The 121896-nt window shown below is 43.6% G+C and overlaps 1 protein-coding gene across 1 annotated transcript; it reads left to right on the plus strand.

The window, feature by feature from the left end:
* Positions 1-2888: 2888 nt before the first annotated feature.
* DIPK1C (divergent protein kinase domain 1C) lies at positions 2889-119987 on the plus strand. The gene is made up of 4 exons (XM_068234666.1): positions 2889-3565; positions 66276-66953; positions 106334-106498; positions 119415-119987. The coding sequence occupies exons 1-4, from the start codon at positions 3389-3391 to the stop codon at positions 119607-119609; spliced, it is 1215 nt and encodes a 404-aa protein (XP_068090767.1). The 5' UTR covers positions 2889-3388; the 3' UTR covers positions 119610-119987.
* Positions 119988-121896: the final 1909 nt, after the last annotated feature.

Below are 121896 nucleotides of genomic sequence, written 5' to 3' on the forward strand. Positions count from 1 at the left end.
CAGGGGCTTCAGTCCTTCTGAAGTAAGTATTTCCAAGGGCCACTTTTTTCCCCTTCAGGTTTACTTTCAGTGTTCCCACCAGAATTTTTTTCCAGCTGGGTGGCATGAGAAAGTAGCCGGGTGGAGCGAGATGAGAGAATGCAGGGCCAGTGCTTCTGTGCGCAAATCTGCTTACAGCATAGGAGGAGGTGAGCCGATGACAGCCGGGTGCTCACCAAAACTAGCCAGGTGGAGCACACAGCTAAAAGAGCCTGGGGAGAACACTGACATCTGTTCTGCATGCTTCTTCAGGGTCTATGACAAAATATTAGAGGCAGAGAGTCATCAGAACAGCCAGGCAATTTTCATTGTCACCATATCCCTTTTTACTTCAGACGGAGTAGCGGCTTTCTGATAGGCGCCGGTGGAAAAAGAGGAGCCCGACTGAGTCACAGAGGATTCACGCCTACACAGTAGAGCAGACCCAATATTTCTTTAGAGTCCATCAGAAAGCCGCTACTGCGCCTGCACAGGAGGTAAATAGTGCCGTGCACTGCAGGTGCTATTCGCTGCGCGAACCACAGACAAGCTTGTCGACTGATTTTTGGGGGGCTGCCAGCGCTGGATCCCTGAGGTTGAAGAGGACAGGGAAGCCTCATTAGGATGCAGAGGGTTTGGGTACCGAGCAATACAGCATACCACTTAATAAATTACAAAATTCTAACAAGATTGTATCTAACTCCTACAAGATTAGCTAAATTTAAGGGCGGTAACAAAATATGTTGGAGATGCTCTTGAGAGAATGGACCTTTTATGCATATGTGGTGGTCTTGCCTCGTCGTTCAGAAACTCTGGAGGAGGATTGAAACATTTCTCAAACTTGTCACACCCTTTGATCCGTCCCTTGCTTTGTTAGGTATTAGTGACTCAGTTAACGCAAATCCAACAGGAAATTTGACAGTTCCTGCAGCTATAGTCACTAGGATGCTGATTGCAAAAGCATGGAAGGAACCCATGGCTCCAAATTTGGGTGGTTAAGAGAAATGTATGTTTTTTTTGGACTTAGGGGACGAAGAGGAGAAGATGAAGATACTATTCAAATGAAGATTTGGCAAAGCGAATGGTCAAAGTTTATTAATGTACCCAAGTAAAATATTTAGAGGTTACTGTCTGTAAGTGAACGACTACTGATGTATGGTTGGTAAGATTTTTAAGATTGGAAGACTGTAGATTAAATACATAGTATGCCGTGGGTTTCGACAGGATGTACAAAGGTGGAATGAATGAATGAATGAATAGAATTGGTGGGTATGAATGGGGTGTTTGAGCTGACTCAGCCTGGATTATATTTAGTTACTAATAGACATTTTGACTAGGTTACACTATAAGTTAGAGAGGTCCTCAATATGTAACCGCCAGTTGAAGTATTCAACAAAATGGCGTTACTGACTCCATGTAAACTTGTTATGTTTCATTAACCTATTTTGGTTCCTGGACATAGAAACTACGTCCAGGAACCATGCGCGCTCCCGCTTCCAATCGCGCGTGTGCACGTGCGCTCCCGGCCCGCGGTTTGTTAGCCAGGCAATCAGTGAATCGGACTATGGTGCCCGATCACTGATTCCTCTCCCCCGCTGAAAAAGCGACAGCTTCTCTCGGAAGCTGCGCCTTTTCTGGCTGTTACCTCCCCCATGCGTCGCTCTAAGCGTGTGTTACGCTTAGAGTGACGTCATGTAAACAAACTCATGGCCGCCATCTTGTGGCCAAAAAGTAATACTACAACCAAAAGTAAAAAAAAATTAAAATCAACACACATTTACATTTTAAACCTATTGTTTACATCCCACCCTCCCAAAACTACCCAAATAAAATGTTTAATATAAAAAAAAAACCATTACAATAAAAAAAAACATGTAAATATTTACCTAAGGGTCTAAACTTTTTAAATATCAATGTAAAGATAATATATTTCTATATTTTTTATTTATTTTAAACTTGTAAATAGTGATAGATGCAAAACGGAAAAAATGCACCTTTATTTCCGAATAAAATATTGTCGCCATACATTGTGATAGGGACATAATTTTAACGGTGTAATAACCGGGACATATGGGCAAATACAAATTCATCTCGGATCCACTTTAAGGTGCATCGTACTTAGCAGCAGTAGCACTGGGATTTATTGGCTTCGAGCTTGTAGGTTGGGGATAGTATTAGATGTTAGTGCAAGAGAGGTTAGTTGTAGGCAGGGTAGGCTTAATGTGACCATTAGGTCGAGACCACCGTTGCATGTCAGGATCCTTTGGAAGTGCGCAGCCATGCTCCCGTCTTTGAATGAGCACAGGCACTGGACAGCTCGCGCCTGCGCAGTAACTCAGAGCTGCTTGTGCTTGGTGGAAAAAGCAGAGCCTGAGTGGCTACATGCTACTGTGCAGCAGTGAGCTGTCCTGTACTTGTGCAGTGCTGCAGTGCTCCTGTCGACAAGCCCCACTCGAGGTGCTTTGATGGGTCCTTGAATTTTAAGGAAGAGGAGGACAGCGGGACCTCTAAATTATTCAGAGGTTTTCCTCTACTAAGGTATCTACCTTTTCCCATTTTTTAAAGTCACAGGTATCCTTAAAGTTGTCTGGAGAGAGGTAACTGGTGATCCAGCATTAACCTTACAATATTTTTACAAGCTTTAAAGAAAAAAACAAGTTTCAAAGTGAACCCAGTAAGAAGAATCTGGAATCGCTTTTTAAATCCACCTAAGCCACAGGGCTTGCTTGACTCCAGTAGCATGAAAACTGACTGGTTGTTATAAGTTATTGCATTTCACACTGCTTACTGAATAAGCCTGGAATTGCGGTGTTCACCCTAGTATAATAGCAGCATTGTGTGGAGACTGATATCTGTGGGCACTGAGTCAGAAGAATGCACTGGCAGAGCCATCAGTCTCGCAGACATCTCTATACATGTCTCCTCCTGAGGCCACCTCCATAGAAAAGACTGACAAGCTGAGCTATAGCCGGGCTTATAGATCCTGTGAGAACATTGCAAGCAGGCTGCCTGTGTAGTGAGATTTCTTCGCACAGTAGACACAGCTTACTGAAGAAGGCGGAACTGCGTGGCTTCAATTCAATAGCAGATCTCAGTTCTCTCTAGCAAATCCCATGCACTTTACAGCGAGGCAGCAGCGAGGTAAAGCCATGTAGAAAGCGGTGCTGCTGTATCCAGGACAAGGTGAGATGCTACAAGGGGAAGGCGTGCTGCCCACCAGCAGAGGGCTTCATGGGACCCCTCTAGCAGCTCCTAGGTGCCTCTTCCAGACCCCCTGCTTCAGTCTTACAAGAAAGTCTGAGCTGCTAGCTGCATCACATCCCAGTCCAGGAACATCCTCAGAAGATGGCACGATCTCACTGATGTTACCATGAGATTTCTCCCTGTCAAATGGCTCAGGGTGAAGATCTGGAAGAAGAACACTTTCATTTTCCTGCTCTTTTGGGTGTCCTGCTGGCTTTTTGTGAGCACTTTTCTGTTTGTTCATCGCAGTGTGTTTTCTGACCGCTGCACCGATGAGGAAAGTAAGAAGATCTTGGCAGGGCTGGTAAGTAAGAAACTGATGTCTTCTTCTTGCTTGTGCTTAGAGCTGATAGTTGGGCTGCATTTGTAATGCTGATCGCTGCACTGGCTTGTCCGTCTTCCCTATAGATCATGTTTATTATAGCAGTGTCAGCTCCTCCTGACATCTCAGGGATGACATTTTTCTCTTTATCCCTAGGGCACAAAACTATTCCCGTGACTTATTGCACGGTGCTTGTGCCTGGGTTCACACCAGGGTCTTGTAGCTCCTGACTGTTCTTCCATGCGATTTGCTAGTCCTTGCCTTTATTTTATATATGTCCATGCGCTTAGTGAGCATTTCAGTTATAATGAGTTAGTTTAAAGTGTTTACTGTATTAAATATTATAAAGGAGTTACAATTAATTTTAGGTATTTAATGCTGTCTGTGTCATACTGGGATAGTTTTCCTTCACTTTATAAGAACTTGTTAGGGGTTCTATCTAATTCTTGGTCATTTAAAAAAAAATGATACAGTTCCTAGAGATTTGCTGATTTCCATCTAGGAAGTTAAGACGTTTCTCCCAGATAGGGATGCAGACAGCAATAAAACCCGACAAGTTCTCATCCATTTCCTCACTAATTAAAACTAAAGTAAAATGTTTTCCTAAAGTTGGATGCTTAGATCACCCAGAAGTAATATGTCTATGTAAGATGCTATGTTTGCTGGATGCTGTAAGGTTAAACTGCCAGAAATATTGATCTGCTATTAAAATTTTAGTTCCATGCACTTGTGCTGGCCATGAAGATGCCCACTAATGATACAATCTTGATTGTACAATCTTATCAAACTGTAAAATGAATGAATATACTTTGAATGTATACTTTAGTTAGTCCCTCATATTACATACGTGCACAATCAAGATTGTATCATTTAGTGAGCAACTTAAGGTGAGGGCATTACATTACTATATTTATCTATATCATTAAGAATAAAACAATAAAACAGGAAAAGTGGAAACAGCTCAAATCAGGATAACAACACCCTGCAAGGAGGGAGGGTAGGCACCTGGTATCTTTGGCAGGGAAACCTTACCACTATAATGTCTAGGGATACAGAAAGCCAGCAAGTGACTATCTCCAGCAGTGTCCAGATGTATGTGCAGTATCAGTTTTGGTTGCACTGATCCTTTAACATCAGCTTGTATTTTCAGCACAATGTTGTTCCTGCTCTGCACAAAATTCGAACCAATAACATAAATCCAACACTAACTTTAACCCTGGATACGCCTATCACTATACCCCCGACTAACCCTAACCTTAGCTTTTATATTAACTGTCAATACCAATAACCCAATTCTCATTAACCTTCTAATATGCCAGTACATTTGATCTAAATGCTATTTTGTGCATCAAACTATATTTTTAACATATAGTGTCACCCTACATTTTGCATGATCTTCTTTTTGGGACTGTTTTGTGAGTTTTGTAAGCCAGAATACTGTGATCTGCATACATATGAAGGATAACAGGCTAGTCATACATGTTTAGAATTATGGCCAATGTGGCCAACAGATTGATAGCTCTGTTTTCTGAATCCCCCCCCCCCCCTCCTCTTCAGGTTAATATCTTATTTTGAACCCGAGCTTAGGTTTGGGATCACTTTAAAGAGAACAGAGCATCATGGAGGTTTGTAATGGAGTTTGGGTGAGCCTCACTTCTTACCTACGGGGTGCTGCTTCTCTGGCCCCCGACCATATAGGATGCACCATCTTCTCCACGGATCGACCACATCTGAGCATATGAGCCTACGTGATAACTTTTTGCACTGTTCACTGTCTCATGCAGATAATCACGTGAGTGTTTAAAAGAGACCTAAAGTGAGAGTGTGGAAGCTGCCATACTTGTTTTACAAAATGCAAATTGCCTGCCTGTCCTGCTGATCTTCAGCCTTTAATACTTCAGCCATAGACCCTGAACAAGCATGCAGATCAGATTGTTCTGACTGGAGTTCAACTGAATTTGCCATATGCTTGTTTCCTGTGCATGATGGACAATACCAAAATATGAAAGATCAGCAGGACGCCAGGCGACTGGTACTGTTTAAAAGGGAATACATATGGCAGCCTCCATATCTCTCTCACTTCAGGTGTCCTTGCTTACCAACACAGCTAACAACACAGGGCAAAAGCTTTCCAAGGTGCTGAACATGTTTTTCCCTGAACAGAGTCAAAAAGAAAAATCCCAGCCCCCACACTCACACAGAGGCTTGTAATGAGCAGGGGCAGACCAGGAGGCACATGATTCCCACCAAGTCTAGTGCCTATCAGCAGCAAATGCCACGCGTTTTACAAAGGACTGTGTCCAAAGCTTTGCCCCCCCCCCCCCCCCTTACCATTCCCACTTAATTTACCCCAGTTATTTGGTAACAAATGTCCAATTTCTCCAATACCACTTCCCTATCTAATCAGAATGTTTTTATTTGGCCACATAAGTTTGCACTTACAAGGAATTTGACTTGGCAGTTGCTTAACGGACACAAGCCATATGATACAAGGACAGTAAAGATATTACACAATAAGGACAATATATAAGTTGAAAAAGTGGTAAACAGGATGAGAAAGCATTACCTTTTCAGTTCCAGTTCCATACATGTTCTACGAGTATCAGAATTGTTGTTTGCGCTTGATAAATTGCATTGTTTTGCTTTAAAGAAAATCAGTAAAAAAAAACCATCCCTCTGGGGGATACTTACCTCGGGAGGGGGAAGCCTCTGGATCCTAATGAGGTTCCCCCCATCCTTCTCCGTCCCAGAGATCCAGTGCTGGAAGCCCAGAATGTCAGAAAGGTAAATATTTACGTACCGCAATCCAGCGCAGGTGCAGTAGCAGCTCTCAGCTCAGGCCCCAGTGGAAATAGCTGAGCCCGATTGGGTCTGCTTTATTCTGCAGGCTACAGTGCCTGTGTTGGAGCCAGGGAAGGTAAATATTGAAGGCGCTACTGTGCCATAGCCAAAACTCACTGTGGTTTCGGGGGCTACCAGTGCTGGATCACCGGGATGTAGGAGGATGGGGAATCCTCATTAGGATCCAGAGTCTTACCCCTCCCGAGGTAAGTACCCTCCAGAGGGGCTTTTCTTACAGTTTAACCACTTCAGGACCACAGGCTTACACCCCTCTAGTGACCACGTCATTTTTCACAATAGAGGGCTGTGCAGCTTTGTCAGCGTGCTGCACAGCCCTACAACTCGGCACACAAATGGATTTTTTCCTCCTTTTATTGTCCTTAATTGGAGGACTCTGATAGCTGCTGCGATCCTGTGCGTTTTTTTTTTAATTAAAAAAAAGGAGGCTTTCCCTTCCTCCCTCCTTCCTCCCTCTCTCCCCCCGTGCCATCCTAAATCGCCATAGGATGGCGATCGACACTCATCCCCGCCTCTCATAGGCATCAGTCTATGAGAGGACACAAAATCAGAGCCGCTCTGATGGACAGCTGAGTGTCCCTCGTACAGCGATGCAGGAGATCGCAGTGCTGTACAAATGTAAACAAAGGGGAATACTTTCCCCTTTCGGCTCTAAACAGTCTGCAGCTGATCATGGAGCGGAGCTCCGTGAACCGGCAGGGAACAATCGTGCATGCGCGCACCCTTTCCCTGGTAAACTGCAGCTTCAGGACTTGACGCCAATCGCCTCTAGGCGGTCCTGGGGCTGCCGTTGTGGTCACGCCCATCGACGTGATGGACCCCAGAGTTCTAATCGGGAGATACTGGTCAGTTGCAACAAAAACTTCTAGGCACAGGAACTGCTTCTTCCCTCAGGCGGTAGTCCTTCTTAAAGTTAACTACCGAACGACCGGTTCGGTAGTTAACTTTAAAGCCAATGGGTACTAGTTTAAAAATAAAAAAGTCAGATACTCACCTAAGGAGAGGGAAGGCTCGGTCCTAATGAGCCTTCCCTCTCCTCTCCCGGTGCCCTCGGTGCTGCGCTGGCTCCCCCGTCCGCGTCCGCCGCCGCACGGAGTTCGGAGGTGTTAAATTACTTAAAAACACAACAGTATATGTTTTATTATGTCTTTATGTTGATTGAAGTCTCTGGAGTTCATCTCTGGGATCCCTATCTTTGCATGTTACTTATTTTCTTAATTGCATAACATCTGTCATCTCCCTCGACCCCTCGCTACCCTCCAACTACCGTCCTATCTCCCTCCTCCCCTTTGCCTCAAAACTCCTTGAGCATCTGGTTCACAAACGCCTGACCCAGTACCTCAATGCCAACTCACTGCTAGACCCACTGCAATCTGGATTTCGGCCTGCCCACTCAACCAAAACTGCTCTCACCAAAGTGGTCAACGACCTTGCCTTAGCTAAAACTGAAGGTAAATACTCCATTCTCCTCCTCCTCCTTGACCTTTCAGCAGCTTTTGACACAGTAGATCATCCCCTACTCCTCCAGTCCCTCCAGTCCTTGGGCATTCACGATCTCGCCCTGACCTGGCTTTCATCCTACCTTTCCAACCACTCCTTCACGACCGCCTTCAATGAGTCATCGTCCACCCCCAACCACCTCTTGGTGGGAGTCCCCCAAGGTTCGGTCCGTGGCCCCCTACTGTTCACCCTATACACATCCTCCATTGGCAAGGTTATCTCCTCCATGGATTTTAACTATCATCTGTATGCAGATGACACCCAGATCTACCTCCACACCCCTGACATATCCACCACTACCATGGACAAGGTCTTCTCCTGCCTATCAGCCATCTCCTCCTGGATGCCCGCTAGTTTCCTGAAACTAAATCTAGACAAAACTAAATTTATGATCTTCCCACCCCGGCCATCCACGAACCTCCCAGATGTGCATGTCACTGTTAACCACACTACCATTCGCCCTACCTCTCAAGCCCGTTGTCTGGGTGTCACCCTGGACTCTGCACTCTCCTTTACTTCCCACATCCAAAACCTCACAAAGTCCTGCAACTTCCACCTTCGTAACATCTGTAAGATTCGTCCTTTCCTGACCTCTGCCACCACCAAACTCCTCATCCATGCCCTCATAATTTCCTGCCTTGACTACTGCAATTCCCTGCTGTCTGGTCTCCCTATGACCCGAACAGCCCCACTGCAGTCCATCATGAATGCGGCAGCCAGAATTATCCACTGCTCCCATCGCTCCACCATGGCAGATCCCCTCCTAGAATCCCTCCACTGGCTTCCTATCCAGTCCAGAATCAGATTCAAGATACTGTGTCTGACCTACAAATCTGTCCACAAAACCTGTCCAACCTACATTTCCGATCTTACTCAGAGGTACACACCTAGCCGCTCACTCCGCTCCTCCAATGAACTTTGCCTAACTGCCCCCCGCATCACCCATTCCCATGCACGCCTCCAGGACTTCTCAAGAGCTGCTCCAACACTATGGAACTCCCTACCTCCACCCATTAGCGCAGCCCCCTCCTTCAACATCTTCAAGAAAGCCCTCAAAACTCACCTTTTCACTCTGGCCTACTACCCCTCACAAGTGCTCTAAACCTACAACTGAACTCTGGTCCCCTACCGTTCGTGTCCTTACCTCTCCCTCTAGATTGTAAGCCTTTGGGCAGGGTCCTCCTCCTTTTGTGTCCTACCTGATCATGCACCTCCATTACTGTGAACCCATGCTATGCATCTGAGTGAACCTAACTTGCCTAATCTCCATGCTCCATTCAGTGACTGACTAAGCATTACCTGGTACTCATACTGTGCTGCGTGATCTGGTTTTCTTGTATTCCTGTATTGTCATATTGCTGTATGTCACCCCTAAATATTGTCTGTAACCTAAATTAATGTTCAGCGCTGCGTAATATGTTGGCACTTTATAAATACAATAAATAAATAAAGTCTCTAGAAGTATTTTTAGCTTGCTTAAAGAATTTTGTTAGCTTGATTGAATCTGTTTTTTGTCCATGATGACTGCAGCTACTGTACCTTATTGATTGAAAAGATGCAGCATCCGGCATTTTGACTCTCAAAGCCTAAGTGCTCAACTGAGGTGTTTCCACTGGCTGTATATTTATACACATGTTGGATTACATCAGTGACGACTTCGCTTATCAGTTTTTTTGTGTGTGGGAGCAATTTGCTGCCTTCTTTTCCATTGAAAAGCAGCCCCCAAATTGTTGACAGGCATAGAGGGCTGGTATGTAGACTTGGGGGAGACCTGCACTCTTGCTGTGTCTCTCCCTGCTCAGTACAAGCTCTTGTGACTGCAGGGCCGGGCTGAGGCAGAGGCGAGAGAGGCTCCAGCCAAAGGGCGCAGTGTAGGAGGGGGCGCACAACTCACTCAGCTATCATTTCTTTATTGTGTTTGAAGTAGAGAGATATAAGAAAAGGGGATGCACGGCAGTGACTGCAAGCCAGATAACTAGAGATTAAGGAGTTGGGGGCCCTGGGGCACCTCTTAGTCTAATAGCAATCAGTGTGTGATGGCTGGGGTGGGAGAGATGAAGTGGCGCATTTAGGTGTCTCAGCCTTGGGTGCTGGAGGACTTTGTCCTGGCTCTGCTGCAGGGTGGGAGCTGGTGTAGTGGATACATTACCAATGCCAATGAACAGAACTGTACAGTACTCTAGAATGAGCTGATCTTTCAGCAAATACCAGCTACACAGATCCATGTGCTGTCAGATGGTTTCTTACTCCAACCACATCACCTCTTCTCATATGTGGATAAAGCATGGAATATATGAATAAGAATCTATTTAATAAAATATGTCAAGCATTGTGAGTCTCCAGTGTCTCGTACTTCCAGTACTATCCACAGAGAAATAGATTGTATATGACAATTGTTGGAGATCCTCTGTGATGGTAGAAGAGAGAGATCATATGATTGCAAATTTCATGTATTCTTTTTTTTTTTTTTTTTTTTTTTAACCACATAATGCTGAGTACACAGTATGAGATTTTATGGTCGACTTACTGACGATTATTTCCAAAATTTCCGATTTGCTTTCCGATCAATGTCCAAGCATTTTCCGATCGATTTCCTATTAAAGTTAACGGAAATCGATCGGAAAATGCTCGGAAATCGATCGGAAAGCAAATCGGACATGTTGGAAATAATCGATCTGACAGTAAATCGACCATACAATCTCATAGTGTGTACCCAGCATTACACTGTCCCCCCAGAGAGCAAAATATGACTTTATAATTTACATTTGCACATTCCATAAATTAATTCAATATCACATTAATGAGAAATGAAATAGCTGGGTGCATACATGGTCTTTAGCTTGTGTGACTTGGCTTAAAAATCCTTCCTGACATGAGCAGTGCAAATATGCATGAAGGTTCTGAGCACAATCTTTATCTCTTTGATCACTGTGATAACTTAATCATAGTAATTGCAGAGGTCATGTGATCATACGGTTTGGTACCCAATCTCTTCCTGGGTAGTAGGCTGCTGGAGAGATGTGCACACGTAGGAGGAGAGAAGCAGATCGTGTAGGGTCTGTAAAAGAACGTTCTCCCAGCACAAGTATAAGAACTTTATTTCAATGTGCATCAGTACAAGGGGTTAATGCGTTCTGTGTTCTGTGAACCATAGAACAACTGCTTAAACGTATTGAAATATTGACTCAATGGCCTTGATTTACTGTGGTTCTTCAGGCCTGGAAATGATTAGCGAACATAAGTGATCCATCAGACTTTGCCTTAATTTATTAAAACAATGTCTCCAATTAGGTGTCAAGAATGTGTATGTTCCCCCCATGTTTGTGTGGGTTATATTTGGGCACTCTGGTTTCTTCCCACATCCCAAAAACATACAGATAAGTTAATTGGCTTTCCCCTAAATTGGCCCTAGACTATGAAAGACATACGACGGTAGGGATAAGATTGCGACCCCCTCTGATGCTGGGAATACACGGGTCGTTTTTGAGCCAAGTAGATGGCTCGATAGATAATTTCCGACATGTCGATCTCCCGCTCAATCGCTTCGCCGCTTGATTTGTGATAGCAGTGAATGGAAAAAGGTAAGAAAAAATTAGCGGAAGATAAAAGAATTGACTGCAGAATCGAGCGGCGAAACGATCGAACGGGAGAATCGAGCTGCAAAAACGAGCCATGTTTGCCCAGCATAAGGGACAAGACTATCTACTCTGTACAGTGCTGCCCTTCCCCCCAGCACCACCTCAAGTACACAAGTTTTCTCCTAGTTCATATTTTCATACCTTATCAATAAAATGCCTTTTAAAGAGACTCTGAAGTCTCCCTAAAATGAGGTTTTTATTTTAAAAACCTCATTGCCATTATTGTCCCTCTTAAAACACCGCAGAACCGCGGCTGAAAACCCCCTCAATCACCCCAAATTTACGGGGTACAATCACGGGCTCCTTCCGAATAGAGGAAGCGCAGCTCTGCCTCTATGCACGTCAATCAGGCCGGATCGCCGCCTCTCACTGAGAGGGGCGGGGGAGAGGCGGAGATATGCGCTGATTGACGCACATAGAGGAGGCAAGAAAGTCGTGGATTTTGCCTGCCGTGTACTCCGTGAGTTTGGGGTGATCGAGGGGGTTTTCAGCCGCAGTTCTGCGGCGTTTTAAGAGAGACAATAATATTAATGAGGTTTTTTAAAATAAAAACCTAATTTTAGGGAGCCTTCAGGGTCTCTTTAAGCAACCAGCCAGCAAGAAAATACTCAAAATAATTCAGTACGTTGTCACCTGCTTTTTTGTACCTTATTAGTTGTGGAGTGCTGAAAATTATTTAAACAGAAAGTGAAAATGATCTCCAAGGAGAAAATGTTAGAGAAAAAGTTGATTGAATAAGGGCACAATCTTATGCAATATATTACCTGATGTTTTTGTCATTGTTAAATATAAATTCAATTGTGTCAGTACATGACCTTCATTGTACTTTGTAAATTGGTTTTGCTTGATTCTGCAGACTTTATAATAGGAATGTAATGCCTATATTCATCATTATTATTACACCCATGATAAGATATAATTATGCTTGTCAAAGGAAAAACAATAACAAAAGGAGATTACACGTAAAAGCATGCCTGGAGATGCCCGAATTACAGAGACTGCATTTGTCAAAGTGTGGCAGCAGCCTTTCTAGGGGGAGGAGAGGAAGACATAAGTTCATGAGAGAAAACTGTATAGATGAGATAATACAAAAACAATTCAAAATATCCACGGGGCTTTAACATAACATTACTATTACTGTATTGATCTTTTGTAAACATCTCAGTTAACATACCTGTATTTTCCCCAAAATTGAGCTGAGGATGATAAACATAGCAGAGGTGTTCCAGCCTGTCAGCACTAGATGGAGCTGAAGAGTTCTTCTACTGTAAGGAGCTTTCTGTAGGACAATTACTGTACTACTGTAATGTTTTTATAATGTATCTTTGTATTTCAACTTGTGGTTATTTGGGAGTTTCAAAATGTACATAATTGCAACCATGACAACGTTGCACATAATGTCCCCAAATCCCGGTAATCCTGCATGAGTAATTAGCTGCACAGAATAAGAAGCCTTGCTTTTTGGTTTTGCAAAACTTGTAATAAAATGATACCTGGTTATGATAAGCTACACATAGAAGATTTTATACCTAGGTGGTATAAAACAATGACATCCTTACCTAAAAAGAGGGAAGCCTCAGGAACCCACCCATACAGCTGCCGCGTGTGGACCACCGGAACATATCCACTATGAGCTTGTTAGATATGTTCATGTGGCCATGCTCCCCACCCTGCACAAGTGCCATACTGCAGCCCCACTTTGCTTGTGCGAGTTCAGCAGTGTCTGTACATAAAGCCAGAGCCACTTGTACACAAGCAACGTTGCCTTAGAGCGCAGGCACAGCTGTACTCGAGCAGGTGCAGTATGGCCACACTCATGCATGAAGAGGAACGTTGGTGTGAACTTCAAGGGTGTACTGGGAAGCACTGGTGGTCTGGAGGAGGATGTGGGAAGCCTCTAAAGGATCCAGAAGCTTCATCCAGTTCCATCATCATATCCAGTGGAAGGCTTTAACCATCACTGTTCACCTTGCAGCCAACATTACTGTCAAAGTCAGGAAACTATGAAAAAGAATGAGGTAACAGCGGCGCTAGGGGCAGCAGGAACTGGGACTCATTGGCATGTAGAGGAAAAAAAATCAATATGTGTGCTGACCAGGCAATGAACTGTAAACAATTTCCTGTTAACAGAGCAGAGAGTGACAATGAGCCTCTACGAGGCCCTTTGGAGCAACAGGCCTGGTCACAATATTCCACTGGCCACTGTTTCAAATGCAATCTGTACTTCCTGGTACAAGGAGTGCAACAGCATTTGTACTTGTAGCTACATCCCCTATCTGCCACATTATCCTAAATCAACTTAGAGTACACTGATTTTTTTTGTTAAGAACTGTAGAATCCTTACACTTACTAAGAACCGTGTCAAATTTTACACAGGTTTCCTTTAATGCAAAACTGACATTAGGCTGTGGGGAGAGGGAAACTTGCTTGTGGCTGTAAGTTCTAAAAAAAAGCATCACCTGGAAAAATTAATGCAGGAAAGGACAGGACCTTTAGCTCAGAAAAGGAAGCTAGTTGGTTAGTCTTTTCCAGAAACAATATGATAGATAACTTATAGCTAGATATCAGGGTAGTGACTGCTGCTATTAATTATTGCTTGTAGTGCAGACTGTGGCTTTCTCTCCATACACTCCATACTTGTGCGCGTGAACCCAAGGCCGGGCCAAGGCATAAGCTGGAGAGGCTCCAGCCTCAGGGCGCAGTGTAGGAGGGGGCGCACAATTCATTCAGCTGTCATTCCTAATTGTGTATGAAGCAGAAAGAAATAAGAAAAGGGGATACATGGTAGTGACTGCAAGTCAGATAACTAGAGATTAAGGTGTTGGGGAGGTTGTGGGCCCTGTGGCCCTCTTAGTCTAATAGCAATCAGTGTGTGACGGCTGGGGTGGGAGGGATGGAGGGGCGCACTTTGGTGTCTCAGCCTTGGGTGCTGGAGGACCTTGTCCCTGCTCTGCAACCCAAATGTAAACTGAGATTTCATTTAAGAGGGACACTTTTTTGGCCCAAATGTATGGGTTTATTTTCAAATGCACATGCCAATTAGGCTAAGCCTGACTACTTTAATACTGGTGTACATGCTTCTCCTCCATACCTGTGTCTGTTAGTAGGTTGGAGCCCTCTTGTGCTCCACACTAGCAGCTGTTGGAAGCAACAGAAGTATATGTGCAATATGCCGAATGACTACCTGAACTAGGTGAAAGAAATGTCCTGCTGAGTAAGGGCTAGTGCACACCAAAATCTCTATTGCAATCACTAGCACAATTTGCAATTGCGATTTCAGAGCGATTTTTGAATGAATGAGCATTTTTGTGAACAAGCCCTCACACACTGGGCGCTTTCGCTCCAAAAATCAGTGCTGGGCCGAAATTACGCATTAGCGTAATTACGCATTGTAGTTCACTACAAATGCACCGTAAGCGTTACGTGTAAGGTTACGGTATTACACGTAATTAATTACGCGTAGACCGTAGGTTACGTTATTACGCGTAACAAATTACGCGTAAGACAGTAAACTCCTATTGAAATTACACAGTCTGCCGTAATCGCGTAATATTACGCTCCCGTATAATATAAAAAAGCTGCCGACTTTAAGGGTTAATAGCAAAGCCCCCTTAAGTGCTAAGAGCCTCAAATTTGGAGAATATATTAAGGAGATCAGAAGGAATAAGAGGAAATTTTTTTTTCTCAAAAACACCTTATAGTTTTTGAGAAAATCGATGTTAAAGTTTCAAAGGAAAAATATATACATTTAAAAACCCGCCGACTTTTAACGGTTAATAGCAAAGCCTGCTTAAAATTTAGAAACACCAAATTCCCAGGGTATATTAAGGGGATCAGTGGGAATAAGAGGAAATTTTTTTTTTCAAAAAGACCTTATAGTTTTTGAGAAAATCGATTTTTAAGTTTCAAGGGCAAAAATGTCTTTTAAATGCGGAAAATGTCAGTTTTTTTTGCACAGGTAACAATAGTGTTTTATTTTCATAGATTCCCCCAAGTGGGAAGAGTTTTACTTACTTCGTTCTGAGTTTGGGAAATATAAAAAAAAACGACGTGGGGTCCCCCCTCCCAGACCTCTTTAACCCCTTGTCCCCCATGCAGGCTGGGATAGCCAGAATGCGGAGCACCGGCCGCGTGGGGCTCCGCACCCTGACTATACCAGCCCGCATGGTCCATGGATTGGGAGGTCTCGGAAGGGGAGGGGCAGCCAAGCTTTCCCCTCCCCCTCCGAGCCCTTGTCCAATCCAAGGACAAGGGGCTCTTCTCCACCTCCGATGGGCGGTGGAGGTGGAGGCCGCGATTTCCTGGGGGGGGGGGGGGGGGGGGTTCATGGTGGCATCTGGGAGTCCCCTTTAAAAAGGGGTCCCCCAGATGCCCACCCCCCCCTCCCAGGAGAAATGAGTATAGGGGTACTTGTACCCCTTACCCATTTCCTTTAAGAGTTAAAAGTAAATAAACACACAAACACTTAGAAAAAGTATTTTAATTGAACAAAAAACATAACCACGAAAAAAGTCCTTTAATATTCTTAATTAACCATTAATACTTACCTGTCCCTTTAAAAGCCAGTTCCTATGCAATATCCTCGGAAATTGGCTAATCAGTTACAATGTAACAAAGTTGTTACAATGTGACAACTTTGTTACTTTGTAACTCCACCGCACCCGACGTCACTCGCCGCTCACCCGCCGGCCGCCGCATACACTTACGCTAAGTCCCCGCCGGCTCCCGCCGTCCACTCCGCCCACACCTGTCACCCATATACATGCTGGCACCCATGGGTGCCAGCATGTATATAGGTGACATGTGGGAGAGGCGGGGAGGGCAGCGAGAGCCGGCGGGACTTAGCGTCCTGCACGGACCGGCGGGTGAGCGGCGAGAGATGTCGGGTGCGGTGGAGTTACAAAGTAACAAAGTTGTTACATTGTAACAACTTTGTTACATTGTAACTGATTAGCCAATTTCCGAGGATATTGCGTGGGAACTGGCTTTTAAAGGGACAGGTAAGTATTAATGGTTAATTAAGAATATTAAAGGACTTTTTTCGTGGTTATGTTTTTTGTTCAATTAAAATACTTTTTCTAAGTGTTTGTGTGTTTATTTACTTTTAACTCTTAAAGGAAATGGGTAAGGGGTACAAGTACCCCTATACTCATTTCTCCTGGGAGGGGGGGTGGGCATCTGGGGGACCCATTTTTAAAGGGGACTCCCAGATGCCACCATGAAACACCCCCCCCCCCCCCCAGGAAATTGCGGCCTCCACCTCCACCGCCCATCGGAGGTGGAGAAGAGCCCCTTGTCCTTGGATTGGACAAGGGCTCGGAGGGGGAGGAGAAAGCTTGGCTGCCCCTCCCCTTCCGAGACCCCCCAATCCATGGACCATGCGGGCTGGTATAGTCAGGGTGCGGAGCCCCACGCGGCCGGTGCTCCGCATTCTCGCTATCCCAGCCTGCATGGGGGACAAGGGGTTAAAGAGGTCTGGGAGGGGGGACCCCACGTCGTTTTTTTTTAATATTTCCCACACTCAGAACGAAGTAAGTAAAACTCTTCCCACTTGGGGGAATCTTTGAAAATAATACACTATTGTTACCTGTGCAAAAAAACCTGACATTTTCCGCATTTAAAAGACATTTTTGCCCTTGAAACTTAAAAATCGATTTTCTCAAAAACTATAAGGTCTTTTTGAAAAAAAATGTTTTCCTCTTATTCCCACTGATCCCCTTAATATACCCTGGGAATTTGGTGTTCCTAAATTTTAAGCAGGCTTTGCTATTAACCGTTAAAGGCGGCGGGTTTTTAAATGTATATATTTTTCCTTTGAAACTTTAACATCGATTTTCTCAAAAACTATAAGGTCTTTTTGAAAACATTTTTTTCCTCTTATTTCTTCTGATCTCCTTAATATATTCTCCAAATTTGAGGCTCTAAGCAATTAAGGGGGCTTTGCTATTAACCCTTAAAGTCGGCGGCTACCTAACATTGATCCATGCGTCAACTTTTCCGCTTGGGAGCATGGCCTTACGCATTAATTGCTAGTAGGAAATTACGTGTAAGGCAATAACGTAACAACCTGCATTACGGTATTCTTACGCGTAATTGCGTAAGGGCTATGCGTAATTACAGACATGCACCGTAAATAAATGTCTACGCCGTAAGCGTAATTCCGTAATGCGTAATAGCGTAAAATGACGCGTAATGATCCGTAAGCGTAGTTTTTTCCATTACGCCCAGCACTGCCAAAAATGCTGCATGCACCATCAGCAAATGGCTAATCACTGGCGACAGTGTGAACACTACCATTGCATTGCATTAGCAGCAGCATTTTGCTGATTGCCAGTGATCAGCAAATCGCTGAAAAATCGCCCAGTGTGAACTAGCCCTCAAGCTGAATAGCTCCAAAAAATGCTACATGCAGCGCATTTTAGAATAATTTTAGAATAATCACAATGCTGCTGTGGTAACACCCTAATAGGCTTTCAGTAGCCAAGCGATTTTCAAAGAGCTGGCAATCTGAAAAGCATTCAACAGCGCTCTTGGTGTGCACCAGCCTTAAAGGGAACCTTAACTGGGAGTAATATGGATGTTTCCTGTTAAACAATACCAGTTGCCTGGCAGTCCAGCTGATCTCTGTGACTGCAATAGTGGCTGAATCACACCATGAAACAAGCATGCAGCTAATTCAGTCTGACTTCAGTCAGAGCACCTGATCTGCATGCTTGTTCAGGGGCTGTGGCTAAAAGTATTAGAGACACAGGATCAGCAGGCGATTCAGGCAACTGGTATTATTTTAAAAGGAAAAATCCATATCCTTCTCATTTTAGGTTCCCTTTAAGGAGCATTTGGCCAGTGAAACATCTCTGGATTGGATTGTAGTACAGAATCATCAGCCAGACATAAGCAATATGTATGACAAAGTGGCTTTTGTATACAGGCACACCAATGATTTTTGGATGCCTTTGAGGATAGCACAGGTGGGGTCGTGTGAACTGTGCAGCTAGGGTATTAGCCACTATACCCCCATTAGCTAAAGCATGTACAGTGTTTGCTTACATTGTCAATGTTTTATGGTGGAAGCATATGGGGGATTTTGTGATAAACTGATTGTGTGTTTATAGAGAACAGCCTGTCTAATTCTCCCTTCTCAGCAAGTAATGAGCTTGTGTAATTTTAGCTGTCAGCTGTTTGCCAAATTCTGAGTTAATATGTAAACAGGAGGTTAACCCTTTCTGTGCTCCTATGAAACCAGGAAGTAATCACTCTGCAGAATCTCAGTAGGCATTCCACAAGCTGTAACATGGAAATGTTTTTTCTTTAAAGGTTTTAATGCTGCTGCTTATTTTTTAGAGCAGACAGAAAGTTCTGAGTTCAGGTCCGCTTTAAAGCAAAAAAAAAAAGTTTTATCAATTTCAAGCATATATTAACAGCTTTACTGCAAGCCCAGAACTCTGGCAGGCTCCTGTCCTATAGTAACTTAGCCTGTGCACCCAGATGGTCAAATAAAATAGTGTCTGGCAAAGCTGTTTTACTGTGGGTGCTCCCATGAGAGAACTCTCATAGTATGTTCATGAATAATTAATGAGCATGGTACTACACTCTTTCGGAAATATTAATGAATCAACTTGAAAAAAATGTTAAAAAGGTCTAAATTACAAATGTTATTCCTATTCAGTGCCCAGCTCTGTGTATTTAATGACGTTTTTCTTGGAACAGCCATACCATTCTTGTTAGACTGACTGCTGCATCACTTTTATGTGTCCTGTATGTGCAGTATATAGAGATAAATCAGGTACTGATATGATGTTCCCTGTACAGAGAGGTAGCCAAGTCTTATTGTGGAGGAAAGTGATCAGACATAAAGAAAAGCCATATGTGATTTCTTTGTTTTCCCTCTAAGCTGGCAGCACCAAGCTTTATACAGTCAGCTCTGTACTGAGGTAGCAGGAGCACTTAGTAAAATGCACTTCCTTCTTCTAGCTAGGCTTCTGGAGTGTCCTGAGGGGGGTTGGATCAAGGCTACTTGTCTTACATCATTGCATTTGTACAGCATGCCTTGGATTCGGGCAAATAATCCTGTTGTACATTCTGTTTGACACCGTATTATACTGTGCCGTATTATATGTATCAGTTGAAGAGAACCAAACACTACTTTTTACTGCCTGGTTTCTAATAGCTATAAGAGCTGCCACATTCCCCCTCTTCTTCTAGCTGCCCATTATTTATCGAGAAGAAGGTGTGAAGATAGCATCTGTGTCTTCTCTAAAGTCTTTGAAGCATGGTGTATTATGTCCCCACCCCCTGCTGATGAAAGCTTCTGCTAATGTGTGCAATAAAATAATTACATCAGTTCTTATCTCCCTGAAATGTCTGCAGTTGAGCAGGCCATGGAAACAGGGTAAAAAGCCTCTGCTAAACTATTAAATGTAAAACAAAAACAGCTAAACTTTTTTTTTTAATAATGATCCACATTGTTGTCATGCATTTTAAATGTGCTATTGAGATGCCCTGGGTGCTAAAATGGTGCTTGGTTCACTTTAAGGCAGGCAGTTTTGGATTAGTAAAGCCTATCAATCCCTTAATCTCTGAACCTTAAAAAGATAGCTAATCATTGCTATCTTAATTAAAAATGTTCTGCCTAATCATGAATTTAAACATTGTGTACATTCATTATTATAATTTTGTTTTATCCTAAGTGCAGTTATTTATACTTTACTCAACAACGTGGAAAGCATGAGCTTAAAATCTTGCTCATTTCTGGCAGAGGACCATCTCCACTATGCGTTTTATTTTCAGCACAAAACAACTGCAATCATCCTGGTCTGCTGACTTATTGTGACATTGCTGATGTTTATTTTGTGTAGACAGCTGAGATTAGCAGCACTTTGCATAAAATTGATTTAGTTCTCTTTCCAGCTTTCAAATATTGGCTTCATCGTAACACTCTTGAATTGGGCATAGTTTGCTTCGTTGTTTAAGGGTTTCCAAATTAAATGTGTTTATTCTATACAGCAGAAATGCAAATCAAGATTGCTGGTGCAGAGTACAATTCTCCCAACCACAAACACCTAAATTAAGCAGTCAGCTACTTTCTTTATACACCTTCTATATATGCACATGCCCACATCATACCTTACCACTACCTCCAACCCTTCCCTAACCCCTCCCCCCCCAATCTCCGGCTAGTCACCTGTCAACAGCTTCTCCCACGTGGCTTTTTTATTGCTTCCAGACTCTTGTTAGTATGATCTTCCCCTGGGTTTTCTAGGAGTTGAATACGGGGTTGTCCCGTCCTCCTGGACCACTCTTGAAGGTGTTTCTTTACTCTTACAGTTCTCTGCTACTAAACTTCTAGCAACTAGCACCCCCAATTCTTTTACTAATGAAATGGTTTATAATCTCCATAAGTGGGTATACTGAACAGTGCTGATAAATTGAAGTGCTCCCTGCATGTACTTTGCCAAAGATTATACATTTTTTTCTGAATCTTTGGATAACATGGCAACCCCATCACAAAGCAAATGTAGTGCCTAACTCACTTCTGCTCCTCCAGCACTGGACAATTTGGATGCAAGAGAATTTTTGTAGTAGGATTGTTCATTGATCATTCTGATGTCACTTTTTCATATCTCTTTTCATTCCCATTTGCACAAACAGAACATATTATCATAATGTGGGCACCAATTAGAGACTTAAAGGGTACCTGAGACGAAAAAAGAAAATAATTGTTACTTACCTGGGGCTTCCTCGAGCCCAATGTACTCCATGGGCTACCTTGTCATCCTCATAGGCAGCTCTGTTTGTCTGCAGTCTCGCCCAGTAAAGGGCTCCAGTCTGCTCAGTCGTGTTGTACTGCACATGAGCAGGGCAGCCAGATTGGAACCTATTAACTGGGGAGATCGCAGATGAACGGATAGACCCAGGAGAACGGCGAGGGAACCCACAGAGTACATGGGGCTGGAGAAAGCCCCAGGAAAGTATAAATTTTTTTCTCCTTTCATCTCAGGTTATCTCTAAGCCTAGTACACAAGCTAGATGGTGTTCAGCCTCTGTTGTATTTAGGCGTGTGTACAGTGACCTCAATGTGTCAGCAAAAAGATCCACAGTGCTGGATCTTCTCAATTCTCAACCAAGCACAGGCCGAACCCCTTGTTTCCCTCCTAACTCCACCTACTCAAAGCCTCTCTGTTGTGTGCCGCACCATAGTCCCTCCTCCCCCTTCCATAGAAACCGAATGCATCACTAGCCTGCAGGGTAGCAATGTGTCTGTACAGCCACAAACTATTGACAGTGGCAGTAATTGTGCATGTGTACATGGGCACCAATTTTGTTTTAGCGGATTGGCAGGGGATAAAGGTTAGGCGTGCGGGGGGAGGGAGGTAAAGATTAGGTGTTGGGGGGTAGTTTAGCTTAGCCATGGGGAAGGTGGTTAAGGTCAGGTGTTTGGGGGAGGGGTGGTTAAGGTCAGGTGCCCGGAGGAGGTGGGGGGTGGATAAGGTTAGGCATCGGTAGAGGGAGAATAGGGTTGGGTTTAGCTGTAGTAAAATATTGGTGTAGTAAAATATCAGTACTTATGACTGATATTTTACTATCATTAGCACTGCAAGAGTAGAATATCGGAAAATGTACCGATATTCTATCGGCTATTTCTGGGCAACCTAATTTTCAGTTGCCCTTTTTTCATATGTGTACTAAATCAACTATTGAAGAAACATAAGTCACTTAATAGCTTGGATTTAACCAGAGGCTGGCATAGAGATCATATGAGTACATATTATTTAGGCGCCGCTCAGTGTGGCGTGGAGAGAGCCAAATTATGGGTCTTCGTGCTGCCGCTAAACTCTAAAGCGGCGTTAAATACTATTCCCCCTCCGAGTTGTCACAACTCGGAGGGAGATGTAATTCGGGGTCCAGCAGCTGCCAGAGCCCCTAATTACCGATGCGCGGGGTGCGCATCATAGCATTGCTGCTATGAAGGCGCCCAGCTTCGGCGCTCGACTCTCAGAGCTGCGCGCCGAGATGAGCTGATTCGGATCATATGGTTATCCCAATTTCCATTTGCAAACTATTAATATACTTAACATATTCATTTTAAAAATGAGCATATTTGATATAAGCTGGAATTGAGGGCACTTTTGGTTTCTGCTTTATCTCACAAGATTTTATCTCACAAGCAAAGTCACATATGCCAGCTGATGAGTATGCAGAAGTGAATATATCCTCATTTTATATATCAGCTTTTTAGTTGAGTTCTCTTATTTTTACTGTAGCGCAGTCTTTTTAGTGATGTTTTATTAAATCAGTTATTCACTCTGCGGACCCAGCATCATGAATTTGCATTCCTAGGCGACTGATCACATTGAGCTGAACCTGAGTTGTATATTTTTATACCTAGGTGGCTAATCATGTAGCAGACCTGTCTGCCTTCTCATAGGCTGTATGGAATGACATTTGGCGTCATCATTTTATAAATGTCATGGAAGAAAATCTGAAGCCAGAATACAAATTACCAGTAAGCTTTCAAGCTTGCATAATATTGCTTCCAGAAAATGCACTTGCTACTTTTTTTTTCTGATTTAGCAATAACTGCACAGAACATCATACTTTGCAAATCAATTACTGCAGCTGAGGGAAAAGCTACATACGGGATTCATTTTTTATTGTTGCTTGATAATGTTTCTGGCAGCAGTTTAATAGTGGCTCTGTTATATGGAGAGAGGAGGGGAGAGGAGAAGTGGGTGGTGACTGTTGCAGAAGCTCCAGAGGATGTCCCCACAGTACTGTAGATGTCAGACAAGATATATCCATCCTACTGGATTGCCAGACGCAGGGGTGAAAATACTGGGCCTCCCTGTTAAACTGTGGATGTCACCTTCCCCCTTTATGAGCCTCCTTTGCGTCTCCTTTCCTACCCCCTCTAAAAATCTATCCCTGTTATGCCTTTATATAGACTCCTCCTCCCTTAAAGCACACCTGATCTGATCCCCACACTGATCATCTAAATATGTTGTGTTTATTTATGGGTACTGATACTTACAGGACCCTCTGATGACCAGGCTGCCCTTCGTCTGCTTCCTGTTTGTAGTTCTAACTGCAGCCAGTCAACTGGCCTCCATGCTCCCCGGATGTCTGTGCTTCTGCCCAGCTGTGTATAGCAGCCATGGCTGGAAGCTTTCTGGGCACGCCCACTTCTGAATTGTGTATGTACACTCCTGGCCACAGCTGCTCTACACAGCCAGCCAGGAGCACAGGCAGCCATGAAGCATAAAGTCTGTTCCCCTGGCTTCAGTCAGGGATGGGAAGTAAAGTGGCACAACAGAGGGAACCCAGCCAACAGGGGGTCTTCCAAGTATCAGGATACAATAATGCAAACACTGACATATTTGTGCAGTTTAGGGGATAAACAGTAAACATACACTCCACTCATATCTCCTTCGCATTCCAGTGGTTGGACACCAGCAACTGACCTTACATATTATTTACCACTAAACACAATGATAAACACAGTACTCCCTCCTTTCACATCCTCTACTGATCTACCTTCAACACTGACACGGTAGAGTTTTACAGAGATGGGGATGGTGCCAGTCAGGACTCCTGACTGTAATACCTTTGAAAACTAAGATTTAATGGTCCCCAAGACAACCTTTGCTATTTATATAATTTAGATTTTTTTTGTTGTTGAAAATAACAGTTTATAAATATTGTAAATATTAGAAATGTTGCAATATCGCTAACATTTCACCTTCTGAGAGCCTCTTAGCACAGATGGAGACTGTCAAAAGAAGCTACTTTTGACCAATACACTCTCTGGATGAACTTTTCTGTTTAAAGTGTACCAGAGATGGTGCACTGGCCATTATCTATACCAGTGGCGTAGCTAAGGAGCTGTGGGCCCCGATGCAAGTTTTACAATGGGGCCCCCCAAACACTCTATACATAACAATTAACCACTTTACCCCGCCTGTACGAATTTCTCCGTCCCTTTTTCCATCCTTTCACCCCCAGGGACGGAGAAATCCGTACTTTCCGCGCTCCCGCCGCTTCCCACGCTCCCGCTCGCTCTAGCGCGCACTCCCGCTCGTAAACACGCCGCCCGCCACTCGCCCGGAGATCAATGAACGGGAAATCCATTCCCGTTCGTTGATCTAAGCCCCGCAATGATCCGCTGCTTTGCCGATAAGCAGCGCAATCATTGTGAAAAAAAAAACTTACTCAGCCTCCAAGTACTTCCAGACGCTTGGAGGTCGCATTAAACAAAAAGTTACTGTTGCCATCTTGTGGCCAAATAGTAAAACTACACCCTAAAGCATTTTTCACATACAAATTATTTACTTATACACAAAAAATTAACTCATTACCTCCCACACTTCCCTTTTTTTTTTTTGTAATTCAAATAAAATTAAAAAATGTACAATTAAAAAAAATACATAAATAGTTACCTTAGGGACTGAACTTTTTACATTTTTATGTCAGGAGGGTACAACACTGTTACTTTATAAACTATGGGCTTGTAATTAGGGATGGACGCAAAACTGAAAAAAATGCACCTTTATTTCCAAATAAAATATTGGCGCCAGACATTTTGATAGGGACATAATTTAAACGGTTTTATAACCGGGACAAATGGGCAAATACATTTCATGGGTTTTAATTACAGTAGCATGCATTATTTAAAAACTATAATGGCCGAAAACTGAAAAATAATGAATTTTCCCACATTTTTTCCTATTTTCCCATTAAAACATATTTAGAATAAAATAATTCTTGGCTTAATGTCCCACCTAAAGAAAGCCTAATTGGTGGCGGAAAAAAACGAGATATAGTTCATTTAATTGTGATAAGTAATGATAAAGTTATAGACGAATTAATGGAAGGAGCGCTGAAAGGTGAAAATTGCTCTGGTGCCCAAGGGGTAAAACCCCTCAGTGGTGAAGTGGTTAATATGATGCACCAAAACCTGCCAATGGCAACCACAGTGTCAGAGGGGCAAGAAGGGGATGGGGAGCAGTTTGTTAATGATTACTACTAATCAAAGTATCTATAGAAGTGATTATTATGAGCACTGGACCAATAGAGAGCTAATACTGTAGTTGAGGGAGGGCCCTTCGGGGCCCCTCTGGCCCAAGGGCCCAGATGCGGTCGCTACCTCTGCACCCCCTATTGCTACGCCCCTGATCTATACTTACATGGGGCTTCCTCCAGCCCCATGAGCACTGGGGCTTTCCTCGCCGTCCTCTTCAAACCCTCTGTTCTGGTGCTACAACTCCCGGTAATCCAGTCAGTGGCTTCCAGTTGTTGCTTCTGCGCATGCCATGCTCCCATCCTCCGGAGCGTTCTGCATCTGTGCAATACTACTGCGCAGGCACAGAATGATCCAGGGGACGGGAGTGTGTCGAGGGGTTGCGACAGCCCAGATTACAGGGAATTATAGCGGCAGAATGGGGAACACGAGGAGTACGGCAAGAAAGGCCCTGGTGTTCATGGGGCTGGAGGAAGCCCCAAGTAAGTATAAATCTTTGGTTTCCTTTAACATCTTTGTACTACTGTTTCCTACTTCACTTATCTACTGCTTATCTACTGCTTTGCAGTTATACTATACTATATTACAATCTGTTGTCCTTTTCTCTTACACTTTTATTACCTACTAGTCTGCCTAAGCCCGTATGAAAACGGGCTCTAGGTAGTGAATTAACGCGCCACCACCGCCAGTCAGCCCTGCTCCCTGGCCTCACCTCCCGTCCCAACGGCTGTCTCTACTGCGCACATGCGCAGTACAAAACAGCTTCGGACGGACAGACAGGGAAAGATGATGACGCAGGGACAGTTAGGTTTTATTATATAGGATTCAGCCACAGCTTTCACTTGTAAAATTTGCTATGTTCAACATTCATTTTCAATAAAGATTTGACTATACAATTTGTGCCTTCCGAATTTATCAGCTTCAGTTTTGGGTTTAGCTAGGCTTTAAATTAGACTGTTGGAAACTGAACACCAGAACATTGGATTTTTTTCTTCTCCTAAACAAAACAGCAATAAGCTAAGTACTCTCATAGAAGAATCAAACTAAACTGCTTTTTGAGCATCACTTTGTTTTGCATGTTAGGCAGTACAGAGTTGAAGAAGTCAAACAATGTTAGCTTCAGGTCTTCTACTTCACAGCAAGCCATCACACCTGCTTCCCTTTTAAGAGCCTCCTAAAGGGGTTGTGATGTTTTGTGTAGGCTTTGTTTTTGCTGGTTGGTAGTTTATGGTGTGTGACTGAAGCCTGAGATTTTTAATGTGGTACATAAGTTAGTAAGAGTTAAGCTATAAATACTGATTCAATTACCCTAGAATTTGTGTTAAACTTATAGCAGTAAAAGTAATTGTAGACGCTGGAAGAAGGAAGATATGTATGGGTACTGAATGAAAATGTGATCATGTATATGTATGCTATAACTGCAGGGACTGTGCCCCAGACACCTATATTCCACTATATCTGAGATGTCTTGGGGAAAACAATACATAGCAGGCAGAGTTTTATTGCTTCTGGCAAAAACTTTGTTTAACCACTTCACAGCTCCAGTACAGTATATCTACTCCCCTGCAGACTTCATCTAACCGCCCAGGGGAGTAAATATACGTACTCCCGCTGCTACCACTGCTGAAAGCGCTCCCGCTTATTTGTGCGCTCGTTCATGTTGCCATCTGCCCGCCAGGAGATCAATGAATGAGAAAGCAATTCCTAATCATTGATCTAAGTCCCCGTAGCAATTATCGGCGCCTTTTATGAGAAGCTGCACGATCATTCTAATAAATAAAAGTTTCCCATCTTCAGTACACTTCCTGTAAGCATACATATTTCGCTTACAGTACATATAACAAAAAAAAGACTGAGGCCATCTTGTAGCCAAATAGTAAAACTACATTTAAAAGTACTTTTTTTAAATACAAAGACCTGTTTTTACATTTTAAATTAACCCCTTACCTCCCACACTCCCCAATAGTTACCAACATTTATTTTTTTTGTAAAAAAATACAATGAAATAAATTTACAATTATAAAAAATGCATTAATAGTTTTCTTAGGGACTGAACTTTTTTAATATGTATGTCAAGACGGTATAATACTGTTACTTTATAAATTATGGGCTTTTTATTAATGATGGATGCAAAACTGAAAAAAAATGCATCTTTATTTCCTAATAAAATATTGGCACCAGACATTGTGATAGGGACATCATTTAAATGGTGTAATAACCGGTACAAATGGGCACATTAATTACGTGGATTTTAATTACGGTAGCATGCATTATTTAAAAATTATAATGGCCGAAAACTGAAAAATAAGGATTTTTTTCCAATTTTTTTCTTATTTTTCCATTAAAAAACATTTAAAATAAAAAAATTCTTGGCATAATGTACCACCCAAAGTAAGCCTAATTAGTGATTAAACAAACACATTTAACACATTTCATTCTGATAAGTAGAGACAAAGTTATTGGCAAATGAATGGAAGGAGCTGAAAGGTGAAAATTGCTTGGATGCTGAAGGGGTAAAACCCCTCAGTTGTGAAGTGGTTAAAACTTGTTTCTGACATAAAATTCAATGAGCATATATTTTCTCAATAACGGTATTTATCAGTACCTACTTGCCATATTGTCTGTACTATTTTCCCTTAAATTCATGGTTTACATGCAGGGCTATGGAGTTGGAGTCAAGGAGTCGGAGCAAATTTGGGTGCCTGGAGTTAGAGTCAGTGGTTTCATAAAACTGAGGAGTCGGGTTGGATGATTTTTGTTCTAACTCCACAAACCTGGTAAGTGTAAGGCTAAGGAGTCGGAGTCGAGGAGTCAGAGTTGGAGCAATTGTGGGTGCCTGGAGTCAGAGTGGTTGCATAAACGGATGATTTTTATTTTGATTCCACAGCCCTGTTTACATGATATGCAAATCATTACTTTCTATTTTTACCTACTTTTTACACTGCATACAAACGTTTTGTAAAAAAAAAATTATATTATCAGTTATTTCTGAAGAAAAATAAGGTGCCGTGAACTGGACACTCTTTTTTTAATGTATTACAGAAAATGTTTCAACCGTCTGACAGAATATATTTCTTTGTTTCTACGAAGGACATTCATTCATGAGAAAAAAAAAAAAGTACACCCTCTTGTGGTTCTAAGGTTTTGCATATTAGTACATTAGCAGGTCTTTTGGGTAAATACAACCTCAGATGAACAACACCATATGAATTATTTCATTGTGTCATTATTTATTGAACAAGGACGAAGACAAAAGTCTGAAGCAGTGTGTGAAAAATTAAGTACACCCTTGGTACTTCCATTGGAATTAACAGGGTATATAGTAGACAAGTATTGCTGGTTAAATACACCTGATTTATTGATGATCAGCAATTGTAAACACCCCTATAAAAGCAGAAGCAGCTGGCTGCTGCAAACATAATGGAGAGGAGGGGAAACATATGCTTAGAGAAGCAATCGTTGCTGACCATCAATCTTCAAGGGGTTATAAGATTTCCAAACAATTTAAAGTCCATCATTCTACACTAAAAATATAATTTATAACTGGAAAATATCCAGGTGCCAACTTTCCCATTAGTAGACATCTCAGCAAATTCACCCCAAGATCAGCCCGCGCAATGCTCAGAGAAATTGCAGAAAACCCCAAGATGTACACCTCAGACTCTACAGACAACAGTTAGTATGCTTGATGCTAAAGTTCATGTCAGTTCCATTAGAAGAAAGCTGGGAAAGTATAGTTTGCTTGCAACGGGCAGCACGGTGGCGTAGTGGTTAGCTCTCTCGCCTTGCAGCGCTGGGTCCCTGGTTCAAATCCCAGCCAGGGCACTATCTGCAAAGAGTTTGTATGTTCTCTCTGTGTTTGCGTGGGTTTCCTCCGGGTACTCCGGTTTCCTCCTACATTCCAAAAACATACAGATAAGTTAATTGGCTCCCCCTAAAAAAATTGGCCCTAGACTACAGTACTTACACTACATAATATAGACATATGGCAATGGTAGGGATTAGATTGTGAGCTCCTTTGAGGGACAGTTAGTGACAAGACAATATATATATATACACTGTACAGCGCTGCGTAATATGTCGGCGCTATATAAATACTAAATAAAAAATAAAAAAAACGGTTGCCAGGAGAAAGGCTCTTTTTTTCTGTGAGCTGCCCATACTCCTCCCACAGTCTGATCATCACACACATGCAGTATTCAGGGAAAAGCTGGGAAGGGGCAACAGCTGATCTTTTACTCTGAGCAAAGAGCTGACCCTGCCCACATCTTTCCTCTCTAATGCTGAAAGCATGGACGGCACTGCAAGTTCCACAGAGTTTCATTATCAGTTCCTGGCTAGTTTCTCCTTGCTCCGTGTGAAATATAGCATTTAGCTTTCCCACACCCTTTCCAGTGAGATTACAAAGAAAAACCTAAATAAAAGAGCAGTGAGGAATTTTTTTTTATTGCAAAGTATGTTAGTAAGAGTTACACATGGCCTTTACAAACACACTGGGGGGTTTGTGGAAAGGGTGTTAATAAAATAATATCTGTACACTGTCAGTTTTCCAATACGGTAAAGTGTACAAAAAAAAATGTCTGTTTTACGCTGTACTGGGAACACAGCCTAAGTGCTGGTAGCCTCAGTCATTAGTTGTAGCATTGCTGGTAGCCTGATCACATTGCCATGAGTGCCGGTAGCCTGATCACATTGCCATGAGTGCCGGTAGCCTGATCACATTGTCATGAGTGCTGGTAACCTGATCACATTGTCATGAGTGCTGGTAGCCTGATCACATTGTCATGAGTGCCGGTAGTCTGATCACATTGTCTTGAGTGCTGGTAGCCTGATCACATTGTCATGAGTGACGGTAGCCTGATCACATTGTCATGAGTGCTGGTAATCTGATCACATTGTCATGAGTGCCGGTAGCCTGATCACATTGTCATGAGTGCCGGTAGCCTGATCACATTGTCATGAGTGCTGGTAATCTGATCATATTGTCATGAGTGCTGGTAGCCTGATCACATTGTCATGAGTGCTGGTAGCCTGATCACATTGTCATGAGTGCCGGTAGCCTGATCACATTGTCATGAGTGCCGGTAGCCTGATCACATTGTCATGAGTGCCGGTAGCCTGATCACATTGTCATGAGTGCTGGTAGCCTGATCACATTGTCATGAGTGCTGGTAATCTGATCACATTGTCATGAGTGCCGGTAGTCTGATCACATTGTCTTGAGTGCTGGTAGCCTGATCACATTGTCTTGAGTGCTGGTAGCCTGATCACATTGTCATGAGTGACGGTAGCCTGATCACATTGTCATGAGTGCTGGTAGCCTGATCACATTGTCATGAGTGCTGGTAGCCTGATCACATTGCTATAAGTTCTAAGAGCCTGATCAAATTGTCTTGAGTGCTGGTAGCCTGATCACATTGTCATGGGTGCCGGTAGCCTAATCACATTGTCATGAGTGCTGATAGCCTGATCACATTGTCATAAATTCTAAGAGCATGATCACATTGTCATGTGTGCCGGTAGCCTGATCACATTCTTGGAAATTATAATCACCCGATCTTATTGTTGTGACAATAACCTGATCACAATGTTGTGACAAATAGAGATGGCCTGAACTGTTCACCGGCGAATGGTTCGCCGGTGAACTTTCGGGGTTTTCGATCGCGGAGAACCGCAAACTTTTCCCAAAGTTCGGTTTGCCCCCATAGCGCATCATGAGGGTCAACTTTGACCCTCTACATCACAGTCAGCAGGCACATTGTAGCCAATTAGGCTACACTCCCTCCTGGAGCCACCCCCCCCCCCTTATAAAAGGCAGGCAGCATCAGGCTTTTCACTCACTCGTGTGCCTGCATTAATTAGAGAAGGGAGAGCTGCTGTGCAGAGACCTATAGAGAAAGCTTAAATAGGCTTAGCCCTTCCGGATCCACCCTCCACCAATGCCTGGACGGGCAGGTAGCCGACTACCTGGCCTTAAGTGTGGATGTAGACACTGTGAGCAGCGATGAACCCTTGGACTACTGGGTGCGCAGGCTTGACCTGTGGCCAGAGCTGTCCCAATTTGCCATCCAACTTCTGTCCTGCCCTGCCTCAAGCGTCCTGTCAGAAAGGACCTTCAGCGCAGCTGGAGGCATTGTCACTGAGGAGAGAAGTCGCCTAAGTCACAAAAGTGTTCAGTACCTCACCTTTATCAAAATGAATGAGGCATGGATCCCTGAGGGCTACTGCCCGCCCCAAGATTAAGTCAGTCCCCACACACAGCATTTCTGCTTGCACACCGTGGGACTGCCTGCCCCAAGACTAAGTCGCTCCCCACACATTTAGGCCTGCAATTTAGCATTCAATGTGATTTCTGCCATTAAAACAAATCCAGATTTTTCCCCGGGGATTATTGGCATCTATCCCACTCCGCCATGCCCCCCTCCAGGTGTTAGACCCCTTGAAACATCTTTTCCATCACTTTTCTGGCCAGCATAAGTTTTTCTAGACTTCAAAGTTCGCCTCCCCATTGAAGTCTATTGCGGTTCGCGAAAGTTCGCGCGAACCGAATTTTTGCAGAAGTTCGCGAACCGAAAATCGGAGGTTCGGGCCATCTCTAGTGACAAACTACTATCACCACAATTTGATCAGGTTATTAGCATTTGAGTATGATAAAGGTATACACACCTACAACACTGACATGAGGCTATTAGCATTTCAATTTCCATATTCCTTTGTGATCCAGGTGCTAATCAGTTTGTTTTATAGGAAATGTTTGTTTAATTTGTATGACAATTTAGTATCACATTCAGCACAACTTTGACAGCTATTTCTCATTAAAAATGAGATACAATAAATATGTGCAATGACTGTGACATATTTATTATAGATGAAATCTGTCGGATCTCAGAAGTGTTGCATTAGGAAACAGGCTGTCATGCCCAGAATATCAACTAATCAATATAATTAACACAATTCAGAAGAAACAAATCTGTAAAATGTTTAGTAAAATGTAAATGTGTAATTTCTAGTTGTAGCTGAGTAAGGCCCGATTCACATTAGCGTTCCAGGTCCGGCTTCCCCGGACCCGGAACGCTCCGTACACAGCGGATGGTGAATGGATACATTGTTAATCAATGTATCCATTCACACTCGTGCGACAGTCCGGATCCGGATACGATCCGGGAACGCAGCTCTGGGACAATCCGGCTTTTTTCCAACATGCTCCATTTTTGCCGTACGACCCCGTGCGGCTACGGACCCGGGCCGGGTCCTGACCCGAACATGCGGCCATGCTGTGCAATGAGAAACGGATGTTTCTCATCAGACTGGCAACAGGACCGGATGCTTCCAGCACCGGTCCTATGCCACTTGGGGGGCCCGGACTACACACCGGTATCCCCCATGCTTGCGGTGCCTTTCTGGCACTGCAATGTATCTAGTTCCGGCTACTTTATTTTAGCCGGAACTGATACATTCCGGATCCGCAACTTGTGGCAACTTGAGGCCACCGCAGAGACCCGTACGGTCTCTTTGCGGGACCCGGACCCCCGGACACTTGCGGACTCGAACCGCAAGTGTGAACGGGGCATTACAGAGTACCCAGCAAGCGCATGGGGAACCATGATAAAGTTCTCTGTAAGCTTTTGGTATTTTGGGTTATTTTTTATGCTGAATAATACAAAAGAACATTGGATGGAAATACCTGGCTGAACATTAACAGCAAAAACAACACCTGATTAGACTAAAGCATATACACAATATGACCTAATCCTCCTAAGGAGGATATGGTAAAACATAACTTGTAATACTTTTTCAATAAAATTGTTCCAGTGAGCTTGGGGATATATAACTTGTTGGGCTATATCCTATTCTAGGTGATAAGTAGCTTGCCATCGCACGAGGATTACCGCCAAATCCTATTGCCCATTTCCTTTGCATGATGGCCAATAGGGAGCATTACTCAAGCCTGAGAGATGCTCCCTTCTACCGGGCGATGGGGAGCGAGGTTTACGCTGTGATGCTGTCCTTCAGCACCACAGCCTCACTCCCCACACATGTACATACCTGCCGAACATCCTCCGACATCTTCTGCAGCTGCATCTGGGCTCCCCGTCAGGTCGCCGCACATCTTAAGCCCCCCACCCCCCTCCACCCGCTGTCTGAGTCATTTTATTGTCTCAGAGAGCCGACCAATGGAATGTCCCAGCTTCAGATTCAAGGATGCTTTGCCCGGGCTTCTATGCGCACAGTAATTACAGTGACATATACACTGTAATTATGCAACAGAATTTTTGGCGAGAGCCATCGGGTGATTAGCGGCAGTATGTATATTTAAAGGGGTGCCTGGCAGAGCTACGTGGGGGGATTCTAAGATGTGCATCGACCTGACGGGGAGCTCCGGAGTCTCTTTATTAAAGGAGACCCCCAGATGCTGCGGCGATGACGTGCATTAGCTGGTTTAGATCTGCTCTTTACAGGTCTAAGCTAACGCTCATGTCGGAGACATGAAAAGGGTAATTGGATACTGTGTAAAGAACTTGCTTGGTGATTATATCGCCCAAGCGACTTCTTTTCTGCTGAAGGTCTAAAGTTTAATAGGATTAGGCGATGCCCCCATCGCCTAAATAAGAACTATAGGATATTGCCCATAGAGTGAATTCCTCATCAGCTTGGTTAAAGTTAGAGTGACCAGACGTCCCGGATTGCCCGGGACGCGTCCCGGATTCGGGGTCCGCTGTCCCAGGCTTAATGAGGTCCCGGGAAACGTCCCGCTTTCAGCAGCGGGACGTCCCGGCCTCGGGACTCTGGCCACTCTCTCCTCAATGAACTGGCAGCGGCGTCTATAGACGCCGTGCCAGTTCATTGCCTGCAGCCCCGCTCCAGCCTCCTCTTCCGGTGTCTGTTTCCGACACCGGCAGGCGAGCAGGGCTACGGCAAGATGGCTGCCGAAGCCCTGTACTGGAGACCTATTTGTACAGTACAGGGCTTCGGGCGCCATCTTGCCGTAGCCCTGTCAGCGCGGGAGAGAAGAGCAGGAGGTACAAGACGGTCCCGGGACGGAGCAGCGCGCCAGAGGCCGGACACTTCTGCCAGGTGAGAGATGCTTTCTTTTCCAGGTGAAATGTTTGCCCGCATTAGGTTTCTTTTCCAGGTGAAATGTTTGCCCGCATTAGGTTTCTTTTCCAGGTGAAATGTTTGCCCGCATTAGGTTTCTTTTCTAGCGAAATGTTTGCCCGCATTGCGTTTCTTTTCTAGCGAAATGTTTGCCCGCATTGTTTCTTTTCTAGCGAAATGTTTGCCCGCATTGTTTCTTTTCTAGCGAAATGTTTGCCCGCATTGTTTCTTTTCTAGCGAAATGTTTGCCCGCGTTGTTTCTTTTCTAGCGAAATGTTTGCCCGCATTGCGTTTCTTTTCTAGCGAAATGTTTGCCCGCATTGTTTCTTTTCTAGCGAAATGTTTGCCCGCATTGTTTTTCTAGCGAAATGTTTGCCCGCATTGTTTTTCTAGCGAAATGTTTGCCCGCATTGTTTCTTTTCTAGCGAAATGTTTGCCCGCATTGCGTTTCTTTTCTAGCGAAATGTTTGCCCGCATTGTTTCTTTTCTAGCGAAATGTTTGCCCGCATTGTTTCTTTTCTAGCGAAATGTTTGCCCGCATTGTTTCTTTTCTAGCGAAATGTTTGCCCGCATTGTTTCTTTTCTAGCGAAATGTTTGCCCGCATTGCGTTTCTTTTCTAGCGAAATGTTTGCCCGCATTGTTTCTTTTCTAGCGAAATGTTTGCCCGCATTGTTTCTTTTCTAGCAAAATGTTTGCCCGCATTGTTTCTTTTCTAGCGAAATGTTTGCCCGCATTGTTTCTTTTCTAGCGAAATGTTTGCCCGCATTGCGTTTCTTTTCTGGTGAAATGTTTGCCTGCATTGTTTCTTTTCTAGCGAAATGTTTGCCCGCATTGCGTTTCTTTTCTGGTGAAATGTTTGCCTGCATTGTTTCTTTTCTAGCGAAATGTTTGCCCGCATTGTTTCTTTTCTGGTGAAATGTTTGCCCGCATTGTTTCTTTTCTAGCGAAATGTTTGCCCGCATTGTTTCTTTTCTAGCGAAATGTTTGCCCGCATTGTTTCTTTTCTAGCGAAATGTTTGCCCGCATTGCGTTTCTTTTCTAGCGAAATGTTTGCCCGCATTGTTTCTTTTCTAGCGAAATGTTTGCCCGCATTGTTTCTTTTCTAGCGAAATGTTTGCCCGCATTGCGTTTCTTTTCTAGCGAAATGTTTGCCCGCATTGTTTCTTTTCTAGCGAAATGTTTGCCCGCATTGTTTTTCTAGCGAAATGTTTGCCCGCATTGTTTCTTTTCTAGCGAAATGTTTGCCCGCATTGCGTTTCTTTTCTAGCGAAATGTTTGCCCGCATTGTTTCTTTTCTAGCGAAATGTTTGCCCGCATTGTTTCTTTTCTAGCGAAATGTTTGCCCGCATTGCGTTTCTTTTCTAGCGAAATGCTTGCCCGCATTGTTTCTTTTCTAGCGAAATGTTTGCCCGCATTGTTTCTTTTCTAGCGAAATGTTTGCCCGCATTGTTTCTTTTCTAGCGAAATGTTTGCCCGCATTGCTTTCTTTTCTAGCGAAATGTTTGCCCGCATTGTTTCTTTTCTAGCGAAATGTTTGCCCGCATTGTTTCTTTTCTAGCGAAATGTTTGCCCGCATTGTTTCTTTTCTAGCGAAATGTTTGCCCGCATTGTTTCTTTTCCAGCGAAATGTTTGCCCGCATTGCGTTTCTTTTCTAGCGAAATGTTTGCCCGCATTGTTTCTTTTCTAGCGAAATGTTTGCCCGCATTGTTTCTTTTCTAGCGAAATGTTTGCCCGCATTGCGTTTCTTTTCTAGCGAAATGTTTGCCCGCATTGTTTCTTTTCTAGCGAAATGTTTGCCCGCATTGTTTTTCTAGCGAAATGTTTGCCCGCATTGTTTCTTTTCTAGCGAAATGTTTGCCCGCATTGCGTTTCTTTTCTAGCGAAATGTTTGCCCGCATTGTTTCTTTTCTAGCGAAATGTTTGCCCGCATTGTTTCTTTTCTAGCGAAATGTTTGCCCGCATTGCGTTTCTTTTCTAGCGAAATGTTTGCCCGCATTGTTTCTTTTCTAGCGAAATGTTTGCCCGCATTTGTTTCTTTTCTAGCGAAATGTTTGCCCGCATTGCGTTTCTTTTCTGGTGAAATGTTTGCCTGCATTGTTTCTTTTCTAGCGAAATGTTTGCCCGCATTGCGTTTCTTTTCTGGTGAAATGTTTGCCTGCATTGTTTCTTTTCTAGCGAAATGTTTGCCCGCATTGTTTCTTTTCTGGTGAAATGTTTGCCCGCATTGCGTTTCTTTTCTAGCGAAATGTTTGCCCGCATTGTTTCTTTTCTAGCGAAATGTTTGCCTGCATTGTTTCTTTTCTAGCGAAATGTTTGCCCGCAGTGCGTTTCTTTTCTGGTGAAATGTTTGCCCGCATTGCGTTTATTTTGTACCGACATGTTGCCCGCATTGCGTTTATTTTGTGCTGACATGTTGCCTATTGCGTTTATTTTCTGGTGTCCGGGGTAACTGTTACTACATTTATTATTTGATTGGTCATAGATGGCTATGTTTGCTGCTTTGTGGTTACGGTATACTATTTGCATCATGGGTGTGCAGAAACTGTGTGATGCTAAGTCTCGTTTGTCCACATCATGGCGTAAACACTGCTTTCTTATGCCTCGCTGTTACATCATTACATTAGCTCCGCCCATACAATGTCATGGCCACGCCCATTTTTTCGGCGCGGCGCCACCCCCCCCCCAGTCTTCGCCGCTGCGCGCTCAGTCCTCCCCACTTTTCGCCGCACCGCCCCCCCCCCCCCACGTCCCAGGTTGGACCCACAAAAATATGGTCACTCTATTAAAGTGGACCTGGGCTGTGAACTTCCTATTTGCTCTAAAAGATAAGCAACAACATAATAACCTTTAACGAAAACAATTTGTTTATTACAGCTGATGCAAATTCTGCAATAAATCTGCAGTGTGTCTACAGAGGCGTATCTAGAGGGGTGCAGGCATGGCACGTGCCATGGGCGCCACAGAACCATGGACGCCTGCCCCTGTGCTGTGCCGCCATGCCTGCCCATCACTCAGACCTCAGATCAGATTAATTCTGTTATATAGGGGACATGGCTACTTCATTTATGTATGTAGGGCACACTTGGCTTAGTGTAAGAAAAGAGGACAGAGAGTAGATAAGATCAGAAATTTCCAAAATAGGAACTTCAGCAGCATCCCAAGCCAAGATACTGCTGAAGTTTATAGGCAACTATAATTGGAAAAGGATGCTATTTTTAGAGGGGAAGGGGGCTCTGAGTGGGGGGGGGGGGGGGGGGGGGGGCGCAATTTAATTGTGTGCCATAGGCTCTATATTACCTAGATACGCCCCTGTGTGTCTACTTCCTGTTTGCATGGTAGCAGACAGATGAGGGGGAATTAGGCTAAACTCTCTAAATACATAGAAGGTGGATTTCTCTCTGTTTTCCTTCTGTCCTGTACAAGAGTTCAGGTCCACTTTAAGGTCCATATGAGGTAAAGGTTTGGGTATTACCCTTCCTATCCTCACTACGCGTTTCGTCATGTTGTGACTCATTCACAAGAGGTTAGAGCTGTTGCAATAACAGGCCAGATTGCAGATATGTGTACAGAATGTTGTGTATGTTCTCAATAGTGACATTTAAAAAAAAACGATGCTGTAACATTGTTACTGCTACAATTGTACTGTATGCTGGGCTGCTTTCTTTATATGACAGCGTGTCTGCTCCAAGACATCCAACAGGTTATAAAGGAGGCCAGCTTAATAACAGGCAAATTTGTGGGTGACTTATAGCATTTATTTTACGCTGGTAAATGCACTTATGCTCAGGGTCTTTGCAGCCACAACATTGCTGATCATACATTATACAAAGCATTCAGTGGAAAATGCCAAACTATTGCCTCTTTGTTATTTTAAAGCAATTCAGTAAATCGTTCCCCTTTGGAAACGGCTGTGTTCATCGCCTCAATATGCATAAACAAATAATAATAATTCTAAGTGGGTCTAGAATCTCTATTTTTATTAATTAAAAAGTAATGATGTGGCTAGCGAAAGGTTATAGATGATCTGTGAGTACAACTAATGATCCCCAGGGAACTTAGCAGGCATTAGGAAATATACATGTATTCTCTTCAGTCTTTGAGGTATTGTACAGACAGGAAAAGGTATAGCCTGGAGTAATTCCACTAATGCACAAGTAATGGATACTGGATCACCAAGGTCAACATGTCACTGACTTCAGGTGCCAGACATGGCTTTGTACTCTGTGTGAAATTGCAGGTCTGGGTAACAGAAGTAGCACCTTGTCATGTTTCCAGCACAAAAGCAATTTCAATTCAACTTAACTTAGATGTGTCCTAGTGCTGCACCTAAGAGCGTAGATAATGGAAAAGAAATGTTAATAACAGGCTGTAGTTAATGCAAAGCTATGGTGATGAATTAGGGGTATGACTAAAGATTCATGTATACCATAGAGCATAGACCACTGCTTAAGAATAATGTCATATTTTTTTATTTAAAAAAAGCCTGCTACAAGTATACCATGTTCTGTAAAAAGTGAGCCTTGCATGATGCACTGCATCTCTGTGGAAGCGGCATTCCAGCAGATAGGAGGGTTGGTGTGCAAATGTCATTATATTCTCCTCAGATGGCCGTACTGCAGTTTACCCTGAGCCCCAATTAATAATATATATATCCTGAGGCCCAATATATTATATATGCTACTGAGGCACTCCAGTGGTTCAGTAAACTTTTGTTTATGTGCAGATCAGAAAATACATGACATTTCAGGGTTACACCCATCATTTCACCCACATATACAGTGCAAGCCAGACCGCTCCAGAAGATTGGCAAGGTAGTAGGTACATGTGCCCAGTTTAGTTGGTGCATACTTGATAGAAGCATGGACTCATCCAAGGCGCTGGCTGAGGCTGCTAGTTAGAATATCAGTAAGGTGCTGTTATTGAAATTCATCGGAACATTGTTTTGGCACTTCCCCATAAAGGATTGACTGTCCTTTAATGATCCCTTTCTTTATATCAATGCCTAACCCTAACGTTTCACCCAGCATAAACCCAATGCAAAGCCCTAACCTTAAAGGAGTACTGTAGGGAGGTAGGGGGAAAAAGAGTTTAACTTACCTGGGGCTTCTAATGGTCCCCCACAGACGTCCTGTGGCTGCGCAGCCACTCACTGATGCTCCGGTCCCTGCCTCCGGTTTACTTCTGGAATTTCTGACATTAAAGTCAGAAAACCACTGCACCTCCACGCCCGTTTACGTTGACTCCTGTTGATGTCAGGGAGAGCGAGGACGCGGCCGCACAGACGAGTTGTTTTCAGACTTTAAAGTCGGAAATTCCAGAAGTGAACAGGAGGCGGGCACAGGACATCTGCAGAAGACCGTTAGAAGACCCAGGTGAGTTCAACTCTTTTTTCCCCCTACTCCCCTACAGTAGTAAACATTAAGCCCTACTTGATTCAGGACACCTCTCCCTTAGCTCCTGGCCCTAATTATTAAATCTATTCTGTCATTTTCCTATTTGCTAACCCCCCATATAGATCCTAACCATAACTGATATTCACCTTCCATTGTTTCCATTAGCAGTTGTGACATACTTGGTTGTATTCTGTAGCTGAATCCAATCTTTGGCTGTACCATAACTAAACACTGACATCCAACCATTGCATCTTGAGCCGAGGACCAGCATACTGCTAATAATAAGCATTTTTGGCACACAACTTTCGTATACCCAGCTGTTGTGCAGTTTTCTTGCCATCCTCACAATTGGAGTGAAGGGGAGCAGCAGGGTAGCAGAAACCAATAGTAGCAGGGAAGTGATTTACGCTCAGAAATGACCCCAGTTGAAAGAGTTGATGAAATGAGAGCGGCAGCCCATATGCAGCCTTTGGGTTTAAGTGGATAATGGCAATAATGTGCTTCTTCTATAATGATATAAGGAAATAATAGAGGAATTCTATAACTATATATAAGCATGCAGGCAATAAATACCATTATTCAGATCATGGGGCTTGTAAATTATTAGTAATATCAATTCTACTCCTCACCATTGCATACAAACTGTAAAGCAATGGGTCTAATTTGCACTGGTGCTCACATACAGATGTTGATCACCTTTACTGGAAGATATTTATGTTTTTGAGGAACATATTCAAGAAATGTCATATAACACAACAGATAACTTTATAATGCTTTTGCAAAGCATACTGAAGTATCAACCCTCCTTCAGGCTAACCCATCTGATCACTGCTTACTTGTGTCAGTCAATAGTGAAGGTCGCCATTGCCTGATCCCCAGGAGAAGTATTCAGTTCAGGGCAGACATACAATGATCTTGAAGAGAACTCAGACCAATCCTGCACAAATATTATTACAGCTGCCACTCTCTGAACCTGAGAAAACAGGAAATTGCCAAAATAAAATTAAGGAAACGATTAAAAAGAACAAAATCGAAATGTGGATTTCTGTTTGCTTACATTTGCTTTAATGCTACGCTGTATGTTTATATTTCAAAAATGTTCTGGTCACGTCCCTCTAGCCAAAATCTAGAAATAAATAAACCAACTCTGCTGATTAGCAGGGTCAAAGTTTTGTAATTAGATCTTTACTCATGGAATCTACAAGCTCCTTCCAAACTCTGCTTATTCACAGGAGGCATAGTTTTATGTACATGCAAGTAGAAGTGGGGCATTATAATTTTGGTGATCTGCTCCAGTAAGGACTCAGGGCGATTATGACGGTAAAATCACTGTACACTCTAGTTAGTACTGTACACTCTAGCTAGTATAGCTGGCTCACCTTTTTGTATGAGTGACCATGTGACCAAGCGTCTTTGAGATGAAACAAGGCCGTCATTATTGGCCCGACCTGTGCCCCTGCACCCACATCCTTTGTCTTCTCCATGCTACACTGAATGACGGAATTGTTGGCGGTAATGGAGAGGGTTGACCTGCATGTGTCTATGAACTAGTGTTGCTGATTAGCCACCTCACCACGGATGGTGATGGGTTCGAATATCGTCTCTTCCTGTTCAGAAAGTCAGCACCTATTCAGTAAGAAGACCTTGGGCAAGTCTCCCTAACATTGCTACTGCCTAATGAGTGCACCCTAGTGACTGCAGCTCTGGCACTTTGAGTCTGCCAGGAGAAAAGCGTGATATAAATGTTCTGTGTCTTGTCTTCTGTGTGTCAATTGTTATTATTATTAAACTTTATAAAGCACTAACATACTGTATTACACAGCGCTGTACAATAGAAAGGGGAGACATTACAGCATTCGGCAATGTTACACAGCGACATTATTGCATTCAGTAATGATACACAAAATAGTGATGTTACAATGTCTGGAGAAGTATAGAAGACAAGTCATTAGGTCCATAAGATTGGGGAGAGGAACAAACAGGGGGGAGGGCAACAATCTAACATATACCACTTCCATCCTGTTCCTGATGGAGCAAATCTAGAGGTCATCCTGCAGCCCAGACCAGAGTTGGTGAGATCTTTTGGTGAATTGGTGACCACCACTTATTGCTTCCTCTCTACTTTATCAGATCATTTGCATTACAGGTGGAAGGACAATGGTATTATCATTACATGCAACAGGAGCCACTCTCTGCCTGCATACTATGATTAGCACAGCAAGGGATGTAGATTAACAGTCTGGAAGTTCGTCTAAAAACTTGCTCCAGCATTACATAGTGTCTAGCAAACCTGGATCGAAAAAAAAAAACACCTTATGATATGAATTGTATGTGTTGTACGGATAATCAATAGAACAATAGTAGCAAAGAAAAGAGTCTTATATTTTTATTTTCAGTTATATAGCCTTGTTTTTATAACATTGCATCTTACTGCCACAGTTGCAGTTTTAAAACCCTTTGAACTTTTCTGCAGAAAAAACTTGTCTCAAGCTGTCCCTCAGTGTTTCTTGGCTTTTTAAGTGTTTCAAACAACTGGACTGTGTCCGACCCCAGTTGGGTCGAATAGCTCAGAGAAGCTCTTTTGCATAGAAAACAAATGACGTTTTTTAACTCTTCCTGTACTAGGAGATTCTTTACTACTAATGTTCCATTTCTTAGCTGTACTACGAATACAATTCATTATCTCATACATTTTTCATTTTTAGGTTTAGTTTAAAGCATAATTCTGTACAAGCAAAGGAACAATAGGTCTCAAAGACTGATGGCAACGACTGAGGATACAACTGGGGTACTTTATTTAGCAAGTCACACTTCTCCTTTAAAATGAACTGTGACACTTGAGTTGCTACAGTATTGCTGTTACAACATTGTATAAACATCTATGTAAAAGCATTGCAAGTCAAATTGCTTACTGTATCTATCGATGATATTTTCACAGCTAAAACCTGATTTGTTTCTCTGAACAACAGTGCTGTTTTTGCCCCAGTTTCCTCTCCATCTGTCTTGATAATGCAGGCCAACTACCACATCTTTATCAGGCTGTTCCTAAATAAACTGGCTGTACAAAATGTAACGTTTTCTTTCACATACTCTGCATGGCTGTGATGTCAGTGCATCTTTTAGTGCAATTCACTTTAACCTCAGCAATGTCATATTCCGTACAATAGTATTACACGTATAGAAATAAGGCTAGCAAGCTAGACTCTACTCACTGCATTAAAGGACAACTGTAGGGAGAGGTATATGGAGGCTGCCATATTTATTTCTTTTTAAACAGTACCAGTTGCCTGGCAGCCCTGCTGATCTATTTGGCTGCAGTAATGTCTGAATCACACCAGAAACAAGCATGCAGCTAATCTTGTCAGATCTGACAATTATGTCAGAAACACCTGATCTGCTGCATGCTTGTTCATGGTCTATGGCTGAAAGTATTAGAGACAGAGGATCTGCAGGATAACCAGGCAACTGGCATTGCTTAAAATGAAATAAATGGCAGCCTCCATAATTCCTATTGCTTCAGTTGTCCTTTAATCTTCAGCATAAAAGTAAAATAAATAAATTATACATATGGATGAAGGGAAGATGTCACTAAATGAAGAATTGCAAGGCTGTTATGGTGATTAGGCAGTTGCTCTATGCCTTATGGATAGGAAGCAGTTAATAACTAATGCATTCTAGTCTGTGCTGGAGGGCCTCTCAGGGAGTTGGAGGAATCAGTCTGGCGTGATTACTTCAGATTATAATTTAAAGCATCCCAATCACTTGTTTAAAGGGGAACTGAAGAGAGAGGTATATGGAGGCTGTCCTGTTTATTTCCTTTTAGACAATACCAGTTGCCTGGCAGCCCTGCTGATCCTCTGCCTCTAATACTATTAGCCATAGCCCCTGAACAAGCATGCAGCAGATCAGGTGTTTCAGTGGTTCAGACTTATAAGTCTGATCTGACAAGACTAGCTGCATGCTTGTTTCTGGTTTTACTCAGATACTACTGCAGAGAAATAGACCAGCAGGGCTGCCAGGCAACTGGTATTGATTAAAAGGAAATACACATGACAGCCTCCATATACCTCTCTCTTCAGTTTCCCTTTAAGGTTAAAGAGGTGGAAGAGAGGCGACCCCTTCCTAAGCTATTGGCTGCAATCAGCTTCTGCAGGATACATTGTAGCCAAGCTGAGACAGCTGTGCATTGTCTGCGCTGCACTGAAGTCTGTGAAACAAGTTACTCGGAGCAGTCAGCGTACGTCGTGCTTACAGTGCGTCCTGCAGCAGCTGATGTGCATATGGATTAAGTTGGTTTGGGTTAATCATAGGCACTTCTTTCTTAACCACTTGAGGACCCATCCTTTACCCCCCCTTAAGGACCAGCGCTGGTTTGAGTGATCTGTGCTGGGTGGGCTCTGCAGCCCCCAGCACAGATCAGGGTGCAGGCAGGGAGATCAGATTGCCCCCCTTTTTTCCCCCCTATGGGGATGATGTGCTGGGGGGGTCTGATCTCTCCTGCCTGCTGTGGGTGCCGGGGGGGCACCTTAAAGCCCCCCTCCGCGGCGAAATCCTCCCCCTCCCTCTCCTACCTGGCCCCCTCCTGGAGATCCGGCTGCACAGGACGCTATCCGTCCTGTGCAGCCAGTGACAGGCTGTCTCCTGTCACATGGCGGCGATCCCCGGCCGCTGATTGGCCGGGGATCGCCGATCTGCCTTACGGCGCTGCTGCGCAGCAGCGCCGTACAAATGTAAACAAAGCGGATTATTTCCGCTTGTGTTTACATCTAGCCTGCGAGCCGCCATCGGCGGCCCGCAGGCTATTCACGGAGCCCCCCGCCGTGATTTGACAGGAAGCAGCCGCTCGTACGAGCGGCTGCTTCCTGATTAATTAGGCTGCAGCTGGCGACGCAGTACTGCGTCGCTGGTCCTGCAGCTGCCACTTTGCCGACGCACGTTATGAGTGTGCGGTCGGCAAGTGGTTAAAGAAACTCCGTAACAAAAATTGCATCCTGTTTTTTATCATCCTACAAGTTCCAAAACCTATTCTAATGTGTTCTGGCTTACTGCAGCACTTTCTGCTATCACAGTCTCTGTAATAAATCAATGTATCTTTCCCTTGTCAGACTTGTCAGCCTGTATCTGGAAGGCTGCCAAGTTCTTCAGTGTTGTGGTTCTGCTATGAATTCCCCCTTCCAGGCCCCTCTATGCACACTGCCTGTGTATTATTTAGATTAGAGCAGCTTCTCTCTTCTCTTTTACAAGCTGGATAAATCGTCCTCTGAGCTGGCTGGGCTTTCACATACTGAAGAATTACAGACAAGGGCAAAGCTGTTTGCAGGAGAAAAAAGAGCAGCCTGAAACTTCAGTGCATGAGAACAGGGGGAAAGAAACACACAAATGATCTCTTGAGATTCAAAAGGAAGGCTGAATACAGCCTGCTTGTGTATGGATGTATTTTCTATGTGTGGACATACAGTATATCAACCTACTTCCTGTTTTGGTGGCCATTTTGTTTGTTTATAAATAAACTTTTTAAAACTGTTTTTAACCACTTTTAATGCGGCGAGGAGCGGCAAAATTGTGACAGAGGGGAATAGGAGATGTCCCCTAACGCACTGGTATGTTTACTTTTGTGCGATTTTAACAATACAGATTCTCTTTAAGGTGTATACACATTCACAGTTACGCTTTGTACATATGTTTTATGAAACTCAGCAGAGGCTAAGAATTGACTGTGTACAGGATCCTATTGTACACCGCATGTTCTCCCACCTCCATAGCAACAGATGACTTGGCCTCAATCTGTTGCCTGAGTGATCAAGTCCCCATCCTCTCCGATACTGGTGTATATTGGTTCCATGGAGGGACGATGCATCAGCACATGGCAGAATTGTTGCGGGAGGGGGGGGGGGGGTGGAGAGAATAAACACAATAAAGATTGGCTTGCTCATCTGTGTTGTATAGACATGCTGGATCACTAAGCGACCTGAGGGTACACTTGTACTCATGCTAGATTGTTATGCAAGGTGCCCCCTGAATGGTCTCCAATGTGTACAAAGCTTTATAAAGCCTCAACCAAAGTTCAAACACATGAAACAAGAGGCAGAGTTATTTTTTACTGTAAATTGGAATTTAATGTAGTCACACTAGATTCCTTCACATGTTTGAGAAAAGGCATTGTAGAGCCCTGTCACTAGCTTCACCAGCAAAGCTAGCAACAGGTTTGGTTAAAGATGTGTCTTGGCAAGTTATGAAGAAATGTACTATGATATGTTTATGCAACGTTGGTATTAATGTTGGAAAATAAGGATAAGTGCAGTCCAGTGCAATGTTTATTACATGGTAGAAAAATAAGGACAAATTGAGAGCCCAAATTGTCTAATATGTCAAAATAATAGATACAAATTAGTATAAGTAAAAATGTACTCACAAACGTGGGTTACCACTAAGTGCCTCTACACACTGCTGTGCTTGTGCTGCACTTTTCAAATCGCATGCATTTTTTAATCGTAAGGTCTTTTGAAAAATCATGAAAATCGTGAAGACCTGTTCACAATGGTGCGATGCACTTTTTCTATTCTCATGATGACTTGTGATTTAAAAATCACATGCGATTTGAAAAATGCAGCGCAAGCGCAGCAGTGTGTAATGGCCCTAAGGCAACCACTGTAATTGCAGATGGGGAGATTGGACCCGACCCCACTCGTGTTTATTAATGTCGCTCTCCATAGATATAGAAAAAGGGTGTGACACTAAAGATATTGTACTTTTATGTTATTGTATGCTGTGTATCGTACTAGTTTTTAGTTTATGTATTTGCTCCCTTCTTTTATTACCTGATGAAGCAGGCTGTAGCCTGTGAAACGTGTTGCAAATAGGTTGTGGAGTTATTTGATTAGAGAAAAAGAAAATTAAGTGGACGCTTGACTGTTGAGTATACTTTGGGGAGGTGAACACCACTAACTCCCTTCTTAAACTGTTTTTATTTTTTTTATGCTCATCTGGTGCCTCAGTTCTAACATTGTTTATTACATCAAACTGTCAGTGGAAACTTTCTATTTCTACTTATGATTGATAACTTGCTTAGTATCTTTTATCGTAAAAGTGCTCAGCTTCAAAAGAGTCTTTGAGCGAGGACAAAGTGGAAGGGAAAAACCGTCAGCCAGGTAGTGGTAGCTGATGATCTAATCTCTGAAATGAACAGCACATGGATTTTTGTGTTTTTTATGGAAGGAGCTTGCTAAAACGGAATCTCATGTAAAAGCCTCAGTGAAGGATTAATGGTGTGAGTGAGTAATACGTCTTTTGTAAGGAAGGAGCAGAAATCTAATCTCTATCATTCTTTATTGATGTTATAAATTAAAACAGTGTTTTCAGGTGGTTCATATCAGCACGATGACACAATATGAAATAGATATAAAACGCTAACATTTCTAACCGTTCCCTGTCATTTTTTACATACCATTGGCCCGTAGAGTTTCTTTCTATCTAAATAAATCAGAGCATAAAGCTATGCTGCCTCTTGCTTGTCTTTGTTAAATACATATCTGTAAGGTAGAATGTACCCCATGTCAAACACTTCAGTAAACCCCTATGAAAAAAAAACGATAGTTCCTTTTCTTTTTTTTTTTGCATACATAAACCCAAACATTATAAGAAGTGTGAAATTCCTTTGCACAAGACTGCACAGTATGTGAGACAGCCATCCTTCCATGCAGTGTCCATGTCCATTAGTTCCACAAGCTGACACCTGCATCCATTGTAAGGCAACACCTGTGAAACTTGCTTTGTAAACATTTGGAACACTTGATGGTGAAGCAGGATGAAGATACAGTTTACTAAGCTCCAGTTCAGATCCATTCTATGTCCCTGAATTGGTGATCAGCAGCAAGCTGGGATATCTCCATAAAAATTAGCTCCCCAGACTGTTAAAGGATTCCTTAGCGGTAATTATTTTTCAAAAAGGATGCCTAATTTGTACGGGGAGTTGTGTGGATCGCAGCAGTTATCACGCGCTCTGCCGCTCTCAGTGCTTATCACGCAAACAGCATTAGTTCACGTGATAGGTTATTGCAGGATCACATGCGCGTTTCACATGAACGAATGCTGTTCTTGTGATAAACACGCAGAGCGCGTGATAACTGCTGTGATAGCAGCTATCATGCGTTTGTGAATCGACCCCCTCCTGTGCCCCGGCGTCTCCCTCCATTCTACGGTACTGATCCACATAATCTTTTTCCTGGTCCACTGACCGTGCCAACCAGGAAGTAGATTATGTGTTATTTTTTAATTACAGATTGTGTCTAAAGCCTCATACACATGGTAGACTATAGCTTTATAGACAAGCTCCACCACTGTTGGTAAAAAAAATGAGTGATCCCTAGTAATAATGCAATGAACGAATGACATCTGATGGCAACATAGCATCAGGGATGCTCAAATGTACCCAAATTCGATTTGAGTACATTCGAATTCGGGTCCGGGTCAAATTCAGATTCGGCCGGTTCGAATGGACTTGAATTTGATTCGGGTGGATTCGAATCCGGGTCAGGGGAAAATTCGGCCGTGATCACGAATTCGTGATTCAAAACCCGCCGGGTTTAAGGGTTAATTGCAAAGCCCCCTTAAATACCAGAATCACCAAATTTGCAGGTTATGTTAAGAAGAAAAGTGGGAGCAAGGGGAATTTTTTTTTCCAAAAAGACCTTATACTTTTAACCTCCTTGCCGGTCTAAAAAATCCGGCAAGGAGGCAGCGCCGCACATTTTTTAAATTTTTTTTTAAATCATGTAGCGAGCCAAGGGCTCGCTACATGATAGCCGCTAAGCGGCGGCATCCCCCCACCCACTCCGATCGCCTTCGGCGATCAGAGTATGCAGGGAATCCCGTTGAGAACGGGATTTCCTGCAGGGCTTCCCCGGTCGCCATGGCGACGGGGCGGGATGACGTCACCGATGTCATGGACGTCGGGACGTCATAGGGAATCCCGATCCGCCCCTCAACGCTGCCTGGCACTGATTGGCCAGGCAGCGCAGGGCTCTGGGGCGGGGGGGAGCGACTCGGCGCAGCGGATTGCGGCGGATCGGCGGCGAGCGGCGGCGATCGGAAGTTACAAGCAGCTAGCAAAGTGCTAGCTGCTTGTAACAAAAAAAAATTATGCAAATCGGCCCAGCGGGGCCTGAGATATCCTCCTGCGCAGGTTACCCCGAGCTGAGCTCGGGATAACCGGCAAGGAGGTTAAGAAAATCGATTTTAAAAGTTCAAAGAAAAAAAACGATACATTTAAATGCCGCGGGTCAAAGAGTGTGGGAAATATTTCCCAGCAGTTAATAGAAAAGGCCCTTACATCCTAGCAACACCAAATTTGCAGGATATGTTAAAAAGATAGTGGGAAACAATATTTAAAAAAAAATTAAGCATTTTTAATTTTGGGGAATGTTCTGTTTGAGTGTTGGAAACCTGGAAAAAAAAATGACGTAGGGCCCCCCTCCTGAGCCTCTGTAACCCCTTGTCCCCCATGCAGGCTGGGATAGCCAGAATGCGGAGCCCCGGTCGACTGGGGCTTCGCACCCTGAGCTATACCAGCCCACATGGCCAATGGTATGGGGGGGGAGAAGGGTGACCAAGCCTTCCCCTCTCCACCCGAGCCCTTGTCCAATCCATGGACAAGGGGCTCTTCCCCACCTCCAGTGCCCCAAGAGGAGGTGGGGGGCGACCACTCCCTGGGGGGGTTCATGGTGGCATCTGGGAGTCCCCTTTAAGAAGGGGACCCCAGATTCCCACCCCTCTCCCGGGAGAAATGAGTATAGTGGTACAAAGTACCCCTTACCCATTTCCACAAAGGGTTAAATGAAATAAAAACACAACCACGAAAAAAGTATTTTAATATTCTTAATTAACCAGAAATACTTACCTGTACCTTTAAAAAAAATGTTCCCACGCCTATATCCTTGGTAAATGATCCAATGAATACAGTATTCTCCAATCTTGCGATCTTCAATTACCTTGATTGAAGATTTTCTCACGGCAATTAGCTATACTATACCTTAGAATGCGTCCTGCTGACGCATAGCGCCGGCTCCCGCTGTCCTCCCCGCCTCCTCACCTGTCACCCTCACCTAGGCTGGCACCTGGTGCTCCCTCACCTAGGCTGGCACCCGCTGCACCCATGGGTGCACCGGGTGCCAGCCTAGGTGAATGTGACAGGTGCAGCCAGGAGGGGAGAGACAGCGGGAGCCACACTGCTATACGTCCGCACAGGACGCATACTAAGCTATAGTAACCGGCTCATGAATGAGCTGGTTCTTTTTGTATTTAATCGAATAAATCGTTTCAGAGCCGATTCATTCGATTCAATACAAAAAGAACCGGCTCATTCATGAGCCGGACTAATAACTTAGAATGCGTCCTGTGCGGATGTATAGCAGTGCGGCTCCCGCTGTCTCTCCCCACCTGGCTGCACCTGTCACCCTCACCTAGGCTGGCACCTGGTGCACCCATGGGTGCACCAGGTGCCAGCCTAGGTGAGGGTGACAGGTGAGGAGATGGGGAGGCCAGCGGGAGCCGGTGCTATGCGTTGGCAGGACGCTAAGGTATAGTATAGCTAATTGCCGTGGGAGATCTTCAATCAAGGTAATTGAAGATCGCAAGATTGGAGGATACTGTATTAGTTGGATCATTTACCGAGGATATTGGCGTGGGAACATTTTTTTAAAGGTACAGGTAAGTATTTCTGGTTAGTTAAGAATATTAAAATACTTTGCTCGTGGTTGTGTTTTTATTTCATTTAAACCTTTGTGACAATGGGTAAGGGGTACTTTGTACCCCTATACTCATTTCTACTGGGAGGGGGTGGGCATCTGGGGTCCCCTTCTTAAAGGGGACTCCCAGATGCCACCATGAACCCCCCCAGGGAGTCGTTGCCCCCACCTCCTCCTGGGGCACTGGAGGTGGGGAAGAGCCCCTTGTCCATGGATTGGACAAGGGCTCTGGGGGAGAGGGGAAGGCTTGGCCGCCCATCTCCCCCGGAGCCCCCCCATACCATGGACCATGCGGGCTGGTAGAGCTTAGGGTGCAAAGCCCCAGTCGGCCAGGGCTCCGCATTCTGGCTATCCCAGCGTGCATGGGGGACAAGGGGTTAGAGAAGCTCGGGAAGGGGGACCCCATGCCATTTTTTTTCAGATTTCCCACACGCAGAACATTCCCCAAAAATAAAAATGTTTAATTTAATTTAACTATCTTTTTAACATATCCTGCAAATTTGGAGTTGCTAGGATGTAAGGGGCCTTTGCTACTAACTGCTAAAGTCGGTGGGTGATTAATCAACCAGAGTTATGGGGGTGCAAACGTGCTGAATTTTGCCATTGGCTTTCATTGGGCTTCCTATTTCACTTTAAAAAATCTCACATTTTTCCAAAGGACGATGACTCAGCAGTGGCAAATTTTCTAGCATTGTAGAGACTCTTAGGGGGCTCAGGACTGGTGAGTTTCGGGCCCATAACCCAAAGAGATATTAGCCTAGGGTCACAAAAACCTGTTTATTTTTGCAAATGGTACTGGTGGCGATTCTGACGAACATAAATCGCAGCTATGGCCGTTAGCAAAGTCTGAATCTCACGACATGTCGCTTGCAGGTAGACGCCATATTGTTGTACTAGCACTCCAAAAGTGCTAAAATCCTCCATAGGCTTTCATTGGGGCCTAGGTTTTGAGGGTACAAAAGCACAGGTTTCTGACGAACGGTAAGGTGAGGGCCCGAAACTCACCAGCCCTGAGCCCCCTTAAAGAGAACCCGAGGTGGCATTGTATTACGTAAGTGGGGCACAGAGGCTGGTTGGTCACACTAACACCAGCCTCTGTTGCCCCATCGTGTGTCTCAAAGACCCCCCTGCTCGCCGCTATACTCCCCGCAGTGCTGGCGACACGCAGCGTGTCGCCAGCACAATCAATGTTTACTCAATGTTTACTCTAGCGCTGTCTGTCCAATCCCGCTGATTGGAGGGAAGGGACGAGGGCGGGTAGCGGCGATGCGGAGGAGGCGTGGGAGCGGCGCTGACAGACAGCGCTAGAGTAAACATTGTGCTGTCGACGCGCTGCGTGTCGCCAGCACTGCGGGGAGTATAGCGGCGAGCAGGGGGGTCTTTGAGACACACGATGGGGCAACAGAGGCTGGTGTTAGTGTGCCCAACCAGCCTCTGTGCCCCACTAACGTAATACAATGCCACCTCGGGTTCTCTTTAAACTTCCTACAAAGCCTGAAAATTTGGGGCTGCTCAGCCGTACCGTTTGGCAGAAACCTGCGCTTTTGTACCCTCAAAACCTAGGCCCCAATGAAAGCCTATGGGGGATTTTAGCACTTTTGCACCCCTGTAACTTTGGTTTGCAGAGATGTAGGGAACCCAAAATTGGAGTGCAAGTACAACAATATGCCTTCTACCTGCTTGTGACCCTAGGCTATGACCTCTTTGGCCTAGGGGCCCGAAACTCACCAGTTATGAGCCCCTAAGAGTCCCTACAATGCTAGAAAATTTGCCACTGCTGAAACATCGTCCTTTGAAAAAATGTGAGATTTTGGAAAGTGAAATAGGAAGCCCAATGAAAGCCTATGGGGGATTTTAGCACTTTTGCACCCCCGTCACTTTGGTTTGCAGAGATGTTGGGAACCCAAAATTGAAGTGCAAGTAAAACAATATGCCTTCTACCTGCATGCCAAATGTCGTGAGCTTTAGACTTTGCTAACGGCCATGGCTACTATTTGTGTTCATCAGAATCGCCACCAGTACCATTGCAAAAATAATCGTCTCTGAACCGATTCATTCGTTTCAATACAAATGAACCGTCTCATTCATGAGCCGGTTACTATAGCTTAGAATGCGTCCTGTACGGACGTATAGCAGTGCAGCTCCTGCTGTATCTCCCCACCTGGCTGCACCTGTCACCCTCACCTAGGCTGGCACCAGGTGCCAGCCTAGGTGAGGGTGAGAGGTGAGGAGGCGGGGAGGACAGCCGCATTCTAAGGTATAGTATAGCTAATTGCCATGGGAGATCTTCAATCAAGGTAATTGAAGATCGCAAGATTGGAGGATACTGTATTCATTGGATCATTTACCGAAGAAATGGGCATGGGAACATTTTTTTAAAGGTACAGGTAAGTATTTCTGGTTAATTAAGAATATTAAAATACTTTTTTCGTGGTTGTGTTTTTATTTCATTTAACCCTTTGTGGAAATGGGTAAGGGGTACAGGTACTTTGTACACCTATACTCATTTCTCCTGGGAGGGGGGTGGGATCTGGGGTCCCCTCCTTAAAGGGGACTCCCAGATTCCACCATGAACCCCCCAGGGAGTCGTCGCCCCCACCTCCACCTGGGGCACCGGAGGTGGGGAAGAGCCCCTTGTCCTTGGATTGGACAAGGGCTCGGGGGGAGAGGGGAAGGCTTGGCCGCCCCTCTCCCCCGGAGCCCCCCCATACCATGGACCATGCGGGCTGGTATAGTTTAGGGTGCGAAGCCCCAGTCGGCCGGGGCTCCGCATTCTGGCTATCCCAGCCTGTATGGGGGACAAGGGGTTACAGATTCTCGGGAGGGGGGACCCCACACCATTTTTTTACAGATTTCCCACACTCAGAACATTCCCCAAAAATAAAAATGTTTAATTTTTTTTTAAATATTGTTTCCCACTATTTTTTTTTTTAAATATCCTGCAAATTTGGTGTTGCTAGGATGTAAGGGTCTGTGCTATTAACTCGAAATATTTCCCACAATCTGTCATTGCCCGGCATTTAAATGTATCGTTTTTTTCTTTGAACTTTTAAAATCGATTTTCTCAAAAAGTATAAGGTCTTTTTGCAAAAAAAAATGTTCCCTTGCTCCCACTTTTCTTCTTAACATAACCTGCAAATTTGGTGATTCTGGCATTTAAGGGGGCTTTGCTATTAACCCTTAAAGGGGAACTTCAGCCTAAACAAACATACTGTCATCAAGTTACATTAGTTATGTTAATTAGAATAGATAGGTAATATAATCTCTTACCCACCCTGTTTTAAAAGAACAGGCAAATGTTTGTGATTCATGGGGGCTGCCATCTTTGTCCTGGGGGCAGCCATCTTTTTGGTTGAAAGGAGGTGACAAGGAGCAGGAGACAGTTCCAACTGTCCTGTGTCCTGATCAGCCCTTCCAGCTGCACATGCTAGGCTTCAAATGTCAAATTCAAAATGTAAAAAAAAAAAAAAGTGCACCAAAACAGCAGAACGAGAACAACAAAATCAGAAATCCCATCATGCTTTGCACAGCATCAGGGAAAAATGCCCGGGCAGTTTTCTTCTGTGCAGCTAAAAATGAGGCTTGTATAAGAGAAACAAAGTTCTGATGCTGTGAAACTGTTAAAGAAACACCAAGCCTTTTCAGAGCTGCTGAGTCGATTTTTAGTCCGGAGGTTCACTTTAAAGTCGGCGGGTTTTGGGCGACGGTAGCTGAATCCGAATTCGTGATCATGGGTTTAACCACTTCACCACTGAGGGGTTTTACCCCTTGAACACCAGAGCAATTTTCACCTTTCAGCGCTCCTTCCATTCATTCGTCTATAACTTTATTATTACTTATCGCAATGAAATTAAGTATATCTTGTTTTTTTCGCCACCAATTAGGCTTTCTTTAGGTGGGACATTATGCCAAGAATTATTTTATTCTAAATGTGTTTTATTGGGAAAATAGGAAAAAATGTGGGAAAAAATATTATTTTTCAGTTTTCGGCCATTATAGTTTTTAAATAATGCATGCTACTGTAATTAAAACCCATGAAATGTATTTGCCCATTTGTCCCAGTTATAAAACCGTTTAAATTATGTCCCTATCACAATGTTTGGCGCCAATATTTTATTTGGAAATAAAGGTGCATTTTTTTCAGTTTTGCATCCATCCCTAATTACAAGCCCGTAGTTTATAAAGTAACAGTGTTATACCTTCTTGACATAAATATTTAAAAAGTTCAGTCCCTGAGGTAACTATTTGTTTGTTTTTTTATTGTATTTTTTTTTTTTAATTACAAAAAAAAATAAAAAATTGGGGAGTGTGGGAGGTAATGAGTTAATTTATTGTGTAAAACCAATGTGTTTGTATATGTAAAATGCTTTAGGGTGTAGTTTTACTATTTGGCCACAAGATGGCCACAGTGTGTTTGTTTACATGCGAACTGTAAGCATCCGGAAGGACGCTTACAGGAAGCAGTACGAGGCTGGGTAAATCACAATGATCGCGCTGTTTCTCAAAGAAGCATCAGATCATTGCGGGGGCTTAGATCAACGAACAGGAATGGATTTTCCCGTTCATTGATCTCCGGGCGGGCAGCGGCGTGCACGAGCGGCGGGTGCGCGCGCACGAGCGGCGGGAGCATGGACAGCGGCGGTAGCGCGGAAGGTACGGAGAAATTCGTACCGCGGGGGGTAAAGTGGTTAACACTCGTGATCACGGCCGAATTTGAGAGTAAAATTCCGATACAATCGAATTCTAATTCGTGATCGGCATCGATCTTCGAATTCTAATTCGACTTCTGGATTCATAAAAAACTACTTGTAGTCATGGGTAAATTTGAATTCAAGATCACTGGTGAGCAACCCTGCATAGCATATTTGAAGTCAACAACAGCACAACAATGGTCTACTAAATGTATCGTTCATGGAAGCTCAAAACTGAGTAACTAAGGAACTAGCTACACACAAGGATTTTAAATGAGGCGATTGTTTCTCATGCGATGCAGAGGACTTTCAGACGACTAACAGATCTGCCAGGATTGATCAGTCCGAGTGCTGTAAAAACAGCGTAATAGGAATTATGGCTATAGCGGTGCTCAGTGACTAATTTGGGCACCGTCCAAAAGACGGAGCACAAATTACTATGAAAACACTGTAATTTGGTCACCAGCAATAGCTGGAAGCTGAATTACATCTTTCCTCACTATTCATGGTGGCCTGGAGGGGGAATAGTAATAAGCGCTGCCAGGACTTCTTCAGGAGCAGGGTGAGCCATTTATCGGCTTTACCCTGTGCCCAAATCTCCCGGCAACTGATTCATATGTATGGGGATCGGTCTACATGGATGATAATTGTCTTCTTTGTAATTGTTCCACTTTCTTTCTAATGACACTTTGATGACCTGTTGTTCCTTGTTTGTTATGGGTGACAGTGATAGAGCATGTATACGAGGCTTAAGCATGGCAGAGGTGGAAGTTCTGGGCCATCTCAAGCGAGAATCTACCATGTATACAGCTTCCCTGATGAGTAATGGAAAGATTTTCAGATTATCGGGGGTGAGTGAATTGTTCCCTTTCTTACCCCACCTTCTGTAAGCCCCCCCCCCCCCTTCATAGCAACACAACTTGTTACTGGGCTTCATCCTAGAGACAAATCTGTACAGCGCTTGGCCCTAAACAAATTATAGATACTCTGTCCATGAAGCTACAGGAAATTGATCGGTAGTACAGGCTATGATTATAGGCGCTCTGTGACACATTAAAAAGGCCGGCTGCAGGATGTATAGAATATATGCTTCCATGAGTATGAGAGAGATAGGTGTGTGAGAAGTTTAGCACTGGCTTCATTTGCTTTGGTTGAATAAACAAATCAAGGGCAGTCTAAGCACATTAAACATTTTGTAGAACGTTACAGCTAAAGCTAATTCATCCCTTATTGATCCTAGCCAGCCCATTAGTGTTCAGTATTGTATGCAATGTGCAGATGTAATATGCAAAATGTTTCTACTGAAACTAATTGTCAAACAATATCTGGATCCCAGTGCATCTGTCATGATTAAATGTTAAGACAGTAACCTTGACTGACAGCTATACTGTAGATATTGGATGCCAAAGTTAAAATGACCTTTCATCTTGAAGGATAACTGTAATGAGAGGGATGTAAAGGTTGCCTTAATTTTTATAATCCAGTATATCGCACCACCTAGGGGTGGAGGCGGTGGGAATTTTCTTGAGTGAGTTGGGGATTCAGTATACAGTCCACAATATGTTTTTTGTTAACCCTTTTGAATTTTATTTTGACCAACAATATATTCCTTTTTGAAGGTACCCACTACCTCTAGATGCTGGGGGCTGCGATGGGCATGATGTGTGCCCCGTCATATGCCAACCTGTACCTGGGGGCGTGGGAAAGAGAGTTGTTTGCGTACGAGGTACCTGTGCCACATTTTGGCCTGGCACAGGTACATCAATGATATTCTCATTTTTTGGACGGGCGATCTTGACCTCCTGTCCAGTTTTGTAGGAATTCTGAACAACAACACGCGTAATCTGAAATTCACGATGCAGACAAGCTCTTCAGACATTCCGTTTCTAGATCTCTCAATCTCGATCTCAGGCGACGGCCTCATCTCTACTCGTCTGTATAGAAAGGAAACGGCCACCAATTCTTCATTAAGGGCAGAAAGCTTCCACCAACACATTATTGAAGGCATCCCAAATGGGACGCAATTGCTCAGATGATGAAGTTTTTCGTGAGGAGGCGGGTCGTCTGAGGTTGAGATTTCGGGAGAGAGGTTACAAAGATAAAAGCCTGATTAAAGCATACAAAAGAGCAGATACGAGCTCAAGGAATATGCTTTTAGCTGGTAAACGATATCCAATTAGACGTGATGAACAGACTTTAAGATTTAGCACTAAATTTTCGGCGCAGCATCGCAAAGTCTCTCGCATTATAGAAAAGCATTGGCACATTTTGACGAATGATGCTAAGTTGGGCACCATTGTTCCTGAAATCCCTCTTTTTTCGTTTCGGAGAGCGCCCTCACTGCAGGTACATAGCCATTTTGTTGACCCAAAAGCCAAAACTAGACATTGTAAAACTTTGGGCCCCTACACTTGTGGTGGTTGCTCTATGTGTCGCTACATTCAAGTTGGTAGGTCTGTGTTATTGCCTGATGGAAGAGATTGGTCTCTTTGACACTTTGTCAACTGTGGTACAACTCTTGTGGTTTATCTGTTATTAAGCCCCTGCGGGGCATTTTATGTGGGGAAGACGAAAAATTAATTTCGATCTAGAATTTCTCAACACATTACAAGTATAAACAGTTTGACTGCGACCAATCTCACTCATGTGGCTAAACATTTTAAAACATCTCATGGAGGTAAACATCAGTCTGTACGGTTTGTAGGTTTAGACAGGATCCATGGCTCAGCAAGAGGGGGTAAAATGGATCGTTTACTTTTACAGAAAGAGGCAAGATGGATATTTGATTTGGATGCAACTAGGTACCCTGGTCTTAATGAAAACACTAGCTATGCCCCCATTTTGCCCCTTTGACTTGTTACCCTCACTTTCTGCAAATTTTGGGTTACACTGCGTCTCAGTTTCTAGCTGGGGGAGTAGGGAGGTATTGTTCCTCCCCTTTTCCCTTTGGAGCATCTCACAGCCCAATATGTAGTCATTATTTGTAAGAGATGAGGCAGCTGCGGCGAACAGCACCGCCGCCGCAGCTGCCTCCATGCGGCCATCCGTCCGTCTGGCATCCAGGACGCCGAGGACGGAGCCTTCTTCCATGCTGGGGGTTGCCTTAGCACGCGCGCGCGCGCACAGAAGGCACCTTTGTGTGGGGAGGAAGCCCGTCTGCTGACCTGCTGGTCGGCTGATGTCAGAGGAGTCCCACGGCGCCCAGGATTGGCTGATTCTGGAGGGGCGTGCCAGTGGGATCTCCTCTGCTTCTTAAGCCTGCGGGCTTCATTCTCTCACTGTCTGTTGTCTTGAATACTCTGCGTGTTAGCGCTCAGACCTTAGGCTAGATCCCAGGTGTTGATGCTAAGGATTTCACACCTAGTCTAGGATTTTGCTACCTTGTTACTATTGTATTGTTTAGACTAGTTCCCGGGTGTTGATGCCAAGGACTTCACACCCAGACTAGGATATTGCTTATTTATTGATCTCCTGTGTATGACTCTTAGCGATTTCTCTGACTCTGATTCTGCTTTCTGATCCTGTACTTTTGCCTATCTGTCTACCTGTTGCTGAACCTCTGCCTGATTTCCGATTACTCTCTTGTCTCACGATTCTGTACCGATACGTACCTTCCTGTTGCTGAACCTCTGCCTGATTACCGTTTACTCTCTTGTCTCACGATCCTGTACCGATACTTACCTCTCTGTTGCCGATCTTTGCCTGTCAGACCATTCTACTCACCAGTAGGCCCTCGCCACTGGTGAGGTGCTATCTCCACCAGCCCCGCTGGTGAAGTTGTTCTATAATGCAGTACTGTTTGCCTGCAGTACCGTCTGAATCACCCGCTCCCTGGGAGATTCTCTCTCTTCAGTTGCTGTATCTCCAGCTTGCTGGGGTAGTACTCTATTATACAGTCAGTGTCCTGATAGTACATCACCAGCCCCTCTGGTGAGGTCTCGCCAAACTATTAAAGTTACGGTTGCACCAAACACCACACACTCAGCTCTTTGTCTTGCTATACATGCATTATTGGTGATTTTGCAGATCACACATAATCTGGTATAGCGTCTGCATTATTGGTGATTCTGCAGATCACCATATAATCAGACGTCTGAGCTACGACACAAGACCATTACATTATTGTCTTTTTCTCAATCGAGTTGTAATATTTATGCATAGTCTTGCTTATATTCCTGGAGGATTGGCGTGACACATTTGTGTTTTGCCTATCTGTATTCCAGGTTGTTTAAAAAGTGAAGATGTTTTGGGATAAAAGTGCAGCTGATTTATCTCTGATATGGCATTAATTGTTATTATACATTTACCTATAGTTGTGTATGCATTTGCTGGTATTGCAAGCATTATGAGCTGCTGGGCACGCCCCCTGGGTGTCCCCGCCGTCCGATCCGGCTGCTCTGCGCCTGTGAGCTCTCTCCCGCCCCTTCCCTCGGGCCTGCGTGCGGGTGGGCGGGGCTTGGTGGACGCGCCCGGGCGCGCTATTAGTTGGCTCGCCCATCGTGTTTGCCTGCCCCACACCCCTGCTTGCGCTGGCCCGTGGGAGGGGGCGGGAGACACCGTGCGCTGCGGCCGGATTGGGCGGTGGTAGACACTTAGGTGGCATGTCACAGATACAGAGAAACGCCTCCTGAAGAAGCCGACAGTTGCCGGCGAAATCGATCAAAGACGCTGGCCTCTCTCATCGCAGTGCCCTGCTGAACACTGGGCCACCCCTGGATCACCGTGACCCCTTCCTCCTTCCAGCCAATAGATGCCATGGAATACTAAGAGCCCAATGGGCACATATCATGCCACACAAGCGATTCCTGTGCCAACACTTGTTTTTCAGCGTTACAAGCTTATATGTCTGCCACAGTTGCCTCATCTGAACTTACACATGTCTGCGTTCGCTACTGACAAGTTACATTGCTAACTGGCTACAGATAATCGATGTGCTGAATGTTTGCTTTGACTGCTCACATTGCATGCTGCAACTGCATGATCTGCTAAACTAACAATGGACACCTTGTGTTTTCTGCTAACAAGTGATGCGGCCGTGTGCATGGACTTTTGCTAAACTTGTATGCTCTGGCTATGTGCTATTTGAAGATGAACTTTTGAGCATTTCTGTGACTGTCAATCCAAGACATTCTGAAGCAGCTGAGTACGCCTGTTTAGGCGGTGTTATATCATCCATATTTACATCGCAGCTTCTAGGTCACAGTGGACACAAAAGTCTATATTGCTAATGAACTGTGTTGGAGTTACATACCAATTTGCACATTATCAAGAGCTTTCTGGCTGGGAGTTGAGGTGTTGGTACCTCCCCTTTCTGATTCCTTCCTTCATCTTGCCTATTTTGCAGACATCAAAATAATTAACAACGCCTTTTTTTGTAACCTGCATATGGCAGGTGGATTCTTAAACATCATTTTTTGAGCTACGCAGCATTTATTTTTGGCCCTGTGCATAGAGGTCATATTCTGCCTAATAGAGTAGGTGGGGTGGTGTAGAGAGGGAGGTGGGCCTAGGGATGTGGGCAGGTCACCGCTATGGATGGTTTTATGTATAAATGTGCAAGTGTTAAATAAAGTTTTGTATTTTTTTCAAACATATTTGTATTCAAACAGGTCATACCCTTTCCATATTTGATCTCAAAGGGTTTGTTCTTAATGTTAAGACAGTAACCTTGACTGACAGCTATACTGTAGATATTGGAGGCCAAAGTTAAAATGACCTTTCATCTTGAAGGACAACTGTAATGAGAGGGATGTAGAGACCATATTTATTTCCTCTTAAACAATACCAGTTGCCTGGCTGTCCTGCTGAACTATTTGGCTGCAGTAGTGTCTAGATAACACCAGAAACAAGCATGCGGATACTCTTGTCAGATCTGACAATAATGTCAGAAACACCTGATGTGCTGCATGTTTGTTCAGGGTCTATGGCTAAAAGTATGAGAGGCAGAAGATCAGCAGGGATGCCAGGCAACTAGTATTGTTTAAAAGGAAATAAATATGTCAGCCTCCATAGCCCTCTTGCTACAGTTGTTCTTTAATGCAAATATCAGCATTGCATTATAGGCAGGTGTTAGCATTATGCTTTGTAGCAATGGGGTTTATTCACTAATCTGCGGCAAGCAGAATAACGCGCAATAAGTAGAGTGCACTAGACTGCATGCAATGTATTATAGCATTATGCTCTACACATCATGCGGTAACACTTTACTCATGTTAATCTGCTTATCGCAGTATAGTGAATATACCTCAATACCCAAGTACCTTAACCTATTTTGGTTCCTGGACGTAGAAACTACGTCCAGGAACCATGCGCTCTACCGCGCGCTCCCGCAGCCGATCGCGCGCGTGCACGCGTGCTCCCGGCCCGCGGTTCGTTAGCCAGGCAATCAGTAAATTGGGCTATGGTGCCCGATCACTGATTCCTCTCCCTCGCTGAAAAAGCGACAGCGTCTCTCGGAAGCTGCGCCTTTTCTGGCTGATACCTCCCCCATGTGTCGCTCTAAGCGTGTGTTACGCTTAGAGTGACGTCATGTAAACAAACTCATGGCCGCCATCTTGTGGCCAAAAAGTAATACTACAACTAAAAGTAAAAAAAAAAAATGAAAATCAACACACATTTACATTATAACACTACTGTTTACCTCCCACCCTCCCAAAACTACCCAAATAAAATGTTTAATATAAAAAAAAAAACATTACAATAAAAAACAAACAAACATGTAAATATTTACCTAAGGGTCTAAACTTTTTAACCACTTCCATACCATGAAATTGTGTGCTGATCTGTGCTGCGTGGGCTCTCCAGCCCACAGCACAGATCAGCTAGCAGCCAGGGCGATCAGACTTCCCCCCTTTTTTCCCCACTAGGGGGATGTCCTGCTGGGGGGGTCTGATCGCCGTCGGCTGCTTGCGCTTGCGGGGGGGGGGCTCTTCAAAGCCCCCCTCCGCAGCGCTTCCTGGCCTCCTTCCCCTTCCCTCCCTCTCCCTCCCCCTGTGAGCGGCGCAGGACGGATGGGATAGGCTTTAGCCTATCAGATGCCGGCGATCCCCGGCCAATCAGAGGCCGGGGATCGCCGATCTCCTCTACGGCGCCGCTGCGCAGCAGCGCCGTATACATGTAAACACCGGGGAAGATCTTCCCCGTGTGTTTACATTTACCTTGCGAGCCGCCGATCGGCTCGCAGGGTGTTCACGGAGACACCCTCCGTGAACTGACATGGAACGCGTTTCCATGGTATACACTTCAGGATTCAGGGGCGTATATATACGCACCGAGAATCCGGAAGTGGTTAAATATCAATGTAAAGATGAAATATTTCTATATTTTTTTTTATTTTAAACTTGTAAATAGTGATGGATGCAAAACGGAAAAAATGCACCTTTATTTCCAAATAAAATATTGTCGCCATACATTGTGATAGGGACATAATTTTAACGGTGTAATAACCGGGACATATGGGCAAATACAATACGTGAGTTTTAATTATGGAGGCATGTATTATTTTAAAACTATAATGGCTGAAAACTGAGAAATAATCAACTTTTTCCATTTTTTTCTTATTCTTCCTGTTAAAATGCATTTACAGTAAAGTGGCTCTTAGCAAAATGTACCCCCCAAAGAAAGCCTAATTGGTGGCGGAAAAAACAAGATATAGATCAGTTCATTGTGATAAGTAGTGATAAAGTTATAGGCTAATGAATGGGAGGTGAACATTTCTCAAGTGAAAACGACGGAACGCGAATGGGTTAAGGAACTCCAGCCTAAACAAACATACTGTCATAAAGTTACATTAGTTATGTTAATTAAAATAGATAGGTAATATAATCTCTTACCCACCCTGTTTTAAAAGAACAGGCAAATGTTTGATTTCATGAGGGCAGCCATCTGTTTGGTTGAAAGGAGGTGACAGGGAGCATGAGACACAGTTCCAACTGTCCTGTGTCCTGAGCACCTCTCCCAGTTGCTAGGCAACGTGAATAACAACATAGGAAATCCCATCATTCTCTGCACAGCATCAGGGAAAAAAAGCCTGGGCTTTTTTTCTTTGATGGGTGAAGCTTAGCAAAAATGCAGCTAAAAATGATGCTTTGGTAAGAAAAACAAAGTTCTGATGCTGTGAAAATGTTAAAAAAACACCAAGCCTTTTCAGTGCTGCTGAGTAGATTTTTAGTCCGGAGGTTTTATGAAAGTCACACAATTTCTTATTTATTTGCTGAAAATTACTTTTATCATTTTTAAGTACTATACTATTTGGGCAGTTGGTTTGACCCTTTGGCCAGGCTATCCCCTTCCTCCTGTGACGTTCTTTTGTGACTGTCAGGCTCAGGTTTCTAACTATAATCTTTTAATCTTTGCCAATCTACTCCTTTAAATGTAAGCACTGTATTATAGGTTGCCATTCTAAAAATAAAGATGTTTAATATTGTGAACCTCCTGCAAGGAACTGTGATGATTTACAAAATGCAATAAACCACAGTAGCCAGATTTAGCCAGGGTGAAGATAGCTGAGTAGATGATGGGCTTGATTCACAAAAGCGTGATAACTCAGTTATCAAGCCTAAAAGCTTTGCACGTGCAAACTAGGGTGCTAAGTAGTTTGCACATGCAAAGTTGTTGCTGTTCGTGTGCTAAGTTTTAGCGCGCATACCGCGTAACGCCGTTCTCGTGCTAAAACTTAGCACGCGAACAGCAACAACTTTGCATGTGCAAACTACTTAGCACCCTAGTTTGCACATGCAAAGCCTTGAAATCAATAGAGCTTCGCCCGCACAGTAAAATAGAGTATGTTAATGTAATTATGAATGGTGGTTACATTAACATGTGTGGTACTGTAAAGCGGCCCACGCGGCGCATAATGAAGTATATACAGTAATAATCAATGTTTTACATTGCGCTCGCCTGATCTGCACTGACTTCGCGCGCTAACTATCACTATCACGTGAAGTCAGTGCAGTTCACAGTACTTTGCATGCGAAGCGTTTGCGTGCAAAACTTTGCGAAACATGCAAACTCTGACGTGCATGTTATCACGTGCAAAGCATGTTAGCACGTGCAAAGTGGCTTTTCACTGGTGTGCTAAAACTTTGCATGCTTTCGTGAATCAAGCCCGATGTGTGTCGAATAATCCCTGTAGAATTATCTTTACACTAGTCTACCTAAGCCCGGATAGACAGAGAAAGTGGATGACGCAGGGACAGTTAGGTTTTATTGTATAGGATATCTTGTTTTTTTGTGTTTTTTTAATTATGTTTCAATAACACTTCTTTATTTTTGCTTTGTTGCTATTATGTAACCAATATCAATTATGGAAGAGTTGGTTCTTGATTCCTTGGTTTTAGTGTCGCAGATTTGGATACAATTTTTCTTTATACATTTTTTGGGTGCTGCATGAAATTTTACAGCTCTCTTAACTGGAATGCCCCTTCACTCCTTAAAGCCCACTCCCAATAAACATTTGCAGTTTCCCCACCTGCCTCACCCCCATATAGTCTTTAGACATGAGTGCCAGCTGCTAAAAATATGTTGCATACCATAATGTTTGTACTGAAATGTGCAGTCACATTAATTATGCGAGAGTGGTCACATTAATTATGCAGGGAGCTTGCACTTGCTTCCACTCACCAACCCTCCTCTTATGGTGGGAGAAAAGAGGCTGTAGCTAGTGGAAAGGGGGTGAGGGAGCCTCTTTGTTGACAGAATGGGCCCAACAACAGCATAAGTAAAGGGAACATTTTGATACAGAAATCACAGTATGTAGTTTGTTTGTTTTTACTTTAGCTGGCACTTATGTTTAATGACGAAATGATGTCCACAAAGATGGATTAAGATGTAATGGGGTCCTAGACAAGGTAGTAAGCTGAAGTGGAGAGAGGTCAAGGTGGCAGGTGGGCCCTTTGACTCCCATGAGGACCCAAGCACCTGCCTAGGTTGCCTGGTGGATGATCCTGCTCACTCTGGGCAAGGGGTGAAGAGTGAGGAAGATATGCCAGGTGTAAAAGAGAGAACATTTGTACCTGGAGAAAGCCCTTCAAAAATGTAAAATGTCAAACATAATACAAGGTCCATAATAAAAATCAATTGAAATTTCTACACAGGGTGTGTCTGTGTTGGAGGATCTTCACTGAGCCCTGAGTTGTAGTGTATAATGTATAATAATTTTGTATGACGTTCATGAACAAACAAACACAGAACATTTATATCGCGCTTTTCACCTGGCGGACTCAAAGCGCCAGAGCTGCAGCCACTAGGACGCGCTCTATAGGCAGTAGCAGTGTTAGGGAGTCTTGCCCAAGGTCTCCTACTGAATTGGTGCTGGCTTACTGAACAGGCAGAGCCGAGATTCGAACCCAGGTCTCCTGTGTCCGAGGCAGAGCCCTTAACCACTACACTATCCAGCCACTCCCATGAATTATTTTTAAATACCTGAAGAAAACAGAGAAGTCATCAAAACTAATATTTCCTTTAAAGCAGGTTACAGCTTACACTTATCCTACCAACTAAAACCTAAGTGTCTCTGCGTCCCATGTCCATGTGTGTGTGTCCCTGCATTTGCGCTACTGCGTATGTGCCGCAGGGACAACCGTTGTTGGTACAAGAGCAGGACAGCCAGGGGGCTGGGCGGGCACACACAGTGGTGGCCGTGGTGACAGACCTAAGCCTGTTACTAAATGGTCTAAGGTCACTAGTATGTTTATATTATAACAGAAAATACTTGCACATATCTATTAAAACTAAATATATCTCATTTTTTTCACTAGTGTTATGATTACACGGATGGAGCGGTGACTGGAGACCTGTGTGAAGATCTCTGCGTAACAGACAAGTTGGTCTATAAAAACTGTCTATACTATCACCGGGGAAAGAAGGTTATACAGGCTGATTGGAAAGGCAACTCAGTCATCCTGAAGTCAAAAAATGATGCCTTTTCTAAATTCCAGGCACCTGTCTTTCTAAACAAACCAGATCCTCAAAGTCTGTCAGACACTGAACTGCTTGTGATGGTAGCTGTGGAAATCAAAAACGTTCTTGGCTTGAATTTGCCAAACAACACTATAATTCCTATATGGACTGAAAAGAAGAAACATCACAACTGGAAGGCGGAGCTTGCTAGTATGTGGACTTTGTTTCAACAAGAAGAGTACCTGCTCTTTAACTTGTTACAAGACTTCAGTAGACATGTCCTGCAGGTCATTGGAACTTGCGGACACTTCTACGCAGTAGAATTTTTGAGTGCTGGACACTCTTGGAAACCAAATCTCTTCTCCTTAGAAGAAGTGGTTGGACAGTGCAATACAGGTGAGGAAAAGATGAACGCTCTCCTTGATATTGCCATCAGCTTCTTAGATATGGTCCATCAGTTTGACACAGAGTTTTCTCATCAGCTCCACCTGTGTGATGTCAAACCGGAGAACTTTGCCATAAGAAGTGACCTCACTGTAAGTTTACATTGTTATTATAATAGATCTGAAAACATTGGTCCTATACACTCACATTTCAAGTAGTAGTACTATAGTAAAAATATACAGTGACAAATACAATTTGATGACAAATTAACATGCTAAAATACATGTTTACACTGAATGCTAATGCTTTTTTCACTTTGCTAAGCACACCTAATATGCCTACAAACTTGTCAATACTCTATGTCACATATATCGTCCTAGACGTTATATAGAGAATTGCTCCGGTAGATTTTCCAACTGGGATGGAAAAGTGCAGACATCATCTTCCACCGAAAATAAAATAACTAGCTTTGAATAGAGCACAATGGATTTATTACCAGTAAACACTTTTGGCCTGGTTCAGTGGTCAGTTGCATTGCATGCATTCTGTATGTCAGCTTACTGTCCATACAACTCTATGGGCCTGTTCACTGTACTGTAGTGGAAATGGTCACATTATTCTAACTCGCTGCATTCAGGCTTTGTATTAAAGTCTATGTCCCATCTCCATTGCAGTTCACAGTCATTATAACGCATGTGTTATGCAGTTGTCCACTGTGAACCTAGCTTTACAATTCTGAAAGTGTAAGGCTTAGTTCACACTACAAATGGCAAGAGCTAAGCGCTTTTGTTAGCGATTTTGTTAAGCGATTCCTGGCATTTTTAGAACAATTTGCATTTTTTTTGCAAGCGTGTTCTTGTTTTGCGAATTTGCGATTTTGTGCGTGCAGACAAACAAGTAGTCCACTCTTTGACCTGAATGTTAAATTTGCTTGAAAAATGCTCACAAAATTGCCATTCAAAGCATATGCAATTGAGGCAAATTAGGAAAATGGTGCAGGACCCGCGTTTGCGATTGGTAAAAAAGGTCATTGCTTTTGTGAGAACACTCACATGGGATTTTATTACACAAGTACTTTTACATGCCCATAGCGCTTGACTCAGCCCCTAAGGCAACTATTTATGTATATTTTAATGTAATTTTTATATATACAGTATATAAATATATATATATATATATATATATATATATATATATATATATATATATATATATATAATGTTTAAATACTATGGGGAAGTGTGGGAGGGAAATAGTTAATTTCAGATGTAAGTGTAGTTATTTTTATTAAATAAAATGTGTTGTGATGTAGTTTTACTATTTGGCCACTAGATGTCCTCAGTCATTATTTCCGATTTGCAAGCGTAGGACGTGAATTGGAAATAATGTGTGGCAGTGTAACAGCCGGAAAATACAATGACGCAGGCATCTAATAGATGCCAGTGTTCATTGATTCGGGACCTTAGAACTGCATTCCCATTCATTCATGTCCCCGCTAACCGGCAGTAATTATAGCGCGCGGCCGCACGCTCCAATTGACTAATTTTCGCGGCCCTGAGACTTCAAATGAAGTTTCCCAGGGCATGATTATACTGCACCTGGTGCAATAAGTAGTTAGAGGATAACTGAAGCAAGAAGGATATGGAGGCTGCCATATTTATTTCCTTTTAACCAGCCGGGCGGTATGGACGAGCTCAGCTCGTCCATCACCGCCGGAGGCTGCCGCTCAGGCCCTGCTGGGCCGATTTTCATCAAATAAAGAGCAGCACACGCAGCCGGCACTTTGCCAGCCGCGTGTGCTGCCCGATCGCCGCCGCAGAAGAGGCTCCCCCCAGCCGCCTGAGCCCAGCGTAGCCGGAACAAAAAGTTCCGGCCAGCGCTAAGGGCTGGATCGGAGGCGGCTGACGTCAGGACGTCGGCTGACGCCCATGACGTCACTCCGCTCGTCGCCATGGCGACGATGTAAGCAAAACAAGGAAGGCCGCTCATTGCGGCCTTCCTTGTTTATTCTGGGCGCCGGAGGCGATCGGAAGAACGCCTCCGGAGCGCCCTCTAGTGGGCTTTCATGCAGCCAACTTTCAGTTGGCTGCATGAAATAGTTTTTTTTTTATTTAAAAAAACCCTCCCGCAGCCGCCCTGGCGATCTTAATAGAACGCCAGGGTGGTTAAACAATAATAGTTGCCTGGCTGCCCTGCTGATCTATTTAGCTGCAGAAGTGTCTGACTAACACCAGAAACAAGTAAGCAGTTAATCTTGTCAGATCTAACAATAATGTCAGATACACCTGATCTGCTGCATGCTTGTTCAGGGTCTATGGCTGAAAGTATTAGAGGCAGAGGATCAGCAGGACAGCCAGGCAGCTGGTATTGCTTAACCTCTTCAGGACCACAGGCTTTACCCTCCCCCCTAAAGACCAGGCCATCTTTTGTGAAATAGACCACTGCAGTTTTAAAGCCAAGCTGCAGGGCCGCACAATACAGCACACAAGTGATCCCCCCCTTTTCTCCCCACCAACAGAGCTCTCTGTTGGTGGGGTCAGATCGCCCCCCAGATGTTTGTTTGTTTGTTTATGTTTGTTTGTCTATTTCTTAATACATTTATCTGTTTTTATTATTATTTATTTCCCTCCCCTCTCCAGCCAATCAGCGTGATCAGCTGTCATAGGCTTCAGCCTATGACAGCCGATCACCGCCGAGACTCAGGAGGGGACAGCCATGTCACACGGCTGTCCCCAGTACAGCACTGCTGTAGATCGCAGCGCTGTACCTGGTATTTAGACGGCGATCGCTACTAGGAGACTGAAGCAGGAGATGCGCGTGCAGCCTGTGCGCGATCTCCTGCAGACTGTAGCCCCGGGACTTTACGCCGATCGGCGTTAGAGGGTCCTGGGGCTGCCGCCATGGCCACGCCCATCAGAGTGACACTGCCGGCAAGCAGTTAAAAGGAAATAAATATGGCAGCCTCCACATCCCTTTCGCTTCAGTTGTCCTTTAACTCTTGCAAGTAAATTGAGCCTTGAAAGAGGTGAATTGCTGGGAGCAGTGATTATTTCAAGCATGATGTGCAGATAGCAGATCACAGATATGCGATCCAATCCAAAGATATGTGGCAGGCAGTCATAAGTAGCACTGGGGATCAGAGAAAACAGAGAGAGGTATGAAGAACCTGCAACACTAGAATATTACAGCAGCCTCAGCTCTGGTGTGCTGTGTGCAATCCACTGCTAGAGAAGAAACATATGTAAACTGTGGTCTGTACTCACATCCCTTTGTGGGAGGGGGACAAAATCAATAATACATTACAGCTGCATTAATGATCATGGGGCAGCTGGGGTTTAACCTGTCATTTTTATAAGTCTACTTACGCCTTAGCGATCTCCCAGCTCATTCCAGGTCCTGCTAATAGAAAAATAAATTCAATCATTGTGGGGAGGTAATGCATATCTAGAAACTGAATCCAGCCAGAAATGAGATAACCGTATTAACCGCTTTCTGAATACTGTTTAGTGCTCACACATAATGCATTTATCAGCAATCACGGATATATTTGCAGTCCGGGCAGAGCAAATTAACAATGCAGAATGCGTATCGTCTGGCTTAGAAAACTCCATCATGCTTACTGCGTTGTATTCCCCTTAATGAACATTATTTTATGTATTTGTATCTGCTTAACATTTGCAGTTTAATGAGGAATAATGAAGGTACTGGACAACTGAAACCACAAATGGTATATATGCTGTAGAAAGAAAGGCCAAAGCCTTAATGCACCACACCACCAGCAAACACCCGCTTCAGAAGAGGCATTCTCTTCTGAAGCTGGAGTTTGCCCGCGTGGCACATTAAGGCTTTGGCGTTGGTGTCTACTGGTCCCCTCTGGTCTTTTTCTGGCACTTAAGCACTCTTATTTGGGTTTCATGCCCTCCCTCCATTGCTGCTAACATTGTTTGCACTTTTTTGCTGCTTACCTCAGCAATTTATCTATGCATTTTTGCACATTTTTTTATTTTTTTTGCTAGCACCAATGCACTTTAATATTTTTGGAAATTTTGTTAAATGATTGCTAATTCTTGAATTCCCCTTCCCCTTATTGGGTCAGTTTCATTACATGCCATTTGAGCTTATTATTGTTTATGTATTTTTTTTGACCATTGAGACCTTGTATAATACTTGCACATAATATACATCAATTTTACAGGTGATTATGCAAGCAAAATAACATGTGTTGCACAAATATAGTAGTGTAACCTGCGTTCTATACATAATGTGCACTGTGTATACATGTCAAATTAACTGTCCTTTTCATAAATCAGGGCCAAAGAAAGCAAGTGCTTTGTGGTAACACAACCCCCATCAATAAAAGCCTGAAATAAGAAAGTCATGGGAGAAGGCATTGCTGACTGATTATGAAAATACCAATGGAGTTTTAGATACAATTGATTTTGGTTATCACATGGCAGGTGACTGACTAACCCATAACAGCTTCTGGATGCCATGTCTTTCCTGCCAGGCCTGGGCGTGTTTAGTATGATGGATGTTTTCTAAAGCAGCCCATTGGAAAATATTGGCAGCAGACCCTGCTCCAATATGACAACATATTTTGTGCTGTTTATGGTGTCCACACATTCCACTAATCAAACAGGAATGGACAAGCACCATACATAAATAATAAAGAGTAGGCTTACAACTCTAATAGAACAATAACTATCAGCATGCGTGCAGAAAGGCCAATAAATCGTTAGACAGCTCTCAAAAAGGAAAAAAGGATTGGCCCTACAAAACCGCACCACACGAGTATTATGGAGTACAAAAAAGCCTTTATTGAACCATAAAGTCATTAAAACCATAAAAACAGGAGCACAAAAAGGAATAAGAATGCCCTCAATGAACAATAAGTCAATATACAACAACACATGAGTATGTACAACTGAACAACATCACACCGGTAGCCAAAGGATGAAATAGTGGGGAGGAACTGAATGAACTCTGAAGTGCGGCTGGACACCCTGTACAATGTGTACAGGGTGAAACAGTGATGTGAAAGGGGGTGGACAAGGTCCAATCCCTTTACTGTGTATGTGGGGCAATGGGTGAACGGAAAATGTCCCAGAGAGCACTGCTGTGAGAGAGACTCAATAATGTGTATAGATGTGTATTGCAGATAAGTACCCCGGATAAGAGGAGAGATGAGGTGTGTACAGGAGCCAAGCCCAACTACCGAGTGGCAAAGAGGGAAAGAGTGGAGGTGTGGGGGGCTGTAAGCCCAGTGTCACGGAAACCGTGTAGTACGGAAACCTGAAGGAGGAGGTCTTACCGGTGAGGCTGGACAGGAGGGCGGGTAAGTGTGCAGAGGCCGTCGCGATTCGCCGCAAGGAGCGGCTTCTTCCGGGCATAAACAAGCCCGTTCGACATGAGGCTAAATAGTCGCATGTAGTGACGCAAGGTCGCGTCAGATGACGGCTGTGTGGGGCGGAGTCAGGGGGGGTAAACAGTGTGTGGCCACACACGGGGAACAGTCTCCACGTACGCATTGACGTGGAAGGCTGTCCCCACCCCAGAAACGCCCCCCACAGCCGCGACCATCTTGGTATAGGGAAAGAACGGGCACTGTAGTTAAAAAGCATTTATGGCACATACAATGTGTCTAAGAAATACAAAGTATTCAAATGTATACTGCTGGCCACCTAACCGAGGACCATACAGGGGCTCAGACATAAAAGTTATATACAAGGGTATTACAATGACGAGTTATGTATAACATAATAGTGGCAAGGGCATAAATAAGTAGCCATGTGAACTTATAGATGTTCGATCTACTGACACCCACTGGCAAGAGTTGGTATTGTGTACAAGGGAATCAAACTATATGGCAACTAGAACCACAATATGAGAGAAACCGAACAATCATGTTATACAATAATGTTTCAAATTGGTTGTCAGATGGTAAGTCAAGTATCCAAAGTCTCCCCCGCTCTTGTCGATCTTCAGCAGAAGCCAGGGAATTAGCGGTGTAGCAATAAAACAGACCTCCAAAATGGTTGTCTTCGACAGGAAAGACACACAGGAAGAGGGACCTCAAATCTAGTAAGAACAAATAATATGTAATATGAGTAGAGTTCCTGCAAACATAAAAAACCATAAGGACAGCTAGGTCATACAGCACTGCATGGCCGGCTGCCAATGACATCAATATGGTCAAACCTGCGGTGGGTGAAGGAAACCATGGTCCACTTACCACAGCCATGGGGACAGTGACAGCAATATAAATAACACACTCTCCCGAATAGATGCAACATGGTGCCACACTCATAAGAAACCACAACAACATGCCAGTCAAAAGGTGATCCTAGGGTCCAACGGTCGAACTCACCAAACGACCGCAAGGGACCCCGTGAGAAACAAACATGCTCGTGGACCATACAAAGTCTATATCACAAGTGTACCAAAACACTAAAATTCACCACCAACACCTGCAATCACAGGAGAAGGTGATGGATCCACAAGAGTGTGAATACTGCACCAGGCAGAAGGAGAAAAACCAAAGGGGAGAGTGAAGCTACACCCTACTCACAAAGGTGCAACTATAAAATAAGAGAGGCCACCTCGTAAGGGTAAGTTTAGGCCTCGATCCTCCTTTCTTCCCAATTTGTCCGCTTATCCAGTAATAAAAGTTTTTTTTGAATTGGTGTCCAGGGACATTGAAAAACTGAGGGACATTGGTAATTGTGGTAATAATCTTACTAAGGAGGAACGATTGGCTGTCACCCGTTTATCCAATCGCGATGATGTTATCATCCGGGAAGCTGATAAGGGAGGCAACGTGGTTCTGTGGCCTGTTAATAATTATATAATGGAGGCAAACAGACAATTAGGCAATTTAAAATATTATAGAACGTTAACTTCCAATCCGGGTGAGTTGTTTAAGTCCAAGTTGGATTTTTTACTTGATCAAGGGAGGTCAGCTGGAGTTATCTCACAAAGGGAACATGCGTTCTTGACAGTTAGTAAACCGGTAACACCCACGTTTTATTTACTACCCAAGGTCCATAAAAACAGGGACCAGCCACCGGGAAGACCTATAGTTTCAGGGATTGGGAGTTTAATCGAAAAAAGTTGTTCATTCATTGATTTCTTTTTACAGGAACATGTATGCACTCTGGACTCTTATGTGAGAGACTCTCTTGATTTGATTACCAAACTAAATCATGTACACATCCCTCCAGGTACTTTTATGATCTCATTGGACGTCGAATCCTTGTATACAAACATTGGACACCATCATGCGATAGAAGCAGTTCGTTATTTCTTGGCCTCAACCGCGACATCTAGGTCCGTATTCAACGACTTCCTTCTGACACTCCTGGACTACGTGTTGAAACACAACTATTTTACTTTTGATGGTAGGTACTACCTACAAGTACATGGTATCTCCATGGGAGCCAAATGTGCCCCATCAGTAGCCAATTTATTCTTGGGCTGGTGGGAGCGAGAGGTGGTTTGGGGACCTGGCCTGGAACAATTCCATGCCCACATATTGGGCTGGCATCGGTTTATTGATGACATATTGATCCTGTGGGATGGTCCTGAATCTTTGGCCCTCAGGTTCATTGAGACACTGGGGAAGAATGATCTCAACATTGTACTTACCTCACAAATGTCGTTGGAGTCCTTGGACTTCCTTGATCTGCATCTCTCTTTTTCAGATACGGGGCAGATTGAAACCACATTATATCGGAAGGAAACGGCTGTGAATAGCTTGCTACACTACGAGTCATTTCACACTAAAAACTTGAAAAACAACATTCCAGTGGGTCAGTTCCTTAGACTCAGGAGAAATTGTTCCAAGGAGATGGACTTCCAGGCACAATCTGTGCTGCTGAAGGAGAGATTCAGGGATCGGGGATTCCCAAAACGTGTGATTGAACAGGCATATCGAAGGGCCACCAATACCAACAGAGAGAGGTTACTGTATTCCACACGAAGAAAACAGAGCGACTTGGTAAGATTCTGTACACCCTACAACAGCAGTTGGAATACTTTGAAAGGTATAATTTCCAAACATTGGCCTATCCTGCAAACTGACACTATTTTGAATAGGTATTTACCAGCGAAACCTTCGATCACAGCAAAGAGAGCCACTAATCTGAAGGACCAACTCTGCCAAAGTCATTTCCAGCGTCGACACAGGAGAAGGCCAGTGGTGTGTGGAAGTTTCCCATGTGGAAGATGCAACATCTGTGAGATGATGGCACCCACAAGAGAGGTTCATAGTGATAAGACGAACAAAACGTACAAACTCAAGGACTACATTAATTGCCAGACTGAGGGGGTGATATACCTTTTATGGTGCCCGTGCAACAAACGTTATGTGGGTCAGACCAAAAACATGTTGAAGAGTCGCATCCAGAAACACATGTCCACTATACGCCTGGCTAGTCGGGATCGTGCTGATGGTAAGTTATTAGCCCCAGTGGCAGAACATGCCCTCAACGTACATGGGGGAAGTACTCGGGGCTGGAGGGTGTGTGGCTTATCCAGGGTGTATCTTTCTTCTAGGGGTGGTGACATCACTCAATTACTTTTGAGACAGGAGACTCGCTGGATATTTGACCTTGGCACTTTAGCACCGGTAGGTTTAAACGAGGAATTTTCTTTCCTCGGTTTTTTACATTGATGACGGTTGCTTGGCATTTCTCTTGTCTTGCGTTTGCTCAACCTTCTTTCTGGCTATCACAGCCCTCTTTTGAGAGACACCCAGTGAGTAGGTGGCCTCTCTTATTTTATAGTTGCACCTTTGTGAGTAGGGTGTAGCTTTACTCTCCCCTTTGGTTTTTCTCCTTCTGCCTGGTGCAGTATTCACACTCTTGTGGATCCATCACCTTCTCCTGTGATTGCAGGTGTTGGTGGTGAATTTTAGTGTTTTGGTACACTTGTGATATAGACTTTGTATGGTCCACGAGCATGTTTGTTTCTCACGGGGTCCCTTGCGGTCGTTTGGTGAGTTCGACCGTTGGACCCTAGGATCACCTTTTGACTGGCATGTTGTTGTGGTTTCTTATGAGTGTGGCACCATGTTGCATCTATTCGGGAGAGTGTGTTATTTATATTGCTGTCACTGTCCCCATGGCTGTGGTAAGTGGACCATGGTTTCCTTCACCCACCGCAGGTTTGACCATATTGATGTCATTGTCAGCCGGCCATGCAGTGCTGTATGACCTAGCTGTCCTTATGGTTTTTTATGTTTGCAGGAACTCTACTCATATTACATATTATTTGTTCTTACTAGATTTGAGGTCCCTCTTCCTGTGTGTCTTTCCTGTCGAAGACAACCATTTTGGAGGTCTGTTTTATTGCTACACCGCTAATTCCCTGGCTTCTGCTGAAGATCGACAAGAGCGGGGGAGACTTTGGATACTTGACTTACCATCTGACAACCAATTTGAAACATTATTGTATAACATGATTGTTCGGTTTCTCTCATATTGTGGTTCTAGTTGCCATATAGTTTGATTCCCTTGTACACAATACCAACTCTTGCCAGTGGGTGTCAGTAGATCGAACATCTATAAGTTCACATGGCTACTTATTTATGCCCTTGCCACTATTATGTTATACATAACTCGTCATTGTAATACCCTTGTATATAACTTTTATGTCTGAGCCCCTGTATGGTCCTCGGTTAGGTGGCCAGCAGTATACATTTGAATACTTTGTATTTCTTAGACACATTGTATGTGCCATAAATGCTTTTTAACTACAGTGCCCGTTCTTTCCCTATACCAAGATGGTCGCGGCTGTGGGGGGCGTTTCTGGGGTGGGGACAGCCTTCCACGTCAATGCGTACGTGGAGACTGTTCCCCGTGTGTGGCCACACACTGTTTACCCCCCCTGACTCCGCCCCACACAGCCGTCATCTGACGCGACCTTGCGTCACTACATGCGACTATTTAGCCTCATGTCGAACGGGCTTGTTTATGCCCGGAAGAAGCCGCTCCTTGCGGCGAATCGCGACGGCCTCTGCACACTTACCCGCCCTCCTGTCCAGCCTCACCGGTAAGACCTCCTCCTTCAGGTTTCCGTACTACACGGTTTCCGTGACACTGGGCTTACAGCCCCCCACACCTCCACTCTTTCCCTCTTTGCCACTCGGTAGTTGGGCTTGGCTCCTGTACACACCTCATCTCTCCTCTTATCCGGGGTACTTATCTGCAATACACATCTATACACATTATTGAGTCTCTCTCACAGCAGTGCTCTCTGGGACATTTTCCGTTCACCCATTGCCCCACATACACAGTAAAGGGATTGGACCTTGTCCACCCCCTTTCACATCACTGTTTCACCCTGTACACATTGTACAGGGTGTCCAGCCGCACTTCAGAGTTCATTCAGTTCCTCCCCACTATTTCATCCTTTGGCTACCGGTGTGATGTTGTTCAGTTGTACATACTCATGTGTTGTTGTATATTGACTTATTGTTCATTGAGGGCATTCTTATTCCTTTTTGTGCTCCTGTTTTTATGGTTTTAATGACTTTATGGTTCAATAAAGGCTTTTTTGTACTCCATAATACTCGTGTGGTGCGGTTTTGTAGGGCCAATCCTTTTTTCCTTTTTGAGAGCTGTCACACATTCCACTAACTCTGTTTGACCCCATGCTCCAAATGGCACCCCAGGCCAACAGGGAAAATCCATCATAACTGATGGTGGGTTGTCACCACACCCATGTGCATCCACTGCAGGAGAAACTGGGTAAATGTGGACCTATCCAATAAAATAACACTGTCAAATGTTCTCTCCATTTTTGTGGCCCACGGTTTCCTTTTTACAATGTTGGCTGAGGTGAGCAGAGGTGTACATCTTGCAGCTCTTCCATGATAATTGAGTTGATGCAGATATTGAACAGCCATGCTTGGACTTACTTGCAGGGGTTTAGCCCCGTCTGCAGCAGCTATGGGGCTGTTGTTCCATAAATCATTTGGAATCAAATATTTGTGGCAGTTACCCTCGGTCTATTGCTGAACACCAGAATGTTGGTGAGGGTAATGGTGCCCATAATTTTTTTTAAATTTTTGTTTCAATCGGAGATATTTGATCAATTTATTCAATTTGGTCGAATATTTTTTAGAATTATTTTCGAGGTACCGTACACAAATGTTCAATTTTCCTGAAAATTTGTGAAAAGCGATCGAATATGAAGAAAAAGTTGGTTTATTCAATAGTATTTTTCTATACAACCTACCATACACTATACAATTTCACAAACAATCACTCAGATTTTTCCAACATGTCTGTTCAGATTTTTATCTAAAAAACGGAATAATCATTCATTCTTTTTGATCGAAAAAAAGGATTATTTTTTATTTTAATTTTATTTGATCAATTTGGTTGAATAAACAGGAAAATTGAACGTGTTAATTGTAACGTGTATGGACACCATAAGGAGGGAGAGGCTGTGAACTCAGCATTCTACTTGCCTGCTAGCAGCTTGCAGCTAGAACTTTCGATTTTTATTGTAAAAAAAAAACTAAAAGTATTTGCAGTATAATTTTAAATGCATTGTTATAATTCAATTTCCATAAAATGTAATTATAACAGTTGTGCCTTAACTAAAACCTTCAGTAAAATGTGTCCCTGTGCCAGCCGACACTGACGCCTTTCTGGCTCTATTCATGGCTCCGAAACAAAATCAAGCATGCCCTTTCAGAACAATTTGTTAGGCTGGTAATGCCAACAGGGCTGCTGTAACTAATAAAGATCTGGGGAAATACAGCTGCAGGGTATGGAGACATGTAGAGATAATTCTTAATCTTCTCCTGGTTTACAAGAAAAACATATGTAGTCATTAATGTCTCTTCCAGAAAGGCGTAACATTGCCACAACTTCTAAAAAGTACCACTAAACTGATCCAAGTACATTAATTAGATTTATCTTTAAGTAACAAGAAGTATAACTTAATTTCAACAAAATGTCTGGAACTCCCAAATCTCGAGTGCATTCGTTGTCACTGTGTTATTCACTCCATTGGTGCTGTTGGCCACGGGAGAAAAGTGTTTAATTCAAAGTGAAATAAGTGGTCAATAGGCCACGCTACTAATTGAGCAGCTAGGGACTGATGGGACTTGTAGTACCTCTTCGATTGCCCCATACCTGCACTAAAGACTGCCCCTGTCCATTGTTCTTTGCTTGTAATAGTGGATTGTTTTCTAGTGCTATACTATATGGTGTGCTTTTTGGACTGATAATTATTACCACCCTTTGCTTGACCCCTGAAATACTTTTGGGTTTCCACCTGTCTTGACCTCTGCTTTTTTCTATTTCTTATGGCCCATACTCACGGGCTACTTTTCTAGCATGTCGCTAGCACACGGGAGCGTGTGCGCGACAGTTCGGCGACAGCTCGTCGCCAGGTCCCTCCGCATACACACGCGGAAGTGGGACTAGGGATGGCGACGGAAGCTGTCGCCGACGTTCCTCCCCCCTGCCGGAAACTCAATGCTCCGACTATTGGGTTGCTGTCGCTAGTCCGCATACACACGGACTAGCGACAGTTGCGGCGAAGTTGCGGCGGCAACTGTCGCCATGCGATTGACCGCCGCCAATCGCCTGGCGACAGCAGCGACGAGCGACGGTTCGGGGTGCACGCCTCATACTCACGGGCGACCTGTCGCCGCAACACGCGCGCGCCACGTAGTTTCGACGACAAATGTAGCCCGTGAGTATGGGCCATCAGACCCTCGGATTGGGTTTTGGATTTACTGTGTATGACCTCTGGCCTTTTCTTGACCCTGATTGTGCCTGACCCCTGGACTGAAAGTCATTTGACCTCCAGTGTAGACCTCTGGCCTCGTTCCTGGATTTTTTCTTTGTTTGACTTCCTGGTACTTCATGGGTTCCCTCGATCCTTTATCTTGCATGCATTTGTCCTTGGGGCAATTGAAGTCAGATAGATGTGTTCAGTTTCCTGTTCAAGCAGAAGTTTGACTTTAGATGAAGAATGTGGTGGAGATTGAGATATAAGATCTGAAGGGAAAACAGTGATTGCTGGGAAGACTTACACTTGTGCAATGATTGTAAAGATGATATCATGAACTACATTTTTTTGTATTACTCATTAAAAGCGAAAATCACACACTGGAAAAAAAAGCCTTTTTCATTAATTTTTGAAAGTGGATTATTAGCAAGGTAGGAAATGAATTGCAATCACTTATATAACCTTTAAAGCTAAACCTTATGCTAAAGTCAATAAAACAAAAATCATCATTCAGTAGTGGGCTTTTTAGAGAATGATTAAATGTATTGTTCTGAGTACAACAGATGGCTGGAAAAAACACTTGATTGGTTGCTGTGGTAACAGTACATCATTGTTTTTAACAAGCCTAAAAATACTCTTGAAATGGTATATTGATTAAAATTGCAAGTCTTTTCCTTGATTACGACAAAAAAAGGAACTGTTTATGGAAAGCTTGTTAGAAAATGGCCTTTACTAGTTGATTTCAGTACATCATTTTTGATATAACATGACAGTGAAATACACAACAGACATGAACCATTATAAGAGGGGAGGTAGATTATATTACATTTTCCACAGGCATAGGAGCAGTGGTTGCAGAGGTCAGTATGCCATGGCATTTTTTATGTATAATCATTGGTAGTAAAGTGAACTGCCTTCCATCAGTAATAGATAGCTATAGTTGTTGCTGAAACCCCCCCAAAAAATACCATTAAGAGTGATTATCCTGAATACTATTCATTATTTGAATCATAGACGAATTCCAGCTGAGATCGAACAATTTTCTCACAATTAAACACTAAAAGTTTACAAAAGCAGCATTTCCCACAACACAGACAGTACCACAAGCCAGTCTTGTACTGAACTGCAAATGAACGAGTTCACCCTGCCAAGAGTACAATGGATTATTGTGCAGCGCTTTGTGCCAAATCACCCACCACAGAATACAGTTTTCCTCTATGACCTCAACTACTGCATAGTGTTAGTCTTTTTTTATCATCTCTGGAAAATACATGAATGCATTATATTCATACTTTCCATGCAGAGGGAAAAAAGAACAACATTCTTGGGATGCTGCTCGCAAACAAAACAGCCAGCCATCTGACTCTTGGCAGAGATAAATGGCTTTATTTTCTTAGTCAGCTTAAAGCTTCGTACAAGGTGTCTCATAGCTTAACAGAGTAGCCTGAATTAACCTTATATGCAAAGAACTATGACGGAGCACTACTAGAAGCACATTTGTATAATAATTAAGTAGCATTTATTGTAGGGGAAGACTGCCTTCACACAGTATTGTCCACCCACCCATCAATTCGTATTTACTGGAATTACTGTAGCTAAGATAGTTGTGTAAATAATGTCCATTTACAAACATGTACAGTGATTTACTATTTCATCTTTTTACTTTCTTAGTCCTTTAGCAGCCAATTTATTTAGAGACTTGTGAGTGCTCCAGGCCAATTTATTTTAGCAATTTTTTTATTTCTTATTTATTACATTCTCTTGCTTCTAATTAGTACTGCTGTGGTGTGTATTTATGGCCATTTGCCACTAAGGGGCAGTATGAGACAATAACAGAGGACTTCTGCTTTCAGTTTCTATATTTTCCACTAGTAGAGAGAGATCAAAGCATTTCAAACATTTACAACACAACAAGTTCTGCCACCTAAGGTCAAAAGCAGTGCACTTATGTCAAACAAAATAACTGTATTAAAGCTGCTAATGGGTTAAATAAACCAAACACATGTAAATACCACCATACACTATTAGACATGTTAATAGATTAGACCAGTGTTTCTCAAACCTGTCCTGGTGACTCTGACTCCTGAACGGTGCATGTTTTGCAGGCAACCTCACCTATGCACAGGTGGGGTAATTAGGGTCTCAGCCAGGTAGATTCCACCTAGCTGAGACACTAATTACCCCACCTCTGCATAGGTGAGGTTGTCTGCAAAATATGCACCATTGAGGAGTCAGAAGGACAAGTTTGAGAAACACTGGATTAGACATTAGATAATCATTCGAATATCACTTTGTTTTTGTTTTTTGTTCAAGGTCTACCATGCTACATTTTCAGTAAATAATTTATTTTAATTCTCAGAACAAATCCACATAATATACATCATTAGAGTCATAAATAAGCAAGGTTTAACCACTTGAGGACCGCCCCCAGCCGATGGGCGGCGGCAAAGTCCGGGCCCAAACGACCGCAATACGCCCATCGGCGGGGGCGGCTGCGTGGGTGGCTATGCGGCGATCGCGTCATTCGTGACGCGATCAGCCGCCGGGGACTGGCTCCGCCCACCGCTCGTAGTAACCCGCCGGCCGTTCGGAAGCGCCGGCGGGTTACTAGCACCCGGATCGCCGCATGGAAATAGTATAATAGGCTTTGTAATGTATACAAAGCCTATTATACTGGCTGCCTCCTGCCCTGGTGGTCCCAGTGTCCGAGGGACCACCAGGGCAGGCTGCAGCCACCCTAGTCTGCACCCAAGCACACTGATTTCCCCCCCCCCTGCCCCCTGATCGCCCACAGCACCCCTTAGACCCCCCCCTGCCCACCCCCCAGACCACTGTTTGCACCCAGTCACCCCCCTAATCACCCATCAATCACTCCCTGTCACTATCTGTCAACGCTATTTTTTTTTATCCCCCCCCCCTGCCCACTGCCCCCTCCTGATCACCCCCCCACCCCTCAGATTCTCCCCAGACCCCCCCCCAGACCCCTCCCCCCGTGTACTGTATGCATCTATCCCCCCTGATCACCTGTCAATCACCTGTCAATCACCCGTCAATCACCCCCTGTCTCTGCTACCCATCAATCAGCCCCTAACCTGCCCCTTGCGGGCAATCTGATCACCCACCCACACCAATAGATCGCCCGCAGATCCGACATCAGATCACCTCCCAAATCCATTGTTTACATCTATTCTCTCCTCTAAACACCCACTAATTACCCATCAATCACCTATCAATCACCCCCTATCACCACCTGTCACTGTTACCCATCAGATTAGACCCTAATCTACCCCTTGCGGGCACCCAATCACCCGCCCACACGCTCAGATTGCCCTCAGACCCCCCTTTATCAATTCGCCAGTGCAATATTTACATCTGTTATTCCCTGTAATAACCCACTGATCACCTGTCAATCACCTATCAATCACCCCCTGTCACTGCCACCCATCAATCACCCCCTGTCACTGCCACCCATCAATCAGCCCCTAACCTGCCCCTTGCGGGCAATCTGATCACCCACCCACACCAATAGATCGCCCGCAGATCCGACATCAGATCACCTCCCAAATCCATTGTTTACATCTATTCTCTCCTCTAAACACCCACTAATTACCCATCAATCACCTATCAATCACCACCTGTCACTGTTACCCATCAGATTAGACCCTAATCTACCCCTTGCGGGCACCCAATCACCCGCCCACACGCTCAGATTGCCCTCAGACCCCCCTTTATCAATTCGCCAGTGCAATATTTACATCTGTTATTCCCTGTAATAACCCACTGATCTCCTGTCAATCACCTATCAATCACCCCCTGTCACTGCCACCCATCAATCACCCCCTGTCACTGCCACCCATCAATCAGCCCCTAACCTGCCCCTTGCGGGCAATCTGATCACCCACCCACACCAATAGATCGCCCGCAGATCCGACATCAGATCACCTCCCAAATCCATTGTTTACATCTATTCTCTCCTCTAAACACCCACTAATTACCCATCAATCACCTATCAATCACCACCTGTCACTGTTACCCATCAGATTAGACCCTAATCTACCCCTTGCGGGCACCCAATCACCCGCCCACACGCTCAGATTGCCCTCAGACCCCCCTTTATCAATTCGCCAGTGCAATATTTACATCTGTTATTCCCTGTAATAACCCACTGATCACCTGTCAATCACCTATCAATCACCCCCTGTCACTGCCACCCATCAATCAGCCCCTGTCACTGCCACCCATCAATCAGCCCCTAACCTGCCCCTTGCGGGCAATCTGATCACCCACCCACACCAATAGATCGCCCGCAGATCCGACATCAGATCACCTCTCAAGTGCAGTGTTTACATCTCTTCTCTCCTCTAAACACCCACTAATTACCCATCAATCACCCCCTATCACCACCTGTCACGGTTACCCATCAGATTAGACCCTAATCTGCCCCTTGCGGGCACCCAATCACCCGCCCACACCTCAGAACGTCCTCAGACCCCAGCCCTGATCACCTCGCTAGTGCATTGCTTGCATCTATTTCCCCCCTCTAATCACACCTTGAGACACCCATCAATCACCTCCTGTCACCCCCTAGCACACCTACCCATCAGATCAGGCCCTAATTTGCCCCGTGTGGGCTCCTGATCACTCGGCCAAACCCTCAGGTCCCCCTCAGACCCCCTTCCGATCACCTCCCCAGTGCATTGATTGCATCTATTTCCCCCTCTAACCGCCCCCTGAGACACCCATCAATCACCTCCTGTCACCCCCTAGCACTCCTATCCATCAGATCAGGCCCAAAACATCCTGTCATCTAAGAGGCCACCCTGCTTATGACCGGTTCCACAAAATTTGCCCCCTCATAGACCACCTGTCATCAAAATTTGCAGATGCTTATACCCCTGATCAGTCATTTTGAGAAATTTGGTTTCCAGACTACTCACAGTTTTGGGCCCGTAAAATGCCAGGGCAGTATAGGAACCCCACAAGTGACCCCATTTTAGAAAGAAGACACCCCAAGGTATTCTGTTAGGTGTATGATGAGTTCATAGAAGATTTTATTTTTTGTCACAAGTTAGCGGAAATTGATATGTATTGTTTTTTTTTTCACAAAGTGTCATTTTCCGCTAACTTGTGACAAAAAAAAAATCTTCTATGAACTCACCATACTCCTAACAGAATACCTTGGGGTGTCTTCTTTCTAAAATGGGGTCACTTGTGGGGTTCCTATACTGCCCTGGCATTTAAGGGGCCCTAAACCGTGAGCAGTAGTCTAGAATCCAAAGGCCTCAAAATGACCTGTGAATAGGACGTTAGGCCCCTTAGCGCACCTAGGTTGCAAAAAAGTGTCACACATGTGGTATCGCCGTACTCAGAAGAAGTAGTATATTGTGTTTTGGGGTGTATTTTTACACATACCCATGCTGGGTGGGAGAAACCTCTCTGTAAAAGGACAATTGTGTGTAAAAAAAAATCAAACAATTGTCATTTACAGAGATATTTCTCCCACCCAGCATGGGTATGTGTAAAAATACACCCCAAAACACATTATACTACTTCTCCTGAGTACGGCGGTACCACATGTGTGGCACTTTTTTGCACCCTAAGTGCGCTAAGAGGCCCAAAGTCCAATGAGTACCTTTAGGATTTCACAGGTCATTTTGCGACATTTGGTTTCAAGACTACTCCTCACGGTTTAGGGCCCCTAAAATGCCAGGGCAGTATAGGAACCCCACAAATGACCCCATTTTAGAAAGAAGACACCCCAAGGTATTCCGTTAGGAGTATGGTGAGTTCATAGAAGATTTTATTTTTTGTCATAAGTTAGCGGAAAATGACACTTTGTGAAAAAAAACAATTAAAATCAATTTCCGCTAACTTGTGACAAAAAAAAAAAATCTTCTATGAACTCACCATCCTCCTAACGGAATACCTTGGGGTGTCTTCTTTCTAAAATGGGGTAATTTGTGGGGTTCCTATACTGTCCTGGCATTTTAGGGGCCCTAAACCGCGAGGAGTAGTCTTGAAACGAAATTTCTCAAAATGACCTGTGAAATCCTAAAGGTACTCATTGAACTTTGGGCCCCTTAGCGCAGTTAGGGTGCAAAAAAGTGCCACACATGTGGTATCGCCGTACTCAGGAGAAGTAGTATAATGTGTTTTGGGGTGTATTTTTCCACATACCCATGCTGAGTGGCAGAAATATCTCTATAAATAGACAATTGTGTGTAAAAAAAAAAAAACAATTGTCATTTATGGAGATATTTCTCCCACCCAGCATGGGTATGTGTAAAAATACACCCCAAAACACATTATACTACTTCTCCTGAGTACGGCAATACCACATGTGTGGCACTTTTTTGCAGCCTAACTGCGCTAAGGGGCCAAAAGTCCAATGAGCATCTTTAGGCTTTACAGGGGTGCTTACAATTAGGCACCCCCCAAAATGCCAGGACAGTGAACACACCCCACAAATGACCCCATTTTGGAAAGTAGACACTTCAAGGTATTCAGAGACTAGCATAGTGAGTCCGTGGCAGATTTCATTTTTTTTTGTTGCAAGTTAGAAGAAATGGAAACTTTTTTTTTTTTCTTTTTTTTGTCAGAAAGTGTCATTTTCCGCTAACTTGTGACAAAAAATAAAATCTTCTATGAACTCACCATGCCTCTCACTGAATACTTTGGGATGTCTTCTTTCCAAAATGGGGTCATTTGGGGGGTATTTGTACTATCCTGGAATTTTAGCCCCTCATGAAACCTGACAGGTGCGCAGAAAAGTCAGAGATGCTTGAAAATGGGAAAATTCACTTTTGGCACCATAGTTTGTAAACGCTATAACTTTTACCCAAACCAATAAATATACACTGAATGGGTTTTTTTTAATCAAAAACATGTTTGTCCACATTTTTCGCGCTGCATGTATACAGAAATTTTACTTTATTTGAAAAATGTCAGCACAGAAAGTTAAAAAAATCATTTTTTTGCCAAAATTCATGTCTTTTTTGATGAATATAATAAAAAGTAAAACTCGCAGGAGCAATCAAATAGCATCAAAAGAAAGCTGTATTAGTGACAAGAAAAGGAGGTAAAATTCATTTAGGTGGTAGGTTGTATGACCGAGCATTAAACCGTGAAAGCTGCAGTGGTCTGAATGGAGAAAAAGGCTCTGGTCCTTAAGGGGCGAAAAGACTGTGGTCCTGAAGTGGTTAAACAAAACACAACTTTAAAAACAATCAAAACCACATATTGAAACAAAGGAGCTCCCACACCACTATCCGGAACTATATTGGTTTAAAGAGAACCAGAGAAGAAATGAAGGAAAGGTTTTATACATACCTGGGGCTTCCTCCAGCCCCATCCGCACGGATCGCTCCCACGCCGCTGTTGCCTGTATGCACCGGTACCGGGTCCCGTAGTTTCGGCCAGTCGGCCAGCCGGCGTCAGCACGCGGCCAATTGTCTGCATCACAGGGGCTCCCTCCATACCCTTACGCGTGCGGCTCCATACTGCGCAGCCGCATGCGTAAGGGTATGGAGGGAGCCCCTGTGCATGCGGCCTGGATCGCTCCCACGCCACCATCCTCCGCTTCCTGTATCGGCGGTACCGGGTCCCGTCACTTCCGGCGGACGCGGCCAATTGTCCGCATCACAGGGGCTCCCTCCTTACCCTTACGCGTGCGGCTCCATACTGCGCAGCCGCATGCGTAAGTGTATGGAGGGAGCCCCTGTGCATGCGGACAATTTGCCGCGTCCGTCGGAAGTGACGGGACCCGGTACCGCCGATACAGGAAGCGGAGGATGGCAGCGTGGGAGCGATCCAGGCTTGTGGGGCTGGAAGAAGCCCCAGGTATGTATAAAACCTTTTTCTATTTTAGGTGTTCATTCGTCTCTGGTTCCCTTTAAGACATAACAACCAACAACGATTAATCCTATTGCACTCATTTTCAATATAAAATGACCTGAGTAAATTGGTGTCCTTGTGACGGCATGGATCTTTCTTAAAGTAAACCTGGAGTCTACCAAAGACATAAGTTAGATACTTACAGTTTCTAGGTAGAGGGAAGCCTCTGGATTGTCCAAAGGCTTCTCGTGTCCTCCTCGCTCCTACCCGTCACTTGCTGGGTACTTCTGGCAGTTCACAGCCACGTTCATAGTGAACAAGTGCGGTCATACATAAGAACAGCCGCTCCTGGGCAGTATTATGGAGCTGCTTGTGGATGAGCGGCTTTGGCTCACTGCGCAGGCATGTCTGTACTCATGAAGGGGAGAGTATAGGTGAGAATGTTCAGCAACGTGGGGTCAAGTAAGAGATCGGAAGCCTTGGAAATATCCAGAGTTTTCTCTCTAACTAGTTAAGTATCTACAATTTTTTCTTTGGGAGACAACAGGTTTACTATTTGCACTAGCAGGGTACTTGGTGCCATTCCTGTAAATGGAAGTTAGGCTGTATTTATTGTGTGATTGGCCGGGTTCACACTATAGTACAAATGCAGCATATACGTAAACAGCGCAGTAGGCGTATCCACTCGGTGTTAGTGTCTGCAGAAGAATGCAGCAGGTCAGCATTTTACATGTGCAATCTGGTGGGTGCGTTGTGCATTTGCGTTCTGTTTGACAGTATAAAAGCATCCTATTAATAATATAGGATCCATTTACCATGCATTTTTGCGTTTAACTACGTTCTGTTAATGCAGCGTTTTTAGCTGTAGTGTGAACAGACCCTTCTGACACTCATTATTTCTGATGAGTGACCAACCCATTTGTTCTGTATTAATTTGTTATTAGTATTTACTTGTTCTTTATATGATGGTTATCAAATGACTCCCCCTTCTGAAGATCATTATGATCGGATATATTCCAGTGTTTCAAATGTTAATAGGAGTAAAGACTTTCGAAAGATATTTAGTCCCGATAACAGCCTGCGAAAACCCATAAAATGCGAGGATCACTCCAAACTTAATTTTATGTGATAAAACTACCATAAGGCTAAGCAGTTCCAGCTGGGGATCAGATGTTTGGTTTGGGCTTAGTCCAAGTTTTAACTTGTTCTTTATAAGCAGCTGTAAAAAGCTTGATATGCAGGGATGGTTCCTCTGTGAATTAAAGTATGTATTTCGCTAAACCCGTGTCCTTTATATAGCAGTATTTCAGTGTAGAAAAGAGAGCAAGACCTCATTCTATTTATCGCAGCTAATAAATAAAGAGCTTAAAACTAAAGCGATGTCTCCCAAGTTCAGACACTTTTATGAAGCCCTTACCATAATGACCTTCAGGGTACTCCGTGATGGATAGATCACCCTGAATATGTAGGCATGCTTTCTCATTGTAAATGCATATCAATGTAGAAATACTCAAAAACAAAATTCAAGTGTGGCCCTTAAAGGAAATCTAAAATGGCAGAAAAATGTACTGTCCTGCCCTTCGAAATAAGCAACTTTTCTGCCTGTCCTGCTGATCTGCCAACTTTTATACTTTCTGAATCAGTGACTCAGAAGATGTGTGCCAATGAGGTGTTCTGACTGCACCATATGGAACATACGGTATACACATAGGCAGTCTGGCTAACAGCTAAGGCAAGACAAATAACATTTATATCGCGCTTTTCTCCTGGCAGACTCAAAGCGCCAAAGCTGCAGCCACTAGGACGCACTCTATAGGCAGTAGCAGTGTTAGGGAGACTTGCCTAAGGTCTCCTGCTGAATAGGCACTGGCTTACTAAACAGGCAGAGCCGAGATTCGAACCCTGGTCTCCTGTGTCAAAGGTAGAGCCCATAACCATTACACCATCCAGCCACGCTAAGGCTCTCTGGTGAGGCGGGCGGACAAGAGATAGTGAGCTGCCAGTGCCTCTGTCAGTGCATAACAATAGCCACCTGTGTTCACTTAGGAAGGGCACCTGAAACAATTTCAAATTATCTGTTCAGGTGATCCAAGATGTAAGGAGCACCTATTCAGTGAGGAGTCATTGGGCTAGACTCCCTCACATAGCTACTGCTACTGTGTACGTGCGGCCATTATTAAAGTGTTGCTATTATACAGCTTCAGTTTATAAACATTTCCTGGATCATAATGGAACCATAGCGAGGGTTGCAGAAGGATAGGTGAAGTAGTGATTGTGTGACAAGTACATGCACCTGCTGTGACAACGTTTTAAGTAAATCCAGAACAACCTATACTTTAAAAAAGCTCTCTCTGTAGGTGCATATCCATGTTTGCAATTGTACTACAAATTTACAAACCTTGTCAGAAAATCTCTGAATACAAGCCTGACCTTTGATAGGTGCAACTTTTAGTTCCACTGGCACCAGGGGTACTATAAATATTCTAAATAGTACTCCTAAAAAGGGGCAACATACTTGACATACTTCTAACAAGTTCATCATTCCCTCCTCTGGTCAAACTTTTCCTTTTGCAATGACCCAACCTACTAAGCTCATCTTAATCTAGTATGCTGCTTTACTCTCACTGACTGCTCTGTCATATGAGTAATTATTAAAATATCCCTTAAGACTATGTAACACAAGAGACCCAGCATCTGTGACAAGCCTCTGCAGCAAGTTTCTAAATTGTTGCGTCTAATGCTGTCCGGTGCAGCTGCTAGCAACTATGGCACACTAGATCTGTAGGAAGATGCTGTTCTGTTGTTAGATGAAACACTTAAAGGACAGCTATCAAAGTTAACAAATTCTAAATGCCACATATATTTCCAGGAATTACTAGCAAATAGCAATATAAAGGCTTTTTTTCATCCTTTCATTTTTTTGTGTGAAGAAAATATGACATTTATAGAGAATAGTTTTCACAGTGGGCATCTCACAGTGGGCATTACTGTGGAGGACTGTATCCAGACCAGCACATCCAGCTTGCAGAAACAGTCCTTACTGGCTCTAATCATGTGACTGAAATGTCTTCAGAATGGCAGAAAGCAGCAATTTAGCAGCAATATAGTGTGCAAGCAATCCATCAGCTGCAACCATGTTCCTATGTCTCTGCTTCATGCAGCCCTAAAATAAACAGAGATTACAGCCAGGAAGAACTAATTTTGACTGGTGGGTGTAAGCATCCAAAAACAGGAATAAAGTAAGGGTCCTTTTCTATAGATCCTTAGTCTGTATTTGAAAAATCTCTGAGCTGCAGAAACAGACATTAAATAATTCCTTAGTGAATAATGACACCTATCTACATTGTACAGTTCTGGCCTCGACGCTGACTTTTAAAGCAGGGATCTGATAGACAAGGTATTTCCTTCACAAAGGATGTGATCAGATACTTCTAAAAAGCCTTCTATTGTTGCTGGCTAATAGCTTTATATGTACAGTATGTGGGATTTACAGAATGACAGTTTCTTTGATGGTTGTCCTTTGAGAAAGTCAGTCCCTGGGAACAGAGCAAAAATATAATAAAATTAATAATAATTGCCGGCAATGCCAAGGCATTTGGTGAGTTTCTCACTTGCACTTCCCCAGTATTAGGTGCCAGCCTAACAGAGAGCCTTGGGGAAGGCTTCAAAAAGCAGTGCAATAAAGAATTGCCTGAAAGTCGAATACATGAAATAAATGTGCTTATTGCAGCTCATTTTAATCATTAGCATACAGCTTCTCATACACAAAGAATTTGTTTGACTGCCCCTTTGGCCTATCTTCAGGTCTAATCAGAAGATTTCATTACCAAACGCTACACATCCACTTCCCAATTTCTTAATGGAAACATTATTCATAGCGCACCCGAAGTCCAGGAGTAGCATTCCCTCAGAGTAATAGCAAAACATCCATCTTTTGCTATTTATCCAGGTGCAGGTTTGATCATATTTCTGTGGTGAATGAACTATTGGTCCTGCTAAATATTATGAAGGGAATATGTATTTATTTAAAGTGAACTTGTATCTAAATCTTGAGAAATAAAACATTCCTGTGACAATCCTATATATACTTTATGTGGCAGGTTTAACCTATGTGAGCTTCCAAGCTACCGTATGTGTTTATGCTGTGAAACGGCCTTTCTTTACTTCTCTATGGAGTGAATGAGTCATGGATTCTTCCCTTGCTAAGCTGTTTCTATTGGGCAACTGATGCCATCTCTAGTCATGTGACATTGATAACAGGATTAGTGGGCATCAGTTATCAGTTAGCTAAGTACTACTGTTCTTGAGAGAGAGATAGTATTGCAGCCCAGGGCCTTTAGTGTAGAAATAATCTGTGCTTGATGCCGATACAAAATTAGTGCTGTAAAAATGACAGTTGGAAGCAGGGCAAATATTTCAGGGGAACCAACAGTCATTCTCACAACATTGAAAGGCAAATTCAGTAGACAGATGGCATGTGCTTCTGTATACCAATGAGAAATGTAAAATATGCATTTGACTAGAAAACCTGCAGACCACCACAAAGAAAATGGATATCAGGCAAATATTTATCATCACGTATATCTCTACATGGAGAACATTATTGATTCAGGTTTGCTTTAGGGTCACAGTGTTTGTAGTAACAAGATCCCGATGGCTAATCAGCAGGTACAGGATTGCGGATGTACATCGGTGAGCATCTGAGGATCATGCATTTGTAAAGCAGATTTCAATAAAGCAGTCACAGATCCAGGGGCATAACAATAGGGGATGAAACCCCTGCCCTGGGGCCCCCCTAGGGCCCGATCAGGGCCTTTTTGGGGGGCAGGAGGGGTCGCAACATAAGAGGAGAGCGTGGCTGCACATCGACCCTCACCTTGGGCTCTCAGTGCTCCCCTCCTGCAATCATTAGTGGCAGCGGGCGGGCAGCAGCAGGCTGAACACATACCTCCTTCACATCGGAGGTCTCCGATCTCTAAAAGCTTCGTGCTACTTCCTGTTTACACAGGAAGTAACATGAAGCACTAAGTGATCTGAACCTCCGGCGCGAAGGAGGTATTTGTTCAGCCTGCCGCCGCCCGCCTGCTGCCACTAATGATTGCAGGAGGGGAGCACTGAGAGGAGAGCCCAAGGTGAGGGGGGGATGTCCCCCCCAGCCGATGTGCCCCCCAAAAAGGCCCTGAGGTGGGGGGGGCAGGATTTTTACTTTTGCAGGGGGGCCTGGGGATTTCTAGTTACGCCCCTGCACAGATCCATGCTATGCACTGATGTGGATAGCTCTTTTTAAAAATATGTGCTGCCCTTGATGACGTCACGCCGCCACCGCCGTTCCGCCGCACTGATTGGCCGCCAGGTCCCCGGAAAGAAGAGCCTTTATATGGGCATCCCGGCGGCCGGGAAAGCAGCACACAGCCGGGGAGAGAGACTGGAGTCCCGCTGCACAGCGCGGATCGCACGCGGGACTCCAAAACCACTGTAATTCAAGGTATTTACCTACCCCGAGCTGAGCTCAGGATTACTGCTCTGGGCATATTTTTGCTACCCCAAGCTCATCTTGAGGTTACCGCCAGGGAGGTTAATAAACAAAAAAAAAAAATTAAACATTTCTTCTTTGCTCTAAAAGATTATTTACGGCATAAAACCTACTACCACAAAGACATTCAAGTTAAAAACAGCACTTTGTTTTTCAGTGGAAAGCTTTTTACTTCAGTGGGCAGCTTCTGGCCACATCTGAAGAGGTGATAACACTATCTTGGTATTGCACAACCCCATATTATGATAAGCACTTACCAGGACTCATCACATATGAATAGTTTATCAGCTAATAACAAACCACAGACACTTAACTTTGGCAAAAAGTCCGCTGCCATTTTTTGGGGTAACACAAGGGTCTGAATTACTGCATTCAGAAATTGAAAACACAGATGATCATCAAGTTTATTATAACCAAAACCAACAGAAATGTTGTAATAAATTATACCATTGTATACAAACAAATGTCCGCACAGGGGTGACATTACCCAATGACTGGCACCCCATTAATGGCCACGACGGGAAAGACGCAAAAAGGGAAGGGTGGGGGAAAGGTATGGGTTCTTTTCTTCTTCAGCCGGCTGCTAGAATGTCGCAGCCGACTCTTTTATAACTGCTCCTCCTTCCCTATAGGCTGCTCCAGCAACCCACGAAGCTGCAGCCAATCAGCGGTGCTTCTCTCCTTCTCCCCCAGTCTCCGGGGCCCGCACCTGAAACAATGAAGAGGGGAGAGCCAGTACGAGTGTATTAACCCTCTAGGGTCTGGCTCTACCATGCAGGCACAGGCTAATTGCCTGTGTCTGTACATTTGTTTATATTCCTTTTTTAGCTACAATTAGTATTCAGGCAGCAGAGTGCTGACACTGAACTGCACTGAGCTGAGAAGCAAAGAGGTGAGAAATGATCACTAGGTAGATTTTAATATATAAATACAGCAGATATGCAATGAAATGCAATGGCAGCTTTCAGAGCAGATAAACTGTACTTTGGGAATTTGTAATTTGTAAAAAGACAATATTACTTGTGCATAAAAGCAAATACGGTAACTGAATGGGTGATAAAAAGTAGGAAAACATTTTTATTTAATGTTATGTCAGTTTTTTTCCCACTTTAAGAAACTGGCACTAATCATATTCTATTCTGTGGGATTGTGATATTGAACATTTGGCAAAACTGAAAAAACGTTTGCTCAATCAAAGTACAAGCTAGAATCTGATTGGTCCTTAAAGTTATGGCATTTGGCAGTTTCTGTTTCCTTCTTGCACTGTTTTATTGAGTAAACTAGGTTGAGTCCCAAGACTGTATGGCTGTGCATTATTATCACATAGTTACAATACATTATAGCATGTGGTATTGGTATAAAGTGTGTATATAGTAACAAGAGACACCATGTAGGAATATTGTTACAAGAGAACAAATGTTACCAGAGTGGAGAATATACAGACATCAGAAGACAGCACGTGTTATGCATCATCTATGTATATACTAGACATTACTGCATATGTTACCAATGAGAGGCATATACAATGCATACATGTGTCCCATTCAGAGTGTGGTATCAGATTATTCTGTACATAATGAAACACTCAACTGCCTGTTATGAAAGCAGCTGCAGGCAACCAGCAAGATTACATAATCACTGATCACCTAAAGGTATGGAAGACACTATGAGATCAGTGAAAGAACATAAGCAATCCAGCAAACCTGGGCTGAATTTTCATAAATTGGGAAGCAATATTCTTTTATTGGGAGGCAATAGTCTGTTCCTCTCGTCAGGACATTATAGATCATAATGGGGTGACTCGAAGGTCAGTGAATCGGCAGATGTACAGCTGCAATCAGGAAAACTTTTTATAATAAATACAAACTATCCTAGGGTTAATAACGAGACGTTTTTGTTGTTAGCCTGCACAAACATGGAATCACAAGCCTCTCTACAGTATTTTCTGTAGAACTCCAGTGAAAATAATGTAATAAAAAAAAGAGCTTCATTTTTACAATAATTATGTATAAATGATTTAGTCAGTGTTTGCTCATTGTAAAATCTTTCCTCTCCCAGATTCACATTCTGACATGTATTACATGGTGACATTGTTACTGTGGGCAGGTTATGTAGCTGCTCCTAGCTGTTTTGGCTGTTACAGACAGCTGTAAACAGCCATTTCCTGTCTGTGAACATTGTTACATTGTGGCTGTTAAAAAGCGGAATATAACCCTGCATTTCAACTTTGCTCTAAAACATTATTTACAGTATATTATATGCAACCAGCATTTTTTTTTTTACTAGACCAGCATTGGAAGGGTTACACAGGGCTTTAAAGTCCCTTGAGATTTCTGTAGACGCATCCGAACCTGCAATTAGATACATTTTGTTTACATACATGTATCTAATTCTTGAATGTGACTCATCTCTCACTGAAAAGGAGCTTGGAGGACTGCCAAAGAGTGTGTAACTGTTTATCAATAAATACATCTAACTAAATACAATGTAACAATCTGACTTCTGCAGTTCTCTCCACGGAACTTGAAACGTCTGTGTTTAACCCTTCCAATGCTGGTCTAGTAAAAAAAAAAATGCTGGTTGCATATAATATGCTGTAAATAATGTTTTAGAGCAAAGTTGAAATGCAGGGTTATATTCCGCTTTAAGCTTGGAGGTGTAATCTCCACAGTCAGCATACAACACATAAGCTGACGTGAAGGAGGTACACACACCAGCACAAGGGATCAGGATATCCCCAGTTTAGTGGAGGAGAGGACTGACTCCAATAGGAGATTGTGGTGCACAGAGCCGGTGCAGATCCGAACAGCCACAAACAACACTTTCGTAATAACGTCTCAGCGCAAAGTAGCGCTGAGCGCATAAACCAGGACTGAGGAGATCAGAACAAGTAGACAGAATGAACGCTTGCTAGCTAGCGATTACTTAGCGACAGCAAGCGTCCAAAACCAGACAGACTGGAATGAGGCAGCCAATGCGTTGCGGCGATGGCGTGCCTCACAAAGACAGGACAGGAGAGACAGGAAATAGCAGGATCGAGATAGATGAACGTAACACAGATAAATATACAATAAGTATGTTTTCCTAGCGTATTACAATTACAGCAATCAATTAAACTATTTGTAAGGTCTGACTAACATATGTATATATCGGCAATGAACCGATATATGACATAAGCAGGAACGCTGACTAGGACTGGAGTAATACAGGGAACAGGACTCAGAAGGATTCGCTATCTCTTCGCAGAGATGAACGCAATCCACAAACAGTAACAGAACAGGATTCAGAAGGATTCGTTATCTCTTCGCAGAGATGAACGCAATCCACAAACAGGACCAGGAACAGGATAACTAGCTCAGCACGGGTGTTCACGGTACGCGCAAACTACCAAAACGTGCTGGAAAACTGACTAACTGAACACAGGAAATAAACAGTTCGTGTACGTATATATCAGCAACACTGATATATCAACGTAACACGGATACAAGGAAAATAACAAAATGCGCAAGTATGCGTATATATTGGCGATGAACCAATATATGACACAAGACAAGCAAGTAGCAACTTCTAGAACAAGAGCAGAACTAGGAGGACTCGCTGACCCCTTCGCAGGAGTCAGCGCAGTCCACACGGACCAGGAACGAGGTGGGGCACGAGCAGAGTAACAGATACAATCTGAGACTATGGTAGCCCATGAGGCATTGCAGGAAGCAGTTCTTTATACTGAGGTTATCCAATGGGAGCAGACCTGCAGATTCCCACACAAGTGAATGGTAATTAATCACAGGCTGATAGCAGGAAAAGGCAGACAATGATATGCAGCCTGCAGGAAAGGGACCGCCCCTCCACTGCAGCAGACAATGTTTGTCTACACAAAAGCATATCAAACTGTCATAAACTTCAGAGCGACTGCAGATGGAATCAGCAACTAGTCCAAGTGCAAACCAAACCATGCAAGCAAATGCATGTAATGACATTAGAACTGCTTGGTTTGCAATACCACTGCAGTCAGCAGTAAACTCTGCAGAAGCGATCATAACAGTACCCCCTCCCTTAAACGCGGCCTCTGGACGCCTATGAAAACTGACATATTTCTCCTGAACCACCCAAACCAAAAAATCAGAAGTGGGAAATCCAGCAAACTGATCTGACTGAAAATTCATGAAGGTCGGATCCGTCCGACAAAACCAAATTCCCGAATCAGTCTCACCAAAACTAGACCAATTGGAACCAGAACCTACCGAACCATGCCCGTCAGCACTACAAGCCTCAGTGTGACACCCATCAGAACCACGACTTCCAGAAAACAACCCCAAGAAACTCTCTGCGCGATACCCACCGCCTTCCAAGGACTGTCCAAAAACGCCAAAGCCTTTGCAATGCCCACCGGAACTGTCCTTACCAACACAAAACCCACTGTTGAACCAATCCAAGGTACCAGGACAAGTTTCCTCAGAGATCTCCCAGAACACTTGGAAGCTCCAAAGAGATCCCCACAGGTCAGAACGCCCCTTAGGCTCACATGGAGAACCATCAAGAACCCCTATGGAACCCAGGGCAACTCTAGAGTCAGGGTCACAAGGACAAACATCAAGATCAGGGTTTTTAGGGACCAGAACCATCTCCGGGCATGCAGGCCAACCGGCAACATCAGAACATGTCTCCACTAGGGAAGCGTGTGAGCACGCCAACACAGACACACTTGGGCACTCTGGCATACGAAGCACATCTGGGCACACCGGCACAAGAGAGACTTCTGGGCATGTCAAGGAACTGCAAACCTCAAAGTCAGTCAAGGTAGGACCGAAACCAGGACTGGGCAAAAAAAAATCATCATGACTAGACTTCACAGTTACTGGATTCTCACTAAAAAATGCAGGATCAGACTTAGATGTCTCTGATTCCAGCAAAGTTATTAACAAATCATGTTCAGGGGCATTTACAAGACAGGACAAATCTTCTGATGTATGCACCGAACTAGACAGGGTTCCCATAACTTCTTCTGGACTAGACAGAGACTCATCAAATACACTGGATTGGAGCTCATGAAGGGCTGCAAAACAAGTCAGTAGTGCAGCAATCCCCACTGAACTAGGCAAAACTGAGTAACTCACTGGACAGGAAGGGGACTCAGGAACTTCTGCCACACCGGCCAGAGAACCAGGATTTTCCAGGATACAGGGCTGGGTTTCAGAAACACTCCATAACCCGGACTGAAATTCTGAGATTTCTATTATTATTTTTTCCAGCGAGTCAGAATTATCCATGTTACAGGGCAAGACTTTTGAAACATTCAGAGGACAGGGCTGGAGTTCCTCGGCTGTTACAACACTGGAGAGGGACTCAACAACATTGGTTAAATCAGACTGTGTACAGGGCAAGGTAACTAACACACTTGCTGACGAGGACAAAATTTCAATGGCTTCTGCTTCGCTGGGCAGAAATTCATCAAGTTTTATTAGAGCAGACTGTAATTCCAAAACAGCTGCTAGACAAGTGAATATTACTGTAACACCAACTGAGGTAAGCAGTGCCTCAGACTGTTCTGCTAGAGGGTTTGAAGTATCCAAAGTACTGGGTGAAGCATAAGACTCTGTGACCACAGCTTCACTGGACAGGATCACCGAACAGTCCACACTGCAGGGCAAAACCATGGAAGCACCTGCTGGACAGCATAATGATTCTGTGACCTGAGTTTCATTGGAGAGATCTACTGCACAATTCATGGTACAGGGCAAATTCACTGGAACATTTTCTGAACACGGTAATAATTCTGCGATTTCGGACTCACATAGCAGACGCTGTGAGTTATTCATGAGACTAGAGTGAGGTGTAGAAACAGGAAGATCAAAACACAATGTTTGCGCATCTAAATCACCATTCAATTGTGAAATTGGAAAATTCAGATGCTGGGGTTCTGAGATTTCTGGACAGGATTGCTGGGACTCAGAAACTGATGTAGTGCATCTATTGGCATCTGCTGGATCAGACAGGAGTTGAACTTTATTAACACAGGTAATTTCTGCAGAAGTGTTTGCAGAGACAGGCAAGATTTTTCTGGTGTCTGTTTCACTGAACAAAGACTCATGAGTACTGGCTAAGCTGGACTCAGAAGTCAGCAGGACCTCTGGGTCCTCTGCTGAGAAATTTGTGCATGGCAAGATTAAGGAAGCATCAGTAATTTCTGTCTTACTGGGAAGTAACACTGAGTTATCCATGGTACAGGGTGGAATTACAGGAACTTCAATTTCACACAAAAGGAGCTCTGAATCACTCGCTGAATCAGCCAAAGGTGCTGAAGCAGGCGAGTCCTCAGGAACTGAGGAAGTGGAACAATCTCCACTTGACAGTGTGTCTTCCCTGGTATCAACTGATTGAATCGCATAAAAATCGTCCAGAATCATTCTCCACACATCGATCAATGGAGCCACAAAGTCATACCCACACACACCAGTTTTTATTAGGTTATAGGCAGACTTAATGCATGCATTCAATACTAATTCACTCTTTGCACTGTAAAACTGACAAAATGAACTTGCATCTTTCTTCCATTCATAGACCAGGGCTTCCATCTCTCCTTTCTCAAATGGAGGATCCCATGCATATTTAACAGCTGAACATTCCGGCTGATCATAGTTTGCAAATGTGTCAGTGGCAGAAACATACATTGGGTTATTTAGCAGGTGATTGGCCGATTTCTTATTCCTAAGGATCTCCAATACCTGTAGCAAGTGTTGAACTGTAGTGTATGCAAATTTCCCTTGCTGCACGAATAAATTGATCTGTTCAATACTCTGTAATATATCTTCATAATCATATTCAGATAATTCATTTAAACAAGAACTTTTATTTTCCCTGGCTAGCAATGAAAGTTCATTAGTAGTTTCATAGGTCCATTTGACTCCCCTGAATGGTGACTGAATTTCATTATCTGCTACTGGTGGAGTCTCATTACAGATCTGATGCGCAGTCGCCAAGGGCAACGACTCCGCTGATTGTAACGCTTTTCTTTTGGAGCGTTTACGTTTGGCTTTAGACCCTGCTGCCTTAGCAGAAGAAAAGTTATCAGAACAATTATCTGCTTGCTGATTATTTTTGTAGGCAGTAGAAGGAGCAGCTGATTGACAAGCTGCCAGGAGCTTATCAAAAGGGCTAGGCAAATCGGTTTTGGGCAGCCAGTTATGGATCACAAACGCTAGAAATTCCAGTGGTCTTTCTTTTAAATTGGTATGATCCAAGACATCGTAGGCCCACTGGAACAAATTTCCCTTAAATAAAACATAAACTAGCTGGGGGGCCCACGTTGAAACAGGAGTAGCCTGTAGCTTGGGATTGGCCAGGAACCTGGTACATTCAGAAAAAAACTCATTTTCTGTTTCAGAATTGAGCTTCTCAAATTTCTTAAAGGAACAGGAACCATAACAAACAGTGTCATTTTTGCTGGGAACCCCCCCCCACAATGGGGATTGGTAATGGGGCTACCATAATGTTAAGCTTGGAGGTGTAATCTCCACAGTCAGCATACAACACATAAGCTGACGTGAAGGAGGTACACACACCAGCACAAGGGATCAGGATATCCCCAGTTTAGTGGAGGAGAGGACTGACTCCAATAGGAGATTGTGGTGCACAGATCCGGTGCAGATCCGAACAGCCACAAACAACACTTTCGTAATAACGTCTCAGCGCAAAGTAGCGCTGAGCGCATAAGCCAGGACTGAGGAGATCAGAACAAGTAGACAGAATGAACGCTTGCTAGCTAGCGATTACTTAGCGACAGCAAGCGTCCAAAACCAGACAGACTGGAATGAGGCAGCCAATGCGTTGCGGCGATGGCGTGCCTCACAAAGACAGGACAGGAGAGACAGGAAATAGCAGGATCGAGATAGATGAACGTAACACAGATAAATATACAATAAGTATGTTTTCCTAGCGTATTACAATTACAGCTATCAATTAAACTATTTGTAAGGTCTGACTAACATATGTATATATCGGCAATGAACCGATATATGACATAAGCAGGAACGCTGACTAGGACTGGAGTAATACAGGGAACAGGACTCAGAAGGATTCGCTATCTCTTCGCAGAGATGAACGCAATCCACAAACAGTAACAGAACAGGATTCAGAAGGATTCGTTATCTCTTCGCAGAGATGAACGCAATCCACAAACAGGACCAGGAACAGGATAACTAGCTCAGCACGGGTGTTCACGGTACGCGCAAACTACCAAAACGTGCTGGAAAACTGACTAACTGAACACAGGAAATAAACAGTTCGTGTACGTATATATCAGCAACACTGATATATCAACGTAACACGGATACAAGGAAAATAACAAAATGCGCAAGTATGCGTATATATTGGCGATGAACCAATAAATGACACAAGACAAGCAAGTAGCAACTTCTAGAACAAGAGCAGAACTAGGAGGACTCGCTGACCCCTTCGCAGGAGTCAGCGCAGTCCACACGGACCAGGAACGAGGTGGGGCACGAGCAGAGTAACAGATACAATCTGAGACTATGGTAGCCCATGAGGCATTGCAGGAAGCAGTTCTTTATACTGAGGTTATCCAATGGGAGCAGACCTGCAGATTCCCACACAAGTGAATGGTAATTAATCACAGGCTGATAGCAGGAAAAGGCAGACAATGATATGCAGCCTGCAGGAAAGGGACCGCCCCTCCACTGCAGCAGACAATGTTTGTCTACACAAAAGCATATCAAACTGTCATAAACTTCAGAGCGACTGCAGATGGAATCAGCAACTAGTCCAAGTGCAAACCAAACCATGCAAGCAAATGCATGTAATGACATTAGAACTGCTTGGTTTGCAATACCACTGCAGTCAGCAGTAAACGCTGCAGAAGCGATCATAACAGTGGCAGTGTGCCCAGAGTACCGCGGTACCCGGAGCTTCTTGTGGGAGGGGTTTCACCACAATATTAGTCATACAGCGCCCCCTGATGGTCTGTTTGTGAAATGCAATAGATTTGTCATGTAAAAGGGGGGTACTGATTGGGATAAAGTTAAATTCTTGGTCGGAGTTTCTCTTTAAAGAGACCCTGAGCTGTGTGCTAAAAAGGAAAATGGGACTTAGCTGGGGCTTCCTCCAGCCCACCGTAGCCCGTGAGGTTCCTGGCATCCTCCTGGCCCCCTCTGTGGTCCCGGGCTCCGTTAATGTGCCAACTTCAGGTGAAGCCATGTGTGCTCGCCCCTCTGTCCTGTAAAGACTGAACCACACATGCGCAGGACTCTTATGGTGGCCGGTGTGATGACGCTATGGGTGCACAGAGGGGGCGAGCGCACGTGACTTCACCTGAAGTTGGGGCATTACCGGAGCCACCAGTGGGACCGCGGAGGGGGCCAGGAGGATGCCAGAGAGCTCACAGGCTACGGTGGGCTGGAGGAAGCCTCAGGTAAGTCCAATTTTCCTTTTCAGCACACAGCTCAGGGTCCCTTTAAAGGACAACTGAAGTGAGAGGTACATGGAGGCTGCCATATTTATTTCCGTTTAAGCAATGCCAGTTACCTGGCAGCCCTGCTGATCTGTTTGGCTGCAGTAGTGTCTGAATAACACCAGAAACAAGCATGCAGCTAATCTTGTCAGATTTGACAATATAATCAGAAACAGCTGATCTGCTGCATGCTTGTTCAGGGTATATGGCTGAAAGTATTAGAGGCAGAGGAAAAGCAGGGCTGCCACCAACTTTACCAGACTTTTCTGCACCAGGCCCTTGGTGTGTGGTATAGCTTTTATTTAGCAAGTCCAGTTGCTTTTGACTTGTTACTACTTGACAAACAATGCAATGTCATTATAAATGTCCATTCACCTGTAAGGTGCTGTGGTCTCATATTACGATGCAAGTGAATTATGCTGGACAAGGCTTGTTCTCCTCATATTTACGGTAGCTTCTGGTGAAGCAGGTTGTGTCGCCGAGCACTGAAATTAGGCGCCCTCATAGCAGCAATGTAATACTGCTCGGGGTGCGTAAGGGGAATTTGGGGGGCTCTGGCAGTTGCCGGACCCCAAATTACATCTCCCACCAAGTTGCGACGACTCGGAGGGGAAATAGTATTTAAAACCGCCGGGGAGTTTTGCGACAGCAAGAAGAAGAGCCGTCATTCAGCTCTCCCACCACCCAATGCATTGGCGACGCGTACATACATACGTATTTCTGATGTGCTTACTTCCATGACAGGCAGCAGACTGGGAATGGCTGGTGATTTTCTGGCTTTCATTTTGATAACAATACCAGTGCAATGTCACTTGCATATTAAGTGCCTTTATTGGCTCAAATACATGTGTGTAAATTCTTTAGAAATGAAATAAACCCCATGAAGTAACAGTTTGGCATGGCTGTGTACTCGGCCACTGAAGCTGAAGCCAGTTAGAATGAAATCATAAGGAAAATGTGTTGACTTCGCACAGTCTCAGCATTGTGGAATTTCAGCTGCTCATCTTGGACAGTGTAACCTGGCCCAGCTTGTGACCCCATGCTGATACTCACAGAGCGATACTTCTGCAGCTTGCCATACATGTAATGATGAATTCCAGACAAATGTTAAAACTCATCCTGACCTTTATCAATTTTCTAGTCTCTCCCCCCCCCCCCCCCTACACACACACATCTCAGAAACAGGGTTGTGAAAAGGTTCCCTAAAATGTGTATTATAGGAGCAACCACCTTATCTACTCAGAGGGCTTCATAACAATGTACAATGTGCGCGCGGCACCGGTTTATTGAAATCTACGCCCTGGCAGCCAGATAGCCATCAAAACAGGGCGTAGATTTCAATCAGCGCAGTCCTAAAGTAGTTAATATCCATACTGAGCACATTGTAGTGTGTTAATATGTCCACTCTATCAGGGCTCAATCTCACAGGCAACTATGCACATAGAAGTGGCTCCATTAGGTGGCATTTATACATTCTGACCACAGGCGCACAAACATGGAGCAGTTGGATGTGTGAGCGGCCACCATGCAGACTGCTTAGGGCCCTTGCACACTAGCTGCGCAGCGTTTGCATTTTTGCAGCATTTACGTTTTGGAAAACACATTTCCATTCACTTCAATGAGGATTGCGGTAAAATTTTGCTGAAATTCCTATTCAAGAGAAAAGAAGTGTGTTTTTCAAAACAAAAAGGCATAGGAAATGCTGCAGAAATGAACACGGCACAGCTAGTGTGCAAGGACCTTTGCTGAAGTTTTTCCTCAAGGCTCTGTCCTTGGTCCCCTCCTCTTTTCCATCTACATACAGTACATGGTCTTGGTGACTTAATCAACTCATTCGTGTTTCAATACGACCTGTATGCAGATGATACACAACTGTACCTCTCGGCCCCAGACCTTAACTCCCTCCTCAAACATGTTCCAGACTGCTTGTCTGCAATATCCTCCTTCATGTCATTTTTCTAATCATCATCTAATCATTTTTCCACCATCTCTGTCCACCTCTCTGCCTGAAGTTACAATAAATGTTAATAACACTCCCATAACTTCAGTGCTTGGGGGTGATATTCGACTCATCTCTCTCTTTTATTACGCATGTTCGCTCCATAACTAGCTCCTGCCATCTCCAACTCAAAAACATATCTCACATCCGACCTTTTCTCACTCAAGACACAACTAAAATGTTAATACATGCTCTTATAATATCTTGTGTGAACTACTGCAACATACTACTCCCCCGCTTCAGTCGGTACTGAACTCAGCTGCTCGTCTCATTCATCTTTCTTCTGGATCTTCCTCTGCTCCCCCTCTCTGGCAAGCTCTTCACTGGCTGCCAATTAACCAGAGGATCCAGTTCAAACTCCTAACCCTAAACTAAAAAGCTCTCAACAATCTTTCTCCCCGGTACATATCCTCACTAATTTCCAGATACAAACCCAATCGCCATCTCAGATCTGCACATGATCTTCTGTTGTCCTCCTCTACAATTACCTCCTCACATTCACGTGTACAAGATTTTGCACGCACTACACCCCTCCTCTGGAATGCCCTCCCACAACACATCCGTCACTTGCCAACCTTTGTTACCTTTAAACGCTCTCTAAAAACTGTTTCGACAAGCATAAGCGCTACCTTAGGCCACTTCCCTTTGTCCTAAGACCAAATTGCACTCCTACTAGGTATCCTAAAACACACCGCCTCTATATATTTGTTGAATACTACCCCTCCTCTTGCCCCCCCCCCCATTCCCTTTAGATTATAAGCTTGTAAGGGCAGGGCTCACTCCCCCCCTTTTGTGTTTTCAAAATTATTATACTTTTTTTTTATCATGTTACTTTTATCACTGTCATTACCAATTCTGTATTTTGTTTCTGTATTTTGTCACCAGTTATGTATCTTGTATATTGGGGCACACCATTGTCTGTATTATTATGTACCCCACATTTGTTTCTTACTTTGTACAGTGCCCCGGAATATGTTGGCGCTTTATAAATCAATAATAATAATAATAATACAGGCAGCTGACTAGATAAGGTGGTCACTTCTATTATGGAGGCATTTTGGGAGACTTTTTCTATGTTGGAGAGTCCACTAAAGAGGGAATTTTACTTTAAATGGAGGTGGTGTTATTGAGGAACTGCAAAAGCATGTGCATTCATCTATTATATACAGTGAGAAGGGTTACTCAACTAGACAAATGTTACTCATGGACCAGAGTTCGGCATTTTGCATTTCTTTCTCTTTCTGTGGCAGTAAAAATCTTTAAAGAGACTCTAACAAAATTTTCCGCCTTATTTCTTCTATCCTATAAATTCCTATACCTGTTCTAATGTGGTGTGTCTTACTGCAGACTTTCCTAGTTGCACAGTGGCTGTATTATCTCAGTTATATAATCAAATCTTCTCTCTTCTGTTGTCTTTGTCTTTGTCGGGCACAGGCACTCAGGCTGGAATGTGCTGCTCTGTTTGTGATAGGATAGAAGCTATACACACCCTCTCCACGCCCCCTGCAGACTTTGTGTGAGTCACAGAGTGAGCTCCTCTCAGCCTATCACAAGCTGGTAACAGCCATGTCTTTTGTTTGTAAACACTGCCAAAAACTGGCAATTACAAGCCAGGATTGCAGCAGGGAGTGGCAGAAACAGCACAGAGGGGCCCAGGAGAACATAATGAATAGAATGGTATGCTTATTATTGTAAGAATTTTAGAGATTCTCTTTAAGCCAAAGTAAAAATTTGAAAAACAAATGTTTCTTGTTAAATAAATTGATCCATTGCTCACAGTGCCTTATAAACATGGTATTGATCTCACCTATTCAGCTGAAAGTAAAAAACACAATAGTTCTTTTTATGTTATACAGGAAACATATCTCTTGGCAAAAGAATGAGCATGACAAATGTGTATTGATGAACTAAATTCAGCATAAATCTCCTGTTTATTCTACTTTATTGATTGCAGGTGGTTGCGATTGATATGGATATGGCATTTTTTGAACCCAAAATGCGCACCATACTGGAGCAGAAGTGTACATCTGATAAGGACTGCAACTTCTTCGACTGCTTCTCAACTTGTAATTTGAAGACATTCATGTGTGGAGCACAAAGAGAGAATAATAATCTGCAAGTAAGTGAATTGTAAGCAAAATCCAGATGTTGAGGGTCATGACAATGGATTACTGACATAACCTCCCCCCCTCAAAAAAACCCAACATATATATTCTATGAATAAATGAATCATGTGAGTAGAACCTGGAACTCATTAAAGTGATATGAAACTCAAAATAACATTTATTTTTCTAAAACATTAACACAGCAAAAAAAAAACCCCAGAAAACAATTCATTTTATGTCACTGAAAATCATATTTACTCTTAGCCTTTCCGGTTAAGTAGAAGTTTGAATTATTAACCTTTCCAGTAACTTAGGCTAGGTTCACAGTGGCCACTGGCCAGCTGCATAACGCACATGTTATAATGAGTGTGAACAGTAATGGAGACTAGACATAGACTTTAATACAAAACCTAAATGCAGCGAGTTAGAATAATACAATCCGTTACAACTCAGTACTGTGAACAGGCCCACAGAATTGTATAGGCAGTGAGTTGATATGCACAATTATTCTGCAACGCAACTGACCACTGTGAACTAGTCCTTAAAACTTTTTTCTTATTAGTATTATGCTGTGTGTAATGCTCAGACTATAGGTGAACTCTGAGTTTTATCCCACTTTAACCACATCATGCCATGGACTGAACGGAATAAGTGTGCACATGCATGCGTGCTCCCACTAAATGTGCACAAATAGGATGTTTATAAATTTCCACATTGCAAGAAGTGGTTAAATTAACCTTAATCAATTTGTTTGGTTCAAAACTACAATTTTTTTTTTTCACCCTGACTTGTAAAAAGTATCTTCAAAAAGTCCTTAAGTGGTTCCCCCTTTTAAAACACACAACTGATGGCAGCTGATGCCAAATATCTCTTTTACCTTGTTAATAATAAAGATGATGCATTGAAATGAATGAATTTCTAAGGCTGGGCTGTTTCCTGCTCTTCCAAAGCCGTCTTGTCTAAACTCTGGGCCACTAGAACAGGCTCCATTTAACTATGTCGCCCATTGTTAAAGCAAGCAGATCTCTAATTTTTTTTTAACCTGCAAGGAAGAAAATGTCTGGTTTGGGATTGGTTGCCATGGGCAGCAAGGACCTTTTTGATTCAAGTGACACTCTGTTAAAATGATTTGCAATATTTTACTGTCATAGTTGTGAGATAATAAGTAAACCATTGTCTCCCTCCATATCGTAAGGATAAAAGTTCTGCAGCACAAAGTGATAATCTACAAACTCCTTTCTCCTGCATTCATCCAGTGCGGTCATGTTTCTGTGATGACATTTAGTCTTTCTCAGGCCATGTAATGCTTTTCAGATCCTTTACACAAAGTGCTAAGTGCATATTCCGTGATATAGAACCAAATCTGATCAGACAGTTAAAGCATTATATAAGACTTCAGAATAACATCACAAAAATGCTAATGCACACACATAATAATTATAAAATGTATGTAAGCTAGCTATTATACTCTTATTAGTAATGATTTATATTGTGCCATCATCTTCTGTGCCACTGTAGAGTAAGAAACAAACATAGGTACAAAAAATGCAGACACTGGTATACAATAAAATACAGACATTGATACAAAATACAGAATTGGTAAACATCATAGCTGTTACAGTGATAAATATACCATTAGTGGGAAGGTTCGTGGCTGGGTGGATTGTGGGTGGTGGGTGCTCGGGTTTGTAACTCTTTGTACCACTATTCATGTTCGCAAGATATTTTTAATTTTAAATTGTATACTTGATGAAATGCAAGAATAAATAACCTAAGAAGCAGTGCCGGTTTCTCTACCTTTGCCTACTTCCTGAACCAGTATTTATCCCTGTACCAGAGCACGCTCATATTAGGTTTATCAAGGGAAGGAGTGGAACTTTTGCCGCCAGCAGCACCGGTCCAATCCAGTGGAACCTGTAGTGCCAGCTTCTGTGTATTCTACGTGTGTGTGATAACATGCAGGACATACTGTATTTTCCGCCATATAAGACGCTCCGGAATACTGTATAAGACGCATCCAGGTTTAGAGGGCAAAAAACAGGGGAAAAAAATATAAACTGAACCTGGTGCGTCCATATTTCAGGAGCGTCTGGTACATGCCCTCCCCCAAATGGTGTCCTCCTGTGTACCTCATGTGTCCTCTTATCTTGCCCTGTCTACCCTAAGTGTCCTGTGGTCCCCCCCTGTGTCCTGTGGTCTCTTACACTAAGTGTGCTGTGGTATCCCCCCTGTGTCCTGTGGTCTCCTACCCTGTGTCCTGTGGTCTCCCCCCTGTGTCCTCCCCCGTGTTCTGTGGTTTCCCTCCTGTGTCCTGTGGTCTCCCCCCTGTGTCCTGTGGTCTCCGCCCTGTGCCCTGTGGTTGACCCCCTGTGTCCTGTGGTGCCCCCCGTGCCATGTGGTTGCCCCCTGTGTCCTCTGGTCCCCCCTGTGCCCTGTGGTTGCCCCCCCATGTCCTCTGCCCCCCCCGTGCCCTGTGGTCACCCCCCTGTCCTCTGGTCCCCCCTGTGGTTGCCCTCCTGTGTCCTATGGTTCCCTCGCGTCCTCATGTTTCCCCGCTGGGCCTGGCTCACTGCTATGTGTTTATCCTGCCCCCTGCTTATGTCTCCGGGCTCCCCCCCCCCTTATGTCTCCGGGTCCCCTGTGCAGTCTGTGCCGGCTGCTTACCTCCTTCATCTTGCCCACAGCGATTGAAGACATCCAACTTCCCTGTGCGGCTTTCTCTAGTGCCAGCTTCTAATGACGTGTCATTGATGACGCGTCATTAGAAGCCGACACTGGAGGAAGCCGCACAGAGGAGATGGATGTCTTCAATCGTCGCGGGCAAGATGGAGAAGGTAAGCAACCGGCACAGACTGCACGGGTGACCCGGAGATATAAGCGGGGGGCCCGGAGACATAAGCAGGATAAACACACAGTGGGGAGCCAGGCCCAGCGGGGACACAGGCAGGGAATCGGCAGTTTGTATCGGCGGGTGTTCGGAAGTCGGGGATTCCCTGCTTTTGCCGTATAAGACTAGAGGAAAGAGGAGCGCTCCATAGTGTATTACCATAAAAGATGCTTTAATACGCAAGGAATAAAATTGTACTTACAAGATGTACAAGGAATATACGCATGTAAGCGGGCAGGTCATCCGCTATATCCCCTCCTGCGGACAGATCGTACGCTTCTGTGGCCAGCAGTGCGCACTCCGATGTAACCGTTGCTCGTCTCGCTGGGGGTGGGCGGAGCCTAGACCTGGCGTGCCTGTAGCGTCATTACGCGTTTCGGTGCTCTGCGCCTTCCTCAGATGACGTCACAGGCTCTGGCACGTCCTATTTGTACACAGCCGTTGCTAAGGAAAGCTACGGGTGCTGTGTAGGGTCATTTTATGTATATAGCAGCGGAATGCACAAATACAAAGTTAAGGGAGAATGGGCGGGGATGCAGTCGATTATAAGCTAGCCTTTTGCGCTCAATCTCTCCTCAGAAGTTTACATTTAACCATAAATATATCTTATTGACAGATAGTTACATAAATATGAGATTGATACCCATTAGACATTTTTAGACAATAAACATCAATACAAATATAGATAAAAATATCCCTCAAAATTACTCACTTTAAATGAAATTTAAGCAATAAAATTACTAGTGATCATTCTTTGAAGCAACACTGGCTGCGCAGGTAAACTCCTCCGCAGCCTGTAAAATTCCAATTGGATTGACCACAGAAGCCAAACCATGGTCTTAACAACATGACATCTTTTTTACACACACTTTCAAATCTCTAGCATATAATTGTGAAAGCAATCTTAAAACTATGGGCTGATCTATTTAGAATTTTACTGCATGCTTATTCGGCAGTTTGTATCGGCGGGCGTTCGGAAGTCGGGGATTCCCTGCCTTTGCCGTATAAGACGCAGGGACTTTTTCTTCCCATTTTTTGGGGAGAAAAAGTGCGTCTTATACGGCGAAAAATACGGTAAATGTGAGAGATCTCTCTCCAATGTAAGAGAATAGGAAGGAAACAAGAGATGGGGCAATACATTAAGTCTGTAGCCAAAAGTGGTGTGTTTTCATTTTATATTCAGAAAGAAGCAAAGTTTGGGCAGGGGCTGAAGGTAAATGGCCTGAGCGAGATTTTATCTTTGTCTGAAAAGGTGAGCTTTTTTAGTAAAGATTTCAAAGTTTCTAGAGTGACAGAGTGACTCTAGAAGTTTCTAGAGTTCTGGAAGGAAAATGTGGAAATAGGGAGAGGCTGATGAGAAATAAAGTGCATAGCAGAACCATGCTTTCTTCAATCAGAAAGTGCGAGAGAGGAAGTGGCCGGAATGGCACTCAATTCCCTTTCCGGTAGGTCTATGGAAGGGGGTGGTGTGACCAGCGGCAGGTGAGTTATTTGAGTACAGATCTCATAGGGGTTAATTCACTTAAACTTTGTAAAATTTCAGTGCGCAGACAGAGCTCAGAAATTTTACAGATGTTTATAACAACGTAATGCGCATTGAACAAATAGCGCCACTTGTGTTATATATACAATGTGCTTGTGGCTTCTTTGATGCGCATTAGGCAAATAGTGTATAATGCATGTTATATACATAAGCGGAGTTGTGCTATGTGTGCAATGCATGCTAGATTGGTGGCATTAACACTGGTTAAATTACAGTGGGCTGTGTGCCTATGGCACTTTTTTTGACATCTAGTGAATCAACCCTATAATGTGCAAACAAGAGCCTGGCTGTTATCAGGGGGTTAGGACCAGCAGCAGTCATTACCACCACTGTTTCCTATAAAATAAAGGTATTTACCAATGTTTTAATCAATTGAACTTCATTTAAATGACTGGAAGAGGCTGTGATTCAATAATAAAAAAAAGCTGGGCCAGGTCTTTAAGTGATGTAGTGGATATGCACTCCAAACTACCATTGTAATCTGAAGATAACTTTGGCGAGAAAAGAAAACCTTCCATGAAATGAATATACAGGTTATATCGGTGTGACTCTGTAGAGATACCACACTCAGTTATAATTATAAAATCCTTTTAAGTCTGGGCAATAATTCATATCCATTTCCAGGTTCACAGATGACTCTCCATGGCTGGTAAAGCGCAGGGTGCTTCTTATCTGATGACAAGTCTGCTGGTGCAGATCAGTGAAATGCATACATTTGTAGCAGACTAATTAGTTGGTCTTCACACAGTGAATTCCATGCACACACTACCCACTCATCCTGTGCATTCACTGCAAGCTGTTTATAGAATATTTAGCAAATTTGTTTCTGCACAGAGTTCCCGCACTTTTGGCATTCAGACTTTGTTTAACATCTTATTAAAATCAGTTTTTCATCAAAGAGAGCTGAACTAGTCTGGCAATCAGCCCAGATATATAGAAATGACTCAGTTATTAGCCACCATTGGCTGTCAGCAGTGATATTTCAGGTAATGCTCTTTACCTCTTGCTGGAAATAGCACATCTTTTGTACAAATACTCTTAAGCCATTCAAATATCCACATAAAAGGCAATCAATAAAAAATAATGTTATATTAAATGGAGTGCAGGGCTAACTATAAAACAGCTGAGGAGGCAGTTGGCATTTACAGATAAAAAAAGTTATTTTTGGAGATTTAGTATTTAGCTGTCATTCCCTAGCTTTATAGGCCACGCTCAAATGGGATATATTTAACCTTGGAACTGTAGACACTCAAAATTATCCCTACGTTAGTTAGTTATTAAAACTGTCACCATGTAATTACCGGTGCATTGCTTCTATTTCCATTCTACAATTCAGGTCATGTGATCATACTGGCAACAGTAATATAATTCTTCTGTCACACTGGCATTTACCTTAGGGCCCATTTCCACTAGGAGCGGTGCGATGCGGTTACCGCAGGTGTCTTGAAACACATGCACAGCAATGGAAGAGTTTCCACTGCGTGCATGTTGTGTGGAGTGGTGCGGAGCAATCCGAGAATCTGCAGCATGCTGCAGATTCTCGCACGGCCGCATCTGCCCGCAGCCATGTCCCATCTCTTCCAATACACTTCCGCATAGGGAGATGCAGAAGTGATGTGGCCGGAGGCAAAAGTGATGCAATGCGGCTAGGTAGCCGCATTCGCATCACTTTGTAGTGGAAACCGGCCCTTAGTGGTTAAAGAGGAACTGTCGCAAAAATTTTAAAATGTATAACACATACAAATAAGTACATTTCTTCCAGAGTAAAATGAGCCATAAATTACTTTTCTCCTATGTTGCTGTCACTCACAGTAGGTAGTAGAAATCTGACATTACCGACAGGTTTTGGGCTAGTCCATCTCTCCATAGGGGATTCTCAGCATGGCCTTTATTCTTTATAAAGACATTCCCTGAAAAAGATTTATATAAAGATGCTGGCCAGCCTCCCTGCTCGCTGCACACTATTTTGGCAGTTGGACGGAGCAACTGCCATTCACTAAGTGCTTTTAAAAATAAAGAAAACCCTGAAAACCCCCCTATGAGAAGATGGGCTAGTACAAACTCTGTCAGTAATGACAGATTTCTACTTTTTATTGTAAGTGACAGGAACATAGGAGAAAAGTAATTCATGGCTCATTTTACTCTGGGAGAAATGTACTTCTTATTTGTATGTGTTTTAAATGGTAAGATTTTCGTGACAGTTCCTCTAAGCACTGATAGTGAGGAATCACCAAAATGCAGAACTGAATGTCAGCAGTTTGTTTTTCTGTCACTAGCTGAGACACTACTAAATCTGCTAACAAAGGAACACATCACTCTGATTGCTACTGGGCTCAGTGTACCTGAAATCATTGTAAAACTAATGAAGGAAAAATGCCTTTATGTATAAGCGGTGACATATTTAGTCCTGTCAGGTGATCTCTGCAGAGTGTTTGTTTACTGAGAGCTCTAAGCAAGTAGAAAATATACCTGGTCACCCATAATGCTCTGGGGGATGATAGAATTCCCCATATTTAATCAGCCTAGGCTAAGCATCACTGGGAGGGCGGAGTTACATACCAATATACAGCATTATAATTACCATAAAAGTGGGTATCTTGAATAATTTACTGAATTGTACTATATTATTCCTAGACCTACAGTGCCTCTTTAAGTGATAGATAAGGTGGAAATTAGTATTAGTTTTTAGTTTAGCGTTGGAAAGTTAAGGTTAGGCATCAGGAAGAGTTCAACGCTGGGGGTAAAATTTGACATCAACAAGGGGTTAAAGTTGGGGGAATAAGAGTTAGTTGGCAGGAAGAGGTTAATGCGGGGGAGAAGGTTAGGTGTCAATTCAGGAAAAGGTTGATGTTAGAAAGAGGTTATGGCAGGCATCAAAATGAGGTTAAAACTAGGCAGAGATTAGGGGTCAGGAAGTGGTTAAGGCTAGGGGGAGTTTAGGGTTAGACATCAGGAAGGTAACTCAACATTAAAGGAGCCATTGCAGTTAAGTAAGCCATAGAGGAGATGCAAGACAACACTGCCAAAAGCTGCAAACGTAACCACTTGAGGACCACAGTCTTTTCGCCCCTTAAGGACCAGAGCCTTTTTTTCCATTCAGACCACTGCAGCTTTCACGGTTTATTGCTCAGTCATACAACCTACCATCTAAATGTATTTTACCTCCTTTTCTTGTCACTAATACAGCTTTCTTTTGGTGCTATTTGATTGCTGCTGCGAGTTTGAGTTTTTATTATATTCATCAAAAAAGACATGAATTTTGTCAAAAAAAATGACTTTTTTAAATTTCTGTGCTGACATTTTTCAAATAAAGTAAAATTTCCTATACATTTGAGCGCAAAAGTTATTCTGCTACATGTCTTTGATAAAAAGAAAACCATTCAGTGTATATTTATTGGATTGGGTAAAAGTTATAGCGTTTACAAACTATGGTGCCAAAAGTGAATTTTCCCATTTTAAAGCATCTCTGACTTTTCTGACCATCTGTCATGTTTCATGAGGTGCTAAAATTCCAGGATAGTATAACTACCCCCCAAATGACCCCATTTTGGAAAGAAGACATCCGTACAAGTATTCAGTGAGAGGCATGGTGAGTTCATAGAAGATTTTATTTTTTGTCACAAGTTAGCGGAAAATGACACTTTGTGACAAAAAAAAAAAAGTTTCCATTTCTTCTAACTTGCGACAAAAAAAATGAAATCTGCCACGGACTTACTATGCTCCTCTCCGAATACCTTGAAGTGTCTACTTTCCAAAATGGGGTCATTTGTGGGGTGTGTTCACTGTCCTGGCATTTTGGGGGGTGCCTAATTGTAAGCACCCCTGTAAAGCCTAAAGGTGCTCATTGGACTTTGGACCCCTTAGCGCAGTTAGGCTGCAAAAAAGTGCCACACATGTGGTATTGCCGTACTCAGGAGACGTAGTATAATGTGTTTTGGGGTGTATTTTTACACATACCCATGCTGAGTGGGAGAAATATCTCCGTAAATGACAATTTTTTGATTTTTTTTTAACACACAATTGTCTATTTACAGAGATATTTCTCCCACTCAGCATGGGTATGTGTAAAAATACACATCAAAACACATTATACTACTTCTCCTGAGTACGGCGATACCACATGTGTGGCACTTTTTTGCACCCTAACTGCGCTAAGGGGCCCAAAGTCCAATGAGTACCTTTAGGATTTCACAGGTCATTTTGCGACATTGGGTTTCAAGACTACTCCTCACGGTTTAGGGCCCCTAAAATGCCAGGGCAGTATAGAAACCCCACAAATGACCCCATTTTAGAAAGAAGACACCCCAAGGTATTCCGTTAGGAGTATGGTGAGTTCATAGAAGATTTTATCTTTTGTCACAAGTTAGCAGAAATTGATTTTAATTGTTTTTTTTTCACAAAGTGTCATTTTCCGCTAACTTGTGACAAAAAATAAAATCTTCTATGAACTCACCAAAGTCCTAACGGAATACCTTTGGGTGTCTTCTTTCTAAAATAGGGTCATTTGTGGGGTTCCTATATTGCCCTGGCATTTTAGGGGCCCTAAACTGTGAGGAGTAGTCTTGAAACCAAATGTCGCAAAATGACCTGTGAAATCCTAAAGGTACTCATTTGACTTTGGGCCCCTTAGCGCACTTAGGGTGCAAAAAAGTGCCACACATGTGGTACCGCCGTACTCAGGAGAAGTAGTATAATGTGTTTTGGGGTGTATTTTTACATATAACCATGCTGGGTGGGAGAAATATCTCTGTAAATTACACATTTTTAATTTTTTTTACACGTCCATTTACAGAGAGATTTCTCACACCCAGCACGGGTATTTGTAAAAAATACACCACAAAACACATTTTACTACTTCTCCTGAGTACGGCGATACCACATGTGTGACACTTTTTTGCAGCCTAGGTGTGCTAAGGGGCCCAACGTCCTATTCACAGGTCATTTTGAGGCATTTGTTTTCTAGACTACTCCTCACGGTTTAGGGCCCCTAAAATGCCAGGGCAGTATAGGAACCCCACAAGTGACCCCATTTTAGAAAGAAGACACCCCAAGGTATTCCGTTAGGTGTATGGTGAGTTCATAGAAGATTTTATTTTTTGTCACAAGTTAGTGAAAAATGACACTTTGTGAAAAAAACAATAAAAATCAATTTCCGCTAACTTTTGACAAAAAATAAAATCTTCTATGAACTCGTCATACACCTAACAGAATACCTTGGGGTGTCTTTTTTCTAAAATGGGGGCACTTGTGGGGTTCCTATACTGCCCTGACATTTTACGGGCCCAAAACCGTGAGTAGTCTGGAAACCAAATTTCTCAAAATGACTGTTCAGGGGTATAAGCATCTGCAAATTTTGATGACAGGTGGTCTATGAGGGGGCCAATTTTGTGGAACCGGTGATAAGCAGGGTGGCCCCTTAGATGACAGGTTGTATTGGGCCTGATCTGATGGATAGGAGTGCTAGGGGGGGTGACAGGAGGTGATTGATGGGTGTCTCAGGGGGTGGTTAGAGGGGAAAATAGATGCAATCAATGCACTGGGGAGGTGAACGGAAGGGGGTCTGAGGGGGATCTGAGGGTTTGGCCGAGTGATCAAGAGCCCACACGGGGCAAATTAGGGCCTGATCTGATGGGTAGGTGTGCTAGGGGGTGACAGGTGGTGACAGGAGGTGATTGATGGGTGTCTCAAGGTGTGATTAGAGGGGGGGAAATAGATGCAAGCAATGCACTGGCGAGGTGATCAGGGCTGGGGTCTGAGGGCGTTCTGAGGGTGTGGGCGGGTGATTGGGTGCCCTAGGGGCAGATAGGGGTCTAATCTGATGGGTATCAGTGACAGGGGCTGATTGATGGGTGATCAGTGGGTGATTAGATGGCAAAACAGATGTAAACAATGCACTTTGGAGGTGATCTGAGGGTAGGTCTGGGGCAATCTGATGGTGTGGGTGGGTGATCAGATTGCCCGCAAGGGGCAGGTTAGGGGCTGATTGATGGGTGGCAGTGACAGGGGGTGATTGATGGGTGGCAGTGACAGGGGGTGATTGATGAGTGATTGATAGGTGATTGACAGGTGATCAGTGGGTTATTACAGGGAAGAACAGATGTAAATAATGTACTGGCGAATTGATAAGGGGGGGTCTGAGGGCAATCTGAGCGTGTGGGCGGGTAATTGGGTGCCCGCAAGGGGCAGATTAGGGTCTATTCTGATGGGTAACAGTGACAGGTGGTGATAGGGGGTGATTGATGGGTAATTAGTGGGTGTTTAGAGGAGAGAACAGATGTAAACACTGCACTTGGGAGGTGATCTGATGTCAGATCTGCGGGCGATCTATTGGTGTGGGTGGGTGATCAGATTGCCCGCAAGGGGCAGGTTAGGGGCTGATTGATGGGTGGCAGTGACAGGGGGTGATTGATGGGTGATTGACAGGTGATTGACAGGTGATCGGTGGGTTATTGCAGGGGGATAGAGGCATATAGTACACCGGGGGGGGGGGGTCTGGAGAGAATCTGAGGGTGGGGGGTGATCAGGAGAGAGCAGGGGGCAGTTTAGGGTTTACAAAAAATTGCTGACAGAAAGTGACAGGGAGTGATTGATGGGTGATTAGGGGTTTGATTGGGTGCTAACAGTGGTCTGGGGGGTGGGCAGGGGGGGTCTGAGGGGTGCTGTGGGCGATCAGGGGGCAGGGGGGGGGGGGAAATCAGTGTGCTTGGGTGCAGACTAGGGTGGCTGCAGCCTGCCTTGGTGGTCCCTCGGACTCTGGGACCACCAGGGCAGGAGGCAGCCTGTACAATAGGCTTTGTATACATTACAAAGCCTATTATACACATTGTGAGCGGCGATCCGGGTGCTAGTAACCCGCCGGCGCTTCCGAACAGCCGGCGGGTTACAGCGTGAGGGGGCGGAGCCAGTCGCCGGCGGCTGATCGCGTCACGAATGACGCGATCGCCGCATAACCACGCCCACAGCCGCCCCCGACGATGGACGTATTGCGGTCGTTTAGGCACGGTCTTTAAGTGGTTAAAGCGATAATCACGTTGCAAGCCCCCCCCCCCCCCATATGACAGACCATGCTGAAATGCAGAAGCTTATTTGTTTGAGAACAGTCCCCCTAAGAAACAAGGAAGATCATACTGGGCATATAGTGTGTACAGAACAGCCTCCACTCAGGCATGTTGGTGAGATACATCCATTCATCCCATACACTGCTTCAGTTCCTTCCACAACATTTTTATGGTAATAAGGTCAGGACCTTGGCAATATCAGATGTTTGGATATGTCAACTTTCAGAAATAAGTTTTTTATTAAAAAAAAAAAGCCAATTGTATATGTGTTATTCCTAACTAGCAGTGAACCCTGTGACCTTACAGTGACCCATAGCCTCTTATGAGAGCAAACGTTCATCTTATACAGACACAGATGAGAAATAACTAATAATAAATAAGCAAATGGGGGAACTCACAAACTCAGGAAAGAAATGGAGAATGCCAGCCAATTAGAACATCCCTTAAAGGAATACTATCGATTCACACATTTTTTTCAATTGACACAGGAATTGTTTGGGAAGTGCTGCTAAGTACTGGTGTATACATTTTAGTAGCAACTTCTTTGTTTACTGTTATCAAAATACATTCAAACTTTACTGACGCCAAAACTGATGGCAGACTGAGCCATGAGGAGAGGGGAAATTCCCCTCACACTTGATCAGTTAACTCTATGTGTGGCTCTGTGTGTGACAGAGAGAGAGAGAGCTCCCAACAGCTGCAGCTCATGTGTCCTGTGTTTCTGACTGACCTGTCTGAAGAGAGCAGAGGAAATGTAACCAATTGTTACAGCTTTTTCATACTGTGTTTGCTTTCAGAGTTTGATATGTTTGATATTTGCTTTCTGTAGTCTGATATGTAACTCTGGCTGTGCATTGAAGCAGACACCCCTTCTGCAAGTGATTTGTCCCAATATAGCTAAATCCTACCCTCAATAAATTACAGCTTTTGCCTCTCATATTTAACATGAAAAGTAGGAAAATGTTTACACAGCTACTTAGAGATTATTTGCACACTGTCATTTTAGAACACTTGGGTATCGATAGTATTCCTTTAACTTAGTAGATAGTCTGCACAAGCTAGATGGTTTGCTGCCTAAGTAGCCCCCAATCCCCCTAGATGCCTTCAGCAGACCCTGGGAGCAACATGCTGCTTCCAGGGTCGCTTACTGCCACATCTCCGTGTCTCCCTGTGGGAGTGGAAATCTCCGGAAGATGCTAAAAGTGGTAAAAGGATGTCAAATGCTTTTCTGAATGCTTGTAGAAAAGCATTTCAGTACACGCTGTCAGATGCCCATGTGAACCAGCTCTTAAAAGGTTTTCCTCACAGCTTTAATGCCTATCATGTTAGGCTAGTCATGTAGTTGTTTAGGATGAAACTGATTTAACAGCATTATATTTTTCATGTAACACATCTGATTGACAAGAAAGACACATTTATTCCTCATATTTTCCTTTTTCTAGGTTATCTGTGACAAGATATTCCGACGTTGGTTTACTCTGAGTATCATGGAGTCTACTGGGCCTTTTCCCCTCCAGGCTGAACTACACAGAGCTGTACAGCAGTGTGCTCAGACAACGAGCAAAGAGACACTGCTTACTGAGTTATATGACTTATTGCAGTCCAGTCAAAAACAGCTACACAAAAGGAAGGCGTGAATTTTATATTTCCAGAAGTAATTCATGGAACTGTCGACAGAGGAGCACTACAATATTGCATCAAAAATGTAATGGCACAAGACAAGTTTTCCAACCTCATTTCATTGATATTGAAAAATGGCAACCTGTGTACTCATCATCTTCAGCAGGGGCACAGACAATAATGTAAAAAACTGAAAGGATTTCTTGTCCTCCTCTCACCCTCACATTGTGTTTTATTTTTACAGCTGTCTGTGGCCTCATTGAAAACATTTTCCTTTGTATCTTTCACAGGGAAAGACAGTTAAATGAAATAAAGCGGATAACAAAGGACCCAACAGGCGATCTAACCGTTTCCTAACCTACCCAATACTTAATAAAGAAAGTTTTTGGGTGAAATATTATGTCTTCTGTATCTATCACAACACATTAAAATAGTGTGTGTGAGTGTATGTATGCATTTGTGTTAGTGATGGGTAAAAAAGTCTCAAATTGTGCATGTAACATAACATAGATACATCTATCGATGTATGGGCAGATCGAACAAGTGACAAATCCCTCTCTGGTCGAATCTGATCAAAGAGAGATCTGTTGCCTGCCAATATAGCCCAGGCAAATTCCTAATAGATTTCAGCATGAAATCCTAGCTGATATTTTTAAATTTGTCAATAAAATGCCCTTTAAGCCACCATAAAGCAAGAAAATACTCAAAATAATTTTGATAGTACTTTTTCACTTACTTTTTGGTACTTTTTTAGTTGCAAAATGCTGGAAAGTTATTTTAAATAGATGATGAAAAATTATCTCCTAGGAGAAAACTATGTCAAGGATGACAGGTGGTGTTACCAAACATTGCCAATTGGCTGCATAAACTTGAAGCAGCAAGGCACACGTGCCTGGCAGGCTGAACTGCTCTACAAGCGCAGCTCATACAAATTTTGTAGAAACCTTTCATAAATACCTAAGCAGGCATTGTGGAAAGTTGATCTACGAAACATATTATTATAAGAAAATGGAACACTAACCTGTGTTTGGCCACATTTAGTAAACCACGCTGTAAAAATGCTTTACAAGGTTTATGTGAACCAGTGTAATGTTCTTGCGAGTTTTATTACACATAATAGGGAATAGGCAGTGTGTCCTTGTCAGCATGCTGTAGTGGATATGCTGCTAAGTGCATTCCATTCTCTGTACAACTCCTGTTGGCTGAGCTCTATTCATCCTGCAGTGAGTGGAACTTGATGCAGCTGGAACATGAGTGTGAAGACAGCTTGATGTGCCGTACACACAAAGTACTCTATGTTTATATTATTATTATTATTGTTATTATTATTATTATTATATGCAGTGTATTCCAATGTATTTGAAAATGATAGCCTTTATTTTTACATCTTGCTACGATTTTCACCATTCATGTAGTAACATAAAAACAAAATCCTTAACCTGCATTACCAGATCAGTTTTTGCAGTCCTGGAACGCTTTTGTTTGAGTTTAAATGTTAGTTTTAGTCTATCCAAACAAATGTAGTATTGAGGACTAATGTGCCTTTTTTTGGCATTTTTTACCGTAATTATATTAAAGCATTTTTTATGTTTTCAAGAGAAAGTGTACTAAAAATAATTATATAAATATGTTAATATCTTGAATGGCAGCATAAATACCTTCAAAATGTGTTCTCTCTATTTTTATGCAGAGATGGCAAAAACATGCAGCTTCTTTTTTTGTGAGGTACTTTAGGAGACCAGTCATACTATTTGGCCTTCTGGAGAGCACAGATAACAGTTTCCAGTGTAGCCTATTTGCTGAAGCTCCAAAGAAGTAAAATAGCAAAAAGCCCACCAAAGTGACACCATTCATTAAACTAGTCCCCATAAAGGCCCGTATTCACTAAGCGATTTTTACAACGACTGGCAATTTTTTGAGCCATGAGCAATAATTTCTGCGATCTCACAACATGTGTACAAGTGCACGATTACCCGAATGTTTAGCGACGCTCGGCGACAACGACCGTCACATGTATGTCATTAGGGTATATCACTATTACATTTGCAAATTAGGCCTTGTAATTATTGATCTAGCATAAAGAAATACAAATGGAAAAAAATATACCTTTATTTCTAAATAAAATATTGTTGTGATACATTGTACTAGGGAGGAAATTTAACCGCTTGCCGACTGCCTAACGCAGAAGGGTGGTGAGTCAGCGGCTCTGTTGTTATATGCATCATCTCGTGAGGAACGAGATTTGATGGAAGCTCGCACAAGCACCCATCAGTGTAAGCAGCGGGCCCCAGCAATCAGTCTGCC

This window comes from Hyperolius riggenbachi, chromosome 5, assembly GCF_040937935.1.
Source record: "Hyperolius riggenbachi isolate aHypRig1 chromosome 5, aHypRig1.pri, whole genome shotgun sequence".
In the NCBI taxonomy this organism is placed as follows: Eukaryota; Metazoa; Chordata; class Amphibia; order Anura; family Hyperoliidae; genus Hyperolius; species Hyperolius riggenbachi.

What these genes read in the sequence shown, in the direction of transcription:
- DIPK1C (XM_068234666.1), top strand. Translation starts at nt 3,389, where the DNA reads ATGAGATTTCTCCCTGTCAAATGGCTCAGGGTGAAGATCTGGAAGAAG. An exon ending in CCATAAGAAGTGACCTCACT is followed by an intron (nt 66,954 to 106,333) that starts GTAAGTTTACAT and finishes TATTGATTGCAG; the next exon opens with GTGGTTGCGATTGATATGGA. An exon ending in GAGAGAATAATAATCTGCAA is followed by an intron (nt 106,499 to 119,414) that starts GTAAGTGAATTG and finishes TCCTTTTTCTAG; the next exon opens with GTTATCTGTGACAAGATATT.